The sequence below is a fragment of the Oncorhynchus nerka genome, linkage group LG2 (genome assembly GCF_034236695.1).
Source record: "Oncorhynchus nerka isolate Pitt River linkage group LG2, Oner_Uvic_2.0, whole genome shotgun sequence".
Lineage (NCBI taxonomy): Eukaryota > Metazoa > Chordata > Actinopteri > Salmoniformes > Salmonidae > Oncorhynchus > Oncorhynchus nerka.
The window spans coordinates 32298324-32404620 of record NC_088397.1 but is presented as its reverse complement, the minus strand read 5'-3'; the positions used below and the strand labels follow the sequence as shown (position 1 = coordinate 32404620).

General features: G+C 43.4%; 5 protein-coding genes across 10 annotated transcripts; 2 read left to right on the top strand and 3 right to left on the bottom strand.

Moving 5' to 3' along the window:
• Window positions 1-241: 241 nt before the first annotated feature.
• appa (amyloid beta (A4) precursor protein a) lies at window positions 242-40215 on the top strand. 3 transcript variants are annotated; one of them, XM_029668482.2, is made up of 16 exons: window positions 242-462; window positions 20938-21105; window positions 23927-24056; window positions 24284-24396; window positions 24855-25039; window positions 25580-25875; window positions 26264-26431; window positions 29291-29424; window positions 29650-29724; window positions 29969-30118; window positions 30342-30470; window positions 30851-30950; window positions 34937-35161; window positions 35378-35523; window positions 37353-37499; window positions 38147-40215. In XM_029668482.2, the coding sequence occupies exons 1-16, from the start codon at window positions 403-405 to the stop codon at window positions 38246-38248; spliced, it is 2328 nt and encodes a 775-aa protein (XP_029524342.2). In that variant the 5' UTR covers window positions 242-402; the 3' UTR covers window positions 38249-40215. The 3 variants fall into 3 exon arrangements, with proteins under 3 accessions (XP_029524342.2, XP_029524351.2, XP_029524334.2); XM_029668474.2 differs by having other exon boundaries at window positions 243-462; window positions 29960-30118; XM_029668491.2 differs by lacking the exon at window positions 26264-26431 and having other exon boundaries at window positions 29960-30118.
• A 7124-nt stretch (window positions 40216-47339) lies between these two features.
• On the top strand, window positions 47340-51303 carry atp5pf (ATP synthase peripheral stalk subunit F6). Of its 3 annotated transcripts, none has more exons than XM_029668452.2 (4): window positions 47340-47448; window positions 47869-48039; window positions 50296-50423; window positions 51195-51303. In XM_029668452.2, the coding sequence occupies exons 2-4, from the start codon at window positions 47870-47872 to the stop codon at window positions 51221-51223; spliced, it is 327 nt and encodes a 108-aa protein (XP_029524312.1). In that variant the 5' UTR covers window positions 47340-47448; window position 47869; the 3' UTR covers window positions 51224-51303. The 3 variants fall into 3 exon arrangements, with proteins under 3 accessions (XP_029524312.1, XP_029524303.1, XP_029524321.2); XM_029668443.2 differs by lacking the exon at window positions 47340-47448 and adding an exon at window positions 47473-47559; XM_029668461.2 differs by lacking the exon at window positions 47340-47448 and adding an exon at window positions 47615-47732.
• Window positions 51206-67876, bottom strand: jam2a (junctional adhesion molecule 2a). Of its 2 annotated transcripts, XM_065026028.1 has the most exons (10): window positions 67553-67876; window positions 62385-62561; window positions 61946-62095; window positions 61627-61814; window positions 55751-55853; window positions 54352-54459; window positions 54199-54211; window positions 53757-53823; window positions 53478-53516; window positions 51206-53201 (listed from the first exon to the last, which is right to left on the bottom strand). In XM_065026028.1, exons 1-10 carry the CDS (start codon window positions 67599-67601, stop codon window positions 53163-53165), a joined length of 933 nt encoding a protein of 310 aa, XP_064882100.1. In that variant the 5' UTR covers window positions 67602-67876; the 3' UTR covers window positions 51206-53162. The 2 variants fall into 2 exon arrangements, with proteins under 2 accessions (XP_064882100.1, XP_064882099.1); XM_065026027.1 differs by lacking the exons at window positions 51206-53201; window positions 53478-53516 and having other exon boundaries at window positions 53770-54459.
• Window positions 67877-72632: 4756 nt separating this feature from the next.
• Window positions 72633-81907, bottom strand: mrpl39 (mitochondrial ribosomal protein L39). The gene is made up of 10 exons (XM_029668415.2): window positions 81716-81907; window positions 81016-81222; window positions 80757-80896; window positions 77298-77397; window positions 75275-75342; window positions 73905-74017; window positions 73493-73558; window positions 73205-73358; window positions 72993-73040; window positions 72633-72801 (listed from the first exon to the last, which is right to left on the bottom strand). Exons 1-10 carry the CDS (start codon window positions 81750-81752, stop codon window positions 72703-72705), a joined length of 1032 nt encoding a protein of 343 aa, XP_029524275.1. The 5' UTR covers window positions 81753-81907; the 3' UTR covers window positions 72633-72702.
• A 5939-nt stretch (window positions 81908-87846) lies between these two features.
• LOC115134437 (ras-related protein Rap-2a-like) lies at window positions 87847-99556 on the bottom strand. Its single transcript, XM_029668401.2, has 2 exons — window positions 98595-99556; window positions 87847-88335 (listed from the first exon to the last, which is right to left on the bottom strand). Exons 1-2 carry the CDS (start codon window positions 98906-98908, stop codon window positions 88095-88097), a joined length of 555 nt encoding a protein of 184 aa, XP_029524261.1. The 5' UTR covers window positions 98909-99556; the 3' UTR covers window positions 87847-88094.
• Window positions 99557-106297: the final 6741 nt, after the last annotated feature.

Here is a 106297-nt window from a genome sequence, read left to right as displayed (position 1 = left end):
ACTTTTGACTGGTACTGTATATATATATATATATATATATATATATATATATATATATATATATATATATATATATATATTACATAGCATAATTATTATGGCACTAGATTGCAGGACAAAATCTGTTTCAGGTGTTTGAAAAATGCTAAATTCAGTGTTTAGCCCCCATCGGGACCACACCCAGAGCTATCCTCAGGTTTTTTTTAGGGCACCTCCCTAATAATTCCTTTCATTCGTTGTCAGGTCAGGTGACTTGGCGCTCGAGCAGCCTCCGTATCGTTCTCCATTAAACAAACACAGTCAGCGGCACTGCCACGGAGACGAGTTCTGAATACATACCGACGGAACATAGAATAAACCCCAATACACCATACATAGGACGCGTTGTGACAATAATACGGCATGGGGGACCGTATGGCTTTATTGCTGCTGGTTGTTGCGACCACGGCGTTAGCAGTTGAGGTAAGAAACTGGGGAAAGAAAGACGGGAGTCGGGACAAGGCTGAGCTCCATGGTTATTCTTCTCTTCCGCTGCTATTGCGGGAGCGAGCAGCCGGGTGATTCCAAACCATAGGGGCTAATTAAGCATGAATAGAACCAAATGAAACCAGACATTCAGCAAGGCTGTGATCATATTCCACGCCTGAATACATGTTGGACAGCTTTTTATCGAATTTAGTCTGACTCGAAATCATAGAAGTAGATTAGCCAGTGTTTAGATCCCCCTTTGCCCAGTGTTGTTATAAACTGCTATATTTCTGCCATTGCTTGAATTGAAATCTACTTTTATAGCCTATGGATACGTTTTATTTTTCATAATTCAAGATGAGAAATAATTACATTTGTTTTGCACAGAATGGAATGCTTCGTCAGGTCTTCCTATCTAGGCTACGGCTGAGATTCCTGTGTAACCTATGTAAACGAACGTGTATTTTTATTTATTTATTCTGTGCACAATTGCACTTCAAAACACAGCCTAGTGTAGACCGGTTTCTGTAGTGGCACTATTGATGGTTGTATCCGGATATTATGGGTAATATGATCACCATTTTGTAGCCACTTGTGTAGTGTTTTTATCATGGCTCGATTATATATTTTGGTGGTGGGCGTGAAAGTAAACATCTAACGGTTTATAGTGGGTTATTCTTTCCCTTAGATTTAGCTTTCTGTAGCCTAAAAACACAGGCTACTCCCTAAAAAAGAGCCAACGACTGGACCTACGACCCATTTAATTCTGCACATTGCGCCCATGGATAAGTGTAAAACCGCCTATGTTTTCCCTACGTCAACCTGTTTCATGTTAAGCCTGAGAATCAAGATAATGTAGTGAGACAGAAGTAAGATGGCGGCGGTGCACTGCAGCATTCCATGAACCCAGAGGCTCGGGGACGCAGGGACACGGTCTCTCGCGGGAACCATTAGGTTAACATTTCAACCGATAGGCTGGCTACCTGTTTTTATTTGATTTATCACGACTTAACCGTTTCAAGAAAATACCCTGCTAAAATGTCTGTGAAAGTCACGAGTTGTCTGGAATTGGCCCCGGTGTGGAGATGTTGCACACAATCACCGATCATCTCTCTCTCAGGCGCTATGCCATGTCAGTGTGACTGTGGCCTTGTCAAGAGAGAGACGACAATTGCTCTTTCACGACAATTGCTCTTTCACGACGTTCGTATTGTGTTACAGTGTAACACACACGCTACACTGCAATTGCGGCTGAGTTGCTACATTTGGTGTGGGTACCGCGGTTTGGATTTGAACAAATGATACCAGGCAGTAAGCGGATACATTTGATATGGGTGATACTTGTAACAGGTCGATGCGGGTCTGTGGGGTAGCTAGGCTACCCACACAATAAACATTACTCTTCACACACCTCAAGTTCAATATTTCAATGTCACTCAGGTTTTTACTAGGCCTTCTCACATCCATACACCTTTAACATAGCTAGTTGTTATATGTTTTACTCCTAATGTTTCTGACTATATGTATCAGTTCTTAATCTTAGTTCAATATAGCCAAAGGGTGTTGGTGATATTTCTACATATTAAGATAATTTCAGTCAATTAAATTCCAAATAATGTTATAAAGTTGATTTTCAAACCTCCCAATACAGAAGTTCATAGTTGTTATTTCCCATATTGTGGGTTGTCAATAATTGACAATTAATTCCTTACATTTTTGATGGGAAAGGAAAGCTGATGTAGTTTAATGCATTATTACTTGGTATACACATGTATAAGCCACAAAGTGAACAGTCTAAGGACACAGAGGGCAGGGCTCTCTTGTTAATCCGACCGCTATACAGACTGGAGTGTAGGATCAGAATTTCACTTTCCCATCCTTGAAAAATTGGTCGAAGAGCAACCCAGGCAGTCTGTCAATGCACTGCAGTCATTCAAGCCCAGGGCAACACAGCCTCACACCCATTAGCGTACATTATACCCATTGTCTCCCTTTGGCATCCACTGCTCCTGTTGCAGCTTCATCCAACCATCCATTTAAAGCGCCAGTTTCCAATGATGCTTTAAAGGGACAATTAGCTCTGTTACAGTCTCTACAATACCTACCCATGGAATGTTTTGTTGTGTGCCAATCATTGTCTTTGTTTTGGGATGTTTCTCAAGCCATGCCAACCATCCTCAATTTTAAGCCCCTTTTTATGTTTTGGTGACGGTACCTCTTTTTCCGCCTGCCAGACAGAAATTCCTGGCCCTTTATGGCGTTGTCATGGTACGTTTGTTATGTTCTCACCATGTTGGGATGTTCCTCCCCTTTCAGGATTTGTTGTATTTCGTACCCTCTTTCTCTCCCATGTAGCCACACTGGACATCCTCGCCTTTAAGTAATGTTTGTCTGAAAAGGTCATGTCACCTATCCCTTTAATGGCACGGCAGGTTTTCAGGAGAGCTGATCAGTGAAAACACCTGGCATGGTGGTGTAAGGCTGGCTTTTGCGCTGTAACCTAGCCTTTCAGATAATCAGCCATGGATGCAATCTCTATCTTGCTGGCCATGGGCTGTGTTCAGTTGGCATGAAATGGAGTGAAACAGTGAGTGACTACCTGAACTTGTCCAATGAGAGATGTTTGTTTTCACATTCTGTTGCAAAACATTTTGCGGCGGTGTGTCCTAATGAACACGACCATGAAGAGCTTTACAGAGCAAATATATCATGATATCACGGTATCATCTTGTATGAAATGTGCAGCAGTGTCTGGTACAGACCACATTTTAGAGGCTCTCACAACATCAGGATGGGCTCGATTGTGAAGCGACTCCGGCCCCACTCTTCACAATCCCTCATCTATACAGATCAGTGGTTCTGTACAAGTGCTGCTCCATTCCAATTCTCCCCAATGAGTCCTGGATGAGGGTTATCAGAGACCCCACCTCCAACCAGGAGAGAATGGGTGTGTTCCAGGTTGTCTTTTTGTAGTCATGCTGCACATCCCAAAAGACTACTCTATCATAATAAAGTGGCACCTGGGACGTGCCCTATATCCCTGCTGCTATGGCAACCCCACCGCTGCCCTGCACAGGCCAGTGGTTCACGTCTTAACTGTCAGTGTCACCGTCATGGACGCTGCGTGACCGCCATGGCCCGTGGCGAGTCGTGTGTGTGACCTTCACGTCCCCACATACAAACCTGAAACTTGATAATCTGAGTGACCAAGCGCAGTCAAAGAGCCTGGTGGAGGTCGTTCGTGATGATTTCAGTTTTTAGGGGGCTGACTCACTGTGGCTTATAGTTTTTATAGAATTAGTCAAATGGCACCATATTTCTTATGTCGCCTTTCCAATAGGGCTCTGGTTAAAAGTAGCGCACTGCATAAGGAGTACCATGCCATTTGGGATGTAGACATAGTCCACCGTTAACATATAGCTGCAGAGAGTAAGGAAAGAGAAAAGAGGGAGGGCAGTAAGGTCAATGTGATGTACATCGATGTATGGGGCAGTGATCTGTGGGAGCATTTGACTGAGCCCACGTGGATATATTAATTAATAATGTGTCCGATGGCAACATGCTCCTGACATGCACACAGACAGTTAGACACACATGCACGCTCACTCTACACAACAACGCCAATACATAATCACACAAACACAGCAGCATGTGTCTTAGGAATTATGCTACACACTAGTCCCTCTGACTACAAAATGGCCACTCCTTCTTCAGTCAGCCTCCTTTGTTCTTGATTGACTTGTCCTACTTGACCAAATGTCTCCCAAAGCAATAAAAAATAAATACTCTAAAACATGTATTTTCTGAATTCCAAATCAACCCCTAGCCCCTACCGTGTACAGGCTACACGCCTATACACTCCTATAGAGCTGACTGTTTCTGAAAGAATTTGGCAGGTATTGGTAATGGCTTACTTTTACCTTTTCATTTAGCTAGGGTGTAAATATAGCCATATTGATTCCACCGATCTAACCATCCAATCCTCTTAGATCGACAGGAGTGGATAGGGAGTAGGGGGCTAGGGGTTGATTTGGAGTTGAGCAGTTATTCCTCACCTCATCAATTATCCCTTCTCCCATGTTGGGTCTCTTTTTGAAATGATTGAGCAACCCGCCTTGACCACCTCCTCTACTTCCTCCTTATCCCCCTCTTCCCTCCTCCTCCTGTGTTTTGGTGGCGGCAGTGCCCTCCCCGGTCGCCTGGCACCCGTGCTATAATTAGAGCGCCGCCTCCCAGAGATATTCCTGTCTCTGCTCTCTCACGCTTTCTTCCTTTCATTCCTCCCTCCTTATTCAAGTTTTTTTCCCCTGCCTCTTTCTTCAGAAGCAACAGGCCTAAGTCTTCCCTCATTCAATATCTTCTCTTGCTCCCATTCCTCCCTTTCATTCCCTCATCTTTCTTTTTATTGCCTTTTTCTTCAAGACAGGCCAACGCTTCCCTCCCTCGACAGTGTCTCTGTATATTGGCCTTAAGTATATTTATTGCTACGTGCACTGTGAAGGGAGTTATTATATGCGTATTGCTTTACAACAGTTTCAATCAACTATGACCTGACATTTGGAGAATTTAATCAGTGCTGGTCTAAATGTTGATTTGGGCTTCGATTTAATCCGCTTGCTCAAAATTGCATTGTTGATTATAGTTTGCAGTTGTTTTGAAGTATCTATCTCTAAAAGGTCTTCTTTGTTTCATGAACTAAATAACTTAGCTGAACTGTGAGTAGCATAGTGTGTGTGTGGTGTCAAGAAGGACTGGGATATTCTTGGCAGTGCCCTGCTATTCCCTGTTCCTGTTTCCTTTTCCCCACCATTACCTAAGGTTGGTTTCCTGCATTTGTGTGATGCAGGAGGAGACTTAATGCCTACTGTGTGAATGTGACCGTAATGGAACATGGCTCTGTGTGTACATTTTTGAGTTTGTGTGCGGGCGTGTTTGTCTCGCACTCGATTTGTTTTGTACATCTCTCCCGTGTGTGTGCATTTTAATCTCACTTGATTAATTGTGTGTGTTCAGTGCCCCACTAAAATATGTGGGACGGGTAAGCATTGCATCACTGCACGGGTATGCTGCTGACCCCATAAGGAAATGTATTTCTCAGTATGGGGAGCTAGTTCTTGGAAACATGTATCATACATTGACTTCACATAGTAGACTTGTTCCATTGTGGCTCGGTTGGTAGTGCTTGTACAAGGCTTGGGTGGTATCCAGAATGTTATACTTTCATTCCGACCTTGTGCCATACGTCACTACAGACCCTGGTTCGATCCCAGGCTGTAACACAACCTGCCGTGATCGGGAGGCCCATAGGGCGGGGCACATTTTGCCTAGCATTGTCCGGGTTAGGAGAGGGTTTGGCCAGGGTAGTCCGTCATTGTAAATAAGAATTTGTTCTTAACTGACTTGCCTAGTTTAATAAAAAAAAATTAAAAAGTGAATTCTTGTTGGAAGAAGCTAACCACTTACAGTAGCTAGATGGCTAACTAGCTACTAAATCAGCAAACCAAATGCATAACTACAAAGCATTTAGCACATTTTAGACATTTTATCTGAATTGTTTCTCCAAGATGGCACTGCAGTAGGACATGTATCTGTCTCGGTCTTTTGTCTTTTCCTATGTAAATAGCCAGTCTTTTTCGTATATATCTTAATCTCACTTTCCATCCATGAACTAAGTATACTTTCCTGCAACCCGCCTCACCCAATGTGGTACGGCATGCTGATTAATTAGGGCCGTTTTCATAACAATCGAAAATCTATATTTTTGGACACTGATTTGGCCGATTTAAAAAAAAATATATAAATAAATAAATAAATAAATATATATATATATATAAATACAAAGTTTTTTTTTTTAAAGTTTTTTTTTACACCTTTTATTTAATCGTTTTAACTAGGCAAGTCGGTTAAGAACACATTCTTATTTTCAATGACGGCCTAGGAACGATGGGTTAACTGCCTTGTTCAGGGGCAGAACGATTTTTACCTTGTCAGCTCGGGGATTCAATCTTGCAACCTTACGGTTAACTAGTCCAACGCTCTAACCACATTGCACTCCACGAGGAGACTGCCTGTTACGCGAATGCAGTAAGCCAAGGTAAGTTGCTAGCTAGCATTAAACTTATCTTTAAAAAAACAATCAATCATAATCACTAGTTAACTACACATGGTTGATGATATTACTAGTTTATCTAGCGTGTCCTGCATTGCATATAATCGAAGCGGTGCATATCGTTGCTCCAACGTGTACCTAACCATAAACATCAATGCTTTTCTTAAAATCAATACACAGAAGTATATATTTTTAAACCTGCATATTTAGCTAAAAGAAATCAAGGTTAGCGGGCAATATTAACCAGGTGAAATTGTGTCACTTCTCTTGCGTTCATTGCACGCAGTGTATATGCAACAGTTTGGGCCTGCCTAATTTGCCAGAATTTTACGTAATTATGACCTAACATGAAGGTTGTGCAATGTAACAGGAATATTTAGACTTATGGATGCCACCTGTTCGATAAAATACGGAACTGTTCCGTATTTCACTGAGAATAAACGTGTTTTCGAGATGATAGTTTCCGGATTCGACCATATTAATGACCTAAGGCTCCTATTTCTGTGTGTTATGTTATAACTAAGTCTATGATTTGATAGAGCAGTCTGAGCTACGGTAGGCAGCAGCAGGCTCGTAAGCATTCATTCAAACAGCACTTTCTTGCGTTTGCCAGCAGCTGTTTATGGCTTCAAGCCTATCAACTCCCGAGATTAGGCTGGTGTAACCGGTGTGAAATGCCTAGCTAGTTAGCGGGGTGCGCGCTAATAGTGTTTCAAACTTCATTCGCTCTGAGACTTGGAGTGGTTGTTCCCCTTGCTCTGCATGGGTAACGCTGCTTTGAGGGTGGCTGTTGTCGTTGTGTTCCTGGTTTGAGCCCCGGTAGGGGCGAGGAGAGTGATGGAAAGCTATACTGTTACACTGGCAATACTAAAGTGCTTATAAGAACATCCAATAGTCAAAGGAAATGCTATAGAGAGAGATAGTCCTATAATAACAACAACCTAAAACTTCTTACCTGGGAATATTGAAGACTCATGTTAAAAGGACCAATATACACAGGCAGTTAGGCTAGCTTTTTCTTTTCTTTCCTAACAGAAATTTGCATCCTGTAGCACAACCTCTCCAAAATATCTGTGACACTGTAAAGTCCATGGAGAATAAGAGCACCTCCCAACTGCCCACTGCACTGAAGCTAGGAATCCCTGTCAACACCGGTAATCTACGATAATCGAGAATTTCTATCAGCAGACTCAACAGCCTTGGTTTCTCAAGTGACTGTTCTGCAATGTTCTTCATCTCGTAGCATATTACAGAAGTTGACTGCAGGTACGTAAAGTAGCTACAAATGTTTAAAAAAAAACGTTAACAAAATAGTTTTGACTAATGGGAGAAACCATCCCGTGGCTTTTTTCAAATACCCCAATATACGGTATACCGCTCAAGCATAGCTTGTACGCATGCACATTCACTCGAATGTGCACAAACACATATATGGGCATTCACACACTAGGGCTGTTCCCGACAGGAAAAAATGTTGGTCGATTTACGTCATCTGTTCTTTCGAATATATATATATATATATCATTGATAGAGAACCGTATGGGTTTTAATCAAATCAAATATATGCATTGAGCTTGTCTGATGCTTTAAATCAAATTTTATTTGTCACATACACATGGTTAGCAGATGTTAGTGCGAGTGTAGCGAAATGCTTGTGCTTCTAGTTCCGACAATGCAGTAATAACCAAGTAATCTAGCTAACAATTCCAAAACTACTACCTTATAGACACAAGTGTAAGGGGATAAAGAATATGTACATAAAGATATATGAATGAGTGATGGTACAGAGCGGCATAGGCAAGATACAGTAGATGGTATTGAGTGCAGTATATACATATGAGTATGTAAACAAAGTGGCATAGTTAAAGTGGCTAGTGATACATGTATTACATAAGGATGCAGTAGATGATATAGAGTACAGTATATACATATACATATGAGATGAATAATGTACTTTAATATACTTTTTTTTAAATGGATTAACTTCTATTTGTAAAAATAGCATAAAGCCAACAAATGAAAATATTGCAGCCTGCGGGTAGAAAATATCCTGATCAAAATAAATATCCTATGAATCACATTGGCTACGCATGGCCCGACTGCAACTAACTTGAAACGTATCAACTATTAACTTGGATCCAGCCCGGAGCTTGACTTGCAACATTGTATAAAATATTCTGGGCTCTGTTTCCCACACCAGTGAGCTCTGGACAGACACAGCTATAGACTATTTGGCAAGGGTTAAGGAGCAGTCCTTGACTTGGGCAGGAGCTGAGTACAGATGCCTCAAATGTTCTACTGCTTGAGCTTCTATTCCTCTTGTGGAGCTACTGCATGGTCTGATGAAACCAAGATGGTTTGGCCTGAATGCAAAGTGTCACGTCAGGAGGAAACCTAACACCATCCCTACAGTGAAGCATTGTGGTGGAAGCATCATGTTGTGGGGATGTTTTTCAGGGACTGGGAGATTAGTCAGGATCTGCTCAGGACCTCAGACTGGGGCGAAGGTTCACCTTCCAACAGGACAATGACCCTAAGTACACAGCCAAGACAACGCAGGAGTGGCTTTGGGCCAAGTCTCAGAATGTTCTTGAATGGCCCAACCAGACCCCAGACTTGAATCTGAACGATCATCTCTGGAGAGACCTGAAAATAGCTGTGCAGCAACACTCCCCATCCAACCTGACAGCGCTTGAGGGTCTGCAGAGAAGAATGGGAGAAACACCCCAAATACATGTGTTCCAAGCTTGTAGCGTCACCCTAGAAGACTCGAGGCTGTAGTTGCTGCCTAAGGTGCTTCAACAAAGTACAGAGTATAGAGTCTGAGTACTTATTTAAATGTGATTTTTATAAATTAGAGAACCTGTTTTTGCTTTGTCATTATGGGGTAGTGTGTGTAGATTGAGGGGAAAAAACAATTTGATCAATTTCAGAATAAGGCTGTAACGTATCAAAAATGTGAAAGTCCATGGGTCTGAATACTGTTTTTTAAATCCTTAAACTCAGACTTGGACCACACCCTCCCCACCGACTAGCAGACAGGGGAAGCAGAATAGGGATTGCTTTGAAACGCTTGCAGTTAGCCACTGATTCTTTCCAAACCAGTCATTGTTGAATTTGCAAATTAATATAATTTTTTTTAAATACATTTTTTACTTTTTGTGTAGTGTTTATGTCCATTGGCTGCTGAGCACCGATACGTTTTTATCAATTTCTCTTCATTAGACAGGAATTGAAAACGTTTTGACAGCAGATTGTCGACCTAATTCATGACTGCTTGCTAGTTAAGATTTTGAAACTTTAATGTTGACATGATCAGTCCAATCAAAGCTATGGTAGATATGTGATTTGATGTCATTTTATCTTTGGCCTTGAGCCTTCTTGGATGGGCACTTCTAATGTAAATCAATGGCAGCACCCAAGGGGGTGTGAACTGCTTAGCTCTCCCTTAGATTCGGATACAAATGGAAACGGGATGCACCCGAGCTCAATTCGTAGTCTCATAGGGTCTGAATACTTATTTACATCAGGTATTTCTGTTTTGTTATTGGCAAACATGTCTAAAAACCTGTTCGCTTTGATTATGGGGTATTGTGTGTAGATTGTTACAATCTTGTTCTAAAATTGGTTAAATAGCAATGGGGAAAAGGTCAAGGGTCTGAATACTTGCACTGTGTAAATATATACACGCACATGCAGTACCAGACAAAAGCCGTCATTCAAGGGTTTTTCTTTATTTTTGTATATGAAATAACACATGTAATCATGTTGCTTTGCACACTCTTGACATTCTCTCAATCAGCTTCACCTGGAATGCTTTTCCAACAGTCTTGAAGGAGTTCCCACATATGACACCTTGTTGGCTGCTTTTCCTTGACTCTGCGGTCCAACTCATCCCAAACCATCTCAATTGGGTTGAGGTCGAGTGATCTGATGCAGCACTCCATCACCCTCCTTCTTGGTCAAATAGCCCTCACACAGCCTGGAGGTGTGTTGGGTCATTGTCCTGTTGAAAAACAAATGATAGTACAATTAAGCGCAAACCAGATGGGATGGCGTATCGCTGCAGAATACTGTGGTAGCCATGCTGGTTAAGTGTGCCTTGAATTCTAAACAAATCACAGACCGTGTCACCAGCAAAGCACCATCACACCACCTCCATGCTTCACTTTGGGAAACACGCATGCGGAGATCATCCATTCACCTACTCTGCATCTCACAAAGACTCAGCGGTTGGAACCAGAAATCTCACATTTGGACTCATCAAACCAAAGGACACATTTCCATTGGTCTAATGTCCATTGCTCTTGTTTCTTGGCCCAAGCAAGTCTCTTCTTCTTATTGGTGTCCTTTAGTAGTGGTTTCTTTGCAGCAATTCGGCCATGAAGGCCTGATTTCACGCAGTCTCCTCTGAAGTTGATGTTGTGATGTCTGTTACTTGATCTCTGAAGCATTTATTTGGTCTCCAATTTCTGTAGCTGGTAACTCTAATGAACTTATCCTCTGCACCGGAGGTAACGCCGGGTCTTCCTTTCCTGTGGCGGTCCTCATGAGTGCCAGTTTCATCATAGAGCTTGATGGGTTTTTGCGGCTGCACTGTAATGGACTGTCGTTTCTCTTTGCTTATTTGAGCTGTTCTTGCCATAATATGGACTTGGTATTTTACTAAATAGGGCTATCTTCTGTATACCACCCCTACCTTGTCACAACACAACTGATTGGCTCAAATGCATTAAGAAGGAAAGAAATTCCACACATTTCTACCAAGGCACACCTGTTAATTGAAATGCATTCCAGATGACTACCTCACAAAGTTGGTTGAGAGAATGTCAAGTGTGTGCAAAGGGTGGCTACTTTGAAGAATATCAAATGTAAAATGTATTTTGATTTGTTTAGGACTTTTTTGGTTACTACAGGATTTCCATGTTTTTTTTAATCGTTTTGATGTCTTCACTATTCTACATAAATAAAGAAACCTTGAATGAGTAGGTGTCTCAACTTTTGACTGTTATTAATATATATATATACACACACAGAGTACAGGGGGTAGGTAGGCTGTCATTGTAAATAAGAATTTGTTCTTAACTGACACATTTTGTTATGCCTAGTTTTTTTTTAAATACAGTGCATTCGGAAAGTATTCAGACCCCTGACTTTTTCCACATTTTGTTATGTTACAGCCAGTCTTATTGCTTGACAATGAGGTTGTCAACTGTCATCATAGGGACACAGTAGCACATCTCGACCAGATGGGAAAAGACATCATCGTCATGGCCACGGCAACCAGTCTTCCGTTCCGGGTGCAGGGTGTAATTGGAATGTTGGCAGCCAGGGTGTGAGGGAAACGAAGGGCTGACTGCCCTCTAATCACTGTAACACACTCCCACACCCAACCTACCCGAGGATCCGGTCCCAGAACCTAGCACCGATAGCATTACAAACACAAACACACACACCCCAAAGACCAAGCACATGTACCATTTTCCCATAGCGTCCAACCTGTATTCCAAACAGAACAAGGCTCTGTCCTCCAGGGCAGTGGTGCAAAAAGTACTAACTTGAGTGACAGTAAAGATACCTTAATAGAACATGACTAAAGTGATAGTCACCCAGTGAGATACTATTTGAGTAAGTGTAAAAGTACTTCTTTTAAGGTACTTAAGAAAAGTGGTGGAAAAAGTACAATGGTCAGACTTGAGTAAAAGTAAACGCTATTCATCAAAATTCCTTATATTGTGCAAACCAGATGGCACAATTTTTTTTTTTTAATCCTTTTGATTTAAGGACAGCCAGGGGCACACTCAACATTCAGACACAATTTACATACGCAATATGTGTTTAGTATCCACCAGATCAGAGGCAGTAGGGATGATGGGTGCCTGAATTGGACCATATTGCTCTTGTGCCTGAGCATTTGAAATGTAACGAGTTCTTTTGGGTGTCAGGCAAAATGGGTGTTAAGTACATATTTTCTTTAGGAATGTAGTGGAGTATATTAAAAGTAGTCAAAAAAAGAAATGCATATATATATATATATATATATATATATGCATCTATCCAAGAACTACTTAAGTAGTATTTTTATTTGTTTGTATGTCAGACTGACTATGTTTTTATACAAGGCCTCTGGCTATTTCTCTTTCCTCCCCAGTCATTGTTGATGTGCCTGTCTACTCAGTATCTGTCATTCTTATCGATCTGTTTATGGTCTGTCTCTATACGGCCTGGCTGCATCTAAAATGGCATCCTATTCCCTTTAGAGTGCACAACTGTTAACCAGAGCACATTTCAAACACAGCCAGGGACCTAGACAGACCAGTGTTGTACTAGTAGTGCACTACATGGGGAATAGGGTGCCATTTCGGACGCACCCGGTGTCTCTGGTGGGTAGAGACGGGCAGAGGACACTCTCCAGACTCCCGGGTCCGTACACTCTCCAGACATAATGGCTGATCTCGGCTGACACTTGCTCCGCCAGAGGGTCTCCCTAGGTCTGAAGCTGATCCCAGTGGCAGGCCTGGGACACTCGGATAACACCACGGCAACAGAGCCACAATTAATGCCGCCCCGGGATTGTGGGACTGGTTCACAGAACAGGGCCCGGGAGATTTAAATCAATGTGTGTTTGATGATATTATACACTTGTTCTTCGGTGTGTGTTTGCGTTTATGTACGCCACAACACGTGCGGGTGTGCATGTGCGTTTTCATGCTAATAAAATGACAAAGCCGAGGATGGACAAGCCGGAAGAATTATAACCCCTGGTCAAAACCCACGAGATCCCCATGCAAACCAATGGGAAGCATCCTATACCCATTGGTCGAGCTAGAGGAATGGTCAGTGACCCACCAATAATAGCACATTGACACATTCTCACTGGACAATAGGTACCAGCAAGGTTTTCTGTTTAACCAAACGAGTCAATACTGACGCAATGACTGTGGCTCCTAGATACAATATGGAACAAAGATAATGTGTGCTTAAAGATGTGTGATAGAGACCGGGTATGTTTTGTCTGGTTTCAGTATAGGTCACTGAACGAGGTCACCCGACTGACATGAGGTCATGATTCAATTCAAATAACTTTTTGTCCTGTGTAGGGCTAACCCCATTTTTAGTCGACTGGTGGATTGTTTGGTTGGTAGGCTGTTGGTTGACCGATACTGTTTTTACTCTGAGTTTAAAAAATATATATTTATTGCACGTCTTTTTGACACCTTTCTCAGTGGACTAATCCATTGCGGGAGGCCAGGGGATTGCACATGAGTAGTACATTTACCATGAATTCCCATTTCTAATCGACAATGTTTGTTTGGTTGCCGTCATTTCGGTTAATGCAATATACCCAGGTCTGCTTCCCTTACACACTATCATAGAAAAACAATCAACTTGTCTCTGTAAGTATGTCGACCGTACGTTCCTACTAGTACCAGCAACCAGCTGGCTAGGCGCAGTCCAGAGATTATGCGTGGGTATAGGATTGTCTGACTTTATTTTCAGAAACGGACACTGTCTGTTTTCATGGCCCACTTTCAGCATGACGCAAATCTTCCCTGTGTTTTCAGGTGGTGGCTGGCTCTATTGTAATGCGTGTTCTAGTTTCCATGGCTTCAACTTTTTGCCGGTGGAGATGTGCAACTGGGATCACTAACCAATGCAGTGCACCAGCGCCAAAGGCGTGATTGATGAGAGCAGTCTCCCATGTGCTGTGCAAGTAAGGCTAGTACCAGCAGTACCAAGCATTGGATTAAGGTAGATTTACATTGGACTACTGTCATTTATATGTGAATTAGACTTAGGCATACGACCAGGCATCTCTCCTTTCTTCCCGATTCTCCCAGAGAATTGCCCGATGTGCTATCACTTTACATTTGGTGTGCCGCGGTTGACCATTAATTGCACAGGTATAAAGGTATGTTTGTTTGCCGTTTGGGGGGATAACTCTTGATGTTGCGAGCTGGGACTGTTATTCCTGCATTTCCCTAAATGAAGTTTAAATCAACTGTATTAGCCTTTTTACTGTGTGCTTACGACAACAGTACATAGGTCTGTGTTACCTCCAATATGGTCTTTGATGGGGTACTTTACATGCAATATTTATTTTGAGTGTGCGGTAGTGAGACAACGGTGTCTTGTGACAGCAGCAGGAGGGTACCATGGGTGGTATCAGTGTGGATTGGGCCCTCTGTGGGATATCTCGGGCCAGGCAGCTCAGCGTAATCCTCCACCCAGCTTACTGCCGGCAGGCTGGCAAGCCGATAGATGAGATTGCAATGCTGGCGATGGATGAGAGTGGGCAGAGGCAGGCGATGGAGCAGGTGGCTCAGGGAAAGCCCTGTCTCATGTCCACTACTCCTCTGTTCTATTATTCGCTTTCTCCCTGCAGTCTTTCTCTCGCTCATATGTTTTGAACCCTGCAGCTAGAAAACCGTTAACCATTACTGTTCTACCTCTCCCGACTGGTTTGTGATCCAGGGTGAAGTTTTCCCAAGGTACATATCTAGGATCTGCTTTCCCTCCCCCAATCCTAACCTTAAACTTTTGGGTCAGCTTTGTATCTCCTGCAATAAGATCAGGGTCTAAGGGCAACTTCACCATACTCCACTGGTGCTCAAAGTTAATGCACCTTACGTACATCACCTTACTTGAACCTCATACGCACAAAGCCTCATTGTCCATTTTAAATCCCGCCCTCTTTCATCTCTCGCTTTGTTGCTTTCTCTCTCGCCCTTTCTAACCTTTCCATTCCAAACAGTCTGATTTATAAGGCTGCAGTGGGATTTGTTGCCCCCCCCCCCAACTGTTTGCAGAGGGATGGAGAAGAGAGGGGAGGGGGATGGAGAATAGAGGAAGGACATGATTTACAAGGCAAACAGATGAGGTGATTTTGGATACTGGAAAAGTGGTTTAGAGAGTGTGAGGGAGTGTTCACACATCAGAGTAGCGGGTAGGTCTAAAAGCAATATAGGGATTGCTCCACCTAGGCCCCTGTTTCAATTTCTTCACATTAAGACACTTTAAATCTAAGTGATGAGGGGGGCGACATGGAACTAGGTCAAATTTCAAACGCGTTCTAAAGTCCTTTATACATCAGCAGTTGTCACAAAGTGGAATTGGGTCATCGTGGTCTTTCTATAACAATAACCTTTTTCACACTATTGTCAACCTGAACTGTGCTCTTTTGGCTCGCTTTCCAGTGAGTACTGACTGGGACGATGGCCAGCCTGCTTTTGTTACGAACTGCTTCTTGCCAGCATGGTTTGAGTGGGGCATGGCAAGCTAACTATGCCTATATTCACTTTGGGCTGGAAATGGATATGTTAAGGGGTCAGCTCAGCTTGCTTTTAGTGACTGGACCTAGCCACGTGAAAAGAAAATATCCAAGCAATATGGTTTGGGTTGAGATGATAATGTGGGTATAGGAGCATCATATGTTATCTGACCCGATCTACAGGGTTCTCCAACTCCAATCATTTGGCGTGCAGACTTTTGATCCAGCCCTGCAGTAATGCACATTATTCAAATATTAAACTAAAGGTTCTCTCTGGACCGGAATTAGCTGGATCAAAAGTTGGAGAACCCTGTTCTACATCATTGATTTCTTGTAGAGCAGAACTAAGACTCTGATCTTGCACACACATCACAAGGGAGGTGTACCTTCCCACTAGTGTAAATATACAGAGGAAAATGACATGACTGACAAGCAGATGTTTCAGCTATGTTTCAGTTAAACGGCTAGTTTTGAATTACTTTTGATCAAGTTCAATGTGAAATCAGCAGTAATGTTAACCATGAAAATGGATTTAGTTTTAAAGTTGAGTGAAGACGACAATTTCCCCAAAACCTTTTACATTGATGACTTTTTGCAAATTTAATCCGTTTTCCATGTTAATTTGAAGTCATCACATTTTCTGGTTGAAATGACATGGAACCACATTGATTAAGTTCTTATGGGCAGGTGGGACGGTAGCGTCCCACCTGGCCAACATCCGGTGAAATTGCAGAGCGCAAAATTCAAAAATACCAAATTCAAATATATAACATTCTTGAAAATGTGTGTTATATATCAAAATAAAACGTTACTTCTTGTTAATCCCGCCGCTGTGTCAGATTTCAAAAGGGCTTTACGGCGAGAGCAAACCATGCGATTATCTTAGGACAGCGCCCCGCGTACAAACACATAAAAATCATATTTCAACCAGGCCGTTGTGCCACAAAAGTCAGAAATAGCGATATAATTCATGCCTTACCTTTGAAGATCTTTTGTTGACACTCCAATGTCCCAGAAACATCACAAATGGTCCTTTTATTCGATAATGTCCTATGTCCCAAAAATGTCCATTTATTTGGCGCGTTTGATTCAGAAATACATCGGTTTCAACTCGCCCAACATGCTGTCAAAGTATCTAATAATATACCTGTTAACTTGGTCCAAACATTTCAAACAACGTTCCTAAAGCAATCTCAACCAATGTAAATAATCGATAAAATTTAAGACTGAATAAACTGTTTCCAATACCGGATAAACAAGCATGGGAAACAGTATTTAAACCCTTTACAATGAAGATCTGTGAAGTTATTTGGATTTTTACGAATTATCTTTGAAAGACAGGGTCCAAAAAAGAGACGTTTCTTTATTTGCTGAGTTTGTGTGTGTGATTTGAGAGAGAGCCATGTGTGCAAAGCTGTCAAGGCAAAGGGCGGCTACTTTGAAGAATCTCAAATGTAAAATATATTTTGAGTTTAAGTCATTAAAAAATTGAATACATGATTCCATATGTATTATTTCACTATTATTAGAAAACAGTAAAAGAAAATAAGAAAAACCCTTGAATAAGTGTCAACTTTTGACTGGTACTGTGTAAATATGTATTTTTTTTTAATATTATTTTGCTACTCCTCAACAAAAGAACATCTTGGTTCACTGACAGCCTATCGGCCAAACAATTGACTAGTTGACTGGGGTCAGTTCTACAGTGTTCAATGACTATATAGAGCAGCAGTCTCTAAGGTGCAAGGTTGAGTACCGGGTGGTAGCCGGCTAGTAACAGTGACTAAAGCTCAGGGTAGAGTACTGGGCGGAAGCTTAAGTGACTATTTAACTGTCTGAAGACCTGGAAATAGAAGCTGTTTTTCAGTCTCTTGGTTGTAGATGGTTGTAGATGATAGCAGGGTGAACAGGCCATGTAGCTGAGGTCCTGACTCCTTGCTGATCTTCTTGGCCTTCCTGTGACACCGGGTGCTGTAGATGTCCTGGAGGGCAGGCAGTGTGGCCCCGGGGATGCGTTGGGCTGAACACACTACCCTCTGGAGAGCCCCATGGTTGCAGACAGTGCAATTGCTATACCAGGTGGTGATACAGCCTGATCGGATACTCTCAATGGTGCATCTGTAAAAGTTTGTGGTTGAAGAGGCACTTGCTCCTTTTCACCACACTGTCTGTGAATGGACCATTTCAGCTTGTCAGTGACGTGCACGCCAAGGAACTTAAAGCTTTTCACCTTCTCTACTGCAGACCAGTGGTTTTGGATGGGGTGTGCTCTCTCTGCTGCCCACAATCAGCTCCTTCATTTTGTTGAGGGAGAGGGTATTTTCCTGGCACCACTCCCCCAGGGCCCTCTCCTCCCTGTAGGCTGTCTTGTCCATTTTGGTAATCAGGCCTGCCACTTTTGTCTGCAAACTTGATTATTAAGTTGGGAGATGCGCATTGCCATGTAGTCATGTGTGAACAGGGGGTACAGGAGGGGGCTGAGCACGCACCCTTGTGCAGGTGTTGTTGCCTACCTTCACCACCTGGAACATGTCAACACAAAGCTGACCAAAAATGTACAAATGCAGAATGACTTCTTGAAGTTGTCCAGTAAGAAACACTCATTGTCGTTTTCCGTTGCAAAAAGTGGAGGCCAACCACCCTGTTTTGGAGTAGTTGGAAGGTCTATTTCCTTACTTTTGAGAGGCACTGGCTATTGTACCAGGGGACGTCTAGCAATTGCCCTAAGCTAGTGATATGCTAACTTCAATTATTACCCCGGTTTTCGCGGGGGTGTGTGCTATGTCACTACTTATAACTACAAGTTAAGTATAAATACAATAAATCTAAGATGTGTCAAATGTTATCCGGGTTTGATAGCTAAGGGGCTAGATGTCAAGATCAAGCTTCTTGGTTACGGCAGACATTCAATCCCCTCCTGGAGAGAGGTCCGTGTTACCTAAATGGTTTTGTGGGTTGCATTTTATTTTATATTTTAAAATAGCGCCACTTGTATGCCCATTGGTAATACTGTATGCACTGGTATGGTACAGATACGGTATGACAGGAAATCTAGATACCGCACAACCCTAGTTTACTGTACACATGGATGAATACATTCTCACACACACTTCTTTTAACCTGTTTGTGGGTTTTGTAACAATCTGGCCTTAAATGGCCGTGTACTGTTAGAATCTCCACCCGGCACAACCAAAAGAGGACTGGCCACCCTTCAGAGTCTGGTTTCTTCCTAGGTTCCAGCATTTCTAGGTAGTTTTTCCTAGCCACTGTGCTTCTACATCTGCATTGCTTGCTGTTTGAGGTTTTCGGCTGGGTTTCTGTATGGCACTTTGACCTCTACGGATGTAAAAAGGGCTTTATAAATACATTTGATTGATAGAAGACACTAACACAAGTGATTTCACCTGTTTTTCCACTGTGTCTATGTGTGTGAGGGATTTACAGATTTGCTTGGCGCTAGGGCATGTGGCCTAACAGGTTTGCTTGAAGGACATGAACTTCTTTAGGCGACACATCCGTCCCTCAGAACTACACTGCAATCTGATCTGTCTGTCGGTGTGTGTTTGTGTACACGTGCATGCCAGAATGTGTGCATGCATGCACAGTGCACGAATGGGCGTGTGCGCGTGCATATGAATGGGCGTGTGCGCGTGCATATGAATGGGCGTGTGCGCGTGCATATGAATGTGCGTGCACTGTCTGTGTGTGTGGATAAGGATTACATTGTGCATTAGCTCGGAAAAGAATCAAGTCCATTCACAGTATGTCATCCTCTACTTCACAAACATTTGTTTTACTGCCAAACCACTAACAAGATTATATAAAAACACAATGCAATCAGTCTCTTTCTCTCCTCTTGTTCTCTCTCTCTCTCTCTCTTCTCCCTCGTTCCCTAGTACAATGCTGTCTTTCAGTCTTTTGTTTGTCCCCACCACCCTTCTTATAGGATTCTCATTACAAGACCTCCTTACGTAGTAGCAATGGACACACATACGTGCGCACACAAACATACTCGCAGAGATAGATGTACACACATGAATGGAGTTACATAATATAATTAGTACACGTGAATAGGCATTGGATGGACAACAAAGGGGCGCGCACACACGTGAGCCAAGCCAAGCATGCATACCCCTTGGCAGGCTGGCAAACTACAGTACATGTTCTTTCTCAGTGCTGCCACCTGTAGGATATTGAGGATACGTGCGTGGTGTACGCAGTCCAATGTGCGTGCCTGCGTGTGTAAAAGCTTTAGGTTGGGGAGGTTTCATAAGAGACTGCAATGGTGCTGTGGGTTTTTCAATCACAATTCGGTAGGAAAGTCTCCAGTAGCAATTATTTTCTCTCACCATCAAAGATCGTCAAAGAAAGCCTCTCTTTTTGCCATTGATGGGTGTAGTGTGAATTTGCCCCTAGGATGCTGATCTTGGGTCAGTTTTGTATTTCCCACACAAATCTTAAAGGTTAGGATTGGGGGAGGGAAAGCTGATCCTAGACCTGTACTGAGGGGAAACCTCACACCGGAGCCTCATTGATGTAATAAGTCAATTACTGAAATGCCACCCAAACTCTGATCTGTGCATCTATCCCATCTATTGGGCACTGATCAAAAGTAGTTTACGAATAAAGGGTCTATATATTTTCCCCCGCTTACGCCTCTTTGTTCTCCTCTTATTCCAGCCTCCCACTTTTATTTTCTTGAATCATTACCCCGTTCTCTCCCTTTCTTACACATTTTCAGTTTTTCTCCAATCTTCCATCACTCCATTCCTTCTCCACATCATTCTGACATTTATGAAAAATTTATTTTTTAAACATTCTTTGTATTATATTGTTCTATGTGTCATGTATTGCCAATTCTTTGTGGGGCATGTTTTAGAAACTGCTGCCATCTTGAACAGCGAACTGTATAAATAAAAGCTAAATGAAAGGAACCTAATTTCGTAAAATGTTGTATCAAATATTTTCTGCTGACCATTTGGATTTCTCACTTCTCGCACATGCCTACCGAATACCACGGAACGAGCGTAAATGAACAATTCTCTTTTTGTCTCTCCATCCCTCCACTTCTCCCTCCCTCCCTCTCAAGGTGCCGACAGATGGTGGGATGGGCCTGCTGGCGGAGCCCCAGGTGGCCATGTTCTGTGGGAAGCTCAACATGCATGTGGATGTCCAGAGCGGCAAATGGGAGTCAGACCCCTCCGGCACCAAGAGCTGTATCGGCACCAAGGAGGGCATCCTGCAGTACTGTCAGGAGGTATGGAGATTGGGGTCGGATATGATACAATAACTTAATATACACTCCCGGTCAAAAGTTTTAGAACACTTACTCATTCAAGTGTTTTCCTTTTATATATTTTTTTCTTTATTCTACATTGTAGAATAATAGTGAAGACATCAAAACAATGAAATAACACATGGAATCATGTAGTTACCAAAACATCTGAATATATTTGAGGTTCTTCACTCTTCTTCTTGGTAAAATAGCCCGTACACAGCCTAGAGGTGTGTTGGGTCATTTGTCCTGTTGATAAACAAATGATAGTCCCACTAAGCCCAAACAATGTGGGATGGCGTATTGCTGCAGGAACCAAAAATCTCCCATTTGGACTCCAGACCAAAGGACAAATTTCCACCGGTCCATTGCTCATGTTTCTTGGCCCAAGCAAGGCTCTTCTTATTGGTGTCCTTTAGTAGTGGTTTCTTTGCAGCAATTCAACCATCAGGACCTGATTCATGCATTCTCCTCTGAACAGTTGATGTTGATGTGTCTGTTACTTGAACTCTGCAATCCAAATAAATGCTTCAATCTGAGGTTCAGTTAATTGCCCATTTCTGACGCTGGTAACTCTAATGAACTTATCCTCTGCAGCAGAGGTAACTCTGGGTCTTACATTCCTGTGGCGGTCCTCAATGAGAGCCAGTTTCATCATAGCACTTGATGGTTTTTGCAACTCACATTTTCCGTATAGAGTGACCTTCATGTCTTAAAGTAATGATGGACTGTCGTTTATCTTTGCTTATCTGAGCTGTTCTTCCCAAAATATGGACTTGGCCCTATTTGGTCAAATATATCTTCTGTATACCCCCACACCCCTTGTAATAACACAACTGATTGGCTCAAATGCATGAAGAAGGAAAGAAATTCCACAAATTAATTCAACAAGGCACCCCTGTTAATTGAAATTGCATTCCAGGTGACTACCTCATGAAGCTGTTTGCGAGAATGCCAAGAGTGTGCAAGGCAAAGAGTAGGGATGATAGTTTTTTTGGTTACTACCTGATTCCATTTATTATTTCATAGTTTTGATGTCTTCACTATTCTACAATGTAGAAAATATATATTTTTTAAATACAGAAAAACCCTTGAATGAGTAGGTGTTTTAAAACTTTTGATCGGTAGTGTATAATATAATGTATTCCATTTAGCAGACACTTTTATCCAAAGGTGACTTAGTCATGTGTGCATACATCTTAACACATACCCATAGACTTCCATTAATTGCGCTACATGCTAGTCAGCATTAGCTTGCGAAACTACCTCTAACTTCCTGCATACTGGACACCGAGACAACATGTTATTCACGAGTTCATCTGACTCTGGAGAAGTAAAGTGGCCTCATTGGCAAAATCCCGACGTATCCATTTTAAGAGTGCTGGGCCAGTAACCTAAAAGGTCGCTACTTCGAATCCCTGAGCCGACTTTGTGAAAAATCTAACGTGCCTTTGAGCAAAGCACTTAACCCTAATTTCTCCGGGGTCGCCATCAGCAATGGCTTATTCACCAAGTGTGTCCCGGGGAGTGGGATATGCTTAACTCATTTTCAATTCACATATGCGTATAATACACACGTGCAGATGTATGAAATGGGACAAATGAAAGCACCCACATTATTATTTATATTATTATTAGTAGTAGTAGTATTCTGGCGTTGCAAGCATTATGCTCTACCAACTAAGCTACCGAGGACCTACTATAATGTCCATAGACATGGAAATTACATTTTGTTAGGTCACCGTACTAAATACACATTTACGTCATTTAGCGGACGCTCCTATCCAGAGCGACTTACAATAGTGAGTGCATACATTTTCATATTTGTTCGTACTAGTTCCTCGTGGGAATCAAACCCACAACCCTGGTGTTGCAAGTGCCATGCTCTACCAACTAAGCCACATGGGACCTATACAGAATATAAATACACTATAATACAACCACATGCAATGCAAAAATACTGCAAAGTGAGAACACACATGGGGGAGAAGGGACAGGGAGGGGAATGAGAGAGGGATGCATCCAAAGGTATCGGCATCCTGCAGTTCTGGTAGGAGGAGAGAGAGGGGGAGTTGAAATGGTGTCTTTGGCATCAACCAGGACTGCCCGGAGGTGGGAGAGGAAGGGGGGATAGATGGGGAGGAGAGATGTGAATCAAGAGCTACATATTGTGAGGAGCTAGGCGGGAGGGAAGGTGGTAGAGTTGGGGGGCGCTGAAGGATAAAGAGCCAAATCGTCACCCTGCAATATTGCTGGGGGGGGGGGGGAATTCAAGGTCAATAAATGTAATTCATTTACATGGCACAATGCAGTTGAACTCTGAATTTTATGATGATAAACTAAAGGGAGGGAGAGAAAGAAACAACCGAAAGGCATGTGCATAGAGAGGAGTTGGAGTGTAGTGCTGTTAAAATGGAGATTGAGAAGAATTGGGTCAGGGAAACGGTGGATAAATGATAAACCAATTGAAAGGTAGGAAAGGAGGGGTGGAGTGAGTTAGTCAAGTAATTGGATGAGAGGAGCAAAACAAGTAATACTTGGAGAGGTGGATTAGAGGAGAACTGAGAACAATTAAGAGGGAGAAGGGGATATGGAGAGAAGGGGGAGTAAAAAAAGAGGGCTTTGACCGGATGGGAGGATGTGGACGAACCGTGATTGGGAGAGAGCGGAAAAGAGTGCTTACCATCCTGTGAACGTATGGGTGAAGTGGGGGAGGGAGAGATAAATCATAGATAGAAAATGGGATGGGAGGGGGGGTGAAAAGAGATGATGATAGACAGACTCCGTGTTTCTTCTCTCCCAGGTATACCCTGAGCTGCAGATCACCAACGTGGTGGAGGCCAACCAGCCAGTCAGCGTCCAGAACTGGTGCAAGAAGGGCCGCAAGCAGTGCCGCAGTCACCTGCACATCGTGGTGCCCTACCGATGCCTAGGTACAAATGCACTGTGTGGGAAGGCTTGAGTGTGTGGGTGGGGTTCACTGTGTGTAGGGGGGAAATATGTGTTGCGTGTATGTGAGAGGGGGAGAGAAATTGATTTATGTGTGCGTTTCTACTATTTGAATTCCATCCCTTAGTAAAAAGTGGTTATTTTGTTGTTGGCAGATGTTTGTTTTTTTAGTTATGTCTGTATATTAATTGGTTCTGTTTGTATGGTGCAGTGGGGGAGTTTGTCAGTGATGCCCTGCTGGTTCCTGATAAGTGCAAGTTCCTGCACCAGGAGCGCATGGACATGTGTGAGAGCCACCTGCACTGGCACACTGTGGCCAAAGAGGTGAGATCACGCGCGCACACTTACATGCATACAACACTGATTGCGAGCCAGGCCTAATCGACCAACGTCAGTGCCTGACCTCACTAATGCTCTTGTGGCTGATTGGAAGCAAGTCCCCGCAGTAATGTTCCAACATCTAGTGGCAAGCCTTCCCAGAAAAGTGGAGGCTGTTATAGCAGCAAAGAGGGTCCAACTCCATATTAATACCCATGATTTTGGAATGAGATGTTTGTCAAGCAGGTGTCCACCTACTTTTGGGCATGTAGTGTATAATTCACAAAACCTGGAGCCGTATGAATCAATTATCTCAGAGTAGAAGTGCCGATTTAGGATCCGTTTTGTCTTTTAGATCACCATGAATACAATGACATGGACAGGGGTAACTGATCCTAGATCAGTGCTCCTACTCTTGGTACACGCAGCCCTTGCTTTAACAGCACCATCCCTCTCTCACCCAGTCCTGTGGAGACCGCACTTTGAATCTCCATGACTACGGGATGCTGTTGCCGTGCGGCATTGACCGTTTCCGGGGGGTGGAGTTTGTGTGCTGTCCGTCAGACAGGGAGACCGACAGCACTGAGCAGGACGAGGACGACTCGGATGTGTGGTGGGGAGGAGCCGAGACTGACTACACTGACAACAGGTACACACACAGGAGCTCATACAGTACTCCCTTACATTCATACTTATACTATCCTCGCCCCCAGGCTATTGTGCACAGTGCATATCAGCCTGGGATATCAACAATTCAAAGTTGGCCTTAGTGGGAGAGACCATAGAATTCTATGGGAGTGACCTACTGAGTAAAGTATTTGTCATTTAATTTGAGCTAATCACACAACTGCGAGGCTGACCGTAAACTGAAGTGTGCATGACACACAGGGTAGGGGGAAGGTGTTGTGAGAGGTGATTGGTTGGTACATTAAGCCAATGCCTATGCGCCTGGAGTTTCTACCGGTCTTTCGGTAGTGGCTAACAGCAGTGAAGTTTGACTCGCTGATCCACCAGACTTTTTGCCCATTTGCGCAGAAGTGTCTGGGAACGAGATTATACTTATAATAGCACTCACACACACCCACAGTACACTCGCTCATAACCACGTTACTCACACACATCCTCACCCCCCCCCCCCCCCCCCTCCATTTCTCTCCCTCTTTCTACCTTCCTCAATCATCCCTCACAGTATGGAAAGGGGGGCAGCAAAGCCAGCTGGGTTCACACCCCAGCAGCAACAGGAGGAGGAGACAGAGGAGACCGCCCCTGCCATTGTAGAAGATGATGATGATGATGATGATGAGGAAGAGGGGCAGGAGGTGCTGGACAATGACCAGGATGGAGACGGGGACGAGGACGACGAGGAGGAGGATGATGATGACGACGTCATTGACGAGCGCGACGATAATGAGCCCACCACCAACATCGCCATGACTACCACCACCACTACTACTACCACTGAATCTGTGGAGGAAGTGGTCAGAGGTGAGAGGGACTGGGAGGGCCAGGGGCCTTGTGTGTGTACATAATTTACTCTTGTCTATTTAAAGGTTGAGTGAGTGTATGCAGGGGTGGAATTGGGGGGGTGCAAATCTAGAAACTCACCACTAAATTAGTAGGAATTCAGCTAAATCCCCATTCCACCACCCATGACATTACAGTGGTGTGTAAGTTCACACACCATTGGCATGCACACGCCTGTACGATAATAAGAATGTGTTCCAAATGGCACCCTATTCCCTATATAGTATCCCTTATATATCCGTATATTTTGACCAGAGGCCTATGTAGGGAATAGGCCGGGTGCCATTTGGCGCACTCACCCTGTGTGTGTGTGTGTGTGTGTGCTGACGGCTCATTGCCCCCCTACCAGAGGTGTGTTGGGCGAATGCGGAGACGGGCCCATGCCGTGCCATGCTTGCACGCTGGTACTTTGACCGCGAGGAGGGCCGCTGTGCCCAGTTCATCTATGGCGGCTGCGGGGGCAACCGCAATAACTTTGAGTCGGAGGAGTACTGCCTGTCTGTATGCAGCAACGTCAGTAAGTCAGTCACACAGACAGCGTCCTGTCTACCTGTCTGTCTGCGTGTCCACGTCTGAAAGCTAGCCTCTGTCATTAGCCCTCTGGCTAGCTAGCTGCTAACCACGCTAATACTACTTCACGTTACATGCTAACCTCTGGTCTCACGAACCACCACTTGTACTGTCTGTCTGCTGCACTGTTAGTAAGTCGGTCACACAGACTACTTGTCTGTCTGCGTGTAGTGTCTATGTTGGCTAGTTACTGTCTGACTAGCTGTTAACCATGCAAGTTCTCGCTAACCTGTGGTCTCACTTAACTAAATCTTGTTGTACTGCCTGCATGGTCAGTCACACAGACAGCAGAGCTCCCTGACTGTCTGTGTGTTACACTGTTAGTGTCCACGTTTGCTAGCTAGTTTCTGGTTAGCCGTCTAGTTAGCGTCTGTCCCCTTGGTGCTAACTACACTAACCATGTCTCACTAACCACCACGCATTGTGTGTTTACTGTAGGCTTGGGTGATATACTGGGGTGTTTCAAAATACAGATGGTATGATTTTCAATACCGTTAAAAAATAATTTGTGTGTAGACTTTTTTGGGGTGGGGGCACCCCCTGCTAGGGCTGCTACGCCACTGCTTATAACCACAAGTTAAGTGTAAATATAACAAATCTAAAATGTCCAATAAATGTTATCAGATAAATAGAAATCCAAAATGGATGGTGTTGAGAGATAGATGGGAGGGGTTGAATGGAGCTGAAGGGTGGGATTAATAACAAGATGGTCTGTAAAATGTATATAGGTTCAGAAATTTGTGAAATAGCACAGTTACAAATAGAAATCAAACTGGATGGAAATGGAGGAAGGACTAAAAACAAACTAAATATAACTACTGTAAAATAGATTGTCTGTAAAATGTGTATAAGGTAGACGCTTATGTGTTATTGTGTGTGTGTGGATATAGTTACCCAAAACATATATTGGGGAAATGATACAGACAATTACTTTGCTTCCAGAAATCCACCCCTTAAAAAACAAATTCAAAATGTTATCTGGTTTGCGAACTGCTAGCCAAGGGGCTAGATGTGAAGATCAAGCTTGTTGGTTACAGCAAAGACATTCAATTCCCTCCTAGATCAAGATCCCTGTTACGTCATTTTTTATTTTTTATTTAAATATATATATTTTATTTAAATAAATAGCGGCCGTTGTGTGCACATTCGGTAATACTGTATGGTACAGAAACAGTATGACTGTATGAAAATCTAGATACCGTCCAACCCTAGTTTACTGTACACATGGACAAATACATTCACACACACACATCTTTTAACCTGTTTGTGGGTTTTAGAAGACACTAACACGAGTGATTTCACCTGTCCCCCCCCCGCACTGATTCCGTATGAGCGGACAGTGTGCGCGCGACAGATGGAAGGCAAAAGTTTCTCTCGCACTGATTCTAGTGCTGTGTGTGTGAGGCGGTGACCTGACAGTCTGGTGTGTGAATGATCCATTCAGCGTTGGATCACTCTCGCCCTCCTCCTCCCCCTACTTTCTGTATATCGTATGTCTCCCACGCCCTCCTTCTCTCACTAATCCTGTCTTTCACTCCATCTCACCTCCTCTGTAGCAGCCTCTGAAATTGTGTGTGTGTGATTTCCACTTGGTTGAGCATATCGGAGGTGTGAAAGACAGTGTTGTGGTTCCACCAGCTAGGAATCCTCTACCCTCACATTTAGACTTTCAAGTGAAAATTGTGTTAACGGTTCTGCTTTGTTCAGATCGCAAAAAAATGCTCTCGGTTGTTTTGGGACTATTGAGTGTCTGTGAAAGGAAGTCGTGCTTATTTCTGAGACAAACCTAAAACAAAAAAACATGCTTCACATGACACACACACAGGTTCCAAAGTATCAAATCAGCGCTTCCTTATTCATGTAAGAAGTAATATATTTATGCTGTTCAATGTTTAATCAAGGATGATAATGATAGGTACAGTATGTCACGTAATGTGATACACACACTTTAGCCTGGGGACATTTTACATCGTTCCTCTCGGAATGATATTACATATTATACAATTGACTTTTTCCTGTCAAATGGATCACAGGTCATGCAAGGTATCCCAGCCATTAAGGCATAACAGCTTTTTACTCGCTTTGTCTGTATTCAAATAAATGGGCAAATTGCTAAAGTAACTCTTCTAGAGGATTTTAATCAAACGTCTAAATGACTTTGAGTGTCTATGGCAGTCACATTAATGGAAGAGATTTGTTTAAAGAAATCACGGTTGGAAAATTCCCGGAATCTGGCCGGAACAAGCAGGAAATCTGGAATCCTCCAACCAGGACACACACACACACACACAGAGAAAGACACCAGCCACCCTTCAAACACACTTCTCTGCTTTTTCACTCTGTATTGTTTACTCTCGTTCACTCGCTCGATGAATCACTAACCAACCTGTTGTTGCTAACACTAGTATTATTAATCGTCTAGCTTTAGTGTTTGCTATTATGGAGCTGCTACATAGTGTTGGTAGTTTGGAACTTCTGTGTTTTTACTTTGTTTATTGGTATTATATTACTGCCTCCGGATCCTTATTTCAGTCAAGTCAAATACTCCTGAAGGCACTTATCGTAAGTCACTTTGGAAAAGATTGGTCTGGATTTTGAAGAGGAAAGCAATGAAAGAAGAAACATAGAAAAAGGAATCCCGGGGAAGGTGGAGGAACAATGGGGGATACCTGAAGACCAGATTGTAAGAGTCATTTTCTAAATTTCTCTCCATCTCATCCCCTTCTCTTTCCTCCCTCTCCGCAATTGCACCCGCGCACCCCCTGTCCTCCATGTCCATTTACGGCCCCCTCCCTCCACCACCCAGTGCCCACCGCCACCCCCAGCCCTCCCGACGCCGTGGACCGCTATCTGGAGACGCCCGGGGATGACAACGAACACGCCCACTTTGCCAAGGCCAAGGAGAGCCTGGAGGCCAAACACCGCGAGAGGATGTCCCAGGTAGGATAGAGGGAGCGAGAAGGGTAGGGGTGGAGGGTGGGAAAGGCAGATGGAAGGGGCGATAAAGAGAGTTTGAGAGTGGAACGGGGAGGGAGGATGGAGAATGGGTGAGGTGAAAGGGAAGGAAGCTAAGACACGGTCGTGGTGAAAGATCATGTATGACTATAGCCGGAAGGAAGGAGTTAGATACAGCAGTAACGGGTCTTTCTTCTTGTATGTGTGTAGGTGATGAGGGAGTGGGAGGAGGCCGAGAGGGAGGCCAAGAGTCTACCTCGTGCTGATAAGAAGGCTGTCATCCAGGTCAGACACACACAGAAGATACTGATTGAGCATTTATGAATATTTTTTAGTGGCTGTCAATGTCATAGCTGTTGTGTGTCTGAATATTTGATAATAGCGTGGTAGTGACTTTTTTATTTGTGTGTGTATCATATACTATGTGTGTCTTATATGAACCCATCATCTATGTTCAATATGTGTGTATATAAAATGTCATGTTGTACAGTATAATAATGTGTGTGTGTCTATCACACAGCGTTTCCAGGAGAAGGTGGAGGCCCTGGAGCAGGAGGCAGCCAGTGAGAGGCAGCAGCTGGTTGAGACCCACATGGCCCGGGTTGAGGCCCTGCTCAATGACCGCCGTCGCCTGGCCCTGGAGAGCTACCTGACCTCCCTGCAGGCCCAACCACCCAGGGTAGGTAGAGAGTACGTAGTAACAGAGTATAACACACACACAGTGTTTCCTGGCCCTAGAGTAACTACCTAGCCACCCAGGGTAGGGACACACACACACACACAGTACATATGGATCATCCTCCCATTGTCTTAATCTTCCCACACACAGACCGATGTTCTGACTCATATCTCTCTCGCTCCCGCTGTCTTTCCCTTTTTCCCCTCCTTCTCCTTCTCTCTAGCCTCGTCATGTGTTCAGCCTATTGAAGAAGTATGTCCGTGCTGAGCAGAAGGACAGACAGCACACCCTTAAACACTTTGAGCACGTCCGCATGGTCGATCCCAAGAAGGCCGCACAGATCCGACCCCAGGTAATAAGCCCACTAAGGGCCTTTAAAAATAATAATAATTTAATTCACATTTGAATGTGTTTTACATGGTGACAGAAATTTTGTTGTCGTTCTCATGAAGGCTGAAACATTTTGATTTGATCTTGAATCAAATCGAAGATTTTTATTGATGCCCTGATTACTTTTTGTATGCACCTCGTCTCACGTTGGTTGACCACTTTCTAGTCCTCTCCAGTGCAGAAACAAAATATTTTCCATTTATACCGGATAAAATAGTTAAACCTAGAAACAACATCCACCCCCAATGCCAAATGTGCTCACACACACAAACACCTATACACCACTGAAGGGTATTTTGGTAACCTCCTGACATGTACAATAGCATTCAAATGTACTTGTAGGTATTGACCCACCTGCGTGTGATTGAGGAGAGGATGAACCAGTCCCTGGGCCTGCTCTACAAGGTGCCCGGAGTGGCCGACGATATCCAGGACCAAGTTGGTGAGTTATTTTTCTTTTTTTCCCCAGTCTCATTTCTCCTTCATTAACCAGGTAAAGGTTGACTAGGTCTGTGTGTAAGCATGAACTGATATGAACCAGTAACCTCCCGTCATCCACACTGTCACCAACCACTATCCATAGTTTATATCCACAAAACCCTCATCCACTTTTTCATTCATGATACAGATAATCATAACATCATGACATCTCTCAATTCTCACCTACACCTCTGTCAAATCAATAACTATAACTACTTCTTCCCGCTCCCTCCCTCCCTCCCTCCCTCTGTGTTTGTCTGGGTCTTGAGTTGTGTGCGTCACCGAGCCGTCTGAGTCCGTCTCAGACTGTCTAGTTTTCCCCTTCTCTCAGGCTGCTCCCCTGCCCTCTGCGCGCACACACACCGCCTCCCAGCAACACAGACATTGGTTTGGTTTTCTCCTGTCATTAAAACAAATGTATAAAAAAAATGATATTACATTTAAACAAGTAATCAGACCCTTTACTTTGTTGAAGCACCTTAGGCAGCGACAACAGCCTTGATTCTTGGGTATGACGCTACAAGCTTTGCACACCTGGATTTGGAGTTTTTCCCCATTCTTCTTTGCACATCTTTTCAAGCTCTGTCAGGTTGGATGGGGAGCGTCGTTGCACAGCTATTCTTCCATTCTCTCTCCAGAGATGTTCGATCGGGTTCAAGTCCGGGCTCTGGCTGGGCCACTTAAGGACATTCAGAGACTTGTCCCGAAGCCACTGCTGAGTTGTCTTCAAATCAAATGTTATTTGTCACATGCACCGAATACAAAGGGTGTAGACCTTACAGTGAAATAGTTACTTACAAGCCCTGAACCAACAATGCAATAAATTTAAAAATATCTAAATAAACTGAAGTATAAAAGAATCCATATAAAAACAATAGAAAAAAATAACTAAGGAGCAACAATAAAAAAACAGCGAGAGGCGAAGAGCACATTTTTTGTCCGTTAAAATAACATCTAATTGATCAGAAATAGTGTAGACATTGTTAATATTGTAAATGACTATTGTAGTTGGAAATGGCAGATCTTTTTAAATAGGCATACAGAGGCCCATTATCAGCAACCATCACTCTGTTCCAATGGCACATTGTGTTAGCTAATCCAAGTTTGTCGTTTTAAAAGGCTAATTGATCATTAAAAAACCCTTTTCCAATTACTTTAGCACAGCTGAAAACTGTTGGTCTGATTTTAAAGAAGCAATTAAACTGGCCTTCTTTGGACTAGTTGAGTATCTGGAGTATCAGCATTTGTGGGTTTGATTACAGGCTCAAAATGGCCAGAAACAAAGCACTTTCATCTGAAACTCGTCAGTCTATTCTTGTTCTGAGAAATGAAGGCTATTCCATGCTAGAAATTGCCAAGAAACTGAAGATCTCGTACAACACTGTGTACTACTCCCGTCACAGAAGGGCTCAAACTTTTTATTGGCCAGTCTGAGATATGGCATTTTCTTTGCAACTCTGCCTAGGTAGGTTACCTTGGTGTTCTTGGGCACAGAGACTGGAGTGGTTAGCTTGAAGCATGTTGGTATTACAGACTCTGTCAGGAACAGGTTGAAAATGTCAGTGAAGACATCTGCCAGTTGGTCAGCGTATGCTCGGAGTACACATCCTGGTAATCCGTCTGGCCCTGCGGCCTTGTGAATGTTGACCTGTTTGCTCACATCGGCTATGGAGAGTATGATAACAGTCGTCCGGAACAGCTGATGCTCTCATGCATGCTTCAGTGTTGCTTGCCTCGAAGCGAGCATATAAGTTAGTGGGGCAAAAATGTATTTAGTCAGCCACCAATTGTGCAAGTTCTCCCACTTAAAAAGATGAGGCCTGTAATTTTCATCATAGGTACACTTCAACTATGAAAGACAAAATTAGAAAAAAAATCCAGAAAATCACATTGTAGGATTTCTTATGAATTTATTTGCAAATTATGGTGGAAAATAAGTATTTGGTCACCTACAAACAAGCAAGATTTCTGGCTCTCACAGACCTGTAACTTCTTTAAGAGGCTCCTCTGTCCTCTACTCTTTACCTGTATTAATGGCACCTGTTTGAACTTATCAGAATAAACGGCACCTGTCCACAACCGCAAACAGTCACACTCCAAACTCCTCTATGGCCAATACCAAAGAGCAGTCAAAGGACACAAACAAAATTGTAGACCTGCACCAGGCTGGGAGAGGATTTGGATGATCCAGAAGAAGATTGGGAGAATGTCATATGGTCAGATGAAACCAAAATATAACTTTTTGGTAAACTCAACTCGTCGTGTTTGGAGGACAAAGAATGCTGAGTTGCAGCCAAAGAACACCATACCTACTGTGAAGCATGGGGGTGGAAACATCATGCTTTTTGGGGCTGTTTTTCTGCGAAGGGACCAGGACGACTGATCCGTGTGAAGGAAAGAATGAATGGGGCCATGTATCGTGAGATTTTGAGTGAAAACCTCCCATCAGCAAGGGCATTAAAGATGAAACGTGGCTGGGTCTTTCAGCATGACAATGATCCCAAACATACCGCCCAGGCAACGAAGGAGTGGCTTCGTAAGAAGCATTTCAAGGTCCTGGAGTGGCCTAGCCAGTCTCCAGATCTCAAACCCATAGAAAATCTTTGGAGGGAGTTGAAAGTCCGTGTTGCCCAGCAACAGCCCCAAAACATCACTGCTCTAGAGAAGATCTGCATGGAGGAATGGGCCAAAATACCAGCAACAGTGTGTGAAAACCTTGTGAAGACTTACAGAAAACATTTGACCTCTGTCATTGCCAACAAAGGGTATATAACAAAGTATTGAGAAACTTTTGTTATTGACCAAATTCTTATTTTCCACCATAATTTGTTAATAAATTCATTAAAAATCCTACAATGTGATTTTCTGGATTTATTTTTTCTTATTTTGTCTTTCATAGTTGAAGTGTACCTATGATGAAAATTACAGGCCTCATCTTTTTAAGTGGGAGAACTTGCACAATTGGTGGCTGACTAAATACTTTTTTTGCCCCACTGTATTTAGCTTGTCTGGTAGGCTTGTGTCTTGGCTGTGTGCATAGGGTCGTTGTCCTGTTGGAAGGTGAACCTTTGCCCCAGTCTGAGGTCCTATCATGAAGGCCTGATTTGTGGAGGGCTGCAGAGAGGGTTGTCCTTCTGGAAGGTTCTCCTCTCCCCAGTGGAACTCTGGAGCTCTGTCAAAGTGGCCATCGGGTTCTTGGTCACCTCCCTATCCAAGGCCCTTCTCCCCCGATTGCTCCGTTTATCCGGGCGGTCAGCTCAAGGAAGAGTCTTGGTGGGTCCCAACTTCTTCCATTTAAGAATGGAGGCCGCTGTGTTCTTGGACCTTCAAACCTTTCCCAGATCTGTACCTTGACTCAATCTTGTCTCGGAGCTCTACGGACAATTCCTTCCACCTCATGGCTTAATTTTTGTACTGTCAACTGTGGGACCTTTTATATAGACAGGTGTGTGCCTTTCCAAATCATGTCCAATCAATTGAATTTACCAATCAAGTTATAGAATCATCTCAAGGATGATCAATGGTAACAGGATGCAGCTGAGCTCAATTTCGAGTCTCATAGCAAAGGGTCTGAATAGTTTTTTATATTGATGACGGAAAAACAATTATTTAATACATTTTAGAATGAGGCTATAATGTAAACAAAACGTGGAAAAGGTCAAGGGGTTTGAATACTTTCCCGAATGCACTGTTTATAGGAAATGGTGGACATTTGAGACATCCGTATTCTAATGATCCTATTTTCTTGTCTTTGTATGTACTAATAAATAATCGTAATTGTTCAATTACACAGTCATTTACCATTCTATTGCAACAGCATTGACGTTTTCTCTCCTTTTCTCTCTACTCTTGTTTCTTACACCTTCCATCTCCTTTCTATTCTTCTTAATTCTCTCTGCTGCGGTCTTTCACCCTCTTCCCCTTTTTCCATTGTTCTTCTTTCTCCAGATTTGCTGCAGAAGGAGCAGGCAGATATGGCCCAGCAGCTGTCCAACCTGCAGAGTGATGTGCGGGTGAGCTACGGAAATGATGCCCTGATGCCTGACAGTCTTCCAGACAGCACCAGGGCCTCCCTGGACCTGCTGCCCCAGGAAGAAGACCTGGGCATGGGCCTGGACGGACTGGGCTTTATCCACCCCGAGAGCTTCAACCAGGTCAACACCGATAACCAGGGTAGGTGTGCCTAAAGCTATGATCAATACACACAGAGTCAGGGTGGGAACAGACCAAACCAGGGTAGGTATACTCTACATACAACCACACATTAAATGTACCGAATCCATAACTGATTGTAGACCGCTGTCAGGGCCTTGACAGGGATGAGATCAAAGTGAAACTATATTAACAAGATACTCATCCTTCCTTTTCACTTTCTCTCGCTCTCCCTAGTTGAGCCTGTGGATGCCCGCCCTATTCCTGATAGAGACTTTCCAACACGACCAGTGTCTGGTCTGAAGCCAGAGGAGATCCCTGAGCTCAGGATGGAGGCAGAGGAGAGGCACAGCACCGGATTCGAAGTGCACCACCAGAAACTGGTATCTACACACACACACACCACTTAATTTAGTATATTTACACTATTTTCATAAATGGCCAGATACAAGCATCATGGAGTTATCCCAGACATATCCATGCCCATAAGGGTATGTCTAGCCATATGTATTGGCTAACCGTTGGAATGGTAACCAAGGCCTGCCGAGATGACCAGGGTTAGTAACTGGCGTCTGCGTTGCCAGGATGTTAGTTTCACACCAGCGCTAATTTATAAATGTCCTCAGATGAACACTGTCTGAAATTGAAAACGCAGACCTGCCAACATGCACGCATTTTGCGTACCAACTACATAATTCTCTGTCCATGTACGCAGGTATGGGATCTGAGTTAAAAGTTCACAGAAATGAATAGGGCCTGATTTTATTTTTTCAACATTTTAATCAAATAATAAGTAAATCTAACACCCCGATTCTTGAGCTGCAACACAGACGTGTCAACAGACATGGAGATGAATACATCATTATTGGACGTAGCTACCCCGTGTCTGCCCCTCCTGTTTGTTGTGATGCTGAGTTTGCTGACTGTCAGCTGTACGTAAACACATGGACAAATGCCTTTTCGACTGCGTTGTGGAAGGTAAACACTAATTGTTTCAATTTAGCTCTCGCATTTACGAGTGACAGAAATGTAAATGCGAATATGAAAAATAACTGGTTGCGTTTGTGCCAGTGTGATGTATATTTAATTCTGCGTCCCATAAGTTGTATTTTCCACGTAACATTACGAGGATCACGCTACCTGATAGACTGTAATTATGATCCACGTCACAAAAAAAGCATTACAAAAGTATAATCAAAAATAAGTATAAACATCTTGGAATGAAATGGATTCGGGAGTTTAGAAGACTGCCCAATGAAGAATGAATGAGTCTGGTACTGGCTATAGAGGCAATGCTTCTAAAATGCCTTTGCATGGGCTTTTTTTTAATCAATTTATATCATTAGTTTTTATGTTTTCAAAATGATTTTTCTTTTAGTGTTGATTAGGAACCATGTCTAAAAAGCCCATACTTGCCCATACTTGCCCATACTTGTGAGCTGTGATTGTCTCTGTTTGATAGATGGCCCTGTTTTGTAGAGACTAAACTTGGGGGCATGTGCTAAGAAAAACATTTATAGATCATCATCTCCATTCTACACTGTACATGTAATGGAATAAACATACAGACAATCTGTGCTAATTCCACAAAACGTATATTTCTTGTATATGTTCTGTACTTATCAGTATGAATTTTTTCTTTATGTTTTGTAAATACCTTTCAGAGGACTGCACTGAACCAGGTGTGCTCCATCATGTTTGTCTAAGCACATGAATCTCCAACTCGTCACGCGTGCGTCTGGTACTCTAAAAGGTTGGACAGGGTGGGCAGATCTGAAACCGCGACACGCATACATTCACACTTAGAAAAACAAGCAGCGTTTCGTGCCCAATTTAAATCTCTTCTACATTTTGGTAATTTTCCTCATTAAATAAGGGAGAAAATTGATTATGTAACAGTCATATTGTATAACGTAACTTTAAGCTTACCTCTAAAAATCCCTCTAATGTAACTCTGAACCTTAATCCCAAACCCCCTCAACTTTACCGCGGCCTCTTTTAACACCTAAACAGCAATCCTAACGTTAGATTACAAATCGTCTTTTTGTATTCCATCCAAACCCCAAATTATTCCTACTCTCTCCGACTTAATTTCACCTTAATGCCTTGAACTCCTAACCCCAGATCTGTCTGCATAAATCCAGTCAGTATTTGTGATTGGTTGTGCAGTGTGATTTTACAGTCCCTCTCTCTTTCTCTCTCCTCTCTCGAGGTGTTCTTCGCCGAGGATGTCGGCTCTAACAAGGGCGCCATCATCGGGCTGATGGTGGGAGGCGTCGTCATAGCGACCGTCATCGTCATCACCCTGGTGATGCTGAGGAAGAAGCAGTACACATCCATCCACCACGGAGTCATCGAGGTGAGGGGTAGAGGAGATGTGTGTGGACTTGTATTACTATCCTAGTGGGTACCGGAAAGCCCCAAAACGTCCCCACAAGGATAGTGAAACGAGGGGAATTCTCCCACGAGGATGAAGGTTAGGAGGTAGGGTTAGGACAATAGGATTTTGAATGGAAATACATTTTAGGTCTCCACAAGGATAGTAAAATATATGCTATGCGTGTACTGTTCTGGACTTTGGCTCAGTATTTCCTTTGTCTCTATTTCTGTTGTTTATGAGTTTGAGACGTGAACCTATAGTCTGTGTAGAAGGTTTAACAGTGCACATGTACTGTGTCAGCATGGGTACAAATCTATCCTACTGCATCAGTAAACATGTAAGGAGTGGGAACAGCCCCCAACAAAAAAGAACCAACAATAGTGTATGACACATGTCAAACTCATTCCACAGAGGGATGACTATCTGCGGGTTTTCACTCCACCCTTGTACTTGATTGATGAATTAAAGTCACTAATTAGTAAGGAACTCTTCTCACCTGGTTGTCTTAATTGAAAGGAAAAAAACAAAAACCTGCAGACACTAGGCCCTCCGTGGAATGACTATGAACCCCTGGTGTACGAGGACATACCATATCTTGTGTGTAACACATCTCTCGGTTTCTGCAGGTGGATGCAGCAGTCACCCCTGAGGAGCGCCACCTGTCCAAAATGCAGCAGAACGGCTATGAGAACCCCACCTACAAGTTTTTCGAGCAGATGCAGAACTGAGGAATGACAAACCCCCCCACCCCTATGACCACTACCCAACCCCTCTAACCCTCCACACCCCTATGCCCTTAACACTATCCCCACTCCAAACCAACCCTACCCTCAAGCAGTGCAGGTTGGAACCAGGCACCACTATCACTCCTGGTGTAGATGGAGACTGTCCCCTTCAACACTGGTCCAGAGTCTGTTTTTAGTTTGATTTGGAATGAGTTGGGGAATGGATTTGGACAGAGATCTGACTCCAGACCAGTGTTATTTAAGGGGGCATTCTCTGGCTGTAGTGCCAGCCACACTGTCCCCAACCCTACACTACTGCATTCTCTATACACTGGGGAATAGGTGAGGTCTATGGGTCAATGAAGCCTCCTATCCTTCCTTCCTTCTTTCCTTCTCTGTGCATTCTTATGACAGCTGTGCTGTGTTAGGTCACACAAGGCTAAAATGATGATGATGATGATGATGTACTCTGAATGAGCTCTTTATTTTAGTTATTCTATCATTTTCGGTTTTGTTTTTCAAAAAAGAAATTAAAATTAGAAAAAAAAATCATATGTAAAGAGGTCGTTTTTTTTTTTTTTAAGTTGCGTGTAATGTAACAAAGTAGCCGTTCCTATTTAGTGCATGATGACAAATTACGATGGGGTTATTATTGAGAATAATAAAATATCTTTCTGCGTCTCCAGAGAGGTTCTCACATCGAAATGATCATTCTAGCAGGATTGTACATTTAGTATCTTTCTCGTGATTACGTGACTTAAATGACATTGGATAAAAACATATATATGAATCTCGGTGAATGGGCTCTCTCTGCTTGGATATCATGTTAATAAATACACTGTAACAGGGATCTGTGCTTTTTGGATTTAAGTTTCTTCCTTTTTAATTTCAACCATACTATGTTCCTAAAACTGCGGGGGGGCTGGCTTGATCCGTATTTGTATATTATATTATCATATGAATTATGATTATCTTTAGTTTATTGCGTTGGCATCCTATTGCGTTTTGCAGACGTTATGAATCAGCCCTATTTAATTTTTGATTTCTTTCTTTGATTCCATGTTGTCGTGTTTTTTTTTTTTTAAGATTGGGGGGAGGTATGTGGCGGGAAGGCCGGTTCCAGCCGGGGGAGAATGGAGGGACGGGGGTGGATGACTCTGTTCTCCAGTCTAGTTAGAATTCTTGTTCCGGTTCTATGTTTCCGCTAGAAATAAACAACGTTCTCCTCCTCTGTACATTTGTTTGTGATATATAAGAACAATCCAACACCATTTTGGGCTTAATTATTCTTCCCAATCTGTTCCTTTCTTGCTTCGGCTCATCCTTCTCTCTTTCTCTCTCTCTCTGCTGAGACTAGAAACGGAGCAGGGTCGGTGCCTGGGGAGGGTGCATGTGAAAGATTGAGAGAAGGAAGGATTGAGGTAGAGGGAATTACTAGCTGTTCCAGATGGATAGTCAGACGGGCAGTCTGTAAAATGAATCTCCAACCACCCTCCTCCCCTCTTTCCCCCTGCTTCAGGCATGCGACTCACCTCTCTCAAGCACTTGTCTAGAGCCAGCCATACGACGACCTCTACCGTGGCCTAGAAGGCAACTTTCAGCGGGTTAGCAGGGCCATCCGGTAATTGGATGGACTACAGTTTCAGTGAGAAGTAGTCAAAATATAGGCCTGTGATAGGGTGCCATTCTGCGACACAGTACTAGACTTAAGGCAGTGTTGTGGTGGTGTGTAGAGCTGTGTGCATCACACACTGCTGCAGGTGGGTCAGTCCTTTGCTTGGGTTTTCAGAGGATGCATTACCTCACCATAGTTAGAATAAGGCAGTATAGAGTTAGAGAGAGCAGGGTTTCTTTCTTTATTTCTCTGTGGCTTTATTTCCACTGTGTGTAATTGTGCAAGCCATTTGCTTTGACTGGGAAAAACGCTTTCTACACTGTATTCCATAAATAAAGTTTTGAACGTACATACAGCTCTCACTGAGTCATGGCTCCTAAGTCTTGGGGGATGGGGATATTTTCACCACTGTAGTGTGTTTTTATGAATTATGCAACACCACCTTTTAAGCACAGGACCAAATGATTCCCTGATCTAGATTTTGTTTTCTAATGATCCATCAAAAAATATATATTATTTCACATTTTATTGAACCAGTTAGGCCAGTTGGGAATAAGTTCTCATTTACAACTGCGACCTGGCCAAGATAAAGCAAAGCAGTGTGACACACACTACACATGGGATAAACAAATGTACAGTCAATAACACAATAGAAAATTCTATATACAGTGTGTGCAGATGTAGTACGAGGGAGGTAAGGCAATAAATAGGCCATAGTGGCAAAATAATTACAATTTAGCAATTAAACACTGGAGTGATAGACATTTATAAGATGAATATGCAAGTAGAGATACTGGGGTGCAAAGGAGCAAGATAATAAAGAACATGGGGATGATATCGTTTAGGACCTTGAGCGCGGCTGAGGTGCACCCATGACCAGCTCGGAAACCAGATTGCATAGCAGAGAAGGCATGGTGGGATTCTAAATGGTCGGTGATCTGTTTTTAACTTGGCTTTCGAAGACTTTAGAAAGGGAGGGTAGGATAGATATACAGTTGAAGTCGGAAGTTTACATACACTTAGGTTGGAGTCATTTAAAATCTGTTTTTCAACCACTCCAGAAATGTCTTGTCCTAACCAAAACTATAGTTTGTTAACATCTACTAATTGTGCATGACACAATTACCTTTTCCAACAATTACAAAAATATTATTTTACTGTATCACAATTCCAGTGGGTCAGAAGTTGAGATACACTAAATTTACTGCCTTTAAACAGCTTGGTAAATTCCAGAAAATGATGTCATGGCTTTAGAAGCTTCTGATAGGCTAATTGACATAATTTCAGTCAATTGGAGGTGTAGCTGTGGACGTATTTCAAGGCCTACCTTCAAACTCAGTGCCTCTTTGCTTGACATAATGGGAAAATCTAAATAAATCAGCCAAGACTTCAGAAAAAGAATTATAGACCACAAGTCTGGTTCATCCTTGGGAGCAATTTCCAAATGCCTGAAGGTACCACATTCATCTGTACAAAATAGCACAGAAGTATAAACATCATGGGACCACACAGCCGTCATACCGCTCAGGAATAAGATGTGTTCTGTCTCCTAGAGATGAATGTACTTTGGTGCGAGAAGTGCAACTCAATGCCAGAACAACAGGAACAGACCTTGTGAAGATGCTGGAGGAAACAGGTACAAAAGTATTTATATCCACAGTAAAAACTAATCCTATATCGACATAACCTGAAAGGCCGTTCAGCAAGGAAGAAGCCACTGCTCCAAAACCGTCATAAAAAAGCCACACTACGGTTTGCAACTCCACATGGGGACAAAGATTGTACTTTTTGGAGAAATGTCCTCTGGTCTGATGAAACAAAAATAGAACTGTTTGGCCATAATGACCATCGTTACATTTGGAGGAAAAATGGGGAGGCTTGCAAGCCAAAGAACACCATCCCAACTGTGAAGCACGGGGGTGGCAGCATCATGTTGTGGGGGTGCTTTGCTGCAGGAGGGACTGGTGCACTTCACAAAATAGACGGCATCATGAGATGGGAAAATTATGTGGATATATTGAAGCAACATCTCAAGACATCAATCAGGAAGTTAAAGCTTGGTCGTAAATGGGTCTTCCAAATGGACAATAACCCCAAGCATACTTCCAAAGTTGTGGCAAAGTGGCCATCACAAAGCCCTGACCTCAAGCCTATAGAATATGTGTGGGCAGAACTGAAAAAGCATGTTACACCAGCTCTGTCAGGAGGAATGGGCCAAAATTCCCCAAACTTATTGTGGGAAGCTTGTGGAAGGCTACCCAAAACATTTGACCCAAGTTAAACAATTTAAAGGCAATGCTACCAAATACTAATTGAGTGTATGTAAACTTCTGACCCAGTGGGAATGTGATGAAAGAAATGAAAGCTGAAATAAATCATTCTCTCTATTATTCTGACATTTCACATTCTTAAAATAAAGTGGGCATCCTAACTGACCTAAGACAGGGAATTATTAGGAGGATTAAATGTCATCAATCGTGAAAAACTGAGTTTAAATGTATTTGGCTAAGGTGTATGTAAACTTCCGACTTCATCATGTAGGTCTGTAACAGTTTGAGTCTAGAGTGTCACCCCCTTTAAAGAGGGGGATGACCGCGGCAGCTTTCCAATCTTTAGGGATCTCAGACGATACGAAAGAGAGGTTGAACAGGCTAGAGATAGGGGTTGCAACAATTGCGGTGGATAATATTAGAAAGAGAGGTTCCAGATTGTCTAGCCCAGCTGATTTGTAAGGGTTCAGATTTTGCAGCTCTTTCAGAACATCAGCTATCTAGATTTGGGTGAAGGAGAAATGGGGAGGCTTGGGCAAGTTGCAGTTGGGGGTGCTGAGCTGTTGACCTGGGTAGGGGTAGCCAGGTGGAAAGCATGGCCAGCCGTAGAAAAATGCTTATTGAAATTCTCGATTATCGTAGATTTATCGGTGGTGACAGTGTTTCCTAACTTCAGTGCAGTGGGCAGCTGGGAGGAGGTGCTCTTATTCTCCATGGACTTTACAGTGTCACAGACATTTTTGGAGTTTGTGCTACAGGATGCAAATTTCTGTTTGAAAAAGCTAGCCTTTGCTTTCCTAACTGCCTGTGTATATTGGTTCCTAACTTCCCTGAAAAGTTGCATATCGCAGGGGCTATTCAATGCTAATGCAGTACGCCACAGGATGTTTTGTGCTGGTCAAGGGCAGTCAGGGCTGGAGTGAACCAAGGGCTATACAGTGAGGGAAAAAAGTATTTGATCCCCTGCTGATTTTGTACGCTGCCCACTGACAAAGAAATGATCAGTCTATCATTTTAATGGTGGGTTTATTTGACAGTGAGAGACTGAATAACAACAAAATCCAGAAAAACGCATGTTAAAAATGTTATAAATTGATTTGCATTTTAATGATGGAAATAACTATTTGACCCCCTCTCAATCAGAAAGATCTCTGGCTCCCAGGTGTCTTTTATACAGGTAACGAGCTGAGATTAGGAGCACCCTCTTAAAGGGAGTGCTCCTAATCTCAGTGCGTTACCTGTATAGAAGACACCTGTCCACAGAAGCAATCAATCAATCAGATTCCAAACTCTCCACCATGGCCAAGACCAAAGAGCTCTCCAAGGATGCCAGGGACAAGATTGTAGACCTACACAAGGCTGGAATGGGCTACAAGACCATCGCCAAGCAGCTTGGTGAGAAGGTGACAACAGTTGGTGCGATTATTTGCAAATGGAAGAAACACAAAAGAACTGTCAATCTCCCTCTGCCTGGGGCTCCATGCAAGATCTCACCTCATGGAGTTGCAATGATCATGAGAACAGTGAGCAATCAGCCCAGAACTACACGAGAGGATCTTGTCAATGATCTCAAGGCAGCTGGGACCAGTCACCAAGAAAACAATTGGTAACACACTACGCCGTGAAGGACTGAAATCCTGCAGCGCCCGCAATGTCCCGCTGCCCAAGAAAGCACATATACATTCCCGTCTGAAGTTTGCCAATGAACATCTCAATGTTTCAGAGGACAACTGAGGAAAGTGTTGAGGTCAGATGAGACACTAGCTGATGGCATCAACTCAACTCGCCGTGTTTGGAGGAGGAGGAATGCTGCCTATGACCCCAAGAACACCATCCCCACCGTCAAACAAGGAGGTGGAAACATTATGCTTTGAGGGTGCGCACGTTTTCCCTTACAACTATATTCTAATCATGTTTTAAGTTAATTTCCTTGGAAAGATAACTGCCATGTGATTCTCTGCCAATGCTACTCTATTTCAATAAGACCACACATGTCCTACTCGACTCACTTGATCTCACACACCCAACTAGGAGACGACGACAATCTTTGGGACTGGTAGGGACATCTCAGGGCTTCATGCCCTCTTCTATCCGTCTTCTCCATTCATGGTGAAAGTCAGGTTTGGCAAGGTACAAGGTGGGGTGGAGTTCTCCTTTATTTATATATTTTTTCTCAACTTGATATGATTAAAAAAAAAACTTTAATGGATGTAAAGTGCAGTAAAAACCGGCGGGAATAGGAGTCTATAAAATCACAATAAAATGCATCATATCCACTCTAAAATTGTTTTAACGGTGGTTTAAAAGTGACATGCTCAATGCTGGATACAAATCTGGGCGGGACAGCTTGTTCCTCCCGAATCATGGGTTTCAGTGATGGAATGTCCACCGACCTGAGGGTAAACCTGCGCCCCCAGAAAAGCCATCCTCTCCTCTACTGTTCTCAATCCTGAAAGCTCATGTATATAGTGTGTGTGTGTGTACGTGGTGAGTCTGTCTGCCATCTTGACGTCAAGGTTTTGAATGGTCAGAAGTTTCCTGACATGAGACCTCCCCACGATACACCAGGCTGATGTAGCATTCTCAAAGAGCGGCTGGATGTATCTCTGGTACACTCTGACGTCTGTTCCGGACATGGCTCCTCCTTTTCTTCTGCAGAGTACCCTCAGGTGGTTCTTTCACTTCCTTCCCTCCTCCTCCAGGCATTCTATATGGGCACTCCAGGACATTTGTTCTTGAAATGTGACCCCAAGGAACTTAGCCTTTAGGGTCTTCTGCAGTGCCTGTAGATATAGTTGAAGGTGCACTTGCTTGGTTCTTTTGGGGTTTCTGGAGACGAGGTCTTCAGGGGGTTGAACTTGAGCCGCCACAGATTGGCCCAGTTCTCGATCTCTGTTATGCTCCTCTGTAGCTTTTTTCCAGCATGGGCAAAGGCCCAATAATAGTGGCCCAATAACAGGTCGTCTGCGAACTGGGCTACTTGTCCCTCTCTTAGGTTGGGGTAATAAATATCACAGATGTACATTAAAAACAGTAGAGGACTGAGGTAAAGCCAACTAGGAGACTAGAGGTAAATGCCAATTTATGCTTGCTCTGGCAATGCGACTCAGAGGCTCGGTGCGGAGGGTGTGACGCAACACCAAATCAAGCTTTGTACGGCATCGGAGTGCGCCTCCCAAATTTTGTAACCATGCGGAGAGCTCCGTATAGCTCCGCATTGACATGATTGGCCGACGGTAGGTGGGGCGGTATATCCTGTATAAACACAAACTCACTTCCTTGACAACAAACATGGAGAACTTTGATGAAAGGCTCAGAACAAGTTCACAAATAAAAAACATATTTATGAAACCTTGTGTCGGGTTTTCGAAGATACAAAAATGAGTTTGAACTCCTGGAAAGAGATTGGGGGAATATATGGAAATGTCTGCTCTACTCAAAATTACAACCATCTAATTGCAGCATTACCACAAACATGGAAGAGGCAAGTGGAAGGAGGAGAAAGTAAGGAGCTTGTCTGTCGAACCTGCATTAAAGACCAAAATTGTCTAAAGAAAATTGTGATAAATAAAAAAGTATATCAGTACCCCCCCCCCCCCCCCATAAATGACAGCTGTGCCATATAGATCGCAAAAGCGAAGAGTTTTTCAATTTAAATTATTATACAAAATTCTTGCAACCAATATAATGTTATATAGATGGGGGGATACAACCATACCAGCTCTGCAGATCTTGCTGCGATGAGACAGAATCATTGGATAATTTGTTTTGGTACTGTCCATATGTAGTTTTGTTTTTGGTCGCAAGTTCAGGAATGGCTGAAGAATTGCAACATTTACCTGGAGCTTACTCTGCAAATAGCACTGCTGGGTGATTTAAAGTCATTTGATTAATAATATAATAATACTCTTAGCAAAAATGTTTATCTTTAATTTACAATATGTAGAATCTATGAGAATAGAATGTTTCAAAACGTTTGTGAAACATCAGAGTACAGTTGATAAATATGTGGCAAGTTGTAGAAACATCTCAAGGATTATCAATGGAAACAGGATGCTCCTGAGCTCAATTTCAAGTCTCATAGCTACAAATGTCCTGGATGGCTGGGAGCTTGGCCCCAGTGATGTAATGGGCTGTCCGCACCACCCTCTGTAGCGCTTTGCGATCAAGGGTGGTGCAATTGCCAAATCAAGTGGTGATGAAGCCAGTCAAGATGCTCTTGATTGTGCACCTGTAGAACTTTTTGAGGATCTGAGGGCCCATACCAAATCTATTCAGCCTCCTGAGGTGGAAGAGGCGCTGCCGTGCCCTGTTCATGACTGTGCGGCTGTGTGTGGACCATGTTAAGTCCTTAGTGATACGTTTGCCAAGGAGCTTGAAGCTCTTGACTCGCTCCACAACAGCCCCATCGATGTGAATGAGGGCATGCTGTCCCCTCTTTCTCCTTTAGTCCTCTATCAGCTCATTGGTCAAACTGACGTTGAAGGAGAGATTGTTACCCTGGCACTACACTGCTAAGTCATTGACATTCTCCCGAAGTAGTCTCTGACTGCCCGCTCCCACCCGCTGCATGAAAAAATGCAGACTGTGCTGCAATGATCTCTATCAGGTTCTGCAGGCATCCCGTGGGAATGTAGCCCTCTAGTTTGTACCCATTTTAATTGGCCTAAGACTAGGCTACAATTATGTACCTCTTTTTCTGAGAGAGTAGGAAGGTATGCAATTGAAAAGATAAGTATGTTTTTGTCCTGTTTGATTTTGCTTTGATCAACTCCACATGATTGCGTATTGTCATGTTATTGTAACCCATGTAGTATTTGATTTGAGTAGGAGATCATAGACAACTAAAATCAGATTCATGAGAATAAAACAATTAGTAGGTTACTGGTGCACACTGTAAATCCAATGTTCAATAGCCTAAAGAAAAGCCAAATAGATTTATAGGACTGTACAACGAAGTTGAGGGAAAGACGAAATCGTTGGTGTAAATCCAGCAAGTATGTTTTTCGTGTGACAGTTGTTGCTTTGCCACAGGGGCAAAGACATGCACCTTCAAGGCATTTGACTAGTTTGATTTTCACTTCAGAATAAAATACCAAATAAGGTAGCAAATAAAGCATCGTTATTATGTGGGTGATATGAAAGCTATGCACATTGCTATGATAAAAACGGTATAGCGCTGAAAAGAACAGGGCTGTAGAGATGCGCAGCCAGGACGCACGTTGATGTTCCGGAACGCGACCGATTGAAAAATAGCCACAATGCAAAGCGGTTTATCACAGTGGAAGTAATCACTGTCAACGAGTGTCAAATCCAAGGTGAGTGGTGTTTTTACAGCGGAATTAAACGCCTTATAATCGTTTTCATTGTATTAACGCCAAATCTTACATGTTCGTCATATTCATGCTAATACAAGTCATAGCCAGCCGGTAAGAGAGTCGACTAATACTGTAACTTCCCCCAAAATACTGTAAATTAGCTAGGGTCATGTATTTTTGTTGCCTCAGATGGGTGTATGGAAGATATGCACAGGGTTGGGTTTCCCACAGCCACGTTACCGCCGTCAGCTATATCCTGCCAGCGAGGAACCGTTAACTAACTAGTAACGTTAACTTCATGTAGCTACTGTACAAGCACGGTTTATCTATCGCCAGTAATATACATGTTCAGCTTAGCTAGTTTGGTAGCGTCACTGTCAAACTTAACAGTTGTCATTTGTCCCTCTCTCCGTTTGACAGTATGGCGCTTCGTAAACTATTCCGGCTGTCCTCGCTGTTGCGCTCCGCGGTGTCATTGACACTGCGCAGGAATTTCGGGCTGTCTGCTGTCCTCTTCAACCGAGCCAAGGACCTGGACCCTATCCAGAAACTATTCCTAGACAAGATCCGCGACTACAGCACCAAGAGCAAGTGAGTGCGATAAATAACCGCACTATTTGTCCTACTTTCACTACTGCTAACTTACTTGTTTCTTCATGTTGGTAGGCTATACATTAGCTAGGCGTATGTGGAATGACCCGGGATGTCATGACAGAGATGGTGGCAGGGAGTCTGCACGTGCTTTTAGCACTGCAGAGTTATTTGCAGAAGGATGGGCCATATGTTCAGTAGGCGAACGTGGTGGGATGTTGCAAATAAAAAATGTGGGGGAACAGAGCTAGCAGACTTGATTCTTGATTATACAGTACATGTCAGTCGTGTTCATTCTACATGATATATTTCTATCTGAAAGTTCCACAATGTTGTGCACCTTCTGAACCCGGTCCTATATGCCTAGATGGCAAGATCCATGAACCGCATAGGATGCTGAAGGTGCTTTTATAGGTTATATATGTCTGACTCGTTATAGGGTATTATAATTATAGGGCTGACTAGTTATGTGGTTTCTTGAGCTCACCCACTGCAACAAAGATAGGGCTTCCTTGACATGTCTTTGCCTGATGCTTGGTGCTCACGGAATAAGTAGGCAATTAAACAAACACTCAAACAGGCAACTGAAGCGGGATCTTTCTTATTTCTGTAGATATACAGTGTATTTGGAAAGTATTCAGACCCCTTGACTTTTTCCACATTTTTTTTACGCTACAGGCTTTTTCTAAAATGGATTACATTTCTTAAATCATCCTCAATATAGACACAGTACACCATAATGACAAAGCGAAAACAGGTTCGTAGAAATGTATTAAAAACGTACCTTATTTACATACGTATTCAGACCCTTTGCTATGAGAATGGAAATTGAACTCCGGTGCATCCTGTTTCCATTGGTCATCCTTGAGATGTTTCTACATCTTGGAGTCCACCTGTGGTAAATTCAATTGATTGGACATGATTTGGAAAGGCACACACCTGTCAATATAAGGTCCCACAGTTGACAGTGCATGTCAGAGCAAAAACCAAGCCGTTAGGTTGATGGAATTGTCCGTATATTTCCGAGACAGGATTGTGTCGAGGTACAGATCTTGGGAAGGATACCAAAACATTTCTGCAGCATTGAAGGTCCCCAAGAACACCGTGACCTCCATCATTCTTAAATGGAAGAAGTTTGGAACCATCAAGACTCTTCCTAGAGCTGGTCGCCCGGCCAAACTGAGCAATCTGGGGAGAAGAGCCTTGGTCAGGGAGGTGACCAAAAACCCAATGGTCACTCTGACAGAGTTCCAGAGTTCCTCTGTGGAGCTGGGAGAACCTTCCAGAAGGACAATCATCTCTGCAGCACTCCACCAATTAGGCCTTTATGGTAGTAAAAGTGGTAGTCCTCAGGAAAAAGGCACATTACAGCCAAAAAAGAGGTACATAAAGGATTCTCAGACCATGAGAAACAAGATTCTCTGGTCTGATGAAACCAAGATTGAACTCCTGAATGCCAAGTGATACGTCTGGAGGAAACCTGGTGCCATCCCTAAGGTGAAGCATGGTGGTGGCAGCATCATGCTGTGGGGATGTTTTTCAGTGGCAGGGACTGGGGCACTAATCAGGCTGAGGGAAAAGATGAACGGAGCAAAGTACAGAGGTCCTTGATGAAAACCAGCAGTGAAGGGGTCTGAATACTCTCCAAATCCACTGTATATTCATGATTTATAAAGCCAGGCACATTTAATAGTACGGCTACTGATTTCTAGACCTAAATAAGTTGGTATCCTCACTTTTCTTAGGAAAACAGTCCTTGCCTTATTGTGTCTCCCCTCATTCTGCAGCTGCCTCTGCTTTATGCTCGTTAACCAATATGCTCGTTAACTTTGCTATTATGCACATAGCAACATGGTCTAGGAAAAGGTGCCAATTCAACAGCGTGTTTCAGAACCGTGGACAGCAACCACTAGTCAACGCAGAAGAAAGCAAATTTGTTATGAAATATATTTTTTATTATTGTTGCACCGTTGTTCTTATATAATATAACCATATACAATTTTAGTAGCACATGTATTCGAGTGATTGACTGTGCCTTCCCCACGGCCTCCACAATGGATTAGTCCACTCACAGGGGCAAATCAGACCGGTGTCTTGTACACAATGATATATATATATCTATATATATTTTTGCTAATGCTCGAATAAAGAATGATCAGTCGACTAAATGGGGTCAGCCCTAAACAACAGAGTAGTGTATTCCATGCTACAGTGTTGTTTTAAAAGGTTCCTTCCCCATCGTTCTCTTTTCTCCAGGGCTGCAGCAGGTGGGATTGTTGATGCAGGCCCCTCTTACGAAAAGGGTGTCTCAGAGGAGATCACCAAACTGCAGAGGTTATACGGGACCGGTGACCTCACCAAATTCCCTGACTTCAAATTTACAGGTTCGTTAAGGCCATGCACTGCAGTATAGAGCTGGGATGATTAACTGAAAATGATCAGACATTTTACTGACATCATTAACAACGACAAGTTGCCTACAGTAGAGAAATGTGACGTTTGAAATAATATGGGCGATTGCTAATGGAACAATAGATAGCTACGACATTTAAAGTGTAATAGAAAAAGTAACTGGGGTGTAATTTAATTTGAACAAACGTGTCGTTTGATTTCTCATTATTGTGATAATTGTCCATTTATTGTGATATGGATGTCACCCAGCTCTACCGCAGTAGTAGCATTTCTTGGTAGCTTAGTCATAGACTAAATTGTACTACCTCCATCTCACCCTACGTAGCATACTCATTCTATGCTTAAAAGCAGGGGTGTCAGTCATTCCGTGGTGGTTCTAGTGTACGTGTGTTTTTTCCTTTCAGTTAAGACCTAGACAACCAGTGAGGGGAGTTCTTTGCTAATTAGTGACCTTAATTCATCAGGTACAAGGGAGGTGCAAAAACCCACAGACACTCAGCCCTCCATGAAATGAGTTTGACATGGGTGGTTTTAAAGGATTCATTCACCCTCAACCAGGGTTGTATTCTTTAGGCACCAAACAAAACAACAACAAACAAACAAAAAAAACATATATATATACAAAACATGAAAGGAACTACCGGAACAATAAATGCTTGTTTTTGTTTTGCAAAGAGTTTCACTACGGTATGCCCTAATGAATACGACCGAGCATTTCTCAATCTCCCTTCTCTCTTCTCCAGAGCCCCAGCTGCAGGAAGTGGCCAAGTGAACACTGGCCATGACGACGTTGTCTCTGTCCTACATGTCACCACTATTCATGTACTATTTAATAAATGAAGTTGGATTAAATGTGAGAACATTTTGTTTTCTTACGCAAATCAGTCAAGGGGTTATAGTAAGAGTGATTTTGCAAACCACGTTCAACCTTACATGCTTGCATTTTTGATTGATAACATATGATGATGTCACACTACAGTCTCGCTCGCCTGACTCATGGCACTCCACCCTGTTCCAGCGGCTGTGGGGAAAAGACCACATGGTGCGAAATGATTGAACAAGTTTTTTGATAGAAAATCTTTAATACTGAATAAACATCTTACAAAGAATAAACGTAAAGCAACCCCTTCATCCATAGCCTAAGAAACATACACTATAAGACCAAAAATGCAGTAGCACAATAATACTTTAGCTTAAACAAAACAAGAAAACACTTACAAAAGAGCCCCTAGATAGAATATAACAACTACTTTTGAAAGGCACTGGGCATCACAGAAAATGTAGGCATCTTCGGGTGAGCAGGGGTCCATCTCAAAGGTCTCAATTCAATTAGTATTGCTGAAGTTCAGAGCTACCGCGCAATTGAAATGTAAAGGTAATTTATGATTGAGCCAACATATGCAGCATTCAACGTGAAGGCAGTCTGCGAAAATAGGAACATCGCCTTTAAATTTCAATCATAGCACTGAACTTCGTCATTACGGATTGAATCGATCCCAAAGTGTCTCCTTTCCTTCAGCTGCACTGTTCTGAAAGGAATATAGTGGATGGCCAATATTCAAAATGGAGGAAGCAATCCATAAGACTATTGTGGTGATCTCCGGTGTTTTTCAGGGATGTCTCCTGTTCTGACCAACACTGCTTTACTATTATTGGGGCGTGGCCCATACAAAAAACAATTTCTCCATCTTAAAACAGATGGACTTTGATGTGGATTTTTTTTTTATTACCTGTATGCTAATTAGACTAACGGGGGGCGAGGACATCGACTATGTAATTTTAGGCTCCCGAGTGGTGCAGAATCTCAGTGCTGGAGGCATCACTACAGACCCTGGTTCGATTCCAGGCTGTATCACAACCGGCCGTGATTGGGAGTCCCAAAGGGCGGTGCACAATTGGCCCTGCGTCGTTAGGGTCTGGCCGGGGTAGGCCATCATTGTAAATAAGAATTTGTTCTTAACAGACTTGCCTAGTTAAAGGTTAAATAAAAATCCAAACCGACTGAATGAGATCTACGCGAGTACTGCCCTCAGAAGAAAATGGATTGGTCAGTTAAGAACAAACTCTTATTTACAATGACGGCCAAACCCAGACGACGCTGGGCCAATTGAGCGCCGCTCTATGGGACTCCCAATCACGGCCGGATGTGTTACAGCCTGGATTCGAACCAGGGACTGTCGTGACACTTCTTGCACTGAGATGCTGCGTCACTCGGGAGGCCTAATGTGATGGCTACCTTGTATGCACAACTTTCCCTTAAATTCACATCAATAGCCTTATCCAATAGCCTTCAGAAAATATGTACAGTATATTACACTCAGATGCCATGTTCACGTCTTTGGTATAAAATAAGATTTAGGTAGTTCATGTTTTGGCCAGTTGAGGGGGAAGTGAGCATGTGTGGGACGTAATTCCATGGGTCCACCACAACATGGCGATATGCTGTAGTTTAACAACTTGGCCACCAGAGGGAAGTAGAGTACCATGTTACTAATATAATAGGCTTGCATTGAGGGCCCAGGGAAAGCAAAACAGGAGGAATAAATGGCCTCTACGCAGAGTTGTCTGTCCCCCCCCTTGCTATCCATCCACAAGGGTGAGGAGAGCAGGGTTGGTCAGTCCCAAAAAATATAATGAACTATTCTTAGAGCTATTCATTTGGGTGGAATGAAACTACTCCAGTGGTGTCTTCCAGGGGGTTGTCGAGGTCCTCACAGCATGAAGGACTGGGTGTGTTTGAAGTCCGCAGGCTGAGCGAGAGAAAACAGTAGCATATTTTCCTTCGGTCAGAACTACTGCAATTCAGGTCTTTTTCTCCATTATTAGTAACCATTTGGAGAATTTTACTTACTACTACTGCCAAGAGAATTATACTAGAAATTATCATATCGTCTTTTAATATGGTTGTAAAATGTTATCTAGAAAATGTCACATGTAAGGGGATAATGCTCAAGTCAACATTTCCTGTGAACATCATACCCATCCATGAATACACCAACAGAGAAAATCTGAGGAAAAACACTCACGTCTTGGGGTGGAGGGTTGTAGTTGGCATTAGTCCTGGAAGACAGAGGCATTTATAAAGACAATAAATTGTTTGACAGAGTGGCGGGAGCGAGAGGGAGGGGGCTTCCTAAATGTGATGCAGCTGTGGTCTCAGTAAAAACATCTATCAAAAGAACAACACCACATCAAACACAGGACACGGTCCTATGGAGTGGAAAGGGCAACTTTTTCTGGAAAGGACTCTTGTCTACTTTTAAATCTATTACTTGAGTCTGTCTGTGGGTCAGACTCACTTGTCTTTTTGTTCTATGGAGGTCCTGGTTGCTGATGTGGGCCACACCATGACACTGAGGGATCCAAAAGGACCTGGGGGGGGGGGGTTCAAAGTTGAGTGAGGGGGTGGATGAGGTTCACACACCATGCTCAGGGTTACTAACAAACACGACCACACAGAGGGGGGTACGCGAATCACAATTCAAAATAACATAACAAACCTAGTTTTTCTAACTGGGTCATAAAATACCTGTTTGTCTCTCTCTCTCTCTCTCTCTGTGTGAGAAGAGACAGGCTTTTGCACTGCTTGGCTCAATCACACCTGTCGCTCTCTACTGAACTTACTCAGAACATTAAAACGCACACACCTCTATTAGTCAGTAGTAGTTACACAGCAACGCAGATGTGTCAGGGTGTCTTCACTGTATTTGGGATAATTGTTAATGGATTTAGGGACACAACTCTTACCTTCCTCTGTGTTCTGGAGATGGATAGAAATGAAGAGGAGAGTGGAGACAGAAAGTAAGAGGAAGTGAGTGCAAATGATATTTTCTAACAGAGAGCCAGACATATTGTATGTTTCATGGACAGACAGAGAGAGGGACAGACAGGCAGACTCACTGCTGAAGAAGCCATTACGGTGTGCATAGTACCCCCCGAAGCCACAAATGGCGATGACCAGACAGATGACCACGACCGCAGCCACGACCCCTGCCATGTTTACATCCTCTGAAAGAGAGAGTGAGAGAGTCACGCCAGTTGGTTACAATACTAAGGACACCTCAAATAACATTTCTCTACACGCAGATGGCATTCTCCTCTATATAACCAACCCTCAAGCCAGTATCCGAGATATCGTGGATCTGATTAATTTGTTTTGTGCCTTCTCTGGCTACAGAATCGATTGGAATAAGTGAATTAATGCCTGTTTGAGTGCAGGCCCCTTCTTGGTTAAAACATCTCCCATTTAAGATTTCCTCCGAAAAATGAACCTACCCAGGGGAAATGACAAAAATGTACTCTTCCCTATTTAAAGCTAAAAACCTTTGCTTCTGTCCCTCTCCTCGCCCCAACCTGGGCTCGAACCAGGGACCCTCTGAGCACATCGACAAGTCACCCTTGATGCACCATTACTTATCACTCCACAAAAGCCACAGCTCGGTTTTCCTTCTGGGGGTTATTCAAGAGGTCTTTTCTTTTTTTCTTTCTGAAAAACTAGTTTTATTTCTTTCCTTACTGTTTTTGTTGTATCCATTTGTTCTAATGTTTTCTTAGCTTAGAAGCTCAGAAGACCAATTGTACAGTTCTATGCCTATATACCTACACTTCACAATTGAATTGAATTTATTTTGTGTAACAGACATATACAACAACATGTATAATGTGGACCCAGAGGACATCACTTGAAAGTATGAATTAAAATGCTTGTTTCCAAAGTGGTCCCCGGTGGTAAAAACAATAACACATTTAACGATTAAAAAAAAGGCAAGACAAAATTACAAACAACCATAAATACATTCATTTATATTGACACCCTAAAAAGTGGCACTATTCACTGCACCTTTCCCTAACCTTAAATCAACCATATTAATTTCACATTAAAACAATATATTAATTGTACCTATCATTCAAATAAATACACCTGACCAGCAGCAGTAGGGGACACAAGGGACTGCCCCTTGTGAGGGTTTTTTGAAGCTATTTCTACTTTTTCTTTGCTTGATCTCCAGGGGGAGGCTATTCCATAGACAAATGCCTGTATAGAAAAACATGCTCCTCACAGTACTGTTTACTCATGGGATTTTACAAGACATAACACTAGCTCTGGTATTGTAACTGTGTTGGTTATAGACCATATCAATGGGGTTTGAAGCACGAGAGTCACGCTAGTTTGTGGAAAGACAAAACTACACTAATATGAACCACAATCATTCTTATATTTACGCACGCACGCACGCACGCGCACGCACACGCACACACACACACACACACACACACACACACACACACTCACACTCACCTATCTTCATGTGTTTAGCCTCACACATCTTGGGCGGCCCCACTTTGTTGGATGCCAGACAGCTGTACTGTCCCGTGTCGCCTCTCGCCACAGTCTTAAACTCCTGCCAGAGAGAGAAAGAGACAGATGGAGGGCTCACAGGAGAGGAAGATGATACGATGCACAGAACCTGTATAGTTTTTTTTTTTGCAATTGGTCTAGAGTATACCAGTGTGCTTCCGAACTTAAGGGTCTATATGGGTTGATGTTTGACCAAAGGGAAGTGATCTATATCAGAATATTGATTGTCGCACTCGCGCTGCCAATACACTGGATCACTGCTACTAACTTCCGCGATGCATACAAGGCCCTCCTTTCCGAAAATCTGACCACAACTCCATTTTGCTCCTCCCTTCCTATGGGCTGAAACTCAAAACAGGATGTACCCGTGACAAGAACTATTCAACGCTGGTCTGACCAATCGAATCCACGCTTCAAGATTGTTTTGATCACGCTGACTGGGACATTTATATGCTGATTCGGTGAGTGAGTTTATCAGGAAGTGCATAGGAGATGTTGTACCCACTGCGACTATTAAAACCTACCCTTATCAGAAACCATGGATAGATGGCGGCATTCGCGCAAAACTAAATGAGCGAACCACCTCATTTAACCATGGAAAGATGACTGGGCATATGGTCGAATACAAACAGTGTAGTTATTCCCTCTGCAAGGCAATCAAACAAGCGAAATGTTAGTATAGAGACAAAGTAGAGTTGCAATTCAATGGCTCAGACACGAGATGTATGTGGCAGGGTCTACAGACAATCACAGACTACAAAAAGAAAACCAGCCACGGACACCAACGTCTTGCTTCCAGACAAACTAAACACCTTCTTTGCCCGCTTTGGGGATAATACAGTGCCACCGATGCAGCCTGCTACCAATGTGAGTAAGACATTTAAACACGTTAACCCTCGCAAGGCTGACGGCCCAGACGGCATCCCTACCCTCGTCCTCAGAGCATGCGCAGACCAGCTGGCTGGTGTGTTTATGGACATGTTCAATCTCTCCCTATCCCAGTCTGCTGCCCCCACATGCTTCAAGATGACCACCATTGTTCCAGTACCCAAGAAGGCAAAGGTAACTGAACTAAATGACTATCGCCCCAGAGCACTCACTTCTGTCATCATGTAGTGCTTTGAGAGACTAGTCAAGGATCATATCACCTCCACCTTACCGGTCACCCTAGACCCACTTCAATTTGCATACCGCCCCAATAGGTCCACAGACGATGCAATCGCCATCACACTGAAGACAGCCCAATCCCATCTGGACAAGAGGAATACCTATGTAAGAATGCTGTTTATTGACTACAGCTCAGCATTCAAAACCATAGTACCCTCAAAGCTCATCATTAAGCTTGAGGCCCTGGGTCTCAACCCCGCCCTGTGCAATTGGGTCCTGGGACTTCCTAGGACCCCTAGGTGGTGAAGATAGGAAACAACATCTCCACTTCGCTGATCCTCAACACTGAGGCCCCACAAGGGTGTGTGCTCAGCCCCCTCCTGTACTCCCTGTTCACCATTGACTTCATGGCTATGCACGCCTCCAACATCAAGTTTGCAGACGACGCAAAAATAGTAGGCTTGATCATCAACAATGACGAGACAGCCTATAGGGAGGCGGTGAGGGCACTCGGAGTGTGGTGTCAGGAAAACAACCTCTCACTCAACGTCAACAAAACAAAGGAGATGATCGTGGACTTAAGGAAACAGCAGAGGGTGCATCCCACTATCCACATCGACGGGACAGCAGTGGAGAAGGTGGAAACTTTTAAGTTCCTCATCGAACACATCACGGACAAACTGAAATGGTCCACCCACACAGAGGCTGAAGAAATCTGGCTTGTCACCTAAAACCCTCACAATTTTTTACAGATGCACAATTGAGAGCATCCTGTCGGGCTGTATCACCAACTGGTATGGCAACTGCACTGCCCACAACCGCAGGGCTCTCCAGAGGGTGGTGGGGTCTGCACAACGCATCACCAGGGGCAAACTACCTTCCCCCCAGAACACTTACAGCACCTGATGTCACAGGAAGGCCAAAAAGATCATCAAGGACAACAACCACCCGAGCCACTGCCTGTTCACCCTGCTACCATCCAAAAGGTGGAGGTCAGTACAGGTGCATCTGGGACAGAGAGACTGAAAAATAGCTTCTAGCTCAAGGCCATCAGACTGTTAAACAGCCATCACTAACACAGAGAGGCTGCTGCCTTCATACAGACTTGAAATCATTGGCCACTTTAATATATGTATCACTAGTCACTTTAATAACGTTTACATATCTTGCATTACTCATCCCAAATGTATATACTGTATTTTATACCATCTATTGCATCTTGCCTATGCCGCTTGGTCATTGCTCATCCATATATTTATATGTATATATTCTATTCCATCCCTTTACTTAGATTTGTGTGTATTAGGTGGTTGTTATGGAATTTTTAGATTACTTGTTAGATATTGCTGCACTGTCGGAACTAGAAGCACAAGCATTTAGCTACACTCACAATAACATCTGCTAAACATGTGTATGTGACCAATAAAATTTGATTTGATTTCTGAGGTAGCCACTGTTGGTCTGAACTGTAACTAAGGTTTCAGTGTCTTACTGAGGTTTGTATTATCATATACTGTGTTAGTGGTTGATTATACCTCCATGTATTGGAGTATGTAATGGAGGCCTGCTACATCGGATGCATAACTTACAGTGTACAGAACGCGAGGCGCTCCTATTAATCTCAATGAAACTTGGGCATAAGTGAGCTGTAGGTGAATGAGCTGTAAGTTATACTTTGGTTCTATTTTCAAGATTTTTTTCCCCCGCAGCTCACAATAGGATAAAGAACCTTGCACATTGCTCTCGCTGGCCAAAAATAATCATCTCGATGCCCTAGTGTGGCTCCTACGTAACACACAGTCTGTGGGTGTGGCTGGGCCCTCGTTCTGCCAAATTCAAATGGCTTTACTGGCACATACAGTGCATTCGGAAAGTATTCAGACCCCTTGACTTTCTCCAAATTTTTGTTACTTTACAGCCTTGTTCTAAAATGGATTAACATCTCTTAAGGATCCGCCCCTTTTTTTCAATTTTCTCCTAACATGACATACCCAAATCTAACTGCCTGTAGCGCAGGACCGGAAGAAAGGATACGCATATTCTTGATACCACTTGAAAGGAAATACTTCGAAATTTGTGGAAATGTGAAATGAATGTAGGAGAATATAACACATTAGATCTGGTAAAAGACAATACAAAGAAAAAAACGTGTGTTTTTGTATTTCTTTTGGACCGTCAACTTTGAAATGCAAGAGAAAGGCCATGATGTATTATTCCAGCCCAGGCGCAATTTAGATTTTGCAGTGTATGTGCAAAGTTTTAGACTGATCCAGTGAAACATTGCATTTCTGTTCAAAATGTTGTATCAAGACTGCCCAAATGTGCCTAATTGGTTTATTAATAACGTTGCACTCTCCTCAAACAATAGCATGGTATTATTTCACTGTAATAGCTACTGTAAATTGGACAGTGCAGTTAGATGAACTACGATTTAAGCTTTCTGCCAATATCAGATATGTCTATGTCCTAGGAAATGTTCTTGCTACTTACAACCTCATGCTAATCGCATTAGCCTACGTTAGCTCAACCCGTCCCGCAGGGGACCCACCAATCCTGTAGAGTTAACTAGTTTTTTGTCCCCTCATCAATCTACACACAATACCCCATTAAGACAAAGCAAAAACAACTTGTAAACAGCTTGCAAAAAATAACAGAAATATCACATTTAAAGTATTCAGACCCTTTACTCAGTAATTTGTTGAAGCACCTTTGGCAGTAATTACAGTCTTGAGTCTTCTTGGGGATGTCACTACACACACACCTGTATTTGGGGAGTTTCTCACATTCTTCAATCTGACAGATCATCAAATATTTATGCCAGGTTGATGATTGGGGACTACAGGAAAAGGAGGACCAAGCACACCCCCATTCTCATCGACGGGGCTGTAGTGGAACAGGTTGAGAGCTTCAAGTTCCTTGGTGTCCTCATGACCAACAAACTATCATGATCCAAACACACCAAGATAGTCGTGAAGAGGGCATGACAAAGTCTATTCCTCCTCAGGAGACTGAAAATATTTGGCATGGGTCATCAGATCCTCAAAAAGTTTTACAGCTGCACCATCGAGAGCATGGTTGCTTCACTGCCTGGTATGGCAACTGCTCGGCCTCTGACCGCAAGGCACAACAAAGGGTAGTGCGTACGGTCCAGTACATCACTGGGGCTAAGCTTCCTGCCATCCAGGACCTCTATACCAGGCAGTGTCAGAGGAAGGTCCTAAAAATGGTCAATGACTCCAACCACCCTAGTCATAGACTGTTCTCTCTGCTACAGCACAGCAAGCGGTACTGGAGCGCCACGTCTAGGTCCGAAAAGGCTTCTTAACAGCTTCTACCCCCAAGCCATAAGACTCCTGAACAACTAATCAAATGGCTACCCAGACTATTTTCATTGCGCCCCCTCTTTAACGCTGCTGCTACTCTCTTATTGTCTATGCAAAGTCACTTTCACTCTACCTACATGTACATATTACCTGAATTACCTCAAATAACCGGTGGCCCCGCACATTGACTCTGTACCGGTACTGCCTGTATATAGCCTCGCCATTGTTATTTTACTGCTGCTCTTTAATAACTTGATACTCACATTTTTTACTTAACACTTATTTATCTTAAAACTGCATTGTTGGTTAAGGGCTTTATAAGTAAGCATTTCACTGTAAGATCTACTCCTGTTGTATTTGGTTCACGTGACAAATACAATTTGATTTGTTTTGGATGGGGAGCGTCACTGCACAGCTATTTTTCAGGTCTCTCCAGAGATGTTCGATCGGGTTAAAGTCCAGGCTCTGACTTGGCAACTCAAGAACATTTAGAGACTTGTCCCGAAGCCACTCCTGCGTTGTCTTGGCTGTGTGCTTAGGGTCGTTGTCCTGTTTGAAGGTGAACCTTCACCCCAGTCTGAGTTCCTGAGCGCTCTGGAACAGGTTTTCATCAACAATCCTTCTGTACTTTTCTCCATTCAACTTTCCTTGATCCTGACTAGTCTCCCAGTTCCTGCCACTGAAAACCATCCCCACAGCATGATGCTGCCACCACCATGCCTCACCGTAGCAATGGTGCCAGGTTTCCTTGAGATGTGTTGCTTGACATTCAGGCCAAAGAGTTCAATCTTGGTTTCATCAGACCAGAGAATCTTGTTTCTCATGGTCTGAGAGTCAATGTTGCAGAATTGTTTTGGTACCCTTCCCCAGATCTGTGCCTCGACACAGTCGTGTCTCGGAGCTCTATAGACAATTCCTTCGACCCCGTGGCTTGGTTTCTGCTCTGACATGCACTGTCAACAGTGGGACCTTATATGGACAGGTGTGTGCCTTTCCAAAAAATGTCCAATCAATTGAATTTACCACAGGTGGACTCAAGCATCTCAAGGATGATCAATAGAATCAGGATGCACCTGAGCTCAATTTTGAGTCTCATAAGCAAAGGGTCTGAATACGTATGTAAATAAGGTATTTATGTTTTTTATTTGTAATACATTTGCAAACATTTCTAAAAACCTGTTTTCACTTTGTCATTATGGGGCATTGTGTGTAGATTGAGGAGGATTTTTTTTTTTAAATCAATTTTAGAATAAAGCTGTAACGTAACTAAATGTGGAAAAGGGGGAAGGGGTCTGAATGCTTTCCGAATGCACTGAACATTGAGTAAATTGTGCCAAAGCATCAATGGTACAACTGTATATACACTGTTCTTAAAAAGTATCTCACCAGTATGCCCGTGATTGGGTTGAGGTGGTAGGTGGCGTTGGCCATGCGGGAGGGGGTCAGCGGCTTGTCATCTTTGTACCAGGAGTAGGTGGCTGGGGGGATGCTCTGCTGGTCCCTACAGCGCAGCTGCACCACAGAGCCCGTCAAAGCCGAGCTGGGGATCTCACAGGATGGGGTGTGGGGGGGCACTGTGAGGAGGGTACAGCCACAATGTCAGCTGGGTTAAGGGGGTGCACGAACAGCATGTCTGAGACAACACACAGACACACTCAGTCATGCAGACAGACCCTCTCAGTCTGCCAGACGATGTGGTACACACCCAAGACTTCGAGGGTGATGTTAGTCTCCCCCAGGGTGATGGTGTCGTGAGGGGCAGTGATCTCACAGCGGTATTCGCCCGCGTCTTTCTGGGTCACCCTCTGTAGGGTCACCGTTGCCCCCTTGATCCTTGCACGCCCCGCAAAGGCTCCTGGGAGAGTGGAAACCGGTCAGCACAGAGAAGAGGGGGGTTGTGGAGATGTGGTTTCTTAAGGACAAATGTTCTACTTAAACTAACATCAACCATCTGGTAACTTCTCATACAAATGTCTTTGTAATGTTCATCACATTCTGCTTTATGTTGATGAGGCTCTTAAAATGAATTCCCCTCGTGTGAGGAGAGTAAATGAAATCTGAGAGTCTGAAGATGGGCTCTGGACAGGGGTTAAAAGAGACAGAAAGAGAGCGATGGAAGAGAATGTGCCAGAACAGCCAATCACCTCTGAAGTGTCCCTCATAGTAAACAAATGATACATCTGTTCCTTTCTTCTTCCACTCGATTCGAGGATTCTGTTCCTTCTCTGTCCGAAAATCACAGCTCAGAACCGCATCGGAGTTCTCGTGGACCTCCACCTTGGGCGTGGTTGTTGACACGGTAACAGGGACAATGGGGAGGCCTGAGGGATGGAGAGAGAGAGGTGCCACATATGGGGTTGGGGGAAAGGGTTGTAAGATGGAGGACGAGTTATGAACACCTTAACGCCGTTATGAATCAGCAATTATAATCAGTTATGAACTAGTTTATAATCTGTTAGAAACCAGTTATATTCAGTTATGATGGACCAGTTGTAAATGTTGTATGAACCAATTATATCTGTTATGAACCAGTTTTTCCTCTGGACCAGATTGGCGGAGCATGAAGACTCATGGCTGATTGTTTGGTTGGCTGGCTGTGTCTGTGTGTCGCTCCTGTTGAACATGTACATCTAGACAGGAACAGGAAATAGGAGCATCCCTTCCTGTCGGTTGATTGGTGCAGGGATCAGGATTATTGTTTTGTCATCCTGTTGCTGTCCACAGGTCGCCCGGGTAACGCCCATCCATTGAGGGAGGAGCGCGTGTTGCGTGTGTATGTGCATATGTATGTGTGTGTGTGTGTGTGGGGGGGGGGGGGGAGATTAACTGGTACAATAATGTTATGTACAACACACACGCACACTGAGTATTTGGGTAGTTCCATGAAAAGACTGCCTTTTGCGCCCCTTTTGACATTTTATGTAGCAATTGTGCACCAATATTGAATTTTAAAAGCCTGTTATATTAAATGAAGAGCCTTTTAAAAATATACTATACCCCATGGAGAAAATCAGCTTTTTTCAGTGGTGGAAAAAGTACCCAATTGTCATACTTGAGTAAAAGCAACCTTAATAGAAAATAATAGAAAAGTCCTCCAGTAAAATACTATTTGAGTAAAAGTCTAAAAGTATTTGGTTTTAAATATACTTAAGTATTAAAAGTCAATGTCATTTCTAAAATAGACTTAAGTATCAAAAGTAAAAGTATAAATCATTTCAAATTCCTTATATTTATCAAGCAAACCAGACGACACAATTGAATTGTTTTATTGATTTATTTACGGATAGCCCCGGGCATACTCCAACACTCAGACATCATTTACAAACCAAGCATTTATATTTAGTGATTCATCAGATCAGAGGCAGTAGAGATGGCCAATGGTGGTCTCTTGATAAGTGTGTGAATTGGAACATTTTCCTGTCCTGCTAAGCATTCAAAATGTAACTAGTACCTTTGGGTGTCAGGGAAAATGTATGGAGTAAAAAGTACATTCTTTTCTTTAGTAATGTAGTGAAGTAAAAGTAGTCAAAAACATAAAGAGTGAAGTACAGATACCCTCTAAACTACTTAGGTCGTACTTTTTACTTAACCTCTTCAACCTATGGGGGCGCTATGTCATTATTGGATAAAAAAAACGTGCCCGTTTTAAGCGCAATATTTTGTCTCGAAAAGATGCTCGACTATGCATATAATTGGCAGCTTTGGAAAGAAAACACTCTGACTTTTTCAAAACTGCAAAGATATTATCTGTGAGTGCCCCAGAACTGATGCTACAGGCGAAACCAAGATGAAACATCAAACAGGAAATGAGCTGATGTAAGAAATAATCATCAAATAAGTCACAATGCTGCAGACATCTTGGACGAACGGCAGAGAGCATAAGCTCGTTCACGGCACATTCACAGCCATATAAGGAGACGATAGTAAAACAGAGCTTCAAAAATTCAGCTCATTATTGATTCATTTACGTCTGTCCCTCATTTTAAGGTCAACCCGTGTTACGTGAACTAAACTTTTTGTCAAAAATAATCATTGAACATCGAGCATAAAAGCAGGTGAGCTGGTTCTTACTGTTTTGGGCCATTTTCTGGTGTTTTGTGGTGGAAAACTGAGCGGGTCGGGCATAACATGTCAACTGTTACCCATAGATAGACAGGCTAGAAATGTTTTCGCAATAAAACAAAAAAAATGTGTGAAGTTTGCATTCAATTGCCACTTCCTGTTGCACACAACATGAGACAATGTCCTGTAAAACTGATTGCTATCCTTTGGGTGGTGATAAAAAGTTAATTTTATGTGACGTTGGAGCTCCTGTCAGCCCACACTAGTCGCTGCTCAATTCCATCGTAAATCGCTAAGTTTAGTCGGCTAGCTTTACACAGACACTTATTTAACACACCCAGACAACACACATTTATTTTGTGTTGTGTTTGTATTGGCCAACATCCATTTTTCCTTCCATTGTTTCAGTAAATACTGAGATGTATTCAGATAACACACTTATTCACATGCATGCTCAACTAGATAACTGTAATGACATCTGTATCCCTGCATAACCTACTAATACTATATTCCGCTCAATTCATTAAATACTGACAATTGCTGGCCAGCAAAGCACAAAGCTATCTGTCATGGCCCTGTACTGGTAAACATCACGTCAAAAGACCTAAACCACCCCTGTCTACACCAGTGGTTCCCAACCTTTTTCGGAAACTGTACCACCAACTGAATTTTGCTCTGCCGAGAGTACCCCTGAAGTACCCCCTCATGTGCATTTTACCAGTAAGCCCATGCTCATGAGTCTTATCAAGTACCCACTTGGATAGGCCAAGTACCCCTGGATGGGGAACCCACTGGTCTACACTGTACTTAACTGAGGTCAACTACCAAATGAGTCATTCACTGTTAGCAGTTCGCTAGCTTCCTGTTCAGTCAGCTTCTTTTTGTTGCACTACTTCCTGTTGTTCTATTAGTGGACCAGAGGGTGGGGTGGGGCAGAGGAAAGGTCCTAACCAATCCTCCTGGTCTCCTGCTTTCCCCCCACGGAAGGGCAGACGTGCGTCCCAAATGGTATCCCATTCCCTACATAGTGCCCTATGGGTCCTGGTCAAAAGTAGTACACTATGTAGGGAATATAGACGCAAACCGGGTCTACGTGGAAGAATTGAGGGAAAGTGAGACAAAGGCATTGGAGAGGCACAGGAAGTGACAAAGGATATGCATGTCCTCTCAGCGTGGAGGCGGCCATCTTAAACGGCCAGGAAAGCAGAGCAAAAGTTGGGAAACAAGACGTAAACAACTTGCTCGCTGACAAACAATGAAGCAAACCAATGAAGCATACTCAATTTCATTTGAAATCTAGTCGATTCACAGGAAATAAACGGAAAAACTAAATGTGTGTCCCATTGATTTTGAATTCTCCTTCTGAATCCTAGTTATGAGTATTTAGGCAATTAGGTCTACATAGGCCTACACATTATCAGTGGCAGAATGCGATCTCTCGCTTGATGTGCGTAAGTACAGTATGAATTCAAACTGCAGACTCATGTTGTCTATTCACATTGTCCTTCAGATGTTTGAGTACTGTAGGCGGTGGAAGTGCAGCCTTGTGTATTTTGTCCCTCCCTGCTTGCTGTCTGTGTTACTTTGTGAGTATGTGTAACACTGTTATCACTGCAGCTGTGTTGGGAGTGGGAGTGTGTCTCATCACTCCCTCTTTCTCTGTGAGGATAAGCATTGTCTCTCCCTGGCTGGATGGACAAAGAGAGAGAGGGAGAGGAGAGAGACAGAAGATAAGGGAGAGAGAGACAGACAGAGAGAATGAGATGTGGAGGGAGATAGGAAGAAATAGATGGAGAGAATGAGAGAGATAACGAGAGAGTTTTATTTTATATCGTCAGGATCCATCAATAGCATCCCCGGGTTGAAGAAACTGTTGTCACAGTGTCGGCTGTGGCGAACGCCAGCCACCTTGAGGAGCGTCTCCTCGAGATAACACAGACGTGACAACAACCGTGACATGATGCCCACACTTTCTCTGTCTGCTGAGTGGTGACCTGTCCCTCTCTGAACCCTATGAGCCACCCGCCCTGAGACCTACCAAGGTTGGGTCAAATTGAAGTCAGTCAACTCAGAAAGAAAACTAAAATTCCAATTCAAGAATTTAAAAAAAAAGGGCATTTATTTTTAAATGACTTTGCAATAAACGGGAAATTAGATGCTACTTCTATATGTTAGCATCTATTAGCATCTAAGAGGACATCCATTTCCAGACAGAGAGGGATCTAGAGAGACAAACAGAGAGAATGCGTGTGTGTGTCTTCCAAGGAGAACAAAGCCCCTCTGTATGTGTGTAACCCTGCACTGCTCTGTCAGGAACAGCTGTGCCAGTCAGGGTTGGTGGTGGTGGGGGGCTTGTTTGCTAAATGTTGGCATCTCACTGACACCATGGGATCGTCCCAAATGGCACCCTTTGTAGTGCACTACTTTCGAACGGAGCACTATGTGCCCTGATTTTTAAAAAAATAGTGCACTATAAAAGGGAATATAGAGTGGCATTTGGGACGAAACGATATGGTGACCTGCTGATAGCCCACATCCAGATTAGACTGGCCTGTTTCCAACAAAAACTTAAGGCCACATTAGTGGTCCATATCTGTTTTCTGCAGTTGCATGTAGTCCAATATCATCGCAATAACACGCACACACAGTGAGGAAGGCTGTATACGATAGACCGGCAACGTTGGAAACTTTAGTACAGGCCATAGTGGTTAGAGCGTTGGGCCAGTAACATAAAGGTTGCGAGATCGAATCCCCGAGCTGACAAGGTAAAACAAACTGTCGTTCTGCCCCTGAACAGGTCAGTTAACCCACTGTTCCTAGACCGTCATTGTAAATAAGAATTTGTTCTTAACCGACTTGCCTAGGTAAATAAAGTTGAAATAAAATAACGAAGGGGATGAAGTAATAAATTAAGCCAATTACTACCGAAACAAGTGCTGCTCACTTTTTTTTTATTTGTGTGTGAAGCACTAGAAGCATCAACACAGTAAGATCACAATAATAATGTTTTTTTTTTAAATGGTGCTTTATCAATATTTTCCTATCTAAAATGGCTTATTTTTTTCTAAACACAAACAGCTGACATGAAATTACACATACAAAAGCAATAGGGATGACGGTAATGTAATTATTAAGAATACCAATACAGATCAACCCAAACATGCATTACACACATTCACAAGCACGCAAACAAACACAGACGAATAACTCATTATCATACGGAATAGCCTAAATGCAAAAGTTTACTTACATTGTATCAGTAGAATGACAAGGGGCAAAACCAGTGACGCTTTCTCCATCCTGAACTCCCGCTGTTCAAAAGTCTGTCCTTCCTCTAAATATGAGTAGCTCTTGAGCGACAACCTATTCCCGCACTTGTCCACAACTCCAGTAATTCCAGAATCTCGTCACTCCTTTGAGGAAATTATGTTCCGAAAACTCCGTTGAATTTCCTGAGCAGTTAGGCAGGTGGTTCGGAAGTCGCACTTTCGGACTCTCTGTACACTATTACACCAGCCGCAGGGCACACGGCTGCAGAGTGGCTGTCACTGTAGACGTTCTCTACTATTCTACTGTTGTGGTAGGGAGGGGGGTTTGGTGGGGCGAGGAAGCGATTTGGTGGGGGACTCCTGGAGAAGTATGCGGAGAGCGCAACGCTGTGTCCAAGACGTGCACTACACTTGTCCATCGTGCGCAACGCGCCAACAATGGCCAACTGCACTGATGACTGTTTTTTTTCTGTGAGTATGTGTCATCATAGTCTCAGCACTTAAATCCTGGCATAACGCCATGCTATTTACTTTGAGACATTTTGATGAATTACCATAAAAGAGGACCACCACGAATGGTATAGGAAGCGACACCTGTTGCCAGGTGTGATTGTCGGACATATCCAATCAAAATGTATTTGTCACATGCGCCGAATACAACACCTTACAGTGAAATGCTTACTTACAAGCCCTTAACCAACAATGCAGTTAGGAAAATACCCCCCAAAAAGTAAGAGATAAGAATAACATATAATTAAAGAGCAGCAGTAAATAACAATAGCGGGGCTATATACAGGCGGTGCTGGTACAGAGTCAATGTGCAGGGGCACCGGTGTCGAGATAATTGAGGTAATATCTACATGAAGGTAGAGTTATTAAAGTGCCTATACATAGATAATAACAGAGAGCAGCAGCGTAGAAGGGGGGGGGGGGCAATGCAAATAGTCTGGGAAGCCATTTGATTAGCTGTCCAGGAGCCTTATGGCTTGGGGGTAGAAGCTGTTCCGAAGCCTCTTGGACCTAGACTTGGCGTTACGGTACCGCTTGCCATGGTCAGATTTGCCAAATGGAGGGCGAGGGAGAGCTTTGTACTTTGAGCTTTGTGACTGGAGTAAAGGTGGTCTAAAATAAATTCCCTCTGGTTGCACATTTAACATGCTGATAGGAATGAGGTTAAACGGATTTAAGTTTCCCTGCATTAAAGTCCCCGGCCACTAGGAGGGCCGCCTCTGGATGAGCGTTTTCCAGTTTGCTTTTGGCGGTAATACAGCTCATTGAGGGCGGTTTTAGTGCCAGCATCAGTCTGTGGTGGTATGTAAGACAGCTATGAAAAATACAGGTGAAAACTCTCTAGGTAGTGTGGTCTACAACTTATCATGAGATACTCTACCTTAGGCAAGCAAAATCTTGGAGACTTCCATAGATATCGTGCACCAGCTCTTGCTTACATATATGCATAGGCCACCGCCCCATGTCTTACCAGAGGCTGCTGTTCTATCCTGCCGATGGAGTGTATAACCCACCAGTTGTATGTTCTTAATGAAGTCCTTCAGCCACGGCTCGGTGAAACATAAGAAATTAGTTTTTAATGTCCCGTTGGTAGGATATACATGCATTCAATTCATCCCATGTATTTTCCAGCGATTGAACGTTAGCTAGCAGGACGGAAGGCAAAGGCAGATTAGCCACTCGTCACCTGATCCTCACCCTGCACCCTGATCTTTTCCCGCAAAATCTCAGTTTTCTTCTCCAGCAAATGACGGGGATCTGGGCCTGGTCGGGTGTCTGTCGTATATCCCTCCCGTCCGACTCATTGACGAAGAACTCTTTGTCTAATTTGAGGTGAGTAATCTCAGTTCTGATGTCCAGAAGTTATTTTCTGTCATAAGAGATGGTAGCAACAACATTATGTACAAAACAAGTTACGAACAACTCGAAAAAACAAACAAAATAGCATGGTTGGCTAAGAGCCGATAAGATGGCAGCCGTCCCCTCCGGCGCCATCATACACTTGTCAAACTCGGACAATGCTTTTGGATAGAGTGAGGAAATGGTGCACACTGGTACCCTTATCATTTGTTGAAATTGGCCCCTAATGAATGATGCAAATGATTTCAATATGAAGTCCTTCAAAGTAATTCACAATTGTACGGTGGTTATCATTCTTTCTGCAGTCCCTTAGGGCAGTGGCGTGTATTCATGGATGCCAAGGGAATCCAGGCCTCCAATTTTTTATTTTTTTTTACAAAAAAAAAAAAAATCATTTGATCTTTCGTCTCTCTAGTGTGTCAAAATGTTCCATCCATTCGCAAGAGGCTGAATGTATCTTACAGGAGAAAACAGAGCAAGCTAAACAGCGCCTCTCTGTCTCTATGTGTAGGCCAACTATCTGATGCTGTCTGGTCCAAACGAGTATGTTGTTGCCGTCCGTAGCATTGAAGGCAAGGGAAGCCAGCAAGCATCTGGCCTCCCTTGATTAAAACAAAAGTATACAAAATGTGCCAATCAGCGTTGCGCTAAACTGAGCGAGCTCAACTGTGTGGCGCACAACAACAACAAAAAGTGTAAAAGGGAAGCCAGCTTGGATTTTGGCATCACTCCTATCAAAACCCATTGAGAGTATACTTAAAGTACATAACTTGAATTGTTGCATGTCATTGTTGTCCTCCAGTGGCCAGCTAGCTAGCTAAAAGTGGCCCTTTCCTTAATTAGCCATGGATGAAGATAGGGATTTGGACTTGTGGCTTTACATAATTCTCCTTACTGCCAATGATTGTAATGGTGATTCTGATCCAACCATTAAACCATACATTGTTGTGCCCCTGGCCTGAGAGGATGGGAAGTTCAACCTGTAGCTAGATGTAGAAGGCTAATGTTAACTAGCTAACGTTGGTCATGAATGGAAGTTAGGCTAGCGAGCAAGCATTAAAGCCAGGTAGACTAGAACAACAAAAAATAAAAGCATGTACTGTATGACAGAGTGATAGACCATTTTGTCAACATGAAAGAGAGTTGGATGGCATTTCTCTAGTAGGGTCAGTTAACATACTTTTCTAATTGTATGAACGAGCGGGCACACAGAGAAATCAGCACCATGGACAGCCACGTTTGGCTTACATTGATTGTACTAAATTGTTTTTGGTATCTTTTAGTTGTCACTGTATTAGACTAAGCATAGGTGATTTGATGATGTTGAAATGTTGAAGTTGAAAAGGTGCTGGAAGAGTGGCGGCAGCTCCTGTTTTCTTTGCGACTTGCGGTAACTCTGTGGTTCTAAATCAATAGTTGTTCAGTGGCCCGAAAATGTTGGAAACATTAACTTGCTTGACCATGCAATTGTCTGTTACTACATGCAATATGCTGGACAGAGTTTGCTATCTGGTTTTGTGATAAAACAAAGGTGTGGTTTATTTATTCTGCCAACATTTTCTTATCGTCTCGGCCTTTGGGCCTATATATCACGGTCGCAAGACATATGAATTAAACAGGCTATAGTGCAAAATACGCAATTATCCACACACAAAGGTTGCGATATGGCTTTTTGGGGGGCTTCCACAGTGATTTTACCCACGCAGCACTACTGCCTTGGCGATCTCAGTTTTTAACTTTATTGTATGGTTGTGGAATAATCCATTGTGAATGCTTCTTGTATAGGCTTATAGTCCAAGCTATATTTTACAAAAGCATGTCGGCCCAGCCCATCGTTAGTTGATTCAAATATCGAATTGATAACGGATGACATAAGCCAGGAAGAATCTACTTTTTGTGGACAATAACATTTAGGCTACATTTTGACGCATTTGTCTGGATAATATCCATGGAATACAGTAGTCTGGAATAATAATATCCATGGAATATAGTAGTCTGGAATAATAATATCCATGGAATATAGTAGTATGGAATAATAATAATATCCATGGAATATAGTAGTATGGAATAATAATAATATCCATGGAATATAGTAGTCTGGAATTCCAGGCACCGGTTCAAACATCTCAATTGGTGAGAGGTGGGATGGGGACTGTAATTTGTCCTTGGGTGTGTCTCCCATACTGTCGCTGGGTGTCGGGGTGGGGCTGGCTGTTAGAGTGGGGGCGACAGCTGTGCAATGGGCAAACTCTCGATCGGTCTCACAGCACCGTGTATATTAAAAATGTCCCATCACCATTGTTGAGACTCTAGACCGGGAGCATCATAGATCAAGATGAATTATGCAGCATCACATTTATGAACACATTGTTATGTTTCTTTGTATACTATATCAAAGCTTCAGTTTGAGGAATATACTGTAACTGTTGACATGTACTGTAGGCCTACAGATACTGTATATGGTCACACTTTTCTTCGTCCCAAACGGAACCCTATTCCCTATATAGTGCACTACTTTTGACCAGAGCCCTATGCACCCTGGCCAAAAGTAGTGCACTAAATAGGGAGCCATTTGGGACACAGCCCATGTCCACTACTCTGATCTGGTAATCTGTGACAGCTCATGCCCACACACTCCTCAAACACCTGTCCCAAAGCGACATACACAACAGCTGCTCTGCCCCTGATGGCCGAGCAGCACACACCCGTCTTTGTGTGTTCGCAAACTGCTGACCACTCAACACATACCGTCAGCTGAGCAGTTAAAGGCCGGAGAGGGGTGTGTTAGTGTAAGGCTTTAACATGCTCGAGCATGGCACGGACCGCAGCTTTCATTCCACACAAAAGACAGATGGCTATATCACACGCCACAGGTCATCAATTCATTTGACTTTGGGTTCAAATCCCCGGCAAGCATAAAATATTAAGGAAAAGTCAACTGTGCTGTTGTAACAAGAGTCGGTTCTGTCCCTGTCCCTCACTGGGCACAAACCAGTTACGTTCTGCACAACAAATACTTTGATTCTATATCAGCTTCCCCACCCCCAAACCCAACCTTAACCATTAGCGGGGGAAATGCAAAACTGACCCAAGATCAGCAACTTCACTCTACACCACATCAGCTACACTGTCATAAACCAATAACCCACTTAAATTTCAGCAAGCATTTAGTGTACAGAGGAGAGGGGACGATTTCCATGCGTGACACATTTATTCCACAAATATTACAAAGACATATATAATGACAAGGTTATAGTCATGATCATTGTTGGGGAGTATGGGGAGGAGTCTGTTCAGGGGCAGAGGGCGGAGTCAATGTATCTGAAATGGCTTCATTGGTTGATCCTGTGGGCACCTCAACCTGTGGAGAGGGAGAGCCAATAGGATTAAAAATGCCAAACAGGAGATTCTGGATGTTATTAAAATAACCAGCTAACAAAAATAACAGTTCAGATGCAATGACAATACCCTAGCTATGTCGCATACAAGCTACAACTTCAAAAAAAAAAGTGAACTTGGTCTTTAAAATTGTGAAGAGTAATATTTTCTTACCAGCTTCTCTGCCCTGCTCCTCAGTTTCCTCCACACAGTGTGGTGGGCCTACGGAAAGAGAACAGGAGAAATGAATGAATGACTCTGTCAGTGGCACTCATCACACACACACATTCACTCACTGACACTTAAGTCACTGACACTCGAACACATCCAAAAGATGCTTCATACATTGACTGAAACATGTCCTGCATATTTGTGCGCGTACGTACCTGCTGCTGGAGGGGCAGTGAGAGCCCCTGGGCCCGGCGGTGGAGACCCCACTTGCCCTCTCCTAGAGGGTGGATGGCAGTGACCTCATACTGAGAACACAGCCCTGTCCTCGCCACCAAGGGGCCCCCACTCAACAGAACATGGTCCCCACACCTAAGAGACAGATACGAGGTGAGACAAGAGTGTGTGTGTGTGCCATATACGTGTATGAAAACACAGCGAAGATGAGTGTCACTCAATAAGGATGTGAGTGAGTCATCTACTGCGGTACAGTTCCTGTAGCTCACCTGTAGAGGATCACTGTGCCTTTAGGACTTTGTGCCGACTTCTCCTCCACTTCCTCCTGCTTACACCTGCAAACACAAACACAGGTACAGCTAGAACACTGGAAGAGAACACAAAACAGACTAAAATAAGTGAAAAAGTGCTTTGAAAACATGGAGGAAAAGGCATAAAAGGGAAAATATTGCAAGAAAAGAGGTTTCGAAACTGGCTTTGCCAATAGGCTTTCAGTCCAGAAAAATGCTAGGTTATAACCTGTTATAACAGCACTTAACAAGCTGCAACACCTTCTCAGTCCTCCGAAAGGGGGTACTGATGGCCAAAATCAATACCTTTCCCATATTTTTGGTTTGTCTTGTATATTTTATCCCCCCCAAAAATGATACAATTGAACAAGAGAGTATAGAAATAAAGTACCTGCTGTGAGAGAAGACCTCCAGGGCAACAGGGGGCGCCACCTCCAGAGGCTCCCAGGGCAGGTCCCGATGGATCAGCTGCTGAGCACCACGCGTCAGAGAGCGCAGGGACTCCTGGGACACACATACTCTCAGGTCATTTCACTTTGCTCAACACGCATGCACAGTGGGGTACGAAATTATTTACACTATTGATAAAGATGAGCAACAATGACTGTATAAAATAAATGATTCAAATACAGAACTATATTGTATGCAACATTTAAAATATATACTATATTTTATACTAATACACATTTTTTATTGGCATCCCTAAAGATTCTTATGAATAAAGTAGTCAAAGTTAAGTAATTGGTCCCATATTACTAGCACGCAATGACTACATCATGCTTGTGACTTCAAACTTGTTGGATGCATTTGCAGTTCGTTTTGGTTGTGTTTCAGAGTATTAAATTAAATGGTAAATAATTTATTTTGTCATTTTGGAGCCACTCTTTTTGAAAATGAAAATACAATAATCCTGAATTAATCATAAATAATGATGATTGAGAAAGTTAGAGGATCAAAGATCCCCCCCCCCCAAGACATTCTAAACTATGTTACTGGCAATGGTGAGAGGTTAGCTTGTCTTGGGGGGTATGATCTGAAACTCTAACTTTCTCACAAAAACACATGATTTACCATGCATGTCTCTATTGGGCAAAAATAATCTGAAACACAACCAAAACAAACTGCAAATGCATCCAACAAGTTTGTAGAGTTACACGCTTGATGTAGTCAATACTAAACCTTTGACTATTTTATGTATCCAGGCTGTATCACATCCAGCTGTGATTGCGAGCCACATAGGGAGGTAAACAATAGGCCCAGCGTCGTCCGGGTTTGGCCGTCATTGTAAATAAGAATTTGTTCTTAACTGACTTGCCAAGTTAAATGAAAGGTCACATTTTTTATTATATACATATACACAGTTGAAGTTGGGAGTTTACATACACCTACGTGGGAGTCAATAAAAATAATTTTTCAACCACTCCACAAATTTCTTGTTAACAAACTATAGTGTTGGCAAGTCGGTTAGGACATCTACTTTGTGCATGACAAGTATTTTTCCTAAAATTGTTTAGACAAGAGTATTTCACTTATAATTCACTGTATCACAAGTCCAGTGGGTCAGAAGTTTACATACACCAAGTTGCCTTTAAACAGCTTGGATAACTCCAGAAATCGATGTCATGGCTTTAGAAGATTATATATATATATATATATATATATATATAATCTTTATCAAGGCTGTCAATCATTTTGGAATCTCCTGTATAATAACAGAACAACACACAGTTCCACACATACCAGAATATAACACACACTGACCTCTGAAGGGCTCCAGGAGTCTAACTGAGGATCCAGCACCACATCACAACAGAACGCTCCTGAAGTTACTGCAGAGAGAGATTACATACATTGTATGAATTATATACACTGTGTGTACAAAACCTTAGGAACACCCCTAATATTGAGTCGCACCCCCCCCCCTTTTGTCCTCAGAGCCACCTCAATTTGTCGGGGCATGGACCCTACAAGGTGTCAAAAGTGTTACACACGGATGCTGGTCCATGTTGACTCCAATGTGTCAAGCTGGTAGGATGTCCCTTTGGGTGGTGGACCATTCTTGATACACATGGGAAACTGTTGAGCATGAAAAGCCCAGTAGCGTTGCAGTTTGTCACACCCTCAAACCAGTTCGTCATACCCCGTTTAAAATATTTTGTCTTTCCATTCACCCTAAATGACACACGTACACAATCCATGTCTCAATTATCTCAAAGCTTAAAAATCCTTCTTCAACCTGTCTCCTCCCCTTCATCTACACGGATTGAAGTGGATTGAACAGACGACACCAATAAGGCATCATAGCTTTCACCAAGTCAGTCTACGTCATGGAGAGAGCAGGTGTTCATAATGTTTTGTACACTCAGTCTACATTGTATATAACTTACAAGTAATACATAGTGTTACCATCATCAATGTACAGTTTGTTGTTTATCGATGAGGCATTTTTTCTTTTTAATAATGGTTCTTTAATTACATCTATCGACCGAAGACTACACAACACAACAGCAGTAGTGTACATGATTATATTTAATATTATTACTACTGAAATGAACTTCATTATCCTTTTTGCATTGCACATTTACTGAAATGCTGTACAGTACCACTATCTACAAATGGAATTTTATGCCAACAAAACAATCTGAATTTGAAAGAGATAGCGAGAAAGAGAGCGAAAAAGCAAAAAAAAAGCTAGCGATAGAACGAGCAAGCGTAAGTAAGAGCTGGTGCATTCGGAAGGTGTTCAGACCTCTTGAGTTACAGCCTCGTTTTAAAATGGATTTGTTTTTCCCCCCTCATCAATCTACACACAATATTCCATAATGACATAGCAAAAACAGCTTTTCATACATTTTTGCAAATGTATATAAAAATACAAAACTGAAGTCCGGGCTCTGGTTGGGCCACTCACGGACATTCAGAGACTTGTCCCGAAGCCACTCCTGCGTTGTCTTGGCTGTGTGCTTAGGGTCATTGTCCTACTGGAAGGTGAACCTTCACCCCAGTCTGAGGTCCTGAGCACTCTGGAGCAGGTTTTCACCAAGGATCTCTCTGTACTTTGATCCATTCATCTTTGCCTCTATCCTGACTAGTCTCCCAGTCCCTGCCGCTTCACCATGCTTCACAGGAGAGATGGTGTCGGGTTTCCTCCAGATGTGACACATTCAGTCTTGGTTTCAATTTTGGTTTAATCAGACCAGAGAATCTTGTTTCTCATGGTCTGAGAGTCCTTTAGGTGCCTTTTGGCAAACTCCAAGTGGGCTGTCATGTGCCTTTTACTGAGGGGTGGCTTCAGGCCACTCTACCATAAAGGCCTGATTGGTGGAGTGCTGCAGTCCTTCTGGAAGTTTCTCCCATCTCCACAGCATTATAAGCATTTCGCTACACCCGCAATAACATCTGCTAAACATGTGTATGTGAAAAATAAAATGTGATTTTATTTTTGAAGCTCTGTCAACAGGATGCACCTGATCCCAATTTGGAGTCTCATAGCAAGGGGTCTTAATATTTATGTAAATAAGGTATTTCAGTGTTTTCGCATTGTCATTATGCAGTGTTGTGTAGATTATTCTAATCCATTTTTAGAAAAAAAGCTGTAACATAACGAAATGTGGAACTAGTCAAGGTGTCTGAAAACTTTCAGAATGCACTAAATATAAGGATTCATTGTATCTAGGATTCAGTTCCAATCTGTTGACTAGATGCTAGTCATTTCTTGATGGTTTTTTTTATTTTTATGAAAATGGTAGGGAAAACATGGGTATGAGTGTTTCCTGGCTTATACCTAGCACCTCTGGGAGTCTGAGCAGTTCCACAGAAAAGTCTTCTTTAAAGGCATCCTGAAGGACCTGGCCAAGGAGGGCTGCACACGACCGCCAGTATGCCTAGGGAGGGAGAGGCCACACACACACAAACCAACAGCCAATCACCACAGTCACAGTCTGAGACCAGTTAGTCACCACCACCAGAAAACAACCACTTTGGAGGCAAATATGTCTGGTGTCAAAAGTTTGGCCTATACGGTATCTATGACCCTGTACACTACAGTCTATGTACACTGCAGAAATGTTTATCTTACCTAGATACAGTATCTCTTAACATTACAATGCAATGACTTGACATCTTCAAAATGTAAATTCTCTCAGTGTACTGGCAAATCATTTTGCTTACTTTAACCTAAGAAAAAGGCTTGAAACAAGTCAGAATATCTTAAAACAAGACCAATTACCTTGATGCATTTTCTGGGTGAGTGAGATCAACTCTAAACAAGTATATATATATATATTTTTTTTACTTCAATACATTTACTGGTCAGGAGTCTTATGGCTTGGGGGTAGAAGCCGTTTAGAAGCCTCTTGACCTAAGGTCCCTCAGTCGAGTAGTGAATTTCAAACACAGATTCAACGGCAAAGACCAGGGAGTTTTTCAATGCCTTGCATATTTTTAATTGAACCTTTATTTATCAGGCATGTCAGTTATTTACAATGACAGCCTAGGAACATTGGGTTAACTGCCGTGTTCAGAGGCAGAACGACAGATTTTTTTTTTTTACCCTGTCAGCTCGGGGATTCGATCTAGCAACCTTTCGGTTACTGACCCAACGCTCTAACCACTAGACAACCTGCCGCCCCTAATTGGTAGATGGGTGAAAATAAAAATATAAAGCAGACACTGAATATTCCTTTGTGCATGAAGAAATAATTACTTAAACTTTGGATGGTGTATCAATACAGCCAGTCACTACAAAGATACAGACGTCCTTACTAACTCAGTTGCCGGAGAGGAAGGAAACCGCTCAGGGATTTCACCATGAGGCCAATGGTTATTTTAGAACAGGTACAGAGTTTAATGGCTGTGATGGGAGAAAACTGAGGATGGATCAACAACATTGTAGTTACTCCTGTATACCCACCTAAGTGACAGATTGTAAAGAAGGAAGATTTTGAATATTTTTTATTCTGTACAAACAAGCATCCTGTTTGCAATAAGGCACTAAAGCACTACTGCAAAAAATGTGGCATTTTTTCCAAACTTTTTTCTCCTGAATACAAATAGTTATTTTTGTGGTAAATCCAACATCACTGAGTACCACTCTCTTTTAAAGCATGGTGGTGGCTGCATCATGTTATGGATATGCTCATCATCGGCAAGGACAAGGGAGGTTTGTTTTAGGATAAAAAGAAACGGAATAGAACTAAATACAGACAAAATCCTGGTTCAGTCTGCTTTCCAACAGACACTGCGAGACAAATTCACCTTTAAGTAGGACAATAACCTAAAACACAAGTCCAAATATACACTGGAGTTGTTAACCAAGACGACATTGAATGTTCCTGAGTGGCCTATTTAAGAGTTTTGACTTAAATTGGCTTGAAAGCTATGGCAAGACTTAAAAATGGCTGTTTAGCAATGATCAACAACCAACTTGACAGAGCTTGAAGAGTTAAAGAATACATGGGCAAATATTGTACAATCAAGGTGTGCAAAGTTCTTAGAGACTTACCCAAAAAGGTCAACATTCACAAGGCCGCAGGGCCAGACGGATTACCAGGACGTGTACTACGAGCATGCGCTGACCAACTGGCAAGTGTCTTCACTGACATTTTCAACCCCTCCCTGTCCGAGTCTGTTTCAAGCAGACCACCATAGCCCGTGTGCCCAAGAACACCAAGGTAACCTGCCTAAATGACTACCGACCTGTAGCACTCACGTCTGTAGCCAAGAAATGCTTTGAAAGGCTGGTCATGGCTCACATCAACACCATTATCCTAGAAACCCTAGACCCACTCCAATTTGCATACCACCCCAACAGATCCACAGATGATGCAATCTCGATTGCACTCCACACTGCCCTTTCCCACCTGGACAAAAGTAACACCTATATAAGAATGCTATTCATTGACTACAGCTCACCGTTCAACACCACAGTGCCCTCAAAGCTCATCACTAAGCTAAGGACCCTGGGACTAAACACCTCCGTCTACAACTGGTGGTAAGGGTAGGTAACAACACATCCTCCATGCTGATCCTCAACACAGGGGCCCCTCAGGTGTGCGTGCTCAGTCCCCTCCTGCACTCCCTGTTCACTCATGACTGCACGGCCAGGCACAACTCCAACACCATCATTAAGTTTGACACAACAGTGGAAGGCCTGATCGCCGACAAAGACGAGACAGCCTATAGGGAGGAGGCCAGAGACCTGGCCGTGTGGCGCTAGGACAACAACCTCTCCCTCAACGTAACCAAGATTAAGGAGATGAATGTGGACTACAGGAAAAGGAGCACCGAGCACGTCCCCATTCTCATCGACGGGGCTGTACTGGAGCAGGTTGAGAGCTTCAAGTTCCTTGGTGTCCACATCATGGTCCAAGCACACCAAGGCAGTCGTGAAGAGGACATGACAAAACTTATTCCCCCTCAGGAGACTGAAAAGATCTGGCATGGGTCCTCAGATCCTCAAAAGGTTCTACAGCTGCACCATCGAGAGCAATGGTTGCATCACTGCCTGGTATGGCAACTGCCCGGCCTCCGACCGCAAGGCGGAGGGTAGTGCGAACAGCCCAGTACATCACTGGGGCCAAGCTTCCTGCCATCCACGACCTCTACACCAGGCAGTGTCAGAGGAAGGCCCTAAAAATTGCCAAAGCCTCCAACCACCCTAGTCAGAAACGATTCTCTCTGCTACCGCATGGCAAGCGGCACCGGAGCACCAAGTCTAGGTCCAAGAGGCTTCTAAACAGCTTCTACCTCCAAGCCATAAGACTCCTGAGCAGCTAATCAAATGGCTTCCCAGACTATTTGCAATGCTGCTCCTCCTCTTTTACACCGCTGCTACTCTCTGTTGTTGTCATCTATGCATAGTCACTTTCATAACTCTACCATCATGTACATATTACCTCAACTAACCGGTGCCCCCGCACATTGACCCTGTACCGGTACCCCCCTGTATATAGTCCCGCTATTGTTATTTTACTGCCGCTCTGTAATTACTTGTTACTTCAGTTTCTTATTATTATCTGTATTTTTTAAAACTGCATTGTTGGTTAGGGGCTTGTAAGTAAGCACTTCACTGTAAGGTCTACACCGGTTGTATTCGGCGCATGTGACTAATACGATTTCATTTAACCGTTTGTGGGGGAAATGCTAAACTAATCCAACATCAGCGTCTAAGTGCAACTTCACCCTACACCGGTGCTATATACCTCAGTGCATGTATACCTAGATCTGTGGTGCTGTGTTGTACCTGGTTGACCAGCAGTGGGTCTGTGTCTTTGAAGGTGAGCAGGGAGAGGGAGCAGGATTGGGTGAGGGGCTGGTGCAGGGACCAGGGCTTTCCGTCTACTAAGGCCAGGGCAGAGCTGGTTACATACCACTCTGTCAAATCTGAGAGAGAGAGAGAGAGAGAGAGATTTAATATGATTCATACTATAGAATTTTTCTGACTGCCTTGACAAAATCAATGCGGCACACAGACAAACCACAGGTATTGTCCCTGTACTCACGGCGTGCACAGCTGTGTGGTGTGGACAGTCCCTTGTTCATGACGAGCAGGGTGCCCTGCAGACCAGGTATTTGCAAGGTCACCTCGATCTTCTCTGTGCGTGGGTACAGGGAACGCTGGCGAGCCTGCTCCCGGGAAAACACAGCGCTGCGCTGACCACGCACCTCAGCAGCCGAGAGACGCACAGAGGCAGCACTGGATGCCAACCCTGAGTCAATTAATTCATTATGAGTAGATGATAAGACAATACACTATGAATAATACACATTTCCTACGCCAAAACTAGTTTGAAGATTCAAGATTTAATGGAATTCGCCATTCGTTGGTCATCATTGGAATAGTGTTATTGGGAACTAGCTATCACGCGAAAATCGATTCCCGAAAAAATGAGATTGAACAAATGTTAACTTTACGTACTGGGCACTACAACTGCAGTGCCGGAGCCACAAAGCAAGAACATGGCAACTGATTTTCACAATCCAACATCCTATACACAAATTAGCGATGCAGAAACCCAGATTAGCGATATAAACTCTCACTGTCATAGTTTACATAACATTTGTTGATGGTGTCATGATCTAATACTGCACGTAGCAACCACCCAAGGTCATTTTGTATACAGTGAAGCTAGCTAATTAGCATTCTTAACTAGCCCATGTTATACGAGTGGCAGCGGCTGTGTGGTTATATGTTGTACTTACGGCGCTGTAGAAGTTGACATATGGTACGACACGCCATTGTTGCTTTTGGCGATGAATCTCTGGTACTGGTTTAACAGTAGGGCACCAATGCCGGGCTAAATGATGTGTCTTTTACACTGCTATTTTCTATAGAGTTCGTTTGGACGCCATGCCTGTCTGAAGAGCAACGTTGATTTCGGTCCGGGTCGAATAAATTGTTGGGGTGTTGAATAGTTCCCACATAAACGCTTGAGAGGACATTATGTTCCAAAACAGACAGCATGTGTAGTTGTACTATGTTTCAGCAAAGCATGAACAATATTATTGATAGTTTTGTCTGTTCAGAGATGTGGCTTACTGACCAACCAGAATGTTATTGTTGACATCTGACGTTTCCAGCCTGGACAGTAGCTAGTGGTCACTATTGTATTTACATATACAATATCCCCATGATATGGCAGGCCCTATAAAATACAAACTCATAAACGTCTCTTTCATTTCATTATTTTTTTTTGGAGACAGTGGTGTGATAACAATTGCACGGGATGAGTATGCATAGTCATATAAAAATGAAAGTTGTTCTCCAAGGGGTAGAGGCGTCAACAGTCTTGAAGGAGTTCCCACATATGCAGAGTAATTGTTGGCTGCTTTTCCTTCACTCTGCGGCCCAACTCATCCCAAACCATCTCAATTGGGTTGAGGTTGGGTGATTTTGGAGGCCAGGTCATCTGATGCAGCCCTCCGTCACTCTCCTTCCTGGTCAAATAGGTGTGTTAGGTCATTGTCCTGTTGAAAAACAAATCTAAGTTCCACTAAGCACAAATCAGATGGGATGGCATATAGCTGCAGAATGCTGTGGTAGCCATGCTGGTTAAGTGTGCCTTGAATTCTAAATAAATCAGTAAATGTGTCACCAGCAAAGCACCCCCACACCATCACACCTCCTCCTCCATGTTTCATGGTGGGAACCACACATGCAGAGATCCTCCGTTCACCTACTCTGCGTCTCACAAAGACACAGTGGTTTGAACCAAAAATCTCAAATTTGGACTCATCAGACCAAAGGACAGATTTCCACCGGTCTAATGTCCATTGCTCGTGTTTCTTGGCCAAACAAGGTGCCATTAACTCTAATGAACGTATCCTATGCATCAGAGGTAATTCTGGGTCTTCCTTTCTTGTGGCGGTCCTCATGAGAGCCAGTTTCATCATAGCATTTGATGGTCTTTGTGACTGCACTTAAATAAACTTTCAAAGTTCTTGAAATGTTCCAGACTGACTGACATTCATGTCTTAAAGTAATGATGGACTGTCATTTCTCTTTGATTTTTTGAGCTGTACTTGCAAAAATATGGACTTGGTCTTTTACCAAATAAGGATATCTTCTGTATACCACCCCTGTCTTGTCACAACACAACTGATTGGCTCCAACGCATTAAGAAGGAAGGAAATTCCACAAATGAACTTTTAACAAGGCACACCTGTTAATTGAAATGCATTCCAGGTGACTACCTCATGAAGCTGGTTGAGAGAATGCCAAGAGTGTGCAAAGCTGTCATCAAGGCAAAGGGTGGCTATTTGAAGAATCTCAAATATAATTTGATTTGTTTAACACTGTTTTGGTTACTACATTCATTATTCCATATGTGTTATTTCATAGTTTTGATGTCTTCACGATTATTCTACAATGTAGAAAATAGTCAAATAAAGAAAAAACATTGAATGAGTAGGTGTTCTAAAACTTTTGACCAGTAGTGTATATAGTAAAGTAAACAAGATAATTAAGAAATAAGAGAGGAAGCTATATACAGGGATAGACAGATATACACAAACACAGGGCTGAAAAGTGACTGGTAGCAGGAACATATATCAACTTCTGGTAATATACTAGTGGTAAGATATACAGTTGAAGTCGGAAGTTTACATACACTTAGGTCGGAGTCATTAAAACTCGTTTTTCAACCACTCCACAAATTTCTTGTTAACAAACTATAGTTTTGGCAAGTCGGTTAGGACATTACTTTGTGCATGACACAAGCAATTTTTCCAACAATTGTTTACAGACAGATTATTTCACTTTTAATTCACTGTATCACAATTGCAGTGGGTCAGAAGTTTACATACACTAAATTGACTGTGCCTTTAAACAGCTTGGAAAATTCAGGAAAATGGTGTCATGGCTTTAGAAGCTTCTGATAGGATAGTTGACATCATTTGAGTCAATTGGAGGTGTACCTGTGGATGTATTTCAAGGCCTACCTTCAAACTCAGTGCCTCTTTGCTTGACATCATGGGAAAATCAAAAGAAATCAGCCAAGACTTCAGAAAAAAAATACACAAGTCTGGTTCATCCTTGGGAGCAATTTCCAAACGCCTGAAGGTACCACGTTCATCTGTACAAACAATAGTACACAAGTACACTGCTAAAAAAAATTAAGGGAACACTAAAATAACACATCCTAGATCTGAATTAATGAAATATTCTTATTAAATACTTTTTTCTTTACATAGTTGAATGTGCTGACAACAAAATCACACAAATATTATCAATGGAAATCAAATTTATCAACCCATGGAGGTCTGGATTTGGAGTCACACTCAAAATTAAAGTGGAAAACCACACTACAGGCTGCTCCAACTTTGATGCAATGTCCTTAAAACAAGTCAAATGAGGCTCAGTAGTGTGTGTGGCCTCCACGTGCCTGTATGACCTCCCTACAATGCCTGGGCATGCGCCTGATGAGGTGGCGGATGGTCTCCTGAGGGATCTCCTCCCAGACCTGGACTAAAGCATCCGCCAACTCCTGGACAGTCTGTGGTGCAACGTGGCGTTGGTGGATGGAGCGAGACATGATGTCCCAGATGTGCTCAATTGGATTCAGGTCTGGGGAACGGGCGGGCCAGTCCCTAGCATCAATGCCTTCCTCTTGCAGGAACTGCTGACTGACACACTCCAGCCACATGAGGTCTAGCATTGTCTTGCATTAGGAGGAACCCAGGGCCAACCGCACCAGCATATGGTCTCACAAGGGGTCTGAGGATCTCATCTCTGTACCTAATGGCAGTCAGGCTACCTCTGGCGAGTACATGGAGGGCTGTGCGGCCCCCCAAAGAAATGCCACCCCACACCATGACTGACCCACCGCCAAACCGGTCATGCTGGAGGATGTTGCAGGCAGCAGAATTTCTCCACGGCGTCTCCAGGCTCTGTCACGTCTGTCACATGTGCTCAGTGTGAACCTGCTTTCATCTGTGAAGAGCACAGGGTACCAGTGGCGGATTTGTCAATCTTGGTGTTCTCTGGCAAATGCCAAACGTCCTACACGGTGTTGGGCTGTAAACACAACCCCCACCTGTGGATGTCGGGCCCTCATACCACCCTCATGGAGTCTGTTTCTGACCGTTTGAGCAGACACATGCACATTTGTGGCCTGCTGGAGGTCATTTTGCAGGGCTCTGGCAGTGCTCCTCCTTGCACAAAGGCGGAGGTAGCGGTCCTGTCATGTCTGCCACCTGCCCTCCATCAAGGTCCTGCACGACTCCAGGGCAAGGAAGAGTTCAGGAAAGATTGCAAACCCCTCCCACCCTGGTCACCCCCTCCTCCAAAAATGAACCCCTAGCAGGCGGTTCAGGTCAATCATGACCAAAACCTCCCACACCTGAAATGTTTCTTTGCCCGGGCTGTGGCCTTCACCAACCGACCATCTGGCCGTTTCCCTTTCCCTGGCTCGCTATCCTGCTCTTCATCCTGACGCTTTTCCTGACCACCATTGAGTGTCCAAAATAGTCCAAATTGGTGAAGTGAAATGGAAAAAAGGACTTGTTTAAAAAATAAATTAAAAAAATTACAACGGAAAAGTGGTGCGTATATAGGTATTCACCCCCTTTGGTATGAAGCCCCTAAATAAGATCTGGTGCAACCAATTACCTTCAGAAGTCACATAATTAGTTCAATAAAGTCCACCTGTGTGCAATCTAAGTGTTACATGATCTCAGTAAATATACACCTGTTCTGAAAGGCCCCAGACTCTGCAACACCGCTAACCAAGAGGCACCACCAAGCAAGTGGCACCATGAAGACCAAGGAGCTCTCCAAACAGGTCAGGGACAAAGTTGTAGAGAAGTACAGATCAGGGTTGGGTTATAAAAATATATATATATACAGTGGGGAGAACAAGTATTTGATACACTGCCGATTTTGCAGGTTTTCCTACTTACAAAGCAAGTAGAGGTCTGTCATTTTTTAAAATTATAGGTACACTTCAACTGTGAGAGACGGAATCTAAAACAAAAATCCAGAAAATCACATTGTATGATTTTTAAGTAATTCATTTGCATTTTATTGCATGACATAAGTATTTGATCACCTACCAACCAGTAAGAATTCTGGCTCTCACAGACCTGTTAGTTTATCTTTAAGAAGCCCTCCTGTTCTCCACTCATTACTTGTATTAACTGCACCTGTTTGAACTCGTAACCTGTATAAAAGACACCTGTCCACACACTCAATCAAACAGACTCCAACCTCTCCACGGTGGCCAAGACCAGAGAGCTATGTAAGGACATCAGGGTTAAAATTGTAGACGTGCACAAGGCTGGGATGGGCTTCAGGACAATAGGCAAGCAGCTTGGTGAGAAGGCAACAACTGTTGGCGCAATTATTAGAAAATGGAAGAAGTTCAAGATGGCGGTCAATCACCCTCGGTCTGGGGCTCCATGCAAGATCTCACCTCGTGGGGCATCAATGATCATGAGGAAGGTGAGGGTTCAGCCCAGAACTACACGGCAGGACCTGGTCAATGACCTGAAGAGAGCTGGGACCACAGTCTCAAAGAAAACCATTAGTAACACACTACGCCGTCATGGATTAAAATCCTGTAGCACACGCAAGGTCCCCCAGCTCAAGCCAGCACATGTCCAGGTCCGTCTGAAGTTTGTCAATAACCATCTGGATGATCCAGAGAAATGGGAGAAGGTCATGTGGTCTGATGAGACAAAAATAGAGCTTTTTGGTCTAAACACCACTCGCTGTGTTTGGAGGAAGAAGGATGTGTATAACCCCAAGAACACCAACCCAACCGTGAAGCATGGAGGTGGAAACATAATTCTTTGGGGATGCTTTTCTGCAAAGGGGACAGGACGACTGCACCGTATTGAGGGGAGGATGGATGGGGCCATGTATCGCGAGATCTTGGCCAACAACCTCCTTCCCTCAGTAAGAGCATTGAAGATGCTGTATAATGTGGTGTGGGAAGTCATGTTCAAAGTCTAGAGTTTCATAAAAACCTGATGATCTAACAACTAACACACGTATCTAATTTATATCGTTTACACATGTAGGATTTTCATTTGAGCCAGTTTGCTACAGCAGCAACAGGAAATGTGAATTATTATGTGGATAATAATGAATTACATTTTTTTTGTAGGGGTTGATACATTTTACATTAGGGCAAATCAAGTCTGAAATTTTGAAATGGAAATGTAAAAACTCGGAAGCCTTTTTAAACCTTATACACTACATGTTTGCATTTCCGACTGTGCAGGAACATTATCATCAAATGAAGATCCTACATCTGTATGATACTGATATTTGTATTATAGCCTATTAATAATTGTACAAATGTCATTAAATACATTTGACTCTTTTTCCACGTTTGTTGAAAATGTATATATTGAGGTGCAAAATAAAACCGAAGTGGGAGATTAAATGTAACTGTACACATTAAAAACATGTGTAGTCAACCACGAACCTCAGGTAAGAAGGCAAACAATTTGTTGTGTATGGCAACCGAGATGCACAGACAACGCCAAATTAACTATGTGAAGCATTACAGATTGCACAATAGAAATGTAAATTCCAATTGAGTCCGACATACAGTATACAGTGTTTACCGTAAATGCAGTCTCCGCTAACACCGGAAAATTGGCTTTAAATTTCTATCACGCTGTAAGGCTAAACTTTTGCGATACAGATTTAATAGAGCCCTTAGACTGTCTTTCTGTCTATCTGTCTGTCTGTCCGGTGCTTCTGTCCGTCCTTCGGTCTTGGTGAGTTTGATTCTACGTACTCAGTAGTGTCCCATGCTCTGCCCCATCCTTTTGAGTCAACACACGATGTAGGCTTACAATGATTGTTTTCTTTCACCTCTGTTTTCTTTCACCACTGTTTCCAAATGCTTCTCTGGCGAATGTGTAACGGAGGGAATTCGGTGTACCACTGTCGCATGAAGAGTAACCTTGCCTGAGACCTGAAGACTTCGATAGCTCACCATCACAAACATTTGGGGCGGTATTGTCCAACTCCCCCCTGGAGTTGGTAAATACTGCAAACCGAGCAGCTGTGCGCCTATTTGTTCAGCCCCCTGTCCGCCACCCTCTCACAGACCCGCCTCCCCGCGAGCTACTGTATACTGCAGGCTAAGCCGCAGCAGGGTTCTGCTCTGTCGGGCAGCGAGGAGGAGTCCATCAGTCGGACGATTTCAGTGAAAAGCTCGTCCACCATGGTCTTGCTCTTCGCCGAGGTCTCCAGGAAGGGACAGCCCCAGTCCTCGGCCAAAGCCTGGCCCTCTCCACAAGACACCTCCCTCTCTCCCTCCTGGTCCACCTTATTCCCCACAAGGATCACCGGCACACTCTCATACCTAGGAAAGGAGGGAGAGAGAGAGAGAAAGAGAGATGGGGGAGATACAGTATATCTGTATGCATCTCTGTATTTATTAAAGCAATGTACAGAATTGAGATACAGAATAGAGAGTGAGAGATACAGTGCATTCGGGAAAGTATTCAGACCCCTTGACATTTTCCACATTTTGTTACTTTACAGCCTTATTCTAATATGGATTAAATTGTTTGTTTTCCTCATCAATCGACACACAATACCCCATAAAGACAAAGCAAAAAACAGGTTTGAATTCTTGTTCAAATTTCTAACAAATACATTGAAATATCACATTTACAGAAGTATTCAGACCCTTTACTCAGTACTTTGTTGAAGAACCTGGCAGTGATTACAGCCTTGAGTCGTCTTGGGTATGTGCTGTTGTAACAGAGTAGGTTCTGTCCCTGTCCCTCACTGGGCACAAACCAGTTACATTCTGCACAACAATACTTTGATTCCATATCAGCTATTATGTACAGATCTAGGATCAGCTTCCGCTCCCCCAAACCTAACCTTAACCATTAGTGGGGGAAATGCAAAACTGACCCAAGTTCAGCAACTTCACTCTACACCACATCAGCTGTCATAAACCAATAACCCACTTAAATTTCAGTAAGCATTTATTTTGGGGAGTTTCTCCCATTCTTCTCTGCAGATCCTCTCAAGCGCTGTCAGGTAGGATGAGGAGCGTTGCTATACAGCTATTTTAGGTCTCTCCTGAGATGTTCGATCGGGTTCACGTCTGGGCTCTGGCTGGGCTACTCAAAGACATTCAGAGACTTGTCCCGAAGCTTCTCCTGAGTTGTCTTGGCTGTGTGCTTAGGGTCGTTGTCCTGTTGGAAGGTGAACTTTCGACCCAGTCTGAGGTTCTGAGCGCTCTGGAGCAGGTTTTCATCAAGGATCTCTGTACTTTGCTCCGTTCACCTTTCCCTTGATCCTGACTAGTCTCCTGGTCCCTGCCGCTGAAAAACATCCCCACAGCATGATGCTGCCACCACCATGCTTCACCGTAGGGACGGTGCCAGGTTCTCTCCAGACGTAAAGCTTGGCATTCAGGCCAAATAGTTCAATCTTGGTTTCATCAGAATAGATAATCTTGTTTCTCATGGTCTGTGAGTCTTTAGGTGGCTTTTGGTAAACTCCAAGCGGGCTGCCATGTGCCTTTTAATGAGTGGCTTCCGTTTGGCCACTCTACCATAAAGGCCTGATTGGTGGAATGCTGCAGAGATGGTTGTCCTTCTGGGAGGTTCTCCCATCTCCACAGAGGAACTCTAGAGCTATGTCAGAGTGACCATCGGGTTCTTGGTCAACTATACGACCAAGGCCCTTCTCCACCGATTGCTCAGTTTGGCCAGGTGGCCAGCTCTAGGAAGAGTTTTGGTGGTTCAAAACTTATTCCGTTTAAGAATGATGGAGGCCAATGTGTTCTTGGGAACATTCAATGCTGCTGACATTTTTTGGTACCCTTCCCCAGATCTGTGCCTCGACACAATCCTGTCTCTGAGCTCTACCGACAATTCCTTCGACATCATGGCTTGGTTTTTCAACAGGACAATGACCCAACACACCTCCAAGCTGTGTAAGGGCTATTTGATCAAGAAGGAGAGTGAGGGAGTGCTGCATCAGATGACCTGGCCTCCACAATCATCTGACCTCAACCCGAAATGAGATGATTTGGGATGAGTCGGACCGCAGAGTGAAGGAAAAGCAGCCAACAAGTGGTCAGCATATGTGGGAACTCCTTCAAGACTGTTGAAAAAGCATTCTAGGTGAAGCTGGTTGAGAGAATGCCAAGAGTCCACAAAGCTGTCATTAAGGCAAAGGGTGGCTACTTTGAAGAATGTCAAATATAAACATTTGTTTAACACTTTTTTGGTTACTACATGGTTCCATATGTGTTATTTAATGGTTTTGATGTCTTCACTATTGTTGTACAATATAGAAATAGTACAAATAAAGAAAAACCCTTGAATGAGTTGGTTTGTCCAAACTTTTGACCGCTACTGTAGGTTCCTCTCTACCTTCCAGCTGTGCCAGTCCATAAACAATAAAAATACTCCAAAATGTATTTATTATAATTATTATTATGATTATTATTATTATAGCACTCATAATGGCTTGATTTTGGCAGTTCTCTTCCAGGCCTCCTCTGGCCGTGTAGGGGATCCTGCCATTATCACTAATGTTACATTGCTCTGGCCTCTAGCCTCTCTTCTGAACAATACTGATACAGTGACAGATTCCCATTGCCTTGGGCACTGCTGCTATGACAGTGATTCTCCAGAGTCCTAGGCCGTTTCCATGACTCCAGGGCAGCAGGTAGCCTGGCGGGTTAAGAGTGTTGGGCCAGTAACTGAAAATATTACTGGTTTGAGTACCCAAGCCGACTAGGTGAACAATCTGTCAATTTTCCCTTGAGCAAAGCCCTAATTTCTCTGGATAAGAGTGTCTGCTAAAATGACTAAAAATGTAAGAAAAAAAAGACTTGTGCCACTGTGTTGAGGATCAGCATAGTGGAGGTGTTGTTTCCTATATTCACCACCTGGGGCGCCCAGTCAGGAAGTCCAGGACCCAGTTGAACAGGGCGGCGTTCAGACCCAGGGCCCCGAGCTTAATGATGAGCTGGAGGGTACTATGGTTTTGAAGGCTGAGCTATAGTCTATGAACAGCATTCTTATATAGATATTCCTCTTGTCCAGATGGGATAGGGCAGTGTGCAGTGCGAGGGCGATTGCACCATCTGTGAATCTATTGAGGCGGGGCGGTATGCAAATTGAGTGGGTCTAGGGTGTCAGGTAAGGTGCAGGTGATATGATCCTTAACTAGCCTCGCAAAGCACTTCATGATGACAGAAGTGAGACCTACAGGGCAATAGTCATTTAGTTCAGTTACCTTTGCTTTCTTGGGACAGGAACAATGGTGGACATCTTGAAGCAATTGGTGACAGCAGACTTGGATAGGGAGAGATTGAATATGTCCGTAAACACTCCTGCAGCCTTCCCGAGGGTTAAAATGCTTTAATCTCTTACTTAGGTCGGCCACGGAGAACGAGAGCCCACAGTCCTTGGGAGCGGGCCGCGTTGGTGGCACTGTGTTACCCTCCAAGCGGGCGTTAAATGTGATGTTTTCCACACTTTGGGTTTCTTGCAGTGCAGATTTGATTGAATTCCAAGTCCAAGTTTAATAACCCAGAAACAGGGCCTTCAGAAAGTATTCTTCCCCCTTGACTTATTCCACATTTTGTTGTGTTACAGCCTGAATTCTAAATTGATTAAATATATTTTCTCAACCGTCGACAGACAAGACCCCATAATGACAAAGCAAAAACATGTTTTAGCCTATTTGAAAAAGTATTGAAAATGAAATACAGACATACAGTGCCTTGCGAAAGTATTCGGCCCCCTTGAACTTTGCGACCTTTTGCCACATTTCAGGCTTCAAACATAAAGATATAAAACTGTATTTTTTTGTGAAGAATCAACAACAAGTGGGACACAATCATGAAGTGGAATGACATTTATTGGATATTTCAAACTTTTTTAACAAATCAAAAACTGAAAAATTGGGCGTGCAAAATTATTCAGCCCCTTTACTTTCAGTGCAGCAAACTCTCTCCAGAAGTTCAGTGAGGATCTCTGAATGATCCAATGTTGACCTAAATGACTAATGATGATAAATACAATCCACCTGTGTGTAATCAAGTCTCCGTATAAATGCACCTGCACTGTGATAGTCTCAGAGGTCCGTTAAAAGCGCAGAGAGCATCATGAAGAACAAGGAACACACCAGGCAGGTCCGAGATACTGTTGTGAAGAAGTTTAAAGCCGGATTTGGATACAAAAAGATTTCCCAAGCTTTAAACATCCCAAGGAGCACTGTGCAAGCGATAATATTGAAATGGAAGGAGTATTAGACCACTGCAAATCTACCAAGACCTGGCCGTCCCTCTAAACTTTCAGCTTATACAAGGAGAAGACTGATCAAAGATGCAGCCAAGAGGCCCATGATCACTCTGGATGAACTGCAGAGATCTACAGCTGAGGTGGGAGACTCTGTCCATAGGACAACAATCAGTCGTATATTGCACAAATCTGGCCTTTATGGAAGAGTGGCAAGAAGAAAGCCATTTCTTAAAGATATCCATAAAAAGTGTTGTTTAAAGTTTGCCACAAGCCACCTGGGAGACACAAACATGTGGAAGAAGGTGCTCTGGTCAGATGAAACCAAAATTGAACTTTTTGGCAACAATGCAAAACGTTATGTTTGGCGTAAAAGCAACACAGCTCATCACCCTGAACACACCATCCCCACTGTCAAACATGGTGGTGGCAGCATCATGGTTTGGGCCTGCTTTTCTTCAGCAGGGACAGGGAAGATGGTTAAAATTGATGGGAAGATGGATGGAGCCAAATACAGGACCATTCTGGAAGAAAACCTGATGGAGTCTGCAAAAGACCTGAGACTGGGATGGAGATTTGTCTTCCAACAAGACAATGATCCAAAACATAAAGCAAAATCTACAATGGAATGGTTCAAAAATAAACATATCCAGGTGTTAGAATGGCCAAGTCAAAGTCCAGACCTGAATCCAATCGAGAATCTGTGGAAAGAACTGAAAACTGCTGTTCACAAATGCTCTCCATCCAACCTCACTGAGCTCGAGCTGTTTTGCAAGGAGGAATGGGAAAACATTTCAGTCTCTCGATGTGCAAAACTGATAGAGACATACCCCAAGCGACTTACAGCTGTAATCGCAGCAAAAGGTGGCGCTACAAAGTATTAACTTAAGGGGGCTGAATAATTTTGCACGCCTAATTTTTCAGTTTTTGATTTGTTAAAAAAGTTTGAAATATCCAATAAATGTCGTTCCACTTCATTATTGTGTCACACTTGTTGTTGATTCTTCACAAAAAAATACAGTTTTATATCTTTATGTTTGAAGCCTGAAATGTGGCAAAAGGTCGCAAAGTTCAAGGGGGCCGAATACTTTCGCAAGGCACTGTATCTCTTCTACATACACTACCGTTCACAAGTTTGGGGTCACTTAGAAATGTCCTTGTTTTTTAAAGAAAAGCTCATTTTTTGTCCTTGAAAATTACATCAAATTGATCAGATTGATCCAAATGACTATTGTCACTGGAAAATTAATGGAATATCTACATAAGTGTACAAAGGCCCATTATCAGCAACCATCACTCCTGTGTTCCAATGGCACGTTGTGTTAGCTAATCCAAGTTTATCATTTTAAAAGGCTAATTGATCATTAGAAAACACTTTTGCAATTATGTTAAATTAAATACTGATGAAGCAATCCTTTTTTTCAATTTACACATACTTGGGAAGGTCCCCGACAGCGCCCCGTACTGTGTGTTGTCCAGTCACGTGCGTTATTTAAATCACTTCACGAAACTCAGCCAATCAAAGCGAATGTTTACAATGCATGTTAGGAGACTGATGTTGTCAGAGAGAGACAGCGAGAGATGCAAAAGCGGAAGCGCGAGGAGAACTTATACAATGGCGTGCGCAAAGTCAGGAAAGTCTATACAGAAAATCAAGCTTTCAAAGAGGAGTGGACTGACAAATATGCCTTTATCAGGCAGAGTATGTTCAGAGACCGTGGCGCTAATAAAAAAGTGCCAACATGAAGAGCCACTACGAAAACAAAGCACAGATATTTTGAGCAAACATATCCACAGCAGTCTGAGGTGAGGGCACGCAAAAATAAACAAACTCAAAGCCCAGTATGATCAGTCCACCAGAGTCCTCTCCCATGCCTTCACTGCCCAACAACGTGCAAACGAATGTTCACAAAAAAAATAGCTTGGATTTTGGGTCAACACCAAAAGCCATTTATTGACGGGAGAGTGGTGAACGAGTGCGTGAAAGCAGTTGCTGAAACTTTACTTGACGGTAAACAAAAAAGGCGAGCTGTGTGAGAAGATCAAGCAAATCCCAATGCCATGTACAACAACGGCAAGAAAGAGTGAAATACTAAAACAGGATGTATTAACACAGCGTGATGAAGCTATTCGGAGTGCACCATGCATAGCACTAGCTCTTGATGAATCTACTGAGGTGAGTGATAAGGCCCGGCTTCTGGTGTGTGTTAGATTTTACCACACAGAGAAAGAAGGAATTCTGTGAAGACCTGCTAGGTGTAACACCACTCGAGATGCATACAAGAGGAAAAAGACATATACATGGCCATAAAGGAGATGCTGAGAAATTGGGGGATAGATCTAAAAACAAGTGGTCTCTTATCACCTCAGACGGGGCCCCTGCCATGGCAGGAAGAGAGAGAGGAGCTGTGGCACGGCTGAACGAGGACAACCCTGATCTCACAGACCACCACCGCGTCATTCATCAGTCCGTCCCGTGCGCCCATCTGTCAGAAGGGTATGCTGAAGTGATGAATACAATGATGAAGCTCATCCACTTCCTCAGGGCATCCTCATCTCATCAACATTGCCTGCTGAATTCCTGAAAGACGTGCAAGCCATAGGCAAATGGCCTACTGCTGCACAACAACATAAGATGGCTTAGTAAAGGCAGGGTGTTGGAACGCTTTTGGTCCATTTGAAAGGAAATGACAGCTTTCCTAGTACAGCTCAGGAGTCAGAAGGCAACACAGTTTTCACTTTTTTTGCAAGACGAGAGCAAAATGGATATTGTTGTTTTTTTGTTAAACATCACATCACACCTTAACGAGCTCAACGTGAACCTACAGGGCAAGAACAATTCCGTTTGTGATTTGATGACATCTGTCCGCTCCTTCCAGAGGAAACTGGAAGTGTTCAAGGAAGATCTTCAAGGAGACTGCGCACTTCCCAAAAGTGCAGGAACAGATTCAGGGAGAGAGAGATGTTCCTCCTCATGCTGACTTCATAGATAAGCTGATTGGAAACCGCATTGACAGCTTCAGCCTTGGACAGCAGCTCCTTCTTCTAATTGAGAATCCATTCCTCGTCACAGACGTCAGGGGACTATTCAAATGAGGTGACACAGACCTTCAAGTGGGCACGTGCTGGATCTCTACAGATGGAACCGATTGATCTGCAAGCAAATGTTGCACTAAGGGAGCACTTTCAACTAACTGATCATGACGCTTTCTGGCTGCAGGCTGTGTCTGAGACTGTTTTCCCTGGTCTAACCAAAGACACAACAAGAAAACCGCTGTGTTTTTTTAAAAGGCATTTCCATTCTTCGTTTCGCCTGAAGGAGCGTCAGCCTGCTCCCTTATCCAGCACACCGACACCAGCTTCCTAAAGCACAGTGCAATTACACTAATGACTGCAGAGCATGCGCCCTCTCCAGCACGATGCCCCCCCAAGCCTTGAGCTGCTGTTGTTTCATTGTTTCATTGCACCTTTAATTAACGACAAATAAGTACAACCTGGGATATTTGCATGCAATGTTTTTTTTGCAGGCAAGACATTTGCAGGAAATGTTTGGTCATTCAAATTAAATGGGGCAGTGCATTGTAATACATGCTTTTTCTGTGTTTTATATATATACTGTATATATATTTCCACACTATGATGTTGGACTAATTCTGTGAAACTGTAACAATGATGATAATACCTTTATTTAGTGTAAGAGCTGTTTAAAAGGCTGCCTGAAATGTCTGCTTGTTTTGCATGGATGCAGTTTTGGCTTGCCTGGCAACATCAAGTTAATAGATCGATAACAAATTAGAGTTGAACCTTTCTGCCAATAACAGCTAGTTTTCAGGTTACATATCCCTCCCATTAGGCTCCTCCCAATTAGGTCACTCACTCAGACCTATCCCAGACAGTCTTAGCAAAATTCTTGCTTAAATTGCTTTTTACTACTTTTTTGTTTATTTTTTATAATTTCAATTGAAAACCATTTTTTGGTTTGAGATTATTGAGATATAAATAGTTGCATTGGATCTTTAATGATATATATCCCCATTGATTCTTGAAGAAAATAACTGCAGTCGGGATGAAACACAAATACCAGATTGTGGCTTTCCCAATCCTGTAGCCTTATGGTGGCTAAGCTAACATACAGTACTTAGATAGATGTTCCTTTGGCGTACTGAGGGAGAGCTAGGGAAAATAATAACAAAATGGATGTGGAGTCCCAAGAGATGCTGTGATGACGGGCTTCCCACACTGTGCTGCTGGGCTGTGTGCTTATAAACCTATATTTATAAGCTTATAAACTTACAAAAACTTAACACAACACAACAAAAGGCCACATATAGTTTTTGACAACAAAAATAAATAGGGCAAATCAGTGAATTCAACATGAACCATAACAGTAACTTGAACTAAATAATGTTCCTTCCTGGAACTTTAAAGCTATATGGCAAACCAGGGAATGAGGCCTAAGAAATGGGTCTACATGGTCAAAAACAGGCTATTCGTGATACTTTTCAAATTGAGTCCCAGCACTTCTAAAACATAGCTACAAGTACTGGTTTGTATTCCATTTCATAGCCTATGTTTATGTTCTCTAAATCATGCTGACCAATACCCATTTTTGTGTCTTTTTAGAAAAAATGTATCCAGATAGATTTACAGTGTTGAGTGCATACATTTTCATTCTGGTCCCCCATGGGAATCGAACCCACAACCCTGGTGTTGCAAGCTCCATGCTTTACCAACTGAGCCATGCAGGACCCTGTGGGTACCAAACATTTTGTTACGGTATGCCTAATGAACACCACCACCACGGTGAGCCAGGATGTGGGTTAAACGTCAGAACTAGTACACATCCCTCCTTAGTAGTTTGAGACCACACCCCATTGCACAAATGACTACACTTAACAGCCTGTGTTGTTCCTCTCTTGCTATTAAACACAGCATCAGTGCAGCGTGAAATCCATCTGAAAGTGCTTTGAAAACACAGCTTCTAGGTCGATCGACTCATTATCCTTCACATTCATGCGAGGAAAACGTTAAGATCAAGTTGGAGCACACCCAGGTTGGATTTCCGAAACAACAATATACACGATACAGTAATTTATTTGGTTATTTTGTGGGGTGCTGCAGCAAGAGTTGAAGGTACACACACACACACACACACAGAGCCCAAATTACCTCACTCTTGGATCCCCCTAGTTCTGAGGATTCCGCTGCTAGGAGTCAAACGTGGCTTTAGGTTATGTGCCTTCTCACTAATGGAGACCTGATGTTTCTTTGGCTTCCAAATCACACACAATCCCGAGTTGTGGTGAGTGAGGATATAGTGCACTTCTGCTCGCTGGCTCAGCAATAATGGGTTTTGCGAGGCAGTAAAAGTACTGTAAAGCCACTTTCTGGAGTTAGCTAATGGGAGTAGAGTGAAGTTTCCCCTAGATGCTGATCTTGGTTCAGTTTAGCATTTTCCCCACTAATGGTTAAGGTTAGGTCTGTGGGAGGGTAAGCTGATCCTAGATCTGTATCCAGGGGACATTTTACCATGGAGGAGTACTATGCATCTTAGTAATGACAGGCTGGAAAATAGAAGCTAAACCAAGCAAAACCAACCCGAGCTATAGTGGGATGGCCAGTAAAGTATGGTTCGCTTTGGGTCGGCCCTATAGTGTGAAACAGGCATCTGATTTGCATTTGCCACTTCATCGTCTCACTTGTTCCAACTAACAGAGTGAAACTTTGAGTAGGGGACTTTAGTTTTTCTTGACCATGTGATCTGAGCAGGACAAGTTATTGCCAATACCTAGGACCTAGAGTTTTTCCTGGGCTTTTCTCTAAACCATTGTGTCTAACATCTCTGGTTACAAAGATACAGTACTTCCTAAATGAGTTGCCAGGGAGGAGGGAAACTGCTACTCTGGACCAGTATGGTATTCTGGACCAGCATTGGTATGGAGATGACCTACAGAGCCTTCAGAAAGTATTCACACCCTTTTACTTTTTCCACACTTTGTTGTGTTACAGGCTGAATTTTAAATTTAGATTTTGTGTCACTGTTCTACACAGATAATATCCAATAATTTCAAAGTGAAATTGAGTTTTTAGAATTTTTTACATATTAATAAAAAATGAATTATCGATCCAAAGGAATCAAAATCACACACACGCACACACACATACTAATTTGCAATTTGTAATGGAATAAACTAGAGTAATTACTAGACCATTAGAATTTTCTAGAATATAGCCTATATTCATTGATTTCAATAGGGCCATTGGCCATGACCCTGATCGTGTTCCAAATTAACTTTCAATCCAGTGACGCAGTCAGGGAATTAATATCAAACTCAGAAATCACCTTTTAACTCTGATGATCTGATCTCTCATTGGCTTGATGTCTTGGAAACTCTGTTGGTTGACCAGACTGTAGACGAGTATGAAGCCCTGGCCGTTCTTGATGTAAAGGTCTCTCATAGAAGCAAACTGCTCTGTCCCAGCCGTGTCCAGAATCTCCAGCACTGACGGGGAGGAATCCACCTCGATCTCCTTTCGATAAAAATCTTCAATTGTCGGGTCATACTTCTCTATGAAGGTCCCGGTCACAAATTGCACGGTGAGAGCAGACTTGCCGACACCTCCACTGCCGAGGACCACGACTTTATACTCACGCATTGCCCCACGGATGATGAGGATTAGAATAATTTGTCAAAATGCCACTGCCTCCAGCCGATACCAAAGCAATTAAATAGGCTAAACTTAAAGCAACAACATTTTATTGAATGGCCATTTCGTAACACAAAATAGGCTACGGCAGTTGATGGGACATTATAATAACTAATAACTTAATTACAGAAAATAACACATTAAATCATCTAAGAAAAAAAAAACGTATCGTTTTGTTGAAAAAAAACTTAACGTAACGCATGTGAGTTCGACTGTATAGGCTGATTTGCTCATCTTTTCAGGCCATGGTTTAAAAACTTGCCTCTGTTCTGCGTGCCTTCTTCAAGAATCCTTTGGAGACTCCAGGATGATTTACGCAAAGGAAATACTTAGTTTTGAAATACCTTGCAGAAAAAGTTACATTGGCATATGTAGGACATTCCGACTTTCTATCACTCTATGTCCACCACTCACGCCTGTCTGACATTATTCAGTCGCCATTCCCGCGGATGGAGACAAAATATTTCGTCTCTCCTCGGCTTCCGTAGGCCTATATGCAATATGTCTCCTATCTCAATGACGAGAATACATGAAACAATATAATATGTCTACTCTCTCTTATGGAAAGTGTAGGCTGACAAACGAATGGAGCTCTTCATTTGTTATGTTCCACTTTAAGCCTCGCCCACATGTTATACGTCAGGTTGTACCAGATACTTTAAAAAATATATGTAGCCCACCCAGTAGTCTGTACAATAGTGACATCTTCAGACAGAACAGAATCAAGTATCCCTACCTCAAATCAAATCAATCAAATTTTATTGGTCACAAACACGTGTTTAGCAGATGTTTTTGCGGGTGAAACCGAAATGCTTGTGTTTCTATTTCCAACAGTGCAGTAATATCTAACAAGTAATATCTAAGAATTTTACAACAATACACACAATACACACAAATCTAAGTAAAGGAATGGAGTTAAGAATATATAAATATATGGATGAGCAATGTCAGAGCAGCATAGACTAAGATACAGTGGAATGCAATAGAATACAGTGTATACGTGTGGGATGAGTAATGCAAAATATGTACACATTATTAAAGTGACTAGTGTTCCATTCATTAAAGTGGCCAGTCATTTCAAGTCCATGTAAATAGGCAGCAGTCTCGAATGTGCTAGTGATGGCTATTTTAACAGTCTGATGGCCTTGAGATAGAAGCTAATTTTCAGTCCCTCGGTCCAAAGCTTTGATGAACCTGTACTGACCTCGCTTTCTGGATGATAGCGGGGTGAAGAGGCAAGGGGCTCGGGGGGTTGTTGTCTTTTGATGATCTTTTTGGCCTTCCTGTGACATCGGGTGCTGCTAGTGTCCTGGAGGGCAGGTAGTTTTCCCCCGGTGATGAGTTGGCCAGACCGCACCACCCTCTGGAGAGCCCTGCGGTTGTGGGCGGTGCAGTTTCCGTACCAGGCGGTGTTTCAGCCCGACAGGTTGCTCTCAATTGTGCATCTGTAAAAGTTTGTGAGAGTGTAAGGTGCCATGCCAAATTTCTTCAGCCTTCTGAGGTTGAAGAGGTGCTATTGCGCCTTCTTCAACACACTGTCTGTGTGGGTGGACCATTTCAGTTTGTCAGTGATGTGTACGTCGAGGAACTTGAAGCTTTCCACCTTCTCCACTATGGTCCCGTCGATGTGGATAGGGGGGTGCTCCCTCTGCTGTTTCCTGAAGTCCCACAATCATCTCCTCCCAGAGCCCTCACCTACTCCCTGTAGGCTGTCTCGTCATTGTTGGTAATCAAGCCTACTACTGTTGTGTCGTCTGCAAACTTGATGATTGAGTTGGAGGTGTGCGTGGCCATGCAGTCATGGGTGAACAGGGAATACAGGAGCGGGCTGAGCACGCACGCTTGTGGGGCCCCAGTGTTGAGGATCAGCGTAGTGGAGGTGCTGTTTCCTACCTTCACCACCTGGGGGGGAGCCGTCAGGTAGTCCAGGACCAAGTTGCATATGCCGGGGTTTAGACCCAGGGCCTTGAGCTTAATGATGAGCTTGGAGGGTATTATTGTGTTGAATGCTAAGCTATAGTCAATTAAGAGCATTCTTACATAGGTATTCCTCTTGTCCAGATGGGATAGAGCAGTGTGCAGTGCGATGGAAATTGCATCATCTGTGGATCTATTGGTGCGGTAAGCAAATTAAAGTGGGTCTAGGGTGTCAGGTAAGGTAGAGGTGATATGATCCTTGACAAGTCTCTCATAGCACTTCATGATGACATAAGAGAGAGCTACAGGGTGATAATAATTTAGTTTAGTTACCTTTGCTTTCTTGGGTACAGGAACAATGGTGGACATCTTGAAGCAGACTGGGCAGGGAGAGATTGAATATGTCCGTAAACACACCAGCCAGCTGGTCTGCACATACATGAGGACGCGGCTAGGGATGACGTCTGGGCCGGCAGCCTTGTGAGGGTTAACAAGCTTAAACGTCTTACTCACGTCAGCTATGGAGAAGGAGAGCCCACAGTCCTTGGTAGTGGGCTGCATTGGTGGCACTGTGTTATCCTCAAAGCGGGCAAAGAAGGTGTTTAGCTTGTCCGGAAGCAATATGTCAGTGTCCTCAACGTGGCTGGTTTTCCTTTTGTAGTTCGTGATTGTCTGTAGACCTTGCCACATATGTCTTGTGTCTGAGCAGTTGAATTGGAACTCCACTTTGTCTCTATACTGACGTGTTGCCTGTTTGATTGCCTTATGGATGGAAAAACTACACTGCCAGATTCCCAGTCACCTTGCCATGGTTGAATGCAGTGGTTCGCACTTTCAGTTTGGCGCAAATGCTGCCATCTATCCACGGTCGTGACCATCATTAATGTGTTTGACTGTTATTTTATCAAATCAATTAACTACGTTTAATTATTACGATGATTACATTAATCAGGTACCAATTAACACAGTAGTAATCTTGGGGCACCAAGGGAAAAGTTTATTTAACAAGTTACTATCTCCTGACTAAACTCTAAAGATAAATATCTCTTACATCAGTCACAGTCAATTCATTAATTCTAATTTACCTCATCTGTCACGTTCTGACCATCGTTCGTATGTGTTTTCCTTATTTTAGTGTTGGTCAGGACGTGAGCTGGGTGGGCATTCTATGTTGTGTGTCTGGTTTGTCTGTTTCTATGTTTGGCCTGATATGGTTCTCAATCAGAGGCAGGTGTTAGTCATTGTCTCTGATTGGGAACCATATTTAGGTAGCCTGTTTTGTGTTGGGTTTTGGGGGTGATTGTTCCTGTCTCTGTGTTTGCACCAGATAGGACTGTTTAGGTTTTCACTTTTCTTGTTTTGTTTAGTCTGTTCATGTATAGTCGTCTTTATTAAAAACATGAATAACCACCATGCTGCATTTTGGTCCGCCTCTCTTTCACCAGAATAAAACCCTTACATCATCAGTCTCATTCTGAATGTCGCAAATTCTTGAATATCTGCACGAAACCTAGCATAATTGATGAATCAAAGATATACAAATTGGCTTAATAATGTATTTACTAACTAACAAAATAATCACACAGAAATACATAAGCACACACAGGATAGGTTACACATTGATTACTACATAATGCAATGAAAAGTCCCTAGTGGACTAACCCGATATGACGGATTGTTACACAATGAAAAAGGAGGGGCATTTAAGAAAGAGCAGGAGAAGAAGAGACAAAGGACTTCACCTATCGTACATACAGTTGATTAATACGCTCATCAAAAATATGGATATTTAGCACCCCAACAACCACTCATTCGGATTTAGAAATACAATGTACATGTCAGGATTTGGCCAGGGTTGTTCCGGTTTTTGGTCACTAGATGCCCCCATTGTGCCTTTTGACCTTTTGTTTTCCCTTGATCCCCATTATTATTTGCACCTGTGCCTCGTTTCCCCTGATTGTATTTAAACCCTTTGTTTTCCTCAGTCCTTTGCTCTGTGTTTGTATGTTAGCACCCAGCCCTAGTATTCTGTTAACTCTTGTTGATCCCGGTGGACGCTCTTGTGGAATTCTGTTTTTTGTTCTTGTTTATTTATTTTTGAGTATCTTTTGAGGCTTTTTGTGCTATACCTACCACCTTGTGGATTTACCTTTTTTGTCTTGGAGGATTTCCTTTGTTCTTGTGGAATTCCTTTTGAGGTTGTGGAGTTACATGTGTTCCTGAAGGACTTCACTTTTTACTACATTAAATACACCGTCTCAAGTACTGCTGTGTCTGCCTCATCTTCTGGGTTCTGCCGACTATTCGTGGCTCAGTTGGTTAAGTGACTGTTTCTCACTCCGGAGACCCGGGTTCGTAACCGGGTCCTGACAGAAACACAGAGCCAAAAATGAACCCAGAGGCAGCCAGTTCCCAGGACCTTGTTGCCATGCTGTCCCACCACCAGGAGACTGTCCAACGCCACGAAGCTGCCCTGGTTCAGCAAGAGGCCTTAATGGCTAGACATTCTCATCTTCTGTCGGAGATGCTGACTTCCATAAAGCAGATATCTGATCGACTTACCTCGGCAACAGTTCCCGTCCCAGTACCTCAGATTCACGTACCCATGGCAGTTAACCCTCTGGCTGAACCTCGTCTTCCACCTCCCCAACGGTTCTCAGGTGATCCAAGTGCTTGTAAAGGGTTTCTCACCCAATGTTCTCTCTCCTTCGAGCTGCAACCCCTCGTCGTTCCCCACCGACCGGTCTAAGATCGCATATATCATCACCCTGCTGTCGGAAAAAGCCCTGGCCTGGGCTACTGCTGTGTGGGATGCCCATAGTTCCTGCTGTGCCAGCTACTCTGCCTTTGCTGAGGAATTCAAATGAGTGTTTCAAGGCCCAAGCAGTGGTCCTGACTCAGCCAAACAGCTCCTGACTCTCCACCAAGGTCGGCGCAGCGTGACGGACTATGCCATCCAGTTCCGCACGGTGGCAGCAGCGAGTGGTTGGAACAACGAGGCGCTCACTGTGTGCTTTCTGAAAGGCCTTTCCGACACTATCCAAGATGAACTGGCCACTCGGGAACCACCGGACAATCTCGAGTCCCTGATCAAGTTGGCCTCACGCATTGACCAGCGTCTGAGAGAGAGAGAACTCAACCGTAGACCTCTAGCCCCTATCAGTCCCAGCTCCGAGTCCCCACCTTTATCCTCGCTGGCTCCACCGGAACCCATGCAGATTGGACGCATCTCCCAGGCTGAGAGAGACCGCCGGATGAGGGAGCGGACGCTGTCTATATTGCGGCAAACCGGGCCATTTCCGTTCCACGTGTCCCGGGCTCCAGGGAAACGCTCTGTCCCGTACAGACCGGGGGGAACTGTAACGGGAAACATAACCTCCTCCCATCCGTCCAACTCCCGTCTGCTCATTCCAGTCACCCTTTCCTGGGACAACCACAAGCTTCACCTTCAAGCCTTGGTAGACTCTGGAGCCGCAGGTAACTTCATGGATGGTGTCTGGGCGAAGGAGAATGGCGTTCCTTTGAACCTCTAAGTGACCCCATGAGGGTTACTACATTGGATGGAAGCCCTTTGGGATCTGGACTTGTCACTCATGTCACTACCTCCTTGCGACTTTCAGTTTCACAACACAAGGAATTGATGAATTTTCATTTGATCTCCTGTTCCGAGTTCCCTCTCGTCCTTGGATACCCCTGGCTTCACAGCCATAACCCTCACATCGACTGGTCTGTGGGCACTATCAAGCAGTGGGGTCCTACGTGCCAAGCTACATGTATTTTCCCGAATTCCCTGAGTTCTACTCCCGAGTCTTTAGAATCCATCGACCTGACCCGAGTTCCCGAGTGTTACCATGACCTCAAACTGGTATTTAGCAAACAGAGGGCCACCATGCTACCACCCCATAGACCTTATGATTGCCCCATCGAACTGTTTCCGGGCACTTGCCCCCAGGGGTCGGATCTTTTCCCTATCTCCACCCGAACGAGCTGCTATGGATACCTACATCAAGGACGCTCTGGAAGCAGGCCTTATGCGTCCATCCACCTCCCGGCGGGAGCAGGGTTTCTTTGTGGCCAAGAAAGACGGTGGATTACGTCCTTGCATCGACTACCGGGGACTCAATGCCATAACCGTCCGTAACCGTTACCCGCTACCCCTTATGGCCACAGCCTTGAGCTGCTCCAGGAAGCAGTTGTTTTCACTAAGCTTGACCTGCGGGAACGCATACCATCTTGTGCGGATCAGACCTGGTGACGAGTGGAAGACCGCGTTCAACACGCCTACTGGTCACTATGAATACTTGGTGATGCCCTTCGGCCTGACCAACGCCCCAGCGGTGTTCCAAGCGCTCATAAACGATGTGCTTAGGGATATGCTTAACATATTTGTGTTTGTTTACTTGGATGACATCCTCATCTTTTCGAGCTCTCTTCAAGAACACACAAAGCATGTCAGACAAGTACTCAAACGCCTCCTAGACAGCCATCTGTACGTTAAGCCGGAAAAATGTGAATTCCATTCATCCCGAGTACAATTCCTGGGATTTGTAGTGGAACCCGGTCGAGTCCAAATGGACCCCAGGAAGGTAGGGGCGGTAGCGGATTGGCCCACCCCAAATCCGTTAAGGAAGTTCAGCGTTTCCTGGGCTTCACAAACTTTTTACCGCAAGTTCATCAAGAACTTCAGCTTGGTGGCAGCCCCTCTCTCAGCTTTAACCAAGGGTGGCAATGCAAGGTTTTGTGGGGAAGAGAAGCTGAGACGGCCTTCCAAGGACTCAAGCAGCGCGTCCTCTCTGCTCCCATCCTGATACTACCGACTACGGATGAACCGTTTGTGGTGGAGGTAGACGCCTCAGAGGTTGGTGTTGGAGCTGTCCTGTCTCAGAGGGTGAAGACAAGAAGCTTCATCCGTGCGCTTTCTTCTCACACCGGCTTACCCCGGCTGAGAGGAACTACGATGTGGGGGATCGTGAACTCCTAGCGGTTAAGATGGCATTGAAGGAATGGAGACACTGGCTCGAGGGGGCTTCTCACCCGTTTCAAGTGCTTACGGACCACAAAAATCTGGAGTATATCCAGCAGGTGAAGCGGTTGAACTCTAGACAAGCTAGATGGTCTCTTTTCTTCAATCGATTCCAGTTTATCCTCACCTATCGGCCCGGGTCGAAGAATCTCAAACCGGATGCCCTGTCCCGAGTCTACGCTCCTGCCATTCGAGATGACACGGACATGCCTGTCCTTTCTGCTGCTAAGATCGTGGCTCCGATTTCGTGGCAAGTTGAGGATATCGTGAGACGAGCTCAAGCTATCGAACCGGACCCGAAAGGGGGTCCTGCCAATCGGTTGTTTGTCCCCAAGGCAGTGAGGACTCAGGTCCTTCTGTGGGGGCACTCCTCTCGCCTCACCTGTCACCCGGGCGTA

Excerpts from the sequence above, each read along its gene's own strand:
- LOC115134437 (XM_029668401.2), bottom strand. The coding sequence starts at position 98,908 with ATGCGTGAGTATAAAGTCGTGGTCCTCGGCAGTGGAGGTGTCGGCAAG. Across the intron at positions 88,336-98,594 it reads CAGATCATCAGAGTTAAAAG|GTATGAGAGTGTGCCGGTGA; the intron begins GTGATTTCTGAG and ends CTCCTTTCCTAG.
- mrpl39 (XM_029668415.2), bottom strand. The coding sequence starts at position 81,752 with ATGGCGTGTCGTACCATATGTCAACTTCTACAGCGCC. Across the intron at positions 75,343-77,297 it reads CAGACTCCCAGAGGTGCTAG|TAACTTCAGGAGCGTTCTGT; the intron begins GTATAAGCCAGG and ends CTCTCTCTGCAG. Across the intron at positions 74,018-75,274 it reads ACTCCTGGAGCCCTTCAGAG|GAGTCCCTGCGCTCTCTGAC; the intron begins GTCAGTGTGTGT and ends TGTGTGTCCCAG.
- jam2a (XM_065026027.1), bottom strand. The coding sequence starts at position 67,601 with ATGGAGAAAGCGTCACTGGTTTTGCCCCTTGTCATTCTACTGATACAA. Across the intron at positions 62,562-67,552 it reads TGTCATTCTACTGATACAAT|GCCTCCCCATTGTCCCTGTT; the intron begins GTAAGTAAACTT and ends TCCATCCCTCAG. Across the intron at positions 61,815-61,945 it reads CATCACCCTCGAAGTCTTGG|TGCCCCCCCACACCCCATCC; the intron begins GTGTGTACCACA and ends CCCTCCTCACAG.
- atp5pf (XM_029668461.2), top strand. The coding sequence starts at position 47,638 with ATGGGTGTATGGAAGATATGCACAGGGTTGGGTTTCCCACAGCCACGT. Across the intron at positions 48,040-50,295 it reads GACTACAGCACCAAGAGCAA|GGCTGCAGCAGGTGGGATTG; the intron begins GTGAGTGCGATA and ends TCTTTTCTCCAG. Across the intron at positions 50,424-51,194 it reads CCCTGACTTCAAATTTACAG|AGCCCCAGCTGCAGGAAGTG; the intron begins GTTCGTTAAGGC and ends TCTCTTCTCCAG.
- appa (XM_029668474.2), top strand. The coding sequence starts at position 403 with ATGGGGGACCGTATGGCTTTATTGCTGCTGGTTGTTGCGACCACGGCG. Across the intron at positions 24,057-24,283 it reads GGTGCCCTACCGATGCCTAG|TGGGGGAGTTTGTCAGTGAT; the intron begins GTACAAATGCAC and ends TGTATGGTGCAG. Across the intron at positions 25,040-25,579 it reads ACTGACTACACTGACAACAG|TATGGAAAGGGGGGCAGCAA; the intron begins GTACACACACAG and ends CATCCCTCACAG.